Source organism: Trematomus bernacchii, unplaced genomic scaffold, assembly GCF_902827165.1.
Source record: "Trematomus bernacchii unplaced genomic scaffold, fTreBer1.1, whole genome shotgun sequence".
Taxonomy (NCBI): Eukaryota; Metazoa; Chordata; class Actinopteri; order Perciformes; family Nototheniidae; genus Trematomus; species Trematomus bernacchii.
This window is the reverse complement of record NW_022988043.1, coordinates 3,970,580-4,114,758: the sequence shown is the minus strand read 5'-3', so window position 1 is coordinate 4,114,758 and position 144,179 is coordinate 3,970,580. Positions and strand designations below refer to the sequence as shown.

Below are 144,179 nucleotides of genomic sequence, written 5' to 3'. Positions count from 1 at the left end.
CTGAACATATATGAGGAGCTGTGAGCTCTGAGTGCTAACAGCTAACGGCTGTGTTGTTTTTCTGGGGTCCTCTGAAGATCACGTCACGGCTCCGCCTACACTGCGTTACTATAGATACTGCCCCAGTTCCTAAACTGTAATGGAAATGCGCCATAAAGTGAGCCAGTCCTAACGAGGCCCAGCCATACCGAGCGGGGCCGAGCGAGGCCGTGTAGTGGAAACGCGGCATAAGTGCCTACAAAATGGGCAAAACAAGACCAATTATTTAAAACAAAACAATTACAAAGGGATACATTAAGACCACAATGGTCTGTACCCAGAGGCCCATCATAGGCCGCCATGTCTGTGACCTGGGTGTCATGGTGGCCATGATGCCAGCATATGTGTTGTCTGGCTGCACAAAGCCAAATGTTTGCATCCCAACACTCATCCAACTATGATGTAGTTAAAAAACAAACAGCTGCCTCCCGCCCACCCCAACAGCGTCCCTACTTTAATTAACTGCAAACACACTAAACAAAACACACATGGAGTACTAAACCATATACATTATCAACATATTTCAAACCTTTATTTATGCAGGTGAATCCCATTGAGATCATTGATCTCTTTTTCAAGGGTGACATTATGATACTGCATGAGTCAGCGTTTAGTAAAGGTTTTTGTGTTTTAGCTGTGGCTAATGCTCACTTGGATATAAAATATGATTGGATGTCATGCCTCCTCACAAATCTTTGAAGCTTTATTGTTATATGCATGGCTTCCATATGGTGTAATACTCTTCAACAATCTTGAAGAAGCATCTTGAAATATGATCTCTTCTATTCAACTGTGACACAACCATACACACTAATAAAAAGTGGAATGGTTTTATTTATCATGATGTGCAACTGATCACTTATACTTACTTCATGTGGAAACACTTGAAGACTAAGTATCTCCAAAAATGGCAGCAAGTTCACTATCTTAGTTTAGTTTGTTTGCATGTGATATGCTTATTATCATTAAAGACAAAGTACAACTGCAGCTGATGTGATTAGTTTTCAAGCATTATGTCATGAAAGTATTCCAATCAAGGAAAACGTTGATGTGATGGTGGTGCCAGATGAAAAGCCAGGTGACTGCCAGACCCATCCTAATAACTTCTTGCAATAGTTGAGATACCGTTATTAAAAACATAATGTGTCATCCTAATGGTGCGGCGGGATGAAAAGTCCCAGGATCAGCAAAGTCTAGGGTCACCGATTGTCTCTGCAAACCTTAATGAGAATCCATCCAATAGCTGTTGAAGTTTTTTTAGACTGAACCGAAGAGGTGAATAGACTGCAATATTACCATCCATAAAGCTAAGCCGCTAGCTTGGCAAAAATCCAGTCGCTCCCAGCTCCCACCTGTGTTCAACAAATGTCTTCCTCAATGTGCAGGCAAGAAGAACAAATGGCCTCTATCCAATGGGCAGCCTTCCACAACAACGTATTCACACCAATGCATTTCTGATGTCAAAACATCCACATCAGAGCAAAGACTTGAGAGTGTTTACATTGAACTGTCGACCCTAGGTGAGTTTTTGCTCTCAGTGAGAATCTTTTGAGAGGGAAAACTAAAACAGGAAAAACATTCTGCATCAAACTGCACTGACACTATTCATGCGATTGATGCTATGGGTGTAGGGTTCAACAGCTCAGCCCTTCCTGCCTTTGTTGGTCTTTGTTTAGGGTGGTGCGCCTTCATCAACGAGGGGTGCCCTTGTGCGTGACCCTTGCTCTACAGGTTCCTCCTGAAAGATCACACTTTATGTTGCATTTCTGTTCAAGTTTGAGGTATTTCATTTGTAAATGGAGCAAAAGGGAGAACTTTTGTTTTTATAAGTATCATAGAAACTGAGTGTTTTTTAAACAGATGGCTGAGGAGGGTACAACCCTGAGGGCCTTTAGGATTAGGGCTGAGAGGACAAGCCCAAACCTGCTCTCTTACCTTCACTTCATGAGCCTCCGACAGACCCGACTTAACTTCAAAAACACATCCATGCAATGGGAAATAAAGGTGTTAATGAACTGAACAAACCAATAAACACCAAACTCGGTAAGGATGTACACTCCTAATTGCGGAGCTGGAAGTTATACTATTCACAAGTGTAACTGCACGGGTCCATGCAGAGAGCAGGTGTCTGCTTCACAGCAAGATCAAGGTCAGAGAGTTTGAGAAGAGAGAAGAGACAGGAGGACACCCAGGCTCTTTTCAGGGATAATCTCTGCTACCACAAAACGTGACAGGCTTTCACTGGCCCAAAAGGCAAACAGCTCTCAGCATTCCAACAAGGCAGACTGAACGGTCTATTCATACGTAAAGCGAATGGCGATGAGTCGTCTCGCTCATCCTGACATGCAGGGGGGGAATTGTCTCGCAGGAGAGAAGTCTCACCTGTCAGAGGTAGAAAAGCCCTTTGGCCAGGACACAAAGCGCCTAACAAAATCTGACAGGTAAGGTGCTTCCTGAAGAAGCAGAGGAGGGGCTTATTGAGAAAAATACACTTAACCCTTACCTAAAGTAACACTTGTTACATATTAAACTATTGCTCATTTTATAAATTTGTCAGCAAGCAAACATGATATGAACTGAGGCAGAACACATCTAGCTACTGAGAAGCACTGCTGTATTAATATTAGAGAAATCCCAAAACATGCGAAAGCCTCTCACTGATCTTTATCTTGGCTTTAACATCCTGCCTGCATTATGCATTAGGACCTGGTGTGTAAATGTACTTATAAATCAATTATGGACCTTTGTTTGGTCTGATATTTGCATTAACTCTATCAGATAAAAATGTGTTAGATATTTTGGGTGATAGGCTATGCATATTTGCTTTCTTGCAGAAAGTCACAGCCACCCAGTAGTTAGCATAGCATAAATAGTGGAAGCAGGGGATACAGCTAGCTAAGCTCTGTCCAAAGTTAAACCAAATCAGCCTTCACCACCTCTAAAGTTCATTAATTTAAGGGTTATATTTGTTGGCTAGCTGTTTTTCCCTGTTTCCCATCTCTGTGCTAGGCTAAGCTAACTGGCTGCTATCTGTATTGTCATAGTAACCCCACAGACTTGATAGTGGTATTAATCTTCTCATCTAATTCTTTGCAAAAAGTAAAAACAATTTCCCAAAACTTTGCAGAAGAATGCCTTGGGAAATCAACAAGTCACGCATTCCCAAAACAAGTTTTTGGCATTTGTACATATATTTGTACATCCATGCTAATTGGCAGTGAATCATATTATTTTCAGTGAGCAGTCGCCCGTCTGCTGTTTTTCTTTGCAGAAAATGAGGGAGAATCCAATTGTTTTTCGGCTCCCTCCCCCTCTCCCTCTGTGGCTATCAGCAGGTCTCTGGAGAAGTGCTGGTTTCCGTGAACGTGATGGGGAGATGTTTCCTGTGGCAGGTCTGTCTGCTGCTGATTAGAGTCCATCCATCAGCCGGACCTCCTTGGAGCGGAGAGGAGGGCACTGGTCAAATCTGTCTCCCAGTCCAGAGCAGCCACTCATAAACTAGGTACAAGGTTACGACAGGTCCACGCCCTGACTCTACCAAAGACATCACGGCTGCACGGCCAGATAAGTCGCTCAGTAGGCACTCGCTGATTCAAATTTGGAAGTGCAAACAATAAACAATGTGTGAACCTCAGCCAAGAGTTCTCTTTTAAGTGCAATTTGATAGATCTCCAGTTGACTCTTATCAGCTTGGATCAAAGACATTGAAACTCACCTGCAAACTTCAGTCACACGGACAAATGATGTACGTAATTTCTCTACCTCACACTGTTTTTGGAAAGCATGTTTTAAATAATTGTTTTCCAACTCATCCTGGTGTGAGCTAAAGAGCCATCATACACTTGATTATTTCTAAGAATGGATGATTTAAAAACAGGATTAAACAACATTTGACTAATGAATGCACATTACATTACATGTTACTTGTTAGATGCTTTTATCCAAAGCGACTTACATACTCAATACTGTGGACAATCCCCACAGAAGCAATTTGGGGTGAAGTGTCTTCCCCAGGGACACAACGACATGTTGACTGCAGTGGGGTTTGAACCAGTGACCATCTGATCCCCATCCCAAGGCTCTATCCACTGCGCCACACGCCTCACTTATTGAGCACTCCTAACTTTTTTAACGCTTTTGATTTTATGCAAGTTTATGTACAGTATGTGAAATATTTTATGCTTCAGGCTTGGTCAGGACTTCTCGGAAAGAGATTTTCTAAATCTCAATGGGAATGTTCCTGTTAAAATAAAAGTAAAGAAAGTCCTTGCTGGTAATGTTATACAGTTTAGAGCGGCGGCCTCCAGGCTCAAAGAGGTCAGAGTCGCTTTCTTTTTCTTGCAGACGAGATCCTTCATCGGCTCTGGTCTGCAGGCGTTGATTGCTCTGTGCAGCAGTGAGCTTGATTTCTTCCTCTGTGCTCCTCTGTACCACTCTTGGGTAAAGCACCCACAATAGCAGGATGACTCCAGTCTAAAAACAGGTTGCAGTGTGGGGCCCCCTGCTGTGTTAAGGCATTTTTTCTCCCCAGTCCCCATCACTTTCTTTGGCCTCCAGTGAAGAGTGTAAACAGGAGGAAGTGAAGTATTCTTGCCTGCCTGGCAGAGGAAACCACAAAGAGTCTGGAGATTGAACTCTCCAGTGGTCAGCCAGTCAACTGGAAGGCATCTCTGTGACCTCCTGCTGTCTGAGAAACTGTGTTATAACTACGGCCTATTGTGTTGGACATTGTTTGTGGGTGGCTGTGAAAAAAACGCTAGTCTGTTGGCGCTGTTGAAGTGCCATTCATAAAAGAAAGTTCAAGGCATCAAAACACAAACAGGAAAAAATTAAATTAAGAATTTTACACAAGAGCAGTAAACGCCTCAGCTGCTGCTGCTGTCTTACAACTGGAGGAACTTCCCTCCCAAAAAGAAATCCCAGAAGTGATAAATTAGGCTTACATACGTGAGAAAAAACAATGCTTTCCTTTTATGGCTTTTCTTTTAGTACTTTCTAAATCAGCAGATATTACCGTTTAAAAACACAGACATGGAGAGGGTTACTCACGGTAAAGCTGACCGTGTCATCACACTTGTTGTAACACAAATTATTTTGTAGTCCGACATAATTGACCATGTCAGGCAAAGGAATTTGGTCAAATTTATGCCACACTTTGACTTTAGAATCTATAGCTTTTAAGGGCCCCTTCCAGGCATGCGGTTGTGCGGATGTTACATTCCTCAGAGAGCGGTAAGTGACAGAAGACCACTGACCGTACTCACCTCTACCTGTCAGGCTATTGAACCTGAGGCTGACGTAGACAATGCAAAGGGTCAACAGGTCCACATTGCAATCACTACAGGCAATAGATTCTATTACTCAGGTTGACCTCCGACCTTTGGGGGAGTGTCCAAACAAGATCAATTAAAAAAGTGGAAACAGCGTCAAAAACTGAATTCAAAGGACAAATTAAAGAATGGAAGTTGTCAATAAAAACAATGCTAATATATTTAGTTTTGCAGTTGAAAATTGTAAATGTACTGTTGATGACGCTATGAAACAGTCACGAGAATTTATTGTCTGCGAACAATGAAAGTCTGTACAAGATTTAGCGCCAATTCATCAAGTAGATATTGACATATTTTAAAGTGGACCTATCATGCTATATTTGAACAATATATTGTAGGGCCATACCTATATAAAGTATATAAATATAGTTTTTTTTTCAAAATACCAAACAGATCCTGCATTTTAGCCATGCCTCATTTCGCTCCATTTGCTCTTTCCAGCCCTGTTTTTGCAGGGGGCTGATTCTGTGAGCTGCAGCTGACCACGCCCCCCTGCAGGAGAGGGGAGCGTGCTCTGATCAGCTGCTGGGCTGTCAGAAGAGGGGGAGAAAAATAGATCTCCGTCCTCCGTGTTTTATTATATAGAGTCGTTATTCATTTGTTTTAAAGCTCAATAAATAACAAAGAAGACCTTTGACCGGCACTTTTCTCATTTTGTCTGGAACATTTAAACTTTAACGGACATCTTGACCGGCGAAAGAAAACCTAACTGAAACTCTGCCGCACGGTCCCCTCGTTCCTTGGAAGAGGCGGAGAGGTGGGTGTTTGTCATCTGCTGGTGGACTAACCGGAGAGAATTACAGTGCTTGCCTCGACGGGAAGGGATTGCATTGAATTACAGCAGCAGGAGCAAACGCTTGCCTCGGGGAGGGAGAAAAAAAGCCACAGTGGAGAATAAACAGAAGGGCAACCATGGCAACCATGCGCGGGAAGTCTTCTTCGCTGCTTTTGTGGCAGACTACAGCGCCACTTACAGGCCTGGCATATGTACTACAGCGTCTCCAGCGCTTTCGAGCGGCAATGGCCGGCCGTGGCCCAACCCCACATTCCCCTGATAGGTGTAGAGTTGGCCCAATAGCCGTAGCGCCACCATCTTGACGTCAGGACAGTGTTCAAATCTGGATCAGTTTTTATCAAATCCGTTGCAGCCCCATTTTTAGAGAATTGGGTATGGAGGAAAATAGAGAGGGTTCTGTTTTCTGACACTTGGTGAGTTCCCTGGAACACCGGGGACACATATTCACGTATAAAAGATGTACAAAAGTGCATTTTGCATGATAGGTCCCCTTTAAGTAAAAACTTAGAGCTACTGATGCACTACAGGAAAAGTGAAGGGCTAACTTAAGTCATTAGGACTGTGCTCTGGGGGTCATGAATTTTGGTTCAAAATATCATGGCAATCAAACTAATAGTTGTTGATATATTTTAGTCTGGACCAAAGTGGCCGACCAGCCAACTGACATTCCCAGAGCTGTTTTGCTAGCATGACTGAAAAGTTTCTAAAATTACTTTAAGTATCGCAGGATACATTTGATCAGTTTCCAATCTTGGTTTAATTGCTATCTGCATGCACATCAGCGCTAACTAGCCAGACGTCTAACCCCATCAGCCTCTTGATTAAAGTTTACCTTCTGGCTGGAATACAGCAACAATATGGGTCAAAGTGTGACCCAGTACGTTGGCTCCTTTGACTCAGAGTTGATGATCAGCAGAAGAGCGACAAAGGCCACTACAGGCATCCGAAAAAACATATTGCTGGCAGAGGAAAAAGGGAAGGAGGAACTCAGATCTTCCCAGCTGCCCTGCTAAATGGGGAAATGAGAGGCAGGCTTGGAAAGATTTATAGTCTTTATAATACATTACTCAGGAAGGATTACAGCATTACATTGTAAGTGTGGATATAGTGAAGGAGGGGCAGGGAGGACTTGGCTCTGTCCGGGACGGTTATTCTGTTAATAGCTTGGCCACCGCTGCTGTTATTGTTCAAGAGACGCTACGCCAGGCAGACTGCTCTTTAGATCAGATTCAGCAAGTCTCAAAGGCAGACGCTGAGATTTCCTTTCTGCCATCCAGCTGCTGTTTGTCGTGACTGAGAGCCTCTGAAGTTACATCCAGCTGCCCCTGCAGATCAACTCATTCCCACTACAGCCCTCTGTACAGCTGGATATGAAAAAAGACAATATTTGTCAATGAAGTTTTCATGCTTCACATTAGCCTACTGTTTGGAGCGTGTGCATGGTAATAAATTATCATAAAATACGGTGAATGTCCTCATGTTGTACATTGACTCTCCATGCATGATTCCTTCCCATGCATAACTCTAAGTTTCCACATATCTCTCATTCCAGCGTCTATCTGACCTGGATTGTTCACGCACAGACCCACCAAATTCCACAGCTAACAAGCACCATGGGGCAGACAAGGAGGGAGGCCTGTTGACTTTCCACAGGGGAACATCTTATCATGCAAAATACCACCAGCATGCAATTATCTAGCAGGCTAGGTCATTTGAACACAAAATTATGTTGGTACAAAGTACATTTTCTGTGATAACACAACTCATGCACATGGAAATGTTGTGTAACTTTGCAGCAACTCCTTAGTGCTAAACGTAAGTATCACACAAAGACATCTGGTGATAAAAAACTTTCGAGATTCTAATTAAAGGGCCTGACTGATACAGGCTAACAGCACTGTACATGCCAAGAATGCCCTCAGCCTCGGCCTTCCTCTTTTCTTTTGTTGCTCAGGCGTGGGTTGTCAGATCGCATGTATGCTGGCTGTCGTACATGGTGTAAGAGGAGGGCATGCTCAGTGAAAGCTGCAGACGGCAGCAGTGTGACCCGACGCTGGCCCCTGATCTGCACCCAGTGGGAGCAAAGCTCAGCGGCTGGGCGCCACGGCCGACATGACAGCTCCTGCTGGGAGAGGAACGGGCGAGGCTCACCTCTAATCCCTACCAAATCAGGCTTCACCAGACTGAACCCTGCCTGCAGTGCTGCACTCACATTTCTGCACATCCTAACAGTGCACAAGGCCCTGCTACACCACAGGAAAGCACCTGTTGAGCCTCATACAGATAATGAGACTATAGTGAAACATTTCTATGTTAGCAGGAGATATTTGCTCACACTTTGCGTGTGAGTTGGTAATACGGTCATGTGTGTAAGCCCCACATGCTGTGGCATGTTTCAGGTAGCATGTCACATCCACATGCTTGAGATGTTGCCTTTGGGGCACAATGCCCAAAGCAAATACTGCAGATCTCTGAAGAGTTGAAGAAACAAGAGTAAGGCATTCAGGGGCTCCCTGAAAGTAATTATCCTGGCATGCGCACACACACACACACACACACACACACACACACACACACACACACACACACACACACACACACACACACACACACACACACACACACACACACACACACACACACACACACACACACACACACACACACACACACACACACACACACACACACACACACACACACACACACACACACACACACACAAAGACTACGGTCAGTCAGTGGTGAACGGCTTGACTCCTCAGGCTCTGGTTCTCCAAACACACCCTTTTCCTGTTTTCATAAGGAGTAAATGGGAGCAGCAATGGAGAGGAAGAGAGGAGAGACACAGCAGGGTGAAGTGTAGACTGTAGCGTCATTACCATAGACTGTATATATAAAGGTCATTACTCAACAATCACGACAGAAACCTTTGTTATGCATTATATCAGTTTTAATTAGAGCGGACACAATAATTAAATTAAGGAGAAATATCAATAAGATAAATTAAGAAAAATAATCTATAACTATTTTAATAAGCGATTCATTCTTTTAGTTATTTTTCAAACAAAAATGCACCCAAAAGTTCCAGCATTTCTAAATGTTTTTTTTGTATTTGGGCTTCTAGTACAAGCATACATGACATCAACATAACCCTCAATACTTATCACAAAACCATCTTTTGCCAATATAATAATATTAAAAACAATAATAAGGCTTAAACAAATGTAAAATAGTTCTGTGTGGAGATGTTTTTTTTAAATGCACCAAAAATACCTTAAGGATAAGAGGAAGCAGGGGATGGATGTGTAAACCACAATCACGTGTGCGTACATTTATAGGGTGTTATACCATTCACGAGCAAAACACACAACGTAATGCATGAGTAATGGTCCTAATAGACTTAAGCCAGCGGTTAGACGTTCTAAGCATGTGTTTTTCCCACATAAAAGCAGCGAAAGAAGAAGAAACCACTGGCTTTTATCCACAGGCACGAGGCGTGCAGACAGCAACCAAAACATCAAGTATTTTACAAAGCAGGGGAATTACTGGGGGATAATTGTGTCAGCATGGAAGGCCCTGCAAATTGAAGTACATATATGAGAGGGCATACACACAGTATATGTCTTAATGCCACATAGTGTTTGAGTTGAAGGGTTCAAAAGCCTTTTTATGAGAGATGCTGCATATCTGTGTTGCCAGTCTATCAGGAAAAAAAAAAAAACCTTGAGAAAAGTCACTACTGTTTTTACTACTGTACATCATAGCAGTAATAAGTCGAGTACAGTGTGAGCGGTCAGGCTGGAGTGGATTCCCAGTTCCTATGACTTCCTGTGAGGGGCCCCCGGGTCTGAGGAACAGGGCTGCACTGCATACAAGCAGTCATTATTAAACTTTTAGCTGAACGTAAACCCACCAGACACACAGTATAAGCTCCCATATGATGCAATTCATGATGAGACTGAATCTACACACGGCTTTAAAGACATCCTTAGGGAATGTAACAAGATGATACAGGGAAATGAAGAAACAAAAATGGTTATAGTTGTATAACCTGGACCCCTTTTGTCTAATGATTGCTAATAAATGAAAATGGCTAAAAAAAGAAAAGAAAAAATTATTTATTTATTTCTCCCCCACTGAACTATCTGCAACCTGTGACATGTTCATGAGGAGGGCCTCCCGCTCCGACCACCGCGGCCTCTCCCTTGACATCAGAGTGATATCTGAAGCATGCCAGGGGAGGACAGAGGTGAGCCCCAGCTGGACCACATCCACCTCGCCAGGCTGCAGGCTCATTAACACATGACTGCTGCAGCCGTCGCTGGATCCATCCAACCAACACTGGATTATTCATACTTGAATGAGCTACTGTATTTGACACATTCTGGCCCATGTATGTAAGACTGCGGAACAAGCGCTAACTAATGATTGCTAGACAGGTCACAGTTCATGTTGATGTAACTCTAAGTAGGATTTATAATAGTTAAAGGACACTTAACTGTGGTCAATTTCGTTAATCCCTTCAAGTATCAGATAACATACAGCTCAATGTTATTGCTATTTTCTCCCTGCAGTTAATATTATTCAAGAAGGAACTTAATCTATTACTAGTGACTGACAGTTTGCTACACCCCTCGGCAGCACAGAGATTTTCCAATCATAATCATCCATGACAAAGTAAAGCTTTGGATTTCCCAGCAGAATTATACGTCAGAGACTGTAGTGACATAAGAGTTTGGAGGGTGCAGTCTTCTTTTAGCCTTTCCAAAACCCTTACATTAGTGTGACATTTTGGAACACATCAGCTATCGGCTATCATCTAGCAATGATTTAACTTTGAATTAGCTAAATAAATTGTCAACCAGCTGTAAACAATCCGATGATAAAGACATCTCTCACCTCGAACTCCATTCCTTGCTTATGGGTTTTTAGCCTGGTAATTACCATGACTTTAATTACCTATATATGCTAGCAAGATATACAGTAGCTCAATCTGAGGCTTGGGAACTGAAGGGTTGCCGGTTCAAGTCCCGATCGGACTAAATACAAAGTGTGGACTGGTAGCTGGAGAGTTGCCAGTTCAGCTGCTGGGCACTGCCAAGGTTTATGTTGAGCAAGGCACCAAACCTCCAACTCTGACACCAATCCATGAATGCATGTGTAGATCCTGTTTGTTCATGTGTGTATTTCTATAGCTAACTTCATAACTAATGTCATTTAGCCATCTATAAAATAGCCTGCTTTGTATAGCTCTTCCCAAAAGAAGATGCCATATTATTCTTTTTAAATACTAAGAATTTCGAGTGGTAAATCTTCCACTTTTACTGTATAGGCTACTGAATTAGAACAGAGAACTGTCAGGCATAACAACAGTAATAAAGGGTGACGGTTTACAGGTCAATTCAGGCTATGCTATCCAGTATTAACAGCTTACTTTCAGTATTGGCTTTGTACCATCAGTCCCATCAAATCTAATCATCTTATCTTCATCTAATCCGAAAAGGCCTTTGCTATTAGACTCCCTTCTTCCAGCAGCTTTTCCTGTGTGGCCGACTCTCTTTAAGATATAATTATTTACAGCAGGCCAGAGCTATATATGGGTCTGCTAGATGTCACCTGTTGTTCACACAGCCAAACATCTATACCAGGCCTGTTGCTCCCCCTACTCTTCCTGTGCCTATGTCTTTGATCAATAATTCTGTGGTCACCCATCAGCCATCAATATGTGCACCAGAGAGGGGCCCATTGTCAGCTAATTACAGGCCTACTACTCCCTATGACTGAGCCAGTGGTTGGGTGAGTGTGATTAAAAGTCAGCTGGGGCGTGCTTCGGTTCCTAGCGGCTCTTTCAACTGGGACCAACAGCCTGGAAACACGGCACTCCAAACAAGACTTTCTTCTGCACGCTCCGGTCATGGCTGAACTTTTAAAGACTCTTAGTTTTGACATTTCTCTGTGATGGGGGTTCACAAAAGTTGGTGATTGAGCATCAATTTGTGATCAAATTGAGAGCACCTGCGACATCTGGAGAGGCCAAAGCTGAATCACACATGAGTTCATCTTCATAACGGGACATCAGGACAATGGCTAATAGCATCAGGAGAGGGACAGCTACCATCTGAGTCAGTGAGGCCATGTGTTTTTAGCCAAGACCATTGTTTGTCTTGACTCGGGTGAAGGATAGCATACACAATAGGATCTTGAGAGCTTAGATGTGTGTGTGTGTATATGCTTACATGTCCATCTGTATGTACAGTAAGTACTCTAACTGTAACCCCCTCACTTCCTGTGATAGCAAAGAAGTTTCATTTGATTTGCAAGCCTACAGCAAATCAGTTCAAGATGGAGACCAAGGATTTAGCCTCCATCTAGTCCACAATAAACTCTATAAGTAGTGGATGGAGGAGAACTTTTCCTGAGGGGACACTCACAGGAAACACCTTCTGCTTTATTATCTTTCCTGCTGTTATCGCTGGCAGCGCCGGCTTGCTCTCTCCTCTCCTTTTAATCTCCTTGGCCGGTGGGGCCTGCACGCCATCTCGGCATTACTCCTCTTTCTCAGGGCCCCACTCCCTGATGCATCCTCTTTTCAGGGCCAACCTCCTCATATAACCTTCATTCAAAAGCAAAGAGACCAGATAGCAGAAATGAAGGACTCTGTACGGTGAAAAAGTGCAATCACATGTGACCCCGCTCAGCTGCTAGTTAATAAAAGCAAAGCACTGTATCTTCTTGTTAGGCCTCCTAATAATTGCATGTTAAATGCATAGGGCAAACCCAATAAAGCCTCTCCGAATCACTCATCTGTCCATGTGTTTCTCAGTGATTAAGCATCCGTGCTTTCTTCTCATCTGCAGCAATCATGTTCTTACATCTATCATGATCTTAGGCCCAGAGCAGATGTAGGTCTGGGGTTGAGTTTAGGTGACAAGAGCACACACATGCAATCACGGCCGCAACAAGATTTATGATATGGCATAATGAGTTCATATTAATGCACAAAATAAACCAGACTCCAGATGTGCTCTTATGTGGCTTCACTGACTCCAGTTACATCTAAGTTATTTTTCTTGTGAAGGCTGTTCAAAAGTAAAACGTAAGTTTGATGCAGTGCATTAAAATTACATTAAAAAAATGATTGAACTATGACTCCAAATCAGCAAATTACTGTATCAAAGGGGAATCAAATATTAGCTACACAAAGTTTCACTAATTAGATAAACAGTCGACATCAGCTCATTCATATTCATTATTTTCTTTTTTATTCCTTCTGAAATAAAATGTTTATATCAGCAATACTTAATCTTAAGTATTCGTATGTGTAATGGCTGATTTCAGAATGGTTTATTTCTAATTATTGGATTATGATTATTGATTATTGCTAGTGTGTTTGTCACAGCTGGTAACTGTAGAGCTAATTTGAAGTGCATTATATACAGCTGCTGGATAATTTTACCATAAGTATACCAATATACACAACTATATGTCAACGTTTATTTATACATTGATTTCTATTTAGTTTTAGCTAATAATCTAAGTAAGTAACTAAAGCTGTCAATATTGGGAAAAAAAACAATATTGGCTTCCAAAATGGACTGGAAGCATAAAGTAGCATAGCATGACAATACACAAGTAAAGTAAGTAAGTATAGTACTTTGTGACACTCCACCACTGCTTACGAATAAATGTCAACATAAGAGACGATACAACTACTTTTTTTTATTTAAAGGAGAGGTGTCATGCTTTTCCGGTTATTACCCGTCCCCTTGTGTGTTATGAAGGTTTTTATGCATGTAAACGGTGTGCAGAGTCAAAACCCTCAAAGTACACCCTGTAGCGAGTAAAACTCTAACACAGAAAATACCTCCCCAAAACGCCTCGTTGGAGATACGTCATTGTCCATTTGATTCTTCCGAGTACGGCATGATGTCATGCCGTACCCGGAACGAAATGGACCAATCCGTGGAGCCGTTACGCTACGTCCGCGGAGCCGTTACGTTAAGCCCCCGCTGATTGGTCCAAATTGACCAATCCACGGACTTCCTCACACACAGGCAGCTCTGCTGATTTCTCCTCCCTGGCTGCAGGCTGATAACAGACAGTTGGGATCGCGGCAAAATTATCTCTGCAGACCCATTCTCACAGCGTTTATCAACCTTTTTCTTACTCAATATCAAGCCACACTTATTGTTTTTACTTCGACTGTGAGTTTGTGTGTGCTCAGGATGAGTTTGGCTGTGTTTCGCTATGTATGCTAAACAAGGAAACAACACCTCCACGGAGTTCAGCGCGATTCACAACGTCCCTCAGAGCACACTGTGCTCACAGGGAGGGTGGGGGCTGGAGCTTTTGGAGCTACAACGAGCCGTTAAAGGCAGAGAGTGAAATTCAGTGAATACAAGTAGTTTACAGAGATGCTGTATGAGAAACCAATGTGAGTTTGGAAAAATGCACATTATAAATCTATTTTAGTATACCTCAACAATGGAATTATGATCAGTGGAAATGGCCATGACACCTCTCCTTTAAAAGTCAGGGTTAACGAAGAAGCAACCTTACTGTCTGAAAAGCAAAGCTAATGCAGAAGTGGCTAGCTTGTGCTTGATAAGCTGCAATCACAGCGTTATTCAGTGTTTGGTTGAACTAAAAAACGATGGCTGTTCCTAAAAGCATAGTCTACACATAACAAACAAGCCTGCTTGTTGCTAGCCATATTTAACATGTTCGATTAATAACACAGTTAACGTGTATGGATTCACCTTGCTAGCCAAGCTAGCTAGAGCTATGATATCTGCTATGTTACTTAAAAAAAAAAAACAAGATGGCAACGGCCAAATGCTAAACTCAAGGCTTCCAAATGGTTGTCAACAAACAAATGGTTGACGTCACTGTGATTATGTCCACTTTGTTTGAGGCTAGCTGAATGAACTTTTACTCTTGTTAAATCCCTGCAATTATTGTTTTTCTGTACCAGCATCTCAACTGAAACTTTATGTGCTGGATAAAGAAACCTGTGTTGCCTATAGCGTGCACATGCAAGACTTGTGCATACATCTAGGATTAGGAGTATAAAGAGTTGGGAATTGTCCGGCAGCTGAACCCTCTGCTAATGCCTTGTGCATCGAGAAAGAGCTGGCATAGCAGAAGTAATCAACAATCTATCCTTGTGTGTCGAATCCAGTATAAATAAACCAACAATATTTAGCGACTGGATCCAGCCCGCTGGCTAAAACTGAAATCTTAGCCCAGCGGTCCATAACAGCAGTGTTAACAAGTCCCACCACTGTGTCCTGATCCTCCTCAATCATACCCCAGCCTGAAGATGAAGGGGCTTTGTCTACGCAGCTCTGAAGACACAACAGCCTGTGTGCTGATACATGAGCCGCTGTTTCATCCCCACAGCTCATTGTAAATATCAGAAAAGCCAAACTCGAGCTCTTTCCATGGGAAACAAACCTGCTTTGTGTTCCTCAGTGTGTATATGTACCCCGCTTGAGTGCTGTATGCCTGTCTTCCTCACTGCACAGGCCATTTATTTAGAGAGGCCCCCTCTATGGAGCTGATCATCAAAATTATTGGTTAGGTTTATGGTTCCTGCTCGGGTTTCTGCTCATCTGGTGTGTATAACACACGAGCTGTGAGGGTTAATCCTCGGCTCCAACTTGGGAATCTGTACTGTCTGATTTAGGAGAAACTAAAGAGTGGCTCCATAACTATTACAACACATCTCCACATGTAGCAGTCCCTGATGATTACTGATTCTTTCAATCCACCGGGGGCATTTAGAGTCCCATATAGGAATGGTATATGGTGCAATACTTTTCCTACTGAAGTTTTTTGGGGAAATGTTATGGGAAAGAGTCATAAGCGCCATATGGTCATGGGTAAATGCTCCCACAATCCTCTCTTTCCCAGCTACAGTTTTCTGAAGCTTTCTAAATGTCATTTATTTTGCAATGCCTTTATGTATTATGTTGCATTATGCCCCACAACCAGTGGTGGTGAATAATATTACATTTACTCAAGTAGTGTACTTAAGTATGTTTTGACATACAGTATTTGTACTTTACTTTATACTTTGTGCTACACTACGAGGCAAATATCATACACATTTTTTTATTTATTTTTTATTTAACCTTTATTTAAAGGTGGGGTAGGTAAGTTTGAGAAACCGGCTCGAGATGCACTTTTTGTTATATTCCATGGAATGCTTTTAACATCCCGATAGCAATGAATATCTTAAGTGCTTTGACAAAAAATCCATAAAAGAATGTCATCTGTGGAAGCCGTAATACTGTAAAAAGCACAACCAATCATTTTAGCCGGCCCAGCTAAAATAACTGGATGGCCTACCTGCCTGTCAGCCTTCTGTGTGTTGGAGGAGGGGCTCTGTAAGGAAGTGGCATTTTTTTTCCGGCTGTGTATTTTCAAATTCTAGCGCACTCGAGCTGGTTTCTCCAAAATTACCTACCCCACCTTTAACCAGATAAAAAGCATTGAGATAACATCTCATTTACAATGCTGACCTGGCCAAGAAGGCAGCAACGTTGCCTTCACTAATTTTATTTAACACTCAGTTACTGTGGATATAAAAACACATGATATGCTGATAGTATAATGCAGTACTGTAGTATTCATCTGAAGTATTTCTAGTATCTAAATGTGGTCCTCGTCAACAAACCACAATACTTAAAGGCTCTTACATATAACAGCAGGATAATAAAATAACCATAATAAAATAATATTGTGAAAAGATCCATTCTGCAAAATTAGTACTTTTGATACTTCAAGTACTATGGCTAATAATACTTCTGTACTTTATATCATTCTGAAATGGGCCATTGTGCAGAATGATCACCTTTACTTTTGGTACTTTAAGTGTATTTTGTTGCCAATAATCCGGTACTTAACCTTTTGAAATCAGGACTTTTACTTGTAGTTGAGTGTTTTAGGACCATAGTATTTGTACTTCGACTCAAGTAAAGGATCTCAGTATTTCTGCCAACACTTCAAAATGCTAAGTTCAATGTGCAAGCGTTGGTATAGTTTGCAGAGGAAGACAGGTATGTGATGAGATTGTTAATACCTATTTAACCGATGTTTAAACTGGTGGAATAAATGAAGTCAGTTTCTAGGGTCTTTGGTTTGTCTAGATGTTTCGTGGGTTGTAAATGCTACTGTATTACACATGCAGTTTTTCCAAATCTAGAAATGTTTAAATATAATCTGTTCAGTGTCTGAGCTCTTACTCTCAAGTTACAGATAGATAGGGTGTCCCATTTCGTATGATGTCTCAGGATTGAACTTGTTTTGTGAATAAACTGGAACTGACTGAAAGTAAACACATTTAATGTCATAAGGAGGGCACTTGAGTTCATCTGATCTACTCTGTGTGCGTACAGCAGAAGATAAAGGTTGGGGCAGGCAGATGCTTTACCAATGAGTTTAAATGATTCTGCTACTACAGAAGATTACATACACACACACACCCTTCAGCTGTTTCTTTGCGGCAGACTTGTCAGCAGCACTGCTGTCTCCTGGCACAGTGAAATACATCATCTGGCGGACAGCAGCAATTCGGAGATGTTTAACGCATCCAGCCAAGAAAACATTTCTCAGCTGATAAACTTTGTGAATGGCTTGTTGAAATTGTTGCTTTTATTTGGATTTTGATTGGGAGGCAGGGGTGCTAAGCGCTGTTGGTGATTATGCACAAATAAAATGTGTCCATGTTTTGGGTTTGCTTTCCCACTGGGGCTTTCAATCCTAAACTATATGTATGTGGTACAGTTAGATGCTTTGGTTGTGAGCAATTAAACCATCAAACAACGGGGTGTTTGTGTAAAATCCTTAAGTGTTGAAGGAGACCCATCAGTCCCGCCAAGCGATGACAGTTGGAGTCATCAAAGAGACTTTACTACCACTGCATCTCACAAAACCCCCAAACAATGGCAGGAAGGGGCTGCGAGTCTTCAGCAGATGAGCCACACACAAACATCTTCAAGCAGGATTCATTAGACTGGCGCTGAGGGTGGGGAAGGGGTCCATCCACTTCCTGTTTTTACCTCCCAGCGAAGCGATGACGAGGGCATGCGTGTGCCAACACCACAAATGACTCAAACCTTGTGAGTCGCGACTAACTCGATCATTCAATACTCTATTATGCTGTGCAGACCATGCATCCGTAGGGTCCACACGTGTGTATCGGCAACAACATCATCTCATCATTAGTGGTGACCAGAAATGATGCCAATGACTGTGTGTCTCCAACTACAACACAATGGTTTGTTAAGAGCCTCCTCACAGAGAGGACATCCTCCCCATATGGCGGAGGGAGCCTGGCTCCAATACTAATCTGCTCCCACTGTTTATAAAATAAACAGGCCCCCTAACGCTAACCTACAGGCTGCCCAGTTTCCCCCCTCCTGCGCACCCTACATCGCATCTGGATGACCTTTGACCTGGACTGTTTGAACTGTGCTTCCTGTCCAGTGTAACATACATATGGCATCATGGCAACATTTGCACTGTAGGCATTTTTTATGCAGCGGAAGCGGGGATTACCAACGCATCCCCATGGAGGTGGCACATGTGGCAGCCGCCATCCCACACACATGAGCACAAAGAGGGCTACAGCCTTTGATTATGAATCATAAAAAGTCACCATGGCTTACTAGTAACTGAATAAAGAAGGTTTACCACCTACACGCCATGCTATAAAAGTCGAAATGAGTATGCATTTAGATAAGGCCCCATTTAGTGGTTTAAAGTTACTTCTAATTACAAAATCTGTGCCACTTTTAAAGGCAACAGCATTACCTTTTCAAAACAAGGCTGTTTTCATACAGACATCCCCAGCAGACACCCCCGCCCCCTTCTCCCTGGGAGCCCCGAGCCAGCTAGGCCCACTGATGGTGGAATGAGACGAGATAAGCCCGTGGTCGGCCTCCATCAACACATAAGGCTTGCCAAAGCGAGTAGAGTTACAGACAGGCAGTCCTCTGGGGCTCAGTGGGAGCAGGAGCGGGGCTGCTCAGACATGGAGGGCTGCTAATCTGCCCCCAGCCGGCCTGCTGATGCCCACCATCTGTGTCTGTAACTCATCACCCACCAGCCAGGAGCCTCCACAGGCACACACACAAGTAAACAAACACCTAGAGAGAGCCATTTAACAGCCAATGCTCTACCTGGCTCTTAATTACTGATTATCAGTGCCACCCAAAATGCAAAGGACAGGAGCCAGTGGAGGGAGGTAAGATTGGATAATGAGAAGCCAGCTGTGAATGGGGGCCCAGGAACTTCAGGTTGTTTCAATGTCCTCATTATGGAGGGAATTAGGGAAAAATAGCTCATATGATAAAAACGATTGTGACAAGTTTAATTAGCACCAGGAGGGAATGAAGCCTGAGTCAAGTCAAAAGACTTCATGTGTGTCAGTTAAATGTAGCTGCTGCTTATATGCTTCATTTACTTGACGAGACTTCACAGCCGTAATTGTGCATGCCTCTGGCTCTACTGAGCCAGGGGATGTAGAAGGTTAAGAGGTCAGGAGGATGGGTGCAAGGGGGGGGGGGGGGGGGGGGGGGGGGGGACTCCTGGAGATAAATGAAACGCCCTAAAACTCCTCAAGGTGTATGACCGCCATGCAGGTGTGCAGCACTTACCCCCACATAACCCCACACACCCATCGTTTGGAGCTAGAATATCCTGTAGGCGTAAAAGCAGGCAGGTGATTAGCAGACACAATTACTATGCCTCACTTGCATGTTTACCACTCACCCCATGTTTGAATCTCACTTAACAGAGACAGACCTACTTCATTTGACCCCCTAAAACCAGTAAATGGTTAGTTAATTTCTGCTAAGGCACTGTAAGAAAATTCATTAGGAGGGTTTTTGCTGAAGGAAGTATGGCCTAAAATCTTAAGGTATATATGTTTTTTTATTCTCCATCCCCCAGATTTGTATTTTATTTAATAATTGCGGTATGAGCAGTCATGTCTCTGAATTAGGCCTTTAATGTCTAGTTGCTAGTTGGACAAATATATACGTTTCTAAACGGTCAATGTGGATGCTTGTAGTAAACAGTGAATGAACATGATCTCTTTATTATAAAAAAAACTGTTCAAATTAAATATATTGTGTTTCTATACTATAACGCATGTTTACAGTACGCTGCAACAGTACACGTTTTTTAATTGTTTTGCCATCATTAAGATTGCTTTTTGATTTGGGCTCTGTAAAAAGAATTGTTTCATCAACAAGAAAAACTTAAAATCAGGCTTGGGTTGAGTAATAAGAAGGGAGTGGGTTGCAATCATTTACTATTAAGGGGAGGGTCAAAGTCAAAAATAAAGTTGAGCCCTGAATAATTATCGTATGGTCCCTAAAGTGGGACTTGTATCCACTGGGAGTAGCAGGTATGAGACCCGTGATGACATGTGAGTATTTTTCTAAATGCACCCAAGAGCATTTTGAGTTGTTATTCTTTGTTAAATTGAACAGCTAAGTATTAACCATGTATATAAGTGGACCATAAATGGAAGCAGATTATACAGTGGAAACAGCATAGGTGCCAAAACTTCATTTCCAAGGTACACAGAGCCTTGTATATCCCCTGATGGAATATCTGAGCCTGCGGGCACTGCTCCAGACTTCAATAATGTTATAAATGCCTGCTAATGTTTTAACAGTAGTCCTCTTTTAGGGTGGTCAGACATAGCTGAAAGGAGCCAGAGGATGGAGAATATTTACAAAACTATGTCTGGAAAGTCATGTATTCATTTAATAAGAAACCTGCAGGGCATGAGACTGGAGATGCAAAGTATTCATGACACATATTACTACAATGCTGTAGAAAAGGAGGTTATAAATGATTATTTCTTAAGGTGTGATGTGAAAAAACTAATCCGTAATGCTACAAAAGGATGAGGGCTTTTCCCTGGTAGATGAACATAAGAGATCCACACTGACAGAACAAAACAGTCAGTGACGTTTCAATTATCCACCTTGGCTCAGGCACACGGATTCCCCCCTCTGAGTGCTATAAAGACTAATGTTTTTCCTCGCTGCAATAAATAACTTTGTACCCCCACTACCATGGAAAGTTCACCTGCACAGACGATCACAATGTCTGTCCTCATATTTGTTACTTCAGCCTTTTTAATTTGACCTGAGCCAACCTGTCATGCTCCATCAAACGTGGGAATCGGACACCTCAGGAACACAGGCGCCTTTGCTTTGCGTTATGCCATCCACCCCCCCTGTGCCTTAACACATTGAGCCTGGGAGCAGGGAGAAAGTCACCCGCATCACATGAATCAAGCACTGTGACAGGGGTCCGTTAGGTCTGGGATCACACGGAGGATCACAAGTCTCTCTTTTTACTGCTCCCTCTCCTATCTCGGTTAGCTTGGGGATGAGAGAGGCGGGATGGCCCTCTAAAGGCATATATTTCCGTTGATGAAGAGATAAATCAGATCATTTCTGGAGTGAGGAAGGGAGCACAGAGAGAGCCTTCTTGGTCGTCCCCCTTTGAGATGTAAATGGCACGGTGGCACTGAAAGAGGGCCAGGTGTCCGATGCAAAGTGGGAAAGCGTGACGGTGCATGCATTCCTCTGGGACCTAGACCATTAACTGTTGCTGTGCCTCATGTGGGCAAAGATAAACAGATCCCTTAATGGTTCCTAATGGCCTAGGTGGAATGACAAAATGTGTAAGAATGATTAATAGTTATTGACAGGTATTCTCTTTCATTTTATATATCTACACACATCAAACCTAGGCTACCTGTCGTTTCACTGGTTATATATAGAAAATAAGTATTTTTAAGACATTGATTCCTGGATCCCGTTCAATTTGCTGCCTTCTCTTGTAATCACTACTCCGAGCCCCGTCATGACCAGAGGTCGGCAGCTGCAGCTCACGCCTTGCTGGACGATTAGAAACGAGTTAGCGGGCTTACTGAGGTCATCAAGGTAGCAATTTAAAATGAACTCTTTCAAGCCTAAGGCAAAACCTTAAAATATCCCACACCTTAAGGTGGAGAAAAGAGGCATTTGGCAGTTCAAACAGTGAATTAAGAAAAGAATAGCAACCTATTATTAGTCTAAACGAGGAGAGAGACCAGGGATGACCTCTTTAAGGTGGGTGGGGAGTTGTTGAAGCTGCGAGCCTAAGAGGAGAAAGGTCAAATATTTGTGTCATGAATGGATGCACTCCTACAGTGGCGTCACTATCGTTTTTTTCATTTGTAGGATAACAAGACAGCTATGCCCCAGACCATGGACTCCCATTTGATAAGATTTTCTTTAACCCTGGAGACTTTTCACAGTGGAAGATAAGAAAATGCATCACTGCTGACTTGAGTCATAAGTGATAGTGAGATTTATCTACACTTGTCTTTATGAAGCCCTAAAATATCCCACCACACCACAGGGAAAAGTCTTTGTGAAATATTCTGAGTTGTTTATTTAGCTGCGAGTTAGAAGAGATTGATACCACCTTCTCTTCTTTTTAGCCTGTTAGCTATGCTAAACAAAACCACTGGAAACAAGGGAGACAGCTAGCTTGACTTTGTCAAAAGGAAACACAATGCACCTACCAGCACCTCTGAACCTTACCAAGTAAGGCATAGAAATGTTCCAACACATATTGCATATGTATTTAAATGCAAAATACAACCAAGGTGGTTTTAAGTAGACTGGCATTTCCTGACATTATGCTAAGCTAAGCTAACTAGCTGCACCTTCACATCTAACATCCAAAGATAAGTGGTGAAGAGTCGTGCATTTCAGTCATAAACCTAAGCCTTTTAAAGACCATTACTCCCCCTATGCCCACACACGTGCAATACTATCAAAATCACAAATAACATTGGTGTTAAATGTGTCAATATGTGTGTGTTTGTGTGTGTTTATAGGTGATTCATATAATATAATTCATATTTGAATAACAATTTAGTTATTCTTTGTATATCTAAAAATATATTTGTAACCTATGTTGCTGTGCAGTTAGAGATGACAGTTAACATTAACAATGGACACAAGTTAAGTATGATAATTGGTATATATATTTCTAGTATTTTGCTTATTGTCAACAATCTTACCTATAGATATACAGCTTGCATTGCTTTTAAAAGCCATTGCTTATATTTTCTACCTCGGTGTGTTTGTAAAATGTAACTGTTGATAAATGTTTAACTTGGTGAAATATGTTTACCTGCTCTGGCCTTTCGTTAAGATGCCGCGGGATGTCACAGTGCAAAGCAAGAAAACCTCTGCTTCATTTCAAAGTGATGACTCTGGAGCTCCATCTGGTGGTGAAAACAAGACATGTATCCAACTTATAGTTATCAAATAACTGTTCACAAAAAGACTTTACTTTGGCTTTAAACAAACATTTATTTGTAAGATTAAAACTTGTGATGATGCAAACTTTAGGGTTGTCAAATCTCACTTTTATAATCTGAATGTAGCACAATAATTGTAAAACAATACCAATCTTATTTAGAGCAACAAAAACATCTGACATGCTCTAAAAGTTAACTTGAAAGTATTGTTTTTCTTCTACTGTTACAAATGTTTAAAAATATATATATTGTCTTGAACTTCAAATTATTTGATGATGTCTCCTCTGCAGTTTCTGGAACTGCTCAATAAAATATAGCATTACACATTGAAAAATAGATTTCCTTACAAAACAATTGTTATTTTACATGTCTTATCTACACAACAGGATTAAATTAAAAATAAACATCAGCGAAATGTGAGTTGTGTAATATAACTACAAAAAAAACATTGCATACAGAGCGGTTTGAAAAAGTGTTATCAATTAAAACATCATTGCTTTTTAGAACTGACCCAACACATGCTCTTTTTTTAGGCAGACACTTTTTTATATTAATCATAGATGCAAACACATCATACACGTGTGCTCATGCTTGTCAAAACTCCCTTTACCCTTGTGACGAAAGTTAGACCCTCACAAAAAAGATTGTCCAATATGTTTTGAAAAACAACCACTGCATGTAACAATATATTTCCCAAAGAAATAGGCCCAGTTCTCCAAAATGAGATGCTACAAATATCCCAAAGAAATTTAGAAATCACTTATTTTGAATGTAACAGAATATGCCTGGTCACAGGTAGCGGTCGTGAGGCATTTCAAAACAACAGTCTTGATCTGCTTTGGAAATTCTAGCAATAATATTAAAAAAAAGATCAAACACACTACAAGATTAGCTAAATCTGCTCCAATCGGTTTTCTGAGCAGACCAAGAGAAAGGGTCAGCACCATTAGGTGATTTTCACTCACTCACTGTCCCAAGATGTCACAGGAAACACATGCACAAAATCATACATTATGGACATTTGCGTTTGGCAAGAGACAGCTTTCGGACTGATAAGCTTTTAACAAGGCAGAAGGAATGTGTCATACAGCGAGGAATGTCCTGTGATCTCTCTGCTGCCAAAGTAAAGTAATTGCTGCTCCCTTAAAGTGGCTGGAAGTGCCTGGCACAGGGAATATTAGGAGTTAAGCCACATCAATCCAACTAACTCTTAAAAAAGTGACAATAGCAAGGCATGCACAAACAACACACTACACGTTTAGATTGTAAAATAAATAGCGCTTGTAAGAAAATACTTTGCACAGTGTGGTGTGACCCATAGATTCAGGAAGATGAATTTCAATCCAAATTTAGGATTCCAAAAACAGGAAATGCACAAGCACATGCTAAACTGAAAAAGAACAGAATGAAGCTCAATCTTAGAATAATACCTCCCAAAAATAAATCCCATCCTCCTGCTGTGATGTACTTTACTGAGAGGAAATGTAACAGCTGTAACCTCTGCAAGGCTGCCCTCTAGTGGACGAGTATGAGATGAAAAAGCTTAAGAAGATGAAAAGCACGTAGTTCTTACACTCACATGAACTCTAGTGTTGAATTTGAATGGAAATGTACGAAAAACCGTATACGCTGTGGCACATAGTTCTTTAAGTTTCATTTATCTCTGAAGAAATGATTTTGCTCCCAAAAACTGTAACATGTCTCCCTTACAAACAGAAAACTAAGACTTATGTACTGAGTAAGAGCATCATGAATCGGGGAACAGGAAGGGACTAGAGCTGCAACGCTTATTAGACTAGTCGATTAGCTGATCGACAGAAAAATCATTTCCCATTTAATTGCAAATCGATTAATCATCTAGATGTTTTTGATGTAAAAATGTCAGAAAATGTAGTTTTGCAGCCTCTCAAACTTAAACTGGATGTCTTTGGGTTTTGGACCGAAAAAAAAGTAATTTCTTCTGGATTTTGAGAAACTACAACATTTCTGACATTTTTTACTCCAAACGATGAATCCTTTAATCTTGAAATAATCTGCACATTAATTGATTAAAAAAAAAAAAATTGTTAGTTGCAGCCCTACAGGTAACATCAGCTTCATGTGTAGAAACAGCGTAAGCAATAAAGTAGTTTTACACGTAGCAATGCCGCTTTAGTGTATACCAATAATATCATAGGCAAAATGGTGTCTAAAATGAATAAATGATAACTAACAGTCCAACATTAGAATAATAAACCTTGGCAAGGCTGGCTGGTTGTTGGCTGAAGCGTGCTGGTGCTTCCACACACACACACAAACACACACACACTTCTGTGGGTCTACAGGTATGTGTCCTGATCTGTGCTGCTAAGGCTTTGTGTGGATCGCTGAAGTGGAGTTTCCTGATGCTGAAGGGGGTCAGTTTCAGTCTCTGGCACCGTCTCTGGCACAGTTTCTGGCACAGTTTCAGGCACAGTTTCAGGCACAGTTTCAGGCACAGTTTCAGGCACAGTTTCTGACACAGTTTCTGGCACAGTCTCCGGAACGGTCTCCGGAACGGTCTCCGGCACAGTCTCCGGCACAGTCTGTGGCACAGTCTCCGGCACAGCCTCCGGCACAGCCTCTGGCGTCTCGATGATGACTGGAGGTGGAGCGGGTGGATCTGAGGGTGGTGGAGGAGGAGGGTCACTGGGAAGAGAGTAAGGATTCGGGATATTCAGGATGGCCTGGGACTTCTTTATGCTTCTCCTCTTCTTCATGCTTTTCTTTTCCTCCTTTCCCTTCTTCAGCTGCGGGGCGGGCTCAGGCACATCCAGTACGATGGTGGGGTTCTGCTGCAGGTCCTGGCGCCTCGGAGGCTCGGCCAACATGATGATCCGGGCACCGTGCAACCTGGGGGGGGATTTAAAATTCAGCTCTCCGCGGTTCTTCTTCCAGCGCTTCAGCTGGGTGTAATTCTCCCTTTCCACGTCCCGCGCTGTCACTGGCACCTCCAGAATCTGCAACAGGAAGAGACATGGCATTAGGTCACAGCTGGAGTCAACATATAGTTCATTTTCAAAGGAATAGTGTGGGAGACTAGCATTCGCTGGAAAATACAGTGTCTTCCTTCCACATTTGGCCATTGTGTTAAAAATGTGAACTCATCATTAAATGCCAAAGGGCCTCAGGGCTTCATGGGGATACACAGTCAAGACAACCCTTCATATAAGAGGCGGTATTGTTAGCCTGGACAGAGACTCACACAAAGCCAGGCACAGGAAGCAGACACTGACCAGCCAGCGCTCTGGTCAATTTGTCTCTGTATCACTTTAATTCACACTGAGACTCTCTGCCTTTTTCTCAGCTGCATTTCTAAGCACCCACTGTTCATGAGCGACACAACACAACACAACACTACACTACACTACACTACACTACACAACATCTTTAAAGGACTATGCCAGAGGACTTCTGGTCAGAAACAAAGACCTTTTATTTCTGCATTCAGAGCATTAATATAGAAGCAAAGAACCATTTGCTATGCACAGATGAAGTAGAGTAAAGGTGGCCTGAGCGGTTAATTAAGTCAAACTCCTTTTTATTTATTTATTTTTTAAATGCTTTTTTATTTCTATTTCAGAAATATTTTGGACTGTTTATTTCTAGTGTCTTAATTTCTCTTATGTAAATTGCCTTGTTTTTTTTATGCTGCTGCAACGCAAACATTTCCCAAATTGGGATCAATAAAGTACTTCTATCTATCTATCTATCTATCTATCTTCTGTGTCCTAATAACTCTCTACTGGGTTATTTAGGTAGTACCCATACCCAGGCCTACTTGTCACTAATGGCGCATTTCCACTGCAGGGCCTCGCACGGCTTAGTACGGTATAGTTAGGCCTTGGTAGTCCAGGCTCACTTTATGATGCGTTTCCATTACAGTTTAGTAACTGGGGTAGTAACTATAGTAACGCAGTGTAGGCGGAGCCGTGACGTCATCTTCAATGAGAACCACAGAAAAACAACATCAGCCGTTAGCTGTTAGCACTCAGAGCTCACAGCTCCTAATATCTGTTCAGAAACTAGACAAAAGTTAAACAAGTACAAACCACAGACTGCCTGTGTCATGGCGAATACAGTCGCTGCTTTATTTATGTCTGTATAGGCCGTTGTTGTGAGTGTGGACGGTCGGAGCATATACTGCGTTAGCTTAGCCAATCTCCATTTAGAAAACACGCATTTTAAAAGGTTTTTCGCCTGCCGTCTGTCTGCAGACTTGTCAAAGCATTAATTCATGGTTTTTACCAACCGGTATCAGTATGTTGTTACTTCGGCATCATTTTTAAACGTGTATTACAATTAAATCACGGTCAAATATGTTCATTTTGTTGTAGTTGCCAGCAATTCTCTCACTAGTTTAGCATACTCAGCCCGGTTGTTGACCCGGAAAGAATCTCGATTTTGGAGAGCCAGAAAACTGTAACCCGCTAGCCGGAACTACGCCTAGTGGACACGCAACCAAAAACTGTCCGGGCACGGCACGGCACGCTTAAACCGCGCTGTAGTGGAAATGCGCCATAAGATAACATAGTAACCCTTTTTTGATTGCTGTAGGGATTTTCAGGTGTTCACTACACCATGTTGCTGCTCTGCTGCTGTTACCTCTCGGACCAGGAAGCCTTCCTGCATGTATCGAGGCTCTATGGCCCTGAGGAGCTCCATGGTCTCATACTGTCCCTGGTAGGCTTTCAGCTTCTCCCGGGTTCCCAGCATGCACTTCAGCAGCACCAAACCCACACGAAAGATTATCTTCACTCCTGTGAGAGGGAGAAGAGCCAGGTGGTTGAGCAGCAGTGTGAAAAAGTTGTAACAACATCTGGCACCGCAGTGCTATAAGCCAGGGTTACCGTCACAGAGGAACATGTCCCAGACACGCAGCACCGAGGCCCAGGGCAGCGTCCTGGAGAAGGCACACATGAACCACTCAGTCATGTAGAGGATGGGGTCGATCTTGTGTTTCTCCAGATGGCGGTAAGCTAGCGGGGAGACACGTCGCAGCAGAGCGAACAAGATCTCTCCATCCAACTGTATCGCTTCCTGAAAGAGACACAGGTAAGAAGGCATTAGGGGGAAACAAAGGCCATTGTCCTCTGTATTGACATGACTGAAACCTGATATGCATGTTCATCCATTACAAATAAACTAGCCTAAATGCATCATGTTTCCGTTTTTCCAGGGAAACATTTCATTAGTAAGTCATGTTTTCATTAACAATTGATTATCTAATCTGAAAACAATGAACAGTAACCACAAGGCAATATGAATAACTCAAGATTAAACAAGTATGTAATGCAATGATGAATTATGCCCCAACAACGCCCCATTGGTTTCATCAGTGACTTATTACACTCACACTGAGAGCTCCGCAGCAGCAACAACAATGCATTCCAGTTTGACTGTAATTGCAGCCAAAGCCTGGTTAGTTCATATGGATTGTAGCTGTGTGCAGCAAAATCAGATCAAGTAATGTTCTCTCTCTCTCTCTCTCTATACGTTTATTTCCAACGCTTGCTGATGTGATCATGCATGCTTGTATATGTCTCAGTCTCACCAGGCCTGGACTGTAGTAGCCAGGAAGGTACTTCTCACAAATTTGGACCAGTCCCCAGAAGGCATCCTGTGGAAACACAAACACATGATGTCAGAAAAACACTGTGGACCGGATCATTTTACAGGATATTTCCACGTGTTCACAGGAGAGGCAGGTTAATCCTTGAAATTCTGACCTTGATGATAAAAGCTTTCTATGGGTGAGAAAGAGGTGATGTTAACACTTTGAGTTAAGTCACTTTAATTAACTAAATCACCACTACAAACACTTCCACTAAGGTGGGTCATGTTAGGACACAAAGAAACGTAGACACCAGGGTTTCCGTTAGCCGGTAATTACCGTTTTTTAGCTGGTAAAATGTATTAAAAACCGGTAAATTCAAAACCTGCCGGTCAAAATGTCCGGTAATAATTAGGGATGCTCCGATCGATTGGCCTCCGATCATTATCGGCCGATATTCACTCTTAATAGTTTGATCGGTGCTCTCTATAAAGGCCGATCAGGAGAGCTGGATCTGATCGATATGGACATAAACGCGAGTGAAGCATAACCGGACGTGAGAGAGAGATCAGATCAGCTGCTGCATAATCACCTGAAGCCCCGCCCACTGTTTAGCGTGCGGCATGAGAAACTGACGGGCTGTCAGGAGAGAGAGGGAGGGAGAGGGGAAAAGAGAGGATCCGTTTCTCCCGTGTTATTATTCAAAGTTAATGTAAACTTTTGAATAATGTACTTTATCTACTACAAGTAGTTTGTTTGAATGTAATAATGATGTTGTTGGTTGTTTGTGGAAGCGCATCATTTATTGGAAAATGAATCTGAATTTTTCGATCTGTTACGATTATAAACTGAAGCAATATAAAAATGAGGCCCATTAACTGAGTTTTAAACATCAGCATATCCGGTCATAGTCCGGTAATTACCAGCCAACGGAAACTCTGCTGCACAATTCTTATTATTATTATTGAAACATGACCGGTAAGTTTCAAATTTGTCCGGTAAAATAAATTCTGTCCGGACATTTGACTGGCGAGAAAAAAATCCTAGCGGAAACCCTGGTAGACACATCTAAATACTCTTACTGCTGATTGTCTTTAACAATGCCGTTTGTTTGAATAATTAACGGAATGTAAGGGAATATTCCCCTTGATATATTAAATAGTTTTGCATTTTTTTAATTTATTTAATAACTTGCCTCTTTAGAGCTCTGTTGGTTTTCTGTTGTTACTTCAAAAAGTCACATATCCAAGTAATGATTGACACAAATGATAGGACGTTTGCAAACCAAATGAATTTAGCCGGGAATAACTAACGGAATGAGTTTTTATCATTCCGATTGAGTTCAAGTTTTACCGCTGTGAATTTGGAAACAAACATCTACACCCTAAAAGCGTCACCATGGTTGCAGTCTGTAATGCTTCAACTATTATTCAGCCTCTGGAGCCGCTCCAGGATTAATCTCCCGATGACATCATCTGTGGAGTCTGTCTCTAGGCTGTTTGGATTAAAAATACACTTGTCCAACGTCAGGTATTAAAACAGAGCTTTGAAATGTGTGAGAAAGAGCTTGTGTGATTTATATTTTATGAGTGGATCTCACTTTTAAAGAGCCAAAATATTAACAAGCCTTTTAGAACTGGTACAGAAAACAGTTCTACAAAGCCTACCAACATATGGCGTTGTTACACTCACACCGCACACGGCAGTTTATATGGGCTTTGTGGCTGAGGCACGTACCTCGGCAGGCATGTGCATAAGCAGAACAGCAGCGATGGGAGCCTGAGCCTGGCAGTATCCCTCCTCTGGTCGGTACAGAGTGTAGGCCTTAAGAACACGGAACAGGTCCTGCTGCCTGCGGAGCGTCAAAAACATTACACACAACAGTTAAAAAGTCATATTTATTGTCAAAAAAAGAACGTTGTCATGAATCCCAGTGTGTAATGTCTGAGAGCGTACCCGTGTCCTCCCCGAGACACAAACATCTCATGGAAAGGAAACTGTCGATGGAGGTCTTTCTCAATCACATCTACCCATTTAGGGTCTCCAGGCTGGCTATCCAACTCCTGAAAACCAAACACAAGAAGGCGGCTGTGAGATCTCTTAACTAAACACTAACAACATTCAGGGCAGAGTGCGTTTACACATAAACAATCCAGGAAGTGTATACGCTCTACAATTCACTCAACACCTAAACTGATTTCTTTGAATACTTGACAGCTGGAATGAACAACACAAAAGGGGAAGATAAAGCCTGTCTCGGATAATTTATTTCTGTTATTTATGGGCTCACTGAATTAAGAGGCTGTGAGCAAATGAAAGGCTAGGTATGATCGTGGACAGAACTGTATGCTGTCGTTATATGGATGCATTTGTAAAGTGTTTTAAGTGCTGTATTTAAAACTGTATTTTTGTCTCCCTCTTTTTTTGGGTATGCTTGCCTGGAAAAGTTGACTTGTATATTACTGATAATGTAAGATATTTATGAGTCTTATGAATGTAAAAATTATAATATGTAAAGAAAATGATTAAAAACATAAATGGCCATAACATTCCCACAACAAAGACTTTTTGTGTAATTAGCGGTTTAAAATCACTCTATTTTATATTTTGGGTTTATTGAAATAATCTGAAATGGCTCCTGGAAGAGAAGTAACTAGTGGCATTGCCAGTTTCACTAACATTTCTCATGAAATATAAAAACATGAAATGCAAAATACAACATAAAAGAAGCTGCAAGGAGGAAGTGAAAGAGAGATCTCTCTGACCTGAAACTTTCCGTGGTTCTGCTCCTTCTTCACCTTCCCCCCCGACAGGTAGAGCCATGCACGACCTCTGAGGGCAGGAGGAATTCCTTTCTGGCACCGCAGTCTTACCTGAGGAAGAGAGGAAGATCACTAAATTAAGCAGGGCAAAGCTAGTCACACAATGGCTTTCCTCAAGTCAAAACAGGCTGGTACACTAATACCAGTCAGTGGTAACAGCTCAGTAACCCTCACTTGGTATTGGTTCCTTCTCTTGAACACATGTGCAACACAGCTATCTGTTCAAACCTCTGAGTAATAGCTCACTCTCAGCTGTGAAAAACGTCTCTTAAAAATGTTGACCCAGGCTAACTTGAAATGTATGTGACATGTATGTGGCCAGTATTTGATCAAAGACCCGCTACATCTCTCACCAGTTATACAACATACGTTTAAAATGGCAGGGCCTACCGGTAAAAGCAGTGCAAGACTTTATTTTATCTCTATAATAGTTAGGAGTGCAATGCTTCGATGCAGGGGTCATTTTCTAGTGAACATAAAAAACATGGCATGTAGATGTGTGCATGCTATATGCAACCGGAGTTGCTGGAACAAACCTCCTACAGGTTCCAGATCAGCTGCATGAGCAACAAAGAGAGAATTGTATATAATAAGACAAGCAGGGTGTGTCTACGTGACTTCACAGTTGTAACGGAGGAATCTTTGTCTTTGAAACTTTCACTACTGTCAGTTCAAAATACATTACAAGAAACATATCCTTCAGCATCTGACTCCTATCTGGCTTTTGTCTACAGTTTTGGTCAAAGATACCCTGACACTGACTCATTGATTCACATTACTTTGAGTCTACGAAAATACTTCCTCGGTTCTTTGCTTGGCATTGAATCTGAATAGACACTGGCCTAGAGGAGCCAAACTGTGTGTAGTAACTGTGTACACAGTGGTAAACACGTACATATCACCTTGGAATACCTCATGCAATAATCTTGCTTACAGAGTCACAAGCGACTATTAAAACATACTGTACTGATAGTGATATTGGTTTGTTGCATTAGAGTTTCTGGGTTATTTTGAGCGTTTGTTTTTCTGTTCTGAAACTGGCATGCTTCTCCAAGGAGAGTCTGCTGTTATATTATTGTGAACCAAAGGAGCAGAGTAAAGAATCCCAGGTATTTGACAGGGTCTTGCTGCTCCAACAAACTGTTTATTCTTCTCATGGTTGCATTTGATTCTGACAATCTGTCTTGCATTTAAGTACAGCTATACTTTAAATTCACAACACCTTTATTACATGGTTCTGTGCCTCAAGGGAAGTCACAACAGCCCCGCCCTGAGTCTCAGAGTGTCAATTTGTCACATGGTGCACGAGGCAATATAGGGATTGGTTGTGTCCTGCCCTATTGCTGACTCATGGAAAAGAGGTGAAGTTGCAGCTCTGTGCTGAATTGCTGAGAGCGTCGTTACACAGAACTAGCCAGACAAGTGAAGCTGCAAATAATAAAGTCTTGGTGCAATCAAATCCTTGAGCAATGTTGTTTGCCATGTCTGATCATGTATACAAACTACTCAGGACTGAATAAGTGCTGCCTGGAGACCATGGTGGAAAACAAAACATTTAGAAACAAATAACACTTTCAGATCAGGCCAATATACCTGGCTAGCATCGTTCAAAACATACAAACAAGCCACTTTAGTGTTATTGAGTTAGTAATGGCGGCTGACCTTATTGAATCTCTTGATCATCCACTTGTCCCAGTGGCTGAGCATGTCAAGCCACTTCACCTCCCTTTGCCGGAGCACCTGTGGAGGCAAATCCTGCGCTCTGTGGACACAATGGAGAAAGATAAACTTAGTTAAATCAACATTGAAACTAATTTGAATGAACATCTTAAATAGGGTGTATATTTTTAAATAAGTAAGTCTGAAAAAAAGCTATTCATTGGATACCAATATAAAGTATGTTTTTGTGGCAGTATGTTAGGAGGGTGTGACAACAATAAGAAAACATCCTCAGAAGGGCTGCTCATCTTTCTGTGTGTGCCAACAGATCTGCGTGGGTGGCCATTCGCTCCTATGCTGACAGTAAACTGTGCAATGAGACCAAAATAACAACTACCACCAACCTGGTTTTGGGGAGACTATAAAAGACATAAACTCAGATGTAGCAGATTTAATAGCAAAGTCTGTTTAACCCTTTATATATACAGTCTATGGTTTAACCTCAATGAGCTGCAGGGAGGATTTGACTGTATTATGATGTAATTCGACTTCTTTTAAAAGGGAAAGAAAAAATAGGGAGTGGATATCATACTCCCAAGCAGAAAAAGAAATTGTAGTCCAACCTACATTATGAATGAGGTCTGATGCTTGACTAAGGTATGTCATTTTCTCATCAACACAAGCCTGTAATCATAGGGTTCAAACGTCTTCAAAGACCTCTTTTTAAAACTTGGGACAGCCCTCTTTAGTTAAAAAAAAGTGCAGGCTATATGTTGGAAATCATTTAAACAATGTGTTATATTCCAGCTTCAGCTTCTTAAAAGCTTTCAGCACTGATGATATTCTTTCAATCACTGCCAAACAGTGTAAGTAAAACCATTGGTTTGTGACCACCTATAAAGATTTGAGCCAAAAGAGGCCCTCTAGTAACAGGGCACCAGAGCTTTGGCTCCAAGTCTGCCAAAACTCCAGAAACAGGAAGCTCCCAGCCAGCCAGTGCTTGGCACAACTTTCACTCACTCCTTCCACTATTTCAGTGTTATAATGAGGGCTCAAGGCCCCCAGTAAAAAGGGAAGAAAGAAAGGCCTTCTTAGAAAACAACACAAAAGCTATGAGTACATGTATTCAGATGTTAACAACAAACAAGACAGTATGGATTTCCTGTTCCCCCACACACAAAAACCCCAATATACCTATGGGGAAATAGTTTACATGACTTAATGAAGAACAATCATGCTGCATGTTCAGTGTTCAAGTACCATACTTAGGTACAATTTTTAAGGAACTTCCTTTACCAGCTTTGATAACACTTTAATACATCAATAATCATAATGAAAATAAATAATATCTATATTATTCTGAAATGGGCCAGCATAACGAGTACTTTGGTACTACTACTATATTTTGATACCAATACTTGTGTACTTTTACTTGAGTATGAACAATTGATTGCAGGACTTTTACTTGCACCAGAGTATTACAAGATCTGAGTACTTTAGAGCATGTTATCAACCAATATTCTGGCTTTTATATTTGGAATATTGGGTGAGGCAAACCTAACAAACACATTGTGCCACGCATCTGGTGGAGAGCTTTGTAAATAGAGACCAAGACAACAACACAACTTGTGGTATGAAACCATAACTACATTAACTGAAACACGTTATACTACATTTTGGCTCAAAAGGATCAGAAACAACTACTGACCATATTATTTTAGTTAGCTGAATTACACTGTTAAGACAACACAGACAGTCAGTGGCAATGAATCACTGTAGAGACAAACTTACGAGCCGTCCGTCTGCTGTGCCCCACCAATGAATCCATATTTGTCGGTCTGTCTGTCGCTGGTGAATCCATTGATCTCTGAATCCGATCCCAGAGAGCTTTCATCGTCCATACGACTGCTGCTAATAGTCCGGATACTCATTGTGTCGAAGGATTGCCGGCCGTTTTCTATGTGGGCCATGTTAGCAGGACAGCTAGCTGGTTAGCTAGGGTCAGCTCGCTTGTTGACAGCCCAAAGTCAGAACTGCTCCTCTGCATATGAACTGAACCGCAGCGACGCCATGATTATTTTTTTTGAAGGGAGTTAAACTTCCCAACTCTCTGTAAATGTTATCTAACTTTAACTGCCAGGAAACATAACACAGGTAATAGCTAACTATGTAAACGTGAATGCGTATTCAGATTTAAAATAAGCTAGCTGATGTTGCTAACCTAAAGTTAGCCGTAACTGCTAGTGCCAAGTGCCAACCATGGATGTATAAAGAGAACTGGATACAGCGTTGCAGGCGGGACCCGTTCATTCCTATGAGAGTTGATCAGTGGCGCATGAAGCCAAAATGCCCTGCCTCTCAAGAGCACAAGTACCCGTATGTTGGCCCATAGAGCACGCGCACTTGAGTTTCCCTTAAGCCCCGCCTCCGATCTCCCGCTCTCGGTTCAGTCAAATGAATGTCGAGGAAAATAAGCTTTTAGCGCATTTTACAACTTTTATACCCTAATGATTTAAATAAGTTATATGAAAGTGGTCGTGCTAGGTAGACGTCACGTATGGACACGGAAGTTGTAGTACTACCATTTGGACACTAACAAATTGTGCTTCAATGTCCGGCACACTTCCTGGGCTCGGTGCCAACACAATCCAAAACTATTCCTACGCTACCTTAAAACAAACTAACGCTGTGTCGTCAGCTTGTGTTTCATAGTTAGTCATTCGCCAACTTTGTGAGCTGGTAAACAGACGAGTTAATCATGTTTCTGACCCAAAGGTGTATGGTTTAGCTCTCCTGTCCTTCCGAGTGTGTTGGCCAGATTTTTGCCTCAACCTTGTCCTGTCCTGGGTTACTGTTACCTTCTTGATGCCACGGTTACCTCTAGTGGTTGCCTTGGGAAAATCTTATTATTTTTTTTTAAATTGTATTTATTTAAAAAGGGACTGACGATGCACATTAAACATGAGCACTTGGGTCCATTATGTAAATGTACCAGATTTAGAGGCTCCTTTTTATATGCAGTCCTTGGCAGATTGATGGCATTAAAAGCAAACGGCACATATGCAAAAGCACATGAGCATAATTGTAACCTAACACATAAGCACAATTGACTCACGATTGCAGCACATATACCCATTTAAAAGCCCTTATATACAAACCCATTTACACGCCACAGACATTGTCTAGTAACCAATTGTACAGATTGTGTCTAAGATTAAGATGAACCGTTATGGATACCTAAGGCAGGGTTGCCAACTTTGGGTACCTGGCTGGAGTGAGATTTTGATATCATGGGTTTAATTCGGTTTAATTACACATATGCGCACGAAATGACTGCTATCGTGTCAGCAGCGAGACCTTAGCATATATATAGGATATATATACAATATATACAAATACACAATAATGGACACAGACTATAAAGGGCACACAGTTTCATTCACTAATGAAAGTCAAACATGTTTGTTTCCACTATTTTATTGTGTGCCTGTCGCGATAAGCAATTAATTGACTTATCGTACGATAAATAAAAATGAACTCGATAACTTTTCTGACCTCGATAAATTGCCATTTACATGAGGATGTGACTAGCAGTTTGAAAGGATGTACTTGAATTATTATTATATATTATCATTATGTCAGTGGTCTAAAATGGTCATACAACGGTGCCGACAATATTATCGTTTATCGCAATAATTTCCGGGAAAATGTATCCAACAAAATTAATTATCGTGAGAGGCCTATACATGAAACACACACACACAAACAAATCTACAGACTTACTCCAAACTGCCAAATATATTAATTAACACACTCTCACTCTCATATACTCTTTGACTCTATTTTGGCCTAGTAGAACAATAAGCAGCAGACTTTTACTTTTTTATCATTTCTACTGGATCTTAGATCTGCAGTTGCAGTTGCGGCTCCAGAGTATTTTTGTTGGGTAATCTATGGTAGGGCTAACCCATACAGTGGTGGGGCTCAAGTCAGTATTTGCAATGTAATTACATACACGCTCCCCCCGACAGTGAAACGCCACGCGTGAGGTTTAGATTATTTCCCTGTCTCTCTCAATCCAAATTGAACTGTATGAAATAAAAAGGCACATTTGTCTTGTAGTAAATAAAAAGGGCGACCTGGAGCCAATCCTGCAATTTCCCCACAGGTGAAAGAGTAGACATGCTGAAAACCCAACCCCTGCAGGGGGGGTCTGGGGGGATTCTCCCCCAGGAGATTTTTTTAAATACTAACATCAAATACACATTCTGGTACTCTCTTGAGAAGAAAAATAAATAAATCTATTACTACATATTTAAAAAAATGAATGCCATTTTAGTTTTGTGTTACTTTGTTCTGAAAGCTGAACCTGCTGCTCCTCACAGAGAGAAGAGGGAAGAGGCTGTGTGAATTACTTTACATTGTGGATAAGGGTGGATAGCCCCCATTGTTCTGTGTGTCAAAATGAAAGACAGCCCACACACCTATCAATGATCAAACCGTGGGGTCTTATTTCATTACGTGTTGATTTCTATCAACACGTAATGTTGTATCGATGATATGAGATGTACTACCGCAAAAGTATTCTCCGTCGGGACTTCCTGCAACAACACCACGCCGTTATCGTGATTCTGATTGGCCAGAAGACATTATCAAAGATGTTCTAATGAGAAGACGATCACTACGTGACAAAAGTTTTCAAAACCGTTTCTAGTCTTCGTATTCTTGTTTTTGGCGTGAGAATAGTTTGGGCAGCGTGAGAGCGTGAGATTGAGAGTGAAAGCGTGTGTCACACGCCAGATGCGTGAGAGTTGGCAACCCTGACCTAAGGTGAAATTCTGAAATTCCACTGTTTCAATTTTTTTCTTAATAACACACGCATAACAACCTGATTTGCCTTCCTTGCCCCTTTTTTTTTACCATCAACCTTAATTGACAACTGAGGCTTTCTTTAGCTTGAAAAGGGAATAAAATAACAAAGAGTTTGTATCAAAGTATCCTTCTTTGCCCTCCTGCTCTCTCCAGGGATCTGATGAAGAATTAGGAGCAGTGGGCAGCTAATTTCCAATCACCTAAATAAAGACCAACTGATCATTCTTGTACAGAGCATGAGGCCTTGATTAATTCCATATGTGCCAGTTGTTAACATTACACATAATCATGAAGCGATAACACCTTTTGTTTTTTAAATTCATTTATTTTGTATTATGGGGCTCCAACATGTTACAATTTGAAGTTACTAAATAGCATATATCAGGAAAGAAATCAAGAATTGAACCAATAGTATGAAGCAAGGCCTGCCAGCCAGTGTACAGCATAATTCAGTTAGCATTCCAAGATGACATAAAATAACAAAAACATCATACTTTTCACACAAAACTGTAAGAAAAGCACTTTATAATTGTGAACATTTTTAATAAACTAAAATGACATTGCACGATCAAGGGACAAAACATCCAGAAGAAAAATGGTTTCCTTCTTGCAGCATGGCTCACTTCTTTCTTCCACCTCTCTCCTTCAGTGCCAAGTGAATCACTGAACCGTTGTTCATGTTGTAATAAGCCAGGGAATTGGAATCCTTAATGAACATGCCCTGAAAAAGGAACAAAACAATACCAAATATTAGTACAAAGAATATTATCAGCTGGCTAAAAAGGTAAAAATGAAGGTTTACGGTTAAGCTTACCTCATACTGTAACTTCTGTTTCCCTGCTGCCATGCCTGTAGCTTCGTGGATTTTGACTTTAATAACAGACACCTGCGGAGACATTTGAGATGCATAAAAATGCAGTACAGTGCAATGCTTTACACTCAATTAAAAAAAGAGAATAACAATAAGCAGGGATGCAAACTCATCAGGTATGAAAAAGGTGACAAGGATCCGAGCCCCCCGACCCCACGGAATATCGGCTTTAAAATGAGGAATAACAGAGGATTTTAGCAGTCAGAACAACTAAAGCAGTTAATAATAACAGAAACGCCAAAGAGTCACATCTAATAGAAATATATAAAAGCATTTATTTGAATTGTGTAGCAGTCAGTTTATAATTTTGGCAGCACTGTTGAGCATTTTGAAAATGTATTTTCATGCCTCTGTGCAAGGCTTAGTCTTTCTATCTTTATAGCCACTGGTGTAAAGTAACTTCAGTAATTTCATAAACTCAAGTACTATACTTGGGTACAATTTTGAGATACTTGTACTTTATTTAAGTATTTCAATGTTTTGCTACTTTGTTCTTCTTCTCCACTACAGTTCAGAGGTAAATGGTGTACTTTTACTCCACTACATGTATTTAATACCTTTAGTTACTTTACAGATGTGGATGAATGATGTGAAATCTAATCAAGTGTTAAATCAGACTTTAGTTCCACTTGGAGTAAATTCACAAGCTACCCTGCAGTATACAAAGTCATTCAAACTAGCTGCACCTTTATCAGCTTTGAGAACACTTTAATGATCAATCATTATAAAACATATCATATATATTATTCTGAAATGGACCAATCTGCACAATGACTACTTTTACTGTCGCTACTTTAACTATATTTTGATGAGAATACTTTTCTACTTTTACTTGAGGAACATTTTGAATGCAGGACTTTTACTGTAACAGAGTATTCCTATACTCTGGTACTTCTACTTTTACTCAAGTACAAGACCCGAGTACTTCTACTTTTACTTAAGTACAAGATCTGAGTACTTCTACTTTTACTCAAGTACAATATCTGAGTACTTCTACTTTTAATCAAGTACAAGATCTGAGTGCTTCTACTTTTACTCAAGTACAAGATCTGAGTACTTCTACTTTTACTCAAGTACAAGATCTATACTTATACCACCTCCGTTTATAGCCTATGAAAAAAACTATTAGAAAACGAAGGCTAAAGCTAACGTTAGCAGATAGTGACAATGTATGCTAGTTAGCTAGCTCGACAACGATAATATTGCGACAGAAAAACTTTTCAGTGCACATCACGCTCTGCCGCTCCGACAGGGTGCACTGCTCTGAACACCTGAACGGCCCGTTCTAACAGCTGTTCACCAGCGGTCCAGTCTGTGCCACAGTGACTCCGGACCGCACAGTTAATATTAACGAACGCACCCGTAGATAATGTAGCTAATGAAGCTAGACCATCATCGTGGAGCAGCAGAGCCTTATTATACATCCATGAGCAGAGCCGACAGGCAGGAAGACTCGAGCGCACAGCTCGCGCTGCATTATAATATATACACCATGCGTGTCATGATGGCACATAACAGCTCGCGGACGCCGATAACTCCGGGTCCCAGACCCCCCCCATACCCCAAAAATATTTTTATTGCAGATCTACATGAATCACACAAACGACCTATTTTGGATTCAAAACGGCGAATTTCGCCGAAAGGTGACAAGTTTGCATCCCTGAATAAGGCAAGATTTGCATACCTGATCTGTGAGTGGGACAGTGAAATTCAGCACTTGGCCATTTAGCTTCCATTCGGTCTTGTCCTGCATGTTGGGGACCTGTACTTTAACTGCAACAGGACCCTAGAGAGGAATACAAAATAAATCAAGTTATGAAATGAAATACTGTGCCTTTCTCAGTCATCACAATTGAAAATATACATGGGAAAACTAGACTTTGTATTCCCAAACATTACCCAGAAAGAAAACAAAGAACAACTCAGAACTTTGATCGGATTGTTGGCTCGTATATTTGAAGACCTGCCAATACATTTAAATCTAATAACAGTTTGAATCCTGTATTTCAAACTGTGTCTTCCTGCAGATCGATGAATAAAAATAGATCAACAACATTTCAGTGCTCTCACAAACCTTATTTCTACGAAGGAACTCCTCCTCTGGCATAAGGTTGTCCTCTGTCTTCATCTTCTTGTTGGCTGGTTCATCATCATGAGGTGGGAGTGGGTGGGACTGTGCAGGACCAGAGCTCGGGGGTTGTGGTACTGGAGGGGCCGGGACGAATGCTGGAAGAAAAAGTGTATTTGTATTCAATTGATAAAATCCAGTGTCCTATGTGAGAAAGGTTAATCTAATTACCTCAACAAGGTATATTTATTTAGGTTGTTAGTTATTTATTTACGTGTCTTCATCTTACCGGTTGGAACCACCATGTGGGGTGGTCTCGGGACCATCATGTGAGATGGAGGCATTGGGACCACATTGAGGCGGGGAGCAGGAATCATGGGAGGCATTGAGGAGATGACTTGTCCAGATGCAAGGCGGACCACAGGAGCCATAGGTCTCTGCATTACAGGAACAGCAGACAGGAGAGTGGTGCGCACTGGCATCTGTTTGGAAACAACAAATTAGTGGGTTATTTTTAGTTTAATCATTTATTTTCATGAACAATTAACTGTTTTTTTAAGTTACTCACCGAGTGGAGTGGGCGAGCCATTGACATTGGGGGTCTCGGCATATTCATTGGGGGCATTGGAGGCTGATGATGATGATGATGATCACTGGGCTTGCTTGGGCCAATTTTCTCCTTAGAGTCGTCCTCTCCCACCAGCCCTTTGGCCTTGTGAATGGCTTCAATCTGCTCCTGCAGGGTGATGTTGGCCTGAGCTGCCTGCTGGGTACGAGCCATGCTTCCAGAGTGGCCATCCCAAGTAACCTTGTAACATGAAAAGATCAAAAACATTTTGATTCAATTTTATTCAACTCAGGCATTATTTTACCTTACACTGTAGTATAAACCCACAACTTAACTCACCTTCTCTTCGGGCTTCTGGATCTCTTCTTCACCAATCTTCTTACCGATGGCCGTCTCTTCCACACCGAAGATATCTGTACGCCTCTCAGCCAGTTGTTTCAAGCTGCTCTCGATATCCAAACCAGGGGCATAGACTTCGTCTTCAGTCTGCCTTTCTCTGATGCTGCGGTCTCTTTGCTCCAGCCAGCGCGGATCAAGCAGACCAATGCGCATGTGCTCTTGCATTTTACTGGCTTGGATCTTCTCACCAGTAATTGGTGAGATGAGGTACTCATCTGGAGTAACAATGGAGGGCGGAGGCTTGGAAGCTGTAAGGAAAATATAGCATGAGATAAACACACTGCACAGAGAAAATAGCTTGCACTTAGTATTCCCTCATCTAAGGAAGCATCCGTTACCTTTGGGATCGTAGTCTTTCCTGATGATAACCTGGTCTGGAGTTGGGGGCAGAGGAGGTGGCATAGGGTTATCTGGTGGCAGTGGAGCTTTATCATCGTCATCATCAGATCCCTGGAGAGAGCAGGAATGGGAGAATGAAACATTGTTACCAGCACTTATTGTTATTATGTTCTCTTTTCAAGCAGAGGTAAGAAAACATAGGTTGTCAATAAAGGGTGATTGGTAAAACAAAAAGGGGGCAAAGAACCAGCCTTGGCTGCAAGTAACTTTTCCTTTCCTCCAAGATGATGTCTTTAAATATCTTGCTTTGTCAGTCCAAAACCCAAATGTATTCATTTTTCAAGATATTAAAACTGAGAAAAAAAATCAAGAAATGTCTACATTTGAGGGGCTGAAAGGATTTGGATGAAAATCACAAATGTACTTAAATAAGTTGAATGACAAATCCATGAGAGCAGCTGCAATTATAAAAAGATAAATAGTATACAAGGCGCAGTGATAAATAACTTAATCAGTTCTTACCTCATCCATATCCTGCAGCTGTGTGTCTTGATCAGGTTGTGAGGGCTGACCCGGGGCCCGACTCTCCCTTTCATCATCTTCATCCTCACTCTCAACCTCCATCTCCACCTCCTCGCTCTCTCCATACTTCTCGTAGCGCTCTTGGATCAGGATGCGAGCGCCAAGCTCCTCTGGTGTGGTGGGCGGGGGGAAGTGGCCTGAAAAAAAAAAAGATGCCAATTAATGATAAATTATTCTAGCTACATTATGAGGCTCACAGGTTTAAAGATTATAATAATTGTCGTTATATTACCTTGTTCGTTGGGCTGGAAATCCACCGTCTCAACCACTACAAAGTCATGCCAGTCAATTTGGGCATATGACACCCGCTCTTTCTCTCTTTCCTCCTCCTCCTTCTTTCTCTCGCGCTCCTGGAACTTTGCCCATTCAACACGGTACCCTCACCTGATGGTTGTAAAAAAAGACAACGGATTAACATGGGCGAGATTCGATTAAATTCTTCATCTGAAAAACATCCACAGTTTAAGGGCATTACCTGATCCATAACCTCTCTTGGATTCTCAGACTCTCTCTTCAGCTTGGTCAGAAGGCCTTTGGGAGGGATCAGAATCTACACGATGCCGGAAAAGATTGAGATACAGATTAGCATCTCCACCAAAACAAAGATTAAGAACAACTTAGAGGAGAAAGTTGTTGGTTTACCTTAGTGTACTGTTCAACCAGTTTGGTGAAGTAGTTGAAAAGGCTGTGCTGTGGTCGCAGAAAGTCAAACTGGTAGTTCCTCTGTTCTTTCTGCATGAGCTGGGTAAGAAACTGGCGGCCGTTGCGAGCAACAAACTGGGCAGTGAGCTTGACAACATCCAGATCAAACGCTGAGATTGAGGGGGGATCTGCGATGAACTCATACTCAGGGGGTGGTTCTTTGGGGACAACTGTCTCTTGAATCACCGCCTTTTGACAAATGGAAAGTATTAATTGTCAAGATGAAAATACTACCAATCATTAGAAAATAAAAAGAAGAGCAGACTGAAATGTCTTACTTTTTGTGGAAGCTGAGCCTGCAGCATGGCCTGCTGCATAACTTTAGGCACGGCTGCAGACGGTTCCTGCCCTTTACCCTCCTTGAATTCATTGACCTTGTGACGATAGTAGGCATGGTAGGGGTCGTTAGGGTTGAGGAAATTAAACTTTGGATTGTTGATCTCATTCTGACGGATTCTTGCTTCGAACTCTGGTCCATTTCTGTGAAATGACAAAGAATTTGTGAATCATAGGACCTTGTATCCAGGTAAGATTTGCAGCTGTACAAACAATTCCATTATACATGAGTTACCAACCTGGCCACAAAGCTGGCTGTCTTGTCAACTATGTTTCGGACCTCAGGAGGTGGATAAATGATCCCAACAATGGGTTTCGTAGCAGGGGTTTCTTCTACTGGTGCATCATTCTGTTAGCAAAGGGTACATGTTAGACTGAAAAGTGCAACAAATGCAAAACAAATGTAAAAATACAAATCACATCTACATTAATTAAACCTGACTAACTACCAATGGAAATGTCCCCTTTGTGGGACAAATAAAGGAATTCTGACACAAGATTCAACTGATTTTAAATGTGTGTCTGTGTTTTCCAAATAGCAATAATAACCCCCATACAATTTGATAAAACGCCATGCATATGGGTTTAGTTTTATTTAGAGGTGTTTTGAGCTACATGATAATAATGCTACCACTACAAACTCAAAATAGAGATAGGAGAATGGACCTTGTTGTAGCACACAGTCTCTTTCTAAACCTTTCTAGGAAATAATATCTGAGTATGCGATGATAATTCATAGATTTCGCTGTCGACTTATTGTAAAAAGTTATGATAACTGCTTACAGTGAAACCGGTAAATTATCTTAGGTAACGTTAAAACACATCAGTGTTCCTGGAGAGTAAACTAGCAGATTTTTAAACGACAAATATCAATATAATTACTAAACAAACTTAAGTATGCTGCTCCTCCGTTGTATTGAAAGTATAACAAAGTTTTGCAGACATTTCGAAGGATCTTTTTTGTGAATGGAGCCTGGAAGCTAACAACAAGCTAAACCGAGTGAATCCTTGTGGGGATTATCCAAAATAGACTCTACCTGCCCTGAAATTCAAATGTATGATAGTCGTTTGCCAGTGAAGGAAATTGTATTTAGTTTCCCTTACAGAAAAAGTACGTCAGCTAAATGCTAACATTAGCCAACTAGCAGCGGTGTATTCACCTTGTTGTTGGGCTCCGGCTGAACGATCTGTACAGGCCCAGGCGGCATGGCGATGTCCTTTTTGGGAAATTGAAGTAGCCTGCAGAAACCCAACCAACGGAAATAGTTTATTTACTAGGAAATACCTTTATTATACCAGATATTATACTGCAAACACACGCTATAAAAGCTACAGCTCTACATTTGCTATATTTCAGCACTTACCGCGTCGCGCTTTCGTTGACTCAATGGAGACGTATTACTTCCGGACACCGGCCGCAAAGCATTATGGGACTAGTAGTACTTCTTTTGCAGGTTGCTATGGATATGTGATGCCAACAAGCCGCTTTCAGACACAAACACGAAATATAAGCTAGCCTTTTAGACATGAGTCAGTTTCTGGGTCGTCAGGACTCTATTGAAAGCCTGAGGAAAGACGTCGTCGACCTCCAAGGTGCTCTATTGGACGTTTTTTCCAGAACCGGACCGGTTCGCTTCACTTCCTGGAAGTTCCCCGATAAACTCTCATGTAACCTAGACATGGTAGCTCTGCTGGAGAAATACGATTTTGTGGATGGGGAGGATGCGTACAATCAGCACTCTCACATTGTGTTACTGGAACTGTTGGTTGACAGGTAATACCAGTGTTGTGAAGTAACTAAGTACATTTACCCAAGTACCGTACTTAAGTACAATTTTGAAGTACTTTACTAGAGTATTTCAATATTATGCTACTTTTTACTTCTGCCCCACTACAAATCAGAGGTAAATCTTGTACTTTTTTCTTGTACTTTTATCTTGTACTTATTTAATACCTTTCGTTACTTTGCAGATTCGGATTAATAATGTGAAATATACCTAAATTAAAATTCCCAAGCAGCACCTTTGCCAGCTTTGAAAACACTTTAATGCATCATTAATTACAACCAATGGGCAAATCTGCAAAATTAGTACTTCTTCTATCTGTACTTTAAGTACATTTTGATGCTAATACTTTTGTACTTGTACTTGGAGAACATTTTGATTGCAGGACCTTTACTTTTTTACTTTACTCTAGTAGTTATACTTTTACTCAAGTACAAGTTCTAAGTACTTTTTCCACCTCAGGATCATACACACTCAAGTTATTATATCACATTTACAAATATTTCTTAAGGACTAAAAAAGAACGTGTCTTTTTTCTCTCATCTCTCTGCACCAGGCTACTGCTTCTTCTACAAAGCCTTAATGCATATGTTGAGAAAATAAGGTGCAGCCACAGGAGAGACCAAACCCAGCAGAAAGGCTGCCTGTCAGTTGGCCTTGTTGTCAGAAACTATTGGAGTAATTTAGTTCAATTTGCCAATCTTAAGGTATACAAATTGTTTTATTTGTAAAGATACAACAAGAAAAAGTATGGCAAAATATCTACTTAGAAATCTCATTATGTATTGTGTTTTTTCCCTTCTATTAGGAGAGTTACAAAGACACAAAGAAGCAGAGAAAAGTAAAGACACTTGACTGTGATGGGACAGAGACAGTGTCATTGGTCTCCCCCCAAATGAGCCAAAGCAGAGATTACTTATCTCCCTGGTCTTCATCAAGCTCCTTTAAGTTTTTGCCACAGAGTCATGTACCTTCAAGTTCTACCCACAACACCCCATGCTATCATAAGGTTGACAGCCACCATGTGAGCTCCCAGACTGTTGAATCATCCCTTGTTCCCTGCAATGCATGCCACCAAGTGCAATCCACTTTAATACAAACAGGACATGCTTTTGTGGAACTGCTTCAGAGTGAGAGCCTGCCCTCCTCTCTGCAGCCGCTCTTAGTCGCTGTGGAGGACACTCTGGAGCTGGGACATATGACAGCAGGCGATGTTGCCCAGTGGGCCAATGAGCAGCTCAGAGACATGCGTCGGCTGATGAAACATCTTCAAGAAGTGCGGAGTACTGTGCAGCCTCTGAAAGAAAGACTAGTGGCAGCAGAGGCAGAGCGGGATAGATTTAAGTCTCAGCTGGAAAGAAAACAGAAAACGTTCAAGCAAGAGATGGAAAAACACCAAGCCAACATAGTCCAGCTGGAGTTTTCACTGAGTAAAGCACAGAGATGTGTCAAAGAAACAGAGCAAAGGCTACAAGAGGAGCAACGACAACTCAAGAGAGGTGCGGATTATATTATATATATATTATATATTATATTATAATATAATAATAATATCATAAAGGTTTTCTAAATATCACATTTAGGACTTTATGTTTAATATTTTTGTACCAGAAACCTTGAGCATGGAGGAAAGTCATTCCAGACTGAAAGAGAAAGAAGCACTGCGGCAAGATGCATTACAGACACTTGGTAAGGATATAATATTAACATTTTGCATATTGTATCAATTGCACTTGTCTGACACATATTAAATAACCTGAAATGCTGTATGATGGATCGTTTTCTCATGAGGTAGAGTTTGAAAATAATGGCCTGCAGGAGAAAGTGAGGGCTTTGCACACAGAGCAAGAGGCCTGTGGTAAACTCCAGCAAAGGATCCAGGAGTTAGAGAGTCAAATCTGTGAAACTCAACTCCGCCTTGACAAGGAGAACGCCAAGTATCAAAGCGCCTGTCGCCAGCAAGAGGTCAGTGTCATCATCACTAACACAATATTATTTGTTATTTAGGCTGGAGAGCATTACAGGGTTTGTATAGATTTATAAAGGATAGTTTTGTGTTGTTGCGTCTAGTCAATGCAGGCAAAGCAGAAGTCTTTGCTGGAGAGAGTGAACGCTCTCGATGAAGAGTGTGAAGAGCTGCAGGGGCAGGTGGGAGAGAGGGAGGAGAGACAGATCGTCCTTCACAATCAGCTGCTACAGATGTCCGAGGAGAAGGAACAAATGCAGGGTCAGCTCACTCAGCAGCAGGTATTTGATATATATAGTGCAGCATTATCAAACATTACATATCGAAGACTTTATAAAGCTATAGTGCCTCACGCTGGGATGTTCTTTCCAACAGGACCTGTGTTTGGAGCTCAGAAGGGAGAAGCAGACGCAGGAAACACACGCAGGCGAGCTGAAGAACAGTGTGGCTGAGCTGAAGGAATACGTGCAAGCTTTAAGGGAAAGAGAGAGGCTGTTAGTCGCTTTCCCAGAACTCAACCCTACAGCCCAACCACAGAGTAGGCAATCATTTGCATTACTTCTCCATAATTATGAACATCTTGCACGAATCATCCACCTATTGGCCTTACCTTATTGTATGTAGATAAAACGAGCTCAGGGCTATGTACACTCCTGAAGCGCACCTACTAGCTTCTGTTTCGTTAGCATGCACAATATTCTTGTATCCAGTCATTGCTTCCATTTGCTTATTTTTTTGGTGAGTTGATTAATCATGTTGTAAGTATAAACTTGTTCACTTCATATTTTCCAGGTACAGGAAATGTGCTCTTGGATATGGAGCAACAATTGCAGGCAAATAATATTCGTATAAACCTTCTGGAGCAGGAGAACCTGACCCTGTACACCAGCCTGGTGAAACTGAGAGAAAGAGCACAAAATAACGCCACCGGGGTAAGACTGATGAAAACATGTGAATTGATTTGGGTAACACATGAACAAACTTGAATAAAAAAACGAAAATTCAGCTGTTTTTGGGATTTAGAAAATTACATTAAAACTGTGCCTTTTCCTGAACAGGAAGCCTCACCTCAGCAGACACGTATCCTCTCTTCATCAGGCCCATCATTAGAAAAGCAACATCATCCCCTTACACAAATGCAGAAGAGGTCATTGTAAGTTATATTTGTTTAAATGTTTTTCCTTTGAACACAGTGAGCATTATCCCTACATTACTATGAATGATTAATCACCTCGCTGCGTTTGTGGTGTGGCCTTATTTCTCCTTTGTGCCACAGGCAGAGCAGCAGTGCAGCGCGGCTGGGATACGGCAACAGAGGGAAGGAAGCACAGCGAGGGGAAAGTGGTCTGGAGTCAGCCGGGTCAGAGGATCGTGTGTCCCCCGCCTCCCCCTCCCCCCTGCATCTTCACCTTCAAACCCTCCAACTCGACACGGGCTCCACCGCTGCTAAAAGCCAAACAAAGACACCCAGTAATGCTCTCCTCTCTCACTCCAGAGGCTCCAATCAGAGGAAGAAAATGAAACCCTAAAATGTGAAAATGCAGTCAAAAAGACAGAGAAAAGAACACAGCTTTGTATAAGGTGTCATGTATCGTAAGGGCACCTCCCCTACATAAATATTTCAAGATGTCTAAATGAATATCATACCATACTAACACTAATGCTTTTGTAATTTTACATTTTAATTTTGTATAATTATGACAGCGGATTAGCACTGTTACCACTGCTTTTATTATTATGTAAAGATGAATTAAACTTACTGTGGATTCATATGCAAGTATGGAAAAATGAACTCTTTATCAGCAGATTTTTGTATTGCTGCAACTTTAAAAAAAAAAGGTACATTATTAGAATGTTTATTTTTTAGATATTTATTTGAGAAATTGTGTTTTGGCTATTTCAGAGAAAATTACATTCCTGACTAATCAAGGTTCTTTATCACGTTGAAAATCTTGTAATCCAATATTGCCATAAAGCTTTTATAACTCCTAACCTCATTGATTTGTAACATCAACCAATTACCACTTTCACTAAGAGTCAGAGATATTACTGCTACCTTGGTATGAATGATTGAGCATATTTCCTATTATCTGTAACTTAAAAAAGGAAAATATATCCCAGCTCCTCAGATTTCTTAGTCTTATATTTTAAGATATTGAATGCTTCTCAGAAAATAAACAATAATTATAAATATTCCTTGGTTCATATAAAAGAATTGGCATATTATTCTATGATGAGAAAAATCATTGCTTGCAGCCCTACTGTTTATCAGTGGTCATATCATTTTTGTTGTATAACATAACGATAAGATTATTAATGAGCATTATAGGGCCCCTTTAATAGGGTATTGATGTCTTTTGTATATTATGCTTCCTGATATATGATATGCAGGCTGTATCTGAATAGGTAGCCTTCAGCAGATGGCTCACTCTGAGTGAATCACACAAACAAACACCAGAGACAGATGTGTTGATAGCTTCTAAGTGCTTTCTGACAAAGGTCAGATGTGGGTTGTTTCCATGGAAATGCAAGTGTTCTAAAGGATTCAATCTCAGCTGGTTCAATACAGATCTTTTATTTCAGTTCCTCCAAGATAATCTGTGAGTTATTCCTCATTAGTGCTCCGAGATCACGCCACACATACTGTGTAGATCAATATGAGAGGACGCTAACTGCCTGTAATATTATGTTTGCCCCACGCTTCATGAGGCTTGCTTTGCAGCGGTAATTTGAGATGAATTTAGTTGTGTTATCTGAGTCTACAGAGCCACAGACGATTTTGTCAGACCGGCATTATAGTCAAACACACAATGTATCTGTGTTTTTATAAACCTGACAGATAGCGACACAAGTTTTAGTAACTAACCTCAAACACCTGATTAACAATACAAATCCTCTGTAATCTCTCACCAATATTACCTGAACCAGCCCCTGATCTAACTACTAATTCCCTTAAAAGACAGCTCAAGACCTGAGGGTTAATCCTTAAATTGGGTTAACTTTACAGCTGTGTCATCAAGCATCTAATTGAAGTTGACAAAGTGATTAATTTATATGAACTATGGCATTTAGTCAAGTTAACCCTTAAATGGGCATTCACATATACATATTTTGGAAAATGTATTGCTATTTTCTACATTACACCCATATTACACATTAATACACCCCAATTATATCGGTATTACACCCATGTTGCACTATTATTACACTTTAATTATACCCATATGACACTATTATTAGACCCCGAATACACCCATGTAACATCAATATGTCACCTATATTACACCCATACTACATCCTAATTGTTATTGCACCCATTTTACACATGGACACAGTCTGTCAAATGACTGTATCCCCAATGATACAGAAACCACTTAAGGGTCAATCAAGAGCACTAACAACACTTTGATTGACTTTGATAAGAATCATGTCTATTCTAAAATACATTCGACTAAACTTTTAGTTTCATTCTGTCCTTAAAGCTTTTAAGAATGAATTGTCTGTATTCATTTGTATAATGCGATTCCCTGAGGTGATACTGCAGTGAGATTATTCCACAATACTGATTTTTTGTAAATGCTGCTTCAAAACATTTATTTGTTTGCATTTTTATACAGACACAAAAAAGACAGAGAAAAGAGGTGAGGGAACGTTAAGCTCAAAGAAGCACCACAGTATCAATATCTTTCACTGGCCCCGACATTGAAAGCAAATGTAAAACCTAAAATTACTAGACAATAGTTTTCAGTGTGCAAAGTTGTACAAAAGTCTTTGAAATGATGTCAAAATGCCTTCTGCTTTACATTCTCTTCCAAGTTTGTGTTTTGGTTTAATAAAAAGTATGAAGTCATGTTTGAGTTTTTATCCCAAAAAAAGTAATAAATAAATCAGTAAAATGGATTGCTTTAACTTTGGAAATCAGTCTGCATTGGTTACAACACGTTTAAGGCCATTGGTTTCTTATGCAACACATGCAAACACAAACTAGAATGAATAGAAACATAGCATCTCCTCGGGATCTTTTAAGGTACTTTTACCTATGTGATAAAGCAGAGAGCCTCACGTTCACATGTCGACAGTGTACGCTGTGGGAATGTTTTCTGTATATTGTCCTCACATGTGTGCCTTTCTCTAATCTAGGTCAAACTGCAGACTGGCAACAGGGACTAATACAAATCTGCTGGGATTACACAGGCCTCAGAGACAAGAAGCCCATCCCATAACATAACAACCAATATCTGCTTGATCACCAATATTATACCCTGTTTGTGAAGATTCCCTTTCAGTAGGTTTGTGCTTGCCTTATATATCCAATCATCTTATTATCTTTCAGGTTATTTCAGGAAATCGTTATAAAATCTAAAAAGACAAACCTCAATAAATATGTGCTTTGAATTCTAATCTCATACCGACGGGAGAAAGTCAGGAAAAGGTATGCTAACCAAATGTGCGTGAGAAAAGACTGCACAATATCAGTGACACAAGAACGAGCAGGGTCATGGGACGAGATTTAGGAGATTAAGTGAAGCACTGAAGTGTTGTCAGCCACTTAGAGGTGAGCACACATTACTGATGGAAACTAATAGGGGTACATGCAAAACATATAGAACAAACACAGAAAGAGGAAAACTCAGAATAAGATTTGTAAAAAAAAGCAATAATAGAATATAGAAAAATAAATACATATTTGAGGGTATAGGATGAAATGATCTGCAAGAAATCACTATACAAAGGGGAGTTAATGAGTACCAAAAGGAGGAGATGGACAGAGAGGATCCAAAACTCAAGAGCATGTCATTTCTCTGAGGCTTTGGGGATTAGAGTGTGAGTAAAAAGGCAAAAATGTAATGTCACAAGTCTGTGCATTCCTCTGCTTAACTTGCAACACATGAACTCTTAATATGCTTCAAATTATATCTAAATTACAGTTTTGTTGTGTGTTGATTTTCCAGCTTCAGATCCGTGTTAGCATTTGTAAAAATCGTCCACTGAGTATACATAACTAAAAGTTTGTCACAAAGAAAGCACCATATATAACCTATTACTGTGTGGATTCTGGCAAACTGGCATGGTTGCAAGAATACAGCTGATCTTAAAGGATATATGTATACAACACACATTTGATGCTAATAGTTTACAGGAATAATAAAGCTCTCAACTGTACATTCCAGTATTACAAGATATACAAATAGGCTTCACAAAGAGATGGAGAGCGTGCATCCCATCCGGTGGTGTGCTTACATTTGCAAAGCAACGAGTACAGACTGTGGCGGGCCAGTCACACGGGAGTGAGATACAGAGAGGACACGAGTATAGTAAAGCGTATGAGTCGAACGGAAAATACCAGGCAGCAGTAATGACTTTGTTTTGGTCACACATCATCTCTTCCCTGCGTTCTCCTCAGCTGTGGAGGCAGTGTGGCTGCTGAAGTCGTGTGCAGAGGTGTCCATTTGTCCTTCGGGCTGGACAGGCTGCACCGTCTCTACTAGGCTGCCGCTGGGAAGCACCACGTACCGGGCGGCCATGTCTTCGGGCTGCAGCTCCCGCTTGCCCTCCTTACTGTGCCAGATCCCATAGCCAAAATACACAAACAGACCTGTGGAAAGAACAGCAGGAAGCATGAGTAACCAGGGCACACTGTACACAGGTGAGAAGGGAGAAAAAGTGATGCCACTTGAGATACAAGATTTGGTTTATGAAATGTTGATGGCTTTCGTATTTGATTAAATTGTGCAAATATATATATATATATTGGTGTTATAAAAAACTGTTAACAGATTTTAACAGAACTTTAATGTCACAATTAGGGCTGCACAATCTGAGGAAAAATGCAATTCAATAATTATATTACTTGTGATGCATCAGTAGATAGTAAAGTGAACACAAAAGTCTGCTTTACTGCTGCTTCCAGTATACTGCTTAAATACAACACATTGCTTTTCTAATAAAAAAAGTAAAAAAATGCATGAGGCTGAAGGGAATATAACAGTTTTTTTTGTTGTTGTCATAAACAAAGTATTAGACAATGATTCTGAACAGAATAAGTCCCTATGTAAAAAGTCATACCATCACAAATGTTAAAACAGTTCATCCATAACCATCCCACAAAAAAAAACAAGTATTTGGAGCCCTCAATGTTTGTCAAAGGCTTTATGTTTACTTTAGCCAATAAAACCCAGTACATATATCAATTTGTATTTACTCTTTAGTGAAATATTGATGATTTGTTTTTAACCCTACCTAAAGTCAAATTAAGAAATCCCAAGTTTTTTTTTCCTTCAGTGGCCACAACTTTCTTTAGGGAAACGCTGTGAGAGATGGAGCATAGCCTGAGACCCTGTCAAGTGTAATTTTCCATGCGTGTGCATCTCATTAACTTGCTGCGACTTCTGACAATAGTCTTTAAATGGTTTACTGATCCAGAGAAGGCTTAAGCTAATGCAGCTGATCATGTTTCCCCAGTGATCCCCCTTACTGACAGGGCATTAACACTGCCTGACCACCATCTACATCAGAGGATCTTTGACTCCAGAGGGAGTTTCTCCACCACACACTCCCCCCCCTGCCTGTAACGCCATCCATTGGACTCCTTTGTTAACTTCTGTAGTGACATCGCTTCTATTGGCTAGCGATCCAACACATTGTACGCAATAGGCTAAGGCCCCTTAAGTAAGCAAAATGCAAGGCAGTGTTTGTGTAAATAGGATGTTGTTTATAGAGTGTTAAATAAATCCATCATGTTCTCAGTTCAGAAAAAGATATACTTGTTTTGCGGGATGTGTTTGAGAGACAAAGCAATTGAGGTGAGTATGTTTCTCTTCAGCCGCTACGTTCACCGCCTGATTTTTTGTGTTTTCTTACCTACAACGATCCATACTGTGAATCGTATCCAGGTCAGATAGCTGAGCTTCATCATGAGGAACACATTGATGAGGATACTGGCAGCTGGAGTCAATGGAACCAAAGGTACCTGTGCAACAATGAGCACCATTAATAATCCAATTATTTATTATGTAGTTTTCATGACATTTGGCTTTGAATAAAATCTATCTGTGACCAAACAGAGTGTAAGAAAACAGTATTTAATCACAACTTATTTTGAAAAATCCACTAGGAAGCTCACCTGGAATGTTTTGCTCTTGCTTTGTGGCTCGTGAAGCCAGATGAGCGTCAGGCTGAGAACATACGCTAAAATAAAAATCACCAGCAGCATTGAGAAGCTCCAGATTGGCAGCTGCAGCTGATTGGTTCCAAACTCTAACACAATACAGAGGGAGACTGAGCTCACGATCAGTGTGAGGACGCAAAAGGCCACCACCTCTCCCGGCTCACAGTCCCCCAGCAGCTTGCCGAGGTACGGTTCCCAGTAAGCCTTCAGCTGACCCGGTCCACGCTTCTCACTTGACACCTGTCTCTCCACCAGCTGCAGTTTGTCAGAGAAGGACTCGTACTGCTTCAGCTCCCCGCTGTCCTCCCTGATGGTCTGAGACTCTGTGGGGGCAGGGGAGGTCTCAGAATTTGGGTTGGGAGATGTGGAAGCGGTTCCTTTAGAGCTGATTCTGTCAGGCTGGAAGCGCAGCACAATAACACTCGCTGCCACAAAGGTGTATGCTAGGAGGGTGCCGATGGACAGGAACTGAACCAAGGCCTCCAAGTCAAAGATGAGAGCCATGGTGGACATGAGGATCCCGAACACCAGGATAGCATTGACAGGGACTTTGGTGACAGGATTGACCCGTGCGAAGAAGGAGAAGAACAACCCGTCGTCTGCCATGGCGTACACAATCCGAGGGAGGGAGAAGAGATTACAGAGCAGCACAGTGTTCATGGCTAGAAATAGAAAGAGAGAGTCAATATCAGAACTGTAGTCAAAATATAGCACTGTTCAGGCTATACTACTTCCAGAAATGAATCATCATTTGTATCAGGTCTTAATGGTAAGGGTAGAAATAGGGACAGCCAACAGCAAAACATGCAACCCAGTAAGACCTTATACCAGACAATGCTTCATGCGGAATTCACTCGTTTGTGCCCAGGCATTTGTTTGAGCGACAATGGCAAAGAAAATTGTGTCTGTTGTGGGATGAAATGTCTAACTAGTTAATGTGTAAATAAGTTAAACTCAAGAACAACCAGATTCAAGTGAATAAAAAACAAAAAGGAAATATGTGAAGTGTTGGGAAAGAAAGTATCCCGGCATGTTGAAGCTTCACTGAAAATGACACGGCTAAGCTGCTCTACTCTGCTTTTGTATACCAGGAACTGTGACTCAAACTGTAAACTGTTACTCAATATATGAGTTGACTAAAATGGCAACCATTTATTCATTTCCGACCACTAGCTAAGGCCTGGTTGCACTTTTAAAAGTAAGACTTGAGCCCTCTTTGTGTTATTACACCTAATCAAACAGCAATTTACCCTCTCCGTTAAAAGTTGACACTCACCGCAGATGGAACCAATTGCCACGATAATTCCAGCCCAACTGTAACCCCGGCGGAAGAAGGCATCTGCCAGAGCTGAGTTTGGGTCCAGTGAATGCCAGGGTACCATTAGTGTGAGCACGGTGGAGACCAGGATGTAAGCTGCTGCTGCCAGTCCCAGGGAGATGGCAGTGGCAATGGGAACTGCTTTCTGTGGGTTCTTGGCCTCCTCACTTGAAGATGCAATTACATCGAAGCCCACAAATGCGTAGAAGCACGTAGCCGAGCCTGCCAGTATTCCAGATAGCCCGAAAGGTGCAAACCCTCCTTCTTTCGCGCTCCAATTGGCTGGTTCAGCCAGCATAAAGCCAAATACCAGGATGAAAATGATGACAGCCATGCTAATAACGGAAAATATATGGTTTAAGTAAGAGGACACTTTAACTCCAAAGGAAATGAAGAACGAGGCAACTATGAGAATCCCTGCTGCAAGGAGGTCCGGGTAATGGGCCAGGAAGGGCACGTTCCACTGCATGATGTGTGTCTCTGTGAAGTTCTGGATGGAGTGGTTAAAAATGGAGTCCAGATAGCCACTCCAGGCACGTGCCACAGCAGCACCACCAATCATGTTCTCCAAAATCACATTCCAACCAATGAGAAAGGCCCAGATCTCTCCCACGGACACATAGGTAAACATGTAGGCAGATCCTGTTTTGGGAATGCGTGCTCCAAACTCTGCGTAGCAAAATGCGGCCAGTAGTGAAGCAAAACCTGCAAAAATGAAGGATACGATGACAGCGGGCCCAACCATGTCTTTAGCCACAGTTCCTGTCAGGACATACAGCCCAGAGCCCACCATGCCCCCGACTCCCAACAGAGTCAGGTCCAGGGTGGAGAGGCAGCGTTTCAGCGACGTGGCCATCATGTCATCATCCAGTGTCTTGAGTCGGTTCAGTTTCTGACAAAGGCGCACCGCTGGGGAGCAGCCTCTCGGAAAAGTTGCCATGGCTACAGAGTTAGGGAGGCCAGTTGGGCAGGAAGGTGTTGAAACAGTCAGATTAGATCTGGGACCTGTCCATCAAGCGTACCTGCAACACAAAGCACAAATGTTTGTATAAGAACAGGAAAAACATCTGCAGGTGTTTGTGTTAACCTACATACTGTGTATTCTACACATTTGAGATCACTTTAGGAAACACAGAAATATAATCATTCCACTTTAGGTATATTGACCATACTGTTTCATTCACATATGAAGTGTATGGCTTTGCTATGAAATAAAGTAAAAGGAAACTAATCCTACAACTCAATACATAGGCTAGTCTATCAGGCTGTTCACCACACTTTAGATGATCGATCTTAACTAGATGTAGGCACTGTGGCCTGCAGGTGCATGTGTGGCACGGGCCATCACTGAGGCCAGTCCACGTCATCTTCCCGTGAGCTGATGTGTAAAAACACAGCCTAAAATACTGCCAACAATGTCTTTGGGTTGTATTTTTATCAGTGAATCCACACATTCATCCTCTTGTTCTGGGCGGTGCATCATCCGACTCCTGCCCTGGATAGGCATATGGCGACAACAGGACGCCTCCTCTACAATTACGTAACGCTTTATTCCCCACTAGAAATAAATCCCCCCCGTCATAAACAACAATAATCGTCTACACTCTCCAGTATATCCATGACCACATTATGTACTGTGGAGAGAATAGCAGACGAATATAATAGGCGTCGTTATAAGGCCAAATTAATAATTTAAAACAAAATGGAAACGGACGCTAAAGAGGATCGGTAGACTTCCTCTATCCTGGATGCTTTAGATATGGGATATCGCACTCTTAATTCACCCATGAGCAGGTGTCATTATCTTAATTATTTAATTTACATGAAGAAAACAGTCATTAATAACATAGGAAATGCTTTCATCACTTTACCGTTGTTGTTCAGGCTCTGTCATCTGTGCTGCAGGTCCGGAGCTGTGAGAAGTTGCCGGGGTGCATCGCCTGATGATGGAGCAGAAGGTGCGACGAGGAATAAACCCAACATGCACCGCCTGGGCTCTTCTTAAAGGCACAGTCAACTTTATACTCACAGGGCTTCCCCACTGCGCCCCACCCGTGTTACAGCAGCATGGGAGCACATCCGCCCAGAGGGGGTTCCCGGACCCTGACTACTAATGTGCAGTAGATATATTAAACATGTTTATCCTATGCTGTAATTATGTAACGGCCAGGCAGCATAGGTAATAACTGTTAACTGTATTTACCTACTTTAAGTGACCAGGAATCAGGTTTATTACCAAGTAGGTTTTTATGTTCATGATTTTTATTCCATATTTCATTCCATTGCAATGTAAATACTGTTTTATATTTTACTATATTTTTGTACTATTTTAAATATTTTTCTAGTTCTCTACCTGTGCTTTTAATTCTTGTTTTACTTTTATGTATGCACCACAACACTAAGTCAAATTCCTCGTACTTGTAAACCTACCTGGTAATAAACCTGTTTCTGATTCTGATATACAAGCATTAGTGCATAACATAAACATAATAAGAAAGATTATTTACAAATTAAAATCTAGGAGCCCTACAATAAAGACACATTAGTATAGAATAGAAACGTATTTTAACCAAAAAAGGAGCCTGTATATGGGATCATAAGTATCTTCAATTTGGTAGGTACTAAGAAAATGAACATTAGGATATAAATGGAGTCCTGCTGTTGGACCTGGTCACCTTAGCAGCAGCAAGCAGGGCCTCTATGGTTCACATATGATGTTAATGGATATAATGAAGAAATTATAGTCCAGGTGGGATGAAATCAACACATTTGATTGAATCCATCTCAGTTGGACAGACCGGGCCTTGTTTTGTGTCAGTTTTCTTTTCTTTTTTCTGTTTCTCCCTAGGTGAACAGGTGCACGTTTTAATTGGCTCTACATTAATTAGTGAGCAGTGGCAGGGTGCCAGTTAAATAATTTGGAACCCAGTTGTACACAAATTACTGAAAGAGATTGACGATAACAGACTTAGACTCTGTTGAAATGTTTACAGAAGAAGACAAAGACAATTTGAGTGACTTTTAAAATATGTGTTTTATGAAAAAATACTTAAGTAAGGACAAATAAACACTTACATGTGTTTACTGATACCATCCATACTGTTCTTGTTCATAAACACATCATATCATGAATTCAATTGTTCATCGTTGAAAACATTAGCCAACACTGACCTTAAAAAAATCTATATAAATAAGAAGGGGGTTAACTCACCCTAGTAACAACGCAACTTAAAAAAGAGAAACATTAAAACAAATATATTATGTGAAATAAGGTAGCAAAATTGCAAAAATATCAGAAACAAAATGAAGGAACTGTATTACAATACTGTTCAAATAAATAAACAATAAAGTGTTCAAAACACTGTCACTTGATACAAAGGTATCATCCGGCCCTTATGGAGCGTTTCACTGTTGAAAGGTCAAATCAATTATCCCAGGTGCCGCAATTTCTGTGTCCTTAAGTTACACATTGATGCTCAACTATATCATTTCTGGCAATCTGCTTCATCAACATTTGGCTTGAATATGTATACACTAGGTCTGTAAAGGAATTGGAACACATCAACTTCCTAATTTCACGATGTGTGACATGGCAGATAAGTGCTTAACAATTTGATGTTCTTCACCACCTGCTACTGCTCTCTTCCCAGGTCTGCAATCATCTCACCCTCGAGAACCAGTCGTCTTCTACAGGTTCTGATGGTGATTACAACCCTTATAACAACAAGTGATAAACATGTTGTTAAAGAGCACAATGCAATTTGTCGACCATTGTTAAATCTCACTGGACTGTGAGCATATGTAGTCAGTGGCCTTTGCATGAAATTTTCAGCCACCTCTTTTGGCAAAATTAGGCCTCTTTTTCAAGGGATTCAATATTGTGACTCCTTTTGTTGAAGCTTGAGGATCAATTCAAGTAGATTCATCTGCATTGTCAGCTCCTGAAATAACACATAAGAGTTTAAAAGAGTAAATCAGGACATATATCGCCATCTGCTGGACATTTGCTGCATCATAAAGAGCAAGTTTTCAATGCTACACTACCGTAGTATGCTTTTTATCTGCATTGAGTATAGACATTAACCTGAGGATTGGTGGTGATAAAAAATCCAGGGACTCCCGCCTTCTCCAAGGTGTTCTGCTGGTCTATCACTTTCTGATCCATTTCTGCTACAATCTTTTTATCCATCACCCGTTGTTCCTCTCGCACCCGAATTTCCAGAGCCTGATAACAAAACACAAAACTAAGTAAAACAATCATAAAATAGCAAATACCATAGTCCTTTCAGTACTCAGAGGAATCAGGGTAATGCCTTACCTCTAGCTCTGCTTGCTGGTTAGATTTCAGAAGCGTGAGGTTGTGAGACTTGCATGTCTGCAGAGCATCCTTGTGTTTTCGTAGAAGGTCTTGTTTGAATGCTACAAACGAAAAAAACAACAACTAACATTTACTATTAAAATGATACACTTAGGACCAGTTCATTGAAGCATGTTTGTACTTGACATAGTTTTGATTTGAGGGTACACAATTTGACATGCATCTCGTGATTTTCACTAAATTCCAAGCTGGTTTAATCTCGAAATGTATTTATATATCTGTCAAAAAACTAGTCCTTTAGCCAAAACCTGCAAAAGGACCTAAAAAGGCAAAAACTCAAACAAAGATCAGCTGTTAAAAATACCAATGGAGCAAGAACATACTGTTTGTCCTTTAGTTTACCTAGAAAAAATAAGAATCTGTCACTAAATTGAACAACTGCAGAACTCATGAAATGTGTTTATGCAATTGAAAAATATCTTAAAAAGGAGATACAAGCAAGATTTCAATTTCAAAGCTGGCTTATTAAAAAGTGTTTGGCTCAACCTCACCAATCACGCACCAACATTACTCAGCCAATCATGATTACAACTCTTCAGTCATTTCGCCTTTATTTCAAAATAAGAGCACACTTCTCCCCATGATAACTTTATCAAGGATTTACAAATCAATGCTTAAACTGCTTTTAAAGAATCAAATTGCCTGGATGAAAAAAAAATAAGATTATTATTTTAGCCTGAAATATGTTTGTTATTATATAAAGCTACATTTGGAGAACAGGGTTTTGTATATATTTTATTATCCAGGGTACAGGCATAAACTTGCTTCTTGGAGCAGGCCTCATCAGTAACAGCATGTTTTCTTAGAGAGAAAGGTAGAGCACTCACCTTGGCGTTCACTGTGCAGCTTTTGCCTCTGGGTGTACAGATTTTTCTCTGTAAGGTGCTGAATATCCAGCAGCCCCTGAACAATCTCATAGACCGTCCCATCGATGAGAGCCAGAGCCAGGTCACCCAGCGTGCTGTAGGACAGCCGCTGCTGGAAGGAGCTAGCCAAGGAGAAAAACAATTACAAACATCAAGATGTAGTTTTATATCGCCCCTCAGACTGAAAGTGACATCTGAGTTGGTTGAAGGAAATCTCCCTTGAAGGTAAGTTACCTTGGTAAATCTTTAACTAAGGTTTGCAGTTCAGATAACAGGTAGTAATGTCTTTCTTGGTGTTTTGCAGGATCGCCGTCAGTGACTCCGGGATAAACATCCATCTCCTTAACTGCATGAATGAACATATACACACATTCAGCTAATGTAAAAGCTGGCTGAATTTATCCTACCAGTTTTGGTTAATTTAACTATTTTATCACAGAAACCGGTATGTAAGTTGTCTTTAGGAGACTAACGTACATATGACTATGTTCGTACGTTAACAAAAACCGGTTAAAGTTACCCAAAAAATAGGATAAGTGAGTGTTTGTATTAGCATGGATGTAGCTCATGTAGCTTCCTTTCAAATTTAGAAGAGGACCCCAATTGCTGTCTGTCAAGATGCCTGTCTGTAAAGACGTCTGCAGTAGCTCAATGTGTCCACCAGGTGGCTCATTGTATCACAGAAGGGACGCTCATGAGGACAGACACCTCCAAGGTAAAACCATACATATACAGATATTATAAATTAGCACGACAGCGTATCTTTAAATGCAATAACCTCAATTAGAATATGATTGTGAACGAGGTGAGGTATGAAAACGTAATTTCTAGAGCTGCAGTTTATTCGTTCATATTTATTTCAGAATGGACATTTCCGACGATTCAACCATGTGGCTGGTTTGAAAGGCAACCAGTAGGAAAACAGTCCAGCTGCCCACACTGTGGCCACTGTGCTCAACCACAGACTGTAAAGGGTTCAACCACAGACTGTCTAACCTGCTGTGCTCACTGTCACTGACTGACTGACTGGTTGCTGCATGCGCGCCTGGGTCGCGCGCTACTGGTGGGCTGTGCGCTGTCACGCGCCGAAGGTGCCGTGAAATGAAGAAAACTCACTTGCGGAGGGGAAGAGCAGTATTTATAAGAGCTCGTATGGGAACATAGGGGAGATTGGACCATTAGACCACTCGACTGAAAATGGCCAGAAACACATCTCTCTATTTTAGAATTGTCGAGGGCAGGAACCTCCCGGCCAAAGACGTGTAAGTAATTTCTGAATGGCATGTGCTTCTGTGGTCAAGTCTTATCTCTCACAATATACAGCTTTAACATTGTCTAACAGAAGCGTATCATTTTAATTGGACAAGAAAAAAGTTTGTCTGCTGTAAATTAGATACATTGAAGGAAGTAAAGACAACGTAAAAGGAAATTAAGCAAATTATCTCATGTTGTCATAATCTTTTTCTTGTCATTTTAAGCTCCGGAACCAGTGATCCATACTGCATTGTAAAAGTAGATAATGAAGTTGTGGCCAGGTGAGTTCTCTCTGATTATAAATAAAGATGTGCATAAGAAATAAACTTTGATACAGAGTCACAGCTGGAGGAAATATATTACCTACAGTCTATGTGTCCATATTTGAATATCTTTCATCACAGTTGGGATATGTGCAGTTGTTAATTTTTGGCTGGTCTCCTGCTACTCTGCATATGTAAACCCGGGTGCAGTGTGTATGATCAGGGTGGTGGTGCCCACAGCGTGACTCCTCCACCACAGAGAACCTGATACTGGTGTGGCCTTTAAAACACCCGCAGGTAACCATGGAGAGGCTGCATCAATTATTGCAGGGAGCTCCTGTAAGCAAGGAGAATGCTGGGAGCTGGTTCAGAGGTGATCCTCAGTGTGAGCGCAAAAATACAGATGATTTAATCCTCCAAAGTAGAGAAAATGATTATTGCCTGTTTTTTTTTTTTAAATGTTTGCTGTGTGCAAGAACATGGGGTGAATTCATTACATTACATTTCATTTAGCTGACGCTTTTATCCAAAGCGACTTACAATAAGTGCATTCGACCAAGAAGATACAAACTTGAAGAAAACAGAATCATATAAGTACATTAGGTTTCATAGAGCCAAACAATTTCAAGTGCTACTCAACAGGCTTTAGATAAGCCAGTCCTTTGTTAATATATAAGTGCTTTGTTAGTATGTAAGTGCTTAGTTATAAGTACTTAGTTAGTATCTAAGTTAATTATTATTATTATTTTATTTTTCATTTTATTGCTCGAAGTGGAGTCGAAAGAGATGAGTTTTAAGTCTGCACCGGAAGATGTGTAAGCTTTCTGCTGTCCTGATGTCAATGGGGAGCTCATTCCACCATTTTGGAGCCAGGATAGCAAACCGACGTGTTTTTGCTGATGGGAACTTGGGTCCCCCTCGCAGTGAGGGTGCAGCGAGTCGTTTGGCTGATGCAGACCGGAGTGCACGTGCTGGGGTGTATAGTTTAACCATGTCCTGGATGTAGGAAGGGCCCGAACCATTCACAGCATGGCACGCAAGTACCAGTGTCTTGAAGTGGATTATAGCAGTTACTGGAAGCCAGTGAAGGGAGCGGAGGAGCGGTGTGGTGTGGGAGAATTTAGGAAGGTTGAAGACCAGACGAGCTGCTGCATTCTGGATGAGCTGCAGAGGTCGGATGGCACATGCAGGTAGACCAGCCAGGAGGGAGTTGCAGTAGTCTAGGCGTGAGATGACGAGAGCCTGGACCAGAAGCTGCGTCGCTTTCTGGGTCAGGTGGGGACGCGTGTATCTGCAGCAGCGGGTTGTTGCAGCGATGTTTGCAGTGAAGGACAGTTTGTTATCTAGGGTCACACCCAGATTTCTTGCAGTCTGAGTCGGGGAAACAACAGAGGGGCCGATGTTGATTGTTAGGTCAAGAGTGGGACAATCTTTTCCCGGAAGAAAAAGCAGTTCAGTCTTGTCAAGATTGAGCTTGAGACATCCACTGAGAGATGTCTGCTAGACAAGCAGAGATGCGTGCGACGACCTGGGTTTCAGAACGGGGAAAAGACCAAATTAATTGAGTGTCGTCAGCGTAGCAATGGTATGAAAAACCATGCGGGCTAATGACAGTTCAGAGCGAGTTTGTGTACAGAGAGAAGAGGAGGGGACCAAGGACAGAGCCCTGAGGGACCCCTGTAGATAATTGACAAGGGTCGGACTCTGACCCTCTCCAAGTTACCCTGTAGGTACGGTCATTGAGGTATGAGGTGAGGAGGGAAAGTGCAGAGCCTGAAACTCCAAGTTCTTGGAAAGTGCGAAGGAGGATCTGATGGTTCACCGTGTCGAATGCAGCAGACAGGTCCAAAAGGATGATGACAGAGGAGAGGGAGGCTGCTTTAGCAGTGTGCAGTTCCTCAGAGACAGCAAGGAGAGCAGTTTTTGTGGAGTGACCTGCATTGAAACCAGACTGGTGCGGATCAAGAAGGTTGTTCTGATGGAGATAACAGGAGAGTTGTTTAAAGACAGCGCGTTCAAGTGTTTTAGACAGGAACGGGAGGAGAGAGACAGGCCTGTAGTTTATAACATCAGACGGGTTGAGAGTGGGTTTCTTTAGGAGAGGGTTTGCTCTTACCTCCTTGAGACTGTTTGGAAAGTGACCAGAAGTTAGAGAAGTATTGATGAAATGGGTGAGAAACGGTAGAATATCAGGAGCGATAGTCTGAAGGAGGTTTGAGGGGATGGGTCCAGAGGACAGGTGGTAGGACGGGCAGAGGTAATGAGGGTAAGAACCTCACTTGAAGAGAGAGAGGGGAAAAGGAGGTTAGTGTGTGGGTGAACGGTGGGACTGGTGACCCAGTGGTGACTAATGGTGAGTCGGAATTCAGTGGCTATTGTTCCATCTGGTATGTTAGGGAGAACGGCACAATGATTCACTGCAGACACTCTCACTAATTATCTGGTTCTTGTAGTGTTACTGGCCAACTGACTCCTCCAGTGTGATGTCCATGGCTGACGTAGCTGGGAAATTGTGGTGGGAAATAATGGGTTCACTTCACGCTTAGAGACAGAAAGGTTTATTATAAGGAAACTGTTCTTAGGAGTATTCTTTGAAATCTTTCGAAACTATTAACAATAAATGTATGAATGGTACAATACTAAAGCGTTACCTTTTTGATCCCTTTCTTAAGTGTAATGAAACCTGTTTTACCAATTGGAAAAAATAAATAAATAAAATCATAATCTTAAATGGTAACTATTCAAACCTTCAGTAATTAACCTTTTTTGATACTTCGTGTTATGGACACATTTCAATTGAAATCAAACTGTATTAAAGTTTAACAGAGCCCTGCTTTGTCTTCATAGGAGAATTGTTGCTTTAATAGCCCTTGTAAAAAAACATAAAGAGCTACCCAGAACGCTTACTGAAACCTACCTGGAGCCCATCAACAACATATTAAGCTTGATGCAGGGAATCCTAACCTTTTTACTCTAAAATCCCTCAAAGACGAGCAATGCCTGTTTGCACAAAGCATGTGAGCAGATCCAGCAGACTTTTTATTAAGGGGCTTAAACAACTAAAACTACCTAGTATATCATACAAAATGAAAAATGTTGACCGATACATAAAAGGCAGACATGTTATTCATTTTTCTCCTTGCTGTTTTATCATCTTCAAATCCCAGTATTTTCTTTAACATAATTGAAAGCACAACTGTTTGTTCTCAGGTTACTTATGAAGTCATAAACTGGGGCTTATGATGCTGCCACCATTTATTTTCTCCTGTATTTACTGTTTTCTATTTTTGCATACATTCATGTGATATTTTCTGCCTTAGGGTCTGGTTAACAAGCATGTGGAACCTCTCTTTTCAGGACCGCCACAGTGTGGAAGAACCTCAGTCCTTTCTGGGGGGAGGAGTACACGCTGCACCTCCCCATGGGCTTCCACTCGCTCTCCTTTCATGTCATGGACGAGGACACGATTGGGTAACACTGCCATCCAATGCTTTATCAAAATGTTCCCATATTTAACCGTTACTCTTCAGTTTGCGAGGAGATTTATGATCCTCCAAGCCATGTCTGTTTGCTTAACTTGGCATGAATGAGCCAGCATTAACCTCATGTACAGTGTAATGTTTTGGAAAAAAAACTCCTAAGCTTTGCATAAACAAACATCATCAGGCAGATGGCCGTCCAGATTGAGTGATTAAAGGTTGTTTTTTTCTCTTCTCCTCTTATGACTGTCAGTACTCTACAGTCTGTCCTCAAATTCACCTCATACAACTTTGATAGTATTTCCAATATCTTCTATCTGGTAATCTCTTGTTTTCCCTGCAGCCACGATGATGTTATTGGAAAGATAACGTTGAGCAAAGAAGCCATTGGATCTCAAGCTAAAGGTATGACTTAACAGATCTGTATATGGATGGGTGCATGACCCAAGCTCATAGGTTAAACACACACGGCTTCACATGACCTGATCAGAGGTCAGAGTGATTGAGGAGACATTTTAAAACGGAGACTCTGGGAATCGGTGTCTCAGTGCTTTCTCACACATTTCATTTGATTTGCTTACATTTATATGAGAGTGGGGTTGTGTAAACTTGCAGGCAATAAAATCAGCATTCAAATTGATGCATAAAATATTATAATGGCTCTCCAGGTGCTTGTCCACATGAACTCTGTTTTTTTTTTAAATTGTGAATTACAAACCATCCTTTTGTGCAAAAGCCTGCAGCGCTGTGAAATGAGGAAAACAACCAAAGCATTTCAAATGACTTCAAACACTTTAATGTGCTCTCTCACAGAGGCTCTTGCATTCAAGGATTTAGTCACAGTGTTTACCTCAGCATGAACCCTAGCACTTTCTTGAAGACATACGGCATTTAAAATACGGTATGTCGAGATGTTGTTGTTTTTGTATGAAATAGCTCGAAGTGTTTACCATGGTATGTGTGCTGCATACTGATGCGTCCTCCTGAGAGCCACCTGGCGCGGCCATCACTCGTGTGATTCACTGCTACACTGAGTCAGATACTCCCTCACAGCAATGCTCTCACTGTCCGGCCTTGACATTGTTCCATCCCTTATGTGAGATATTTCTGAAATAATCAAAAAGAACATTGAAAGTGACAGGACTGACAAAACAATATCACATAATTTACAGACCATCAAGAACCGCACAATGCTCTTTAAAATGTAAGAATCTATTTTTTTTTATGGTTTCCTTGTGCATTCAGTTCAGTTCAAGTTGTTCCCTCCATCAACACTCTTTAGAATGCTCACTTTAGTATTGAGTAATCAAAAGAAAGATACAAAAATCAGCCACATCAGGGGATTTGAAAGCATAGTAAAATGATGTTATTCACTATTTTTGACTTGGCTCTAAAGCAATGGTTGATCAATACATTTTTCAGAACAGAAAAAAAACTATTATTTGTTAATAAAAATGTGCATTTTACATGTCCTTAAGTCACTTATATCCAAAACGACTTGCATACACTTGCATCGTTAGTTTATGTGTTTATGATGCTCTCTTCATGTTGTGGGAAGTGTTGTATTAATGAAATAATTCTCTTTGCTCAGGACTAGATTGCTGGCTGAACCTGACGAGGGTGGACCCTGATGAAGAAGTCCAGGGAGAGATCCACCTGAGTCTGGAGCTCCTGAAAGATACAGAGAAGATCAGCCTGCGATGTCAAGTCATTGAAGCCCGGTAACTGTAAAATACTGCCACTGCTGTGATGAAAACAAGCGACAGGCTAAACATCAGAGTAGCATGCGTTTGACCAGAAGGAAAGACTCAGAGCAAGAGCTAATGTAGTTTAAAGTTGAATAAACTGGTCATCAATCAGAAGTTACATTACTGGAGCTGAAACCTGTTAGTGTCATCGCTGCTTCTGTGCTGAAATCTTATCACGATCACTCCGCAGGCCTCCACACTCCCCTCCTGAGTCATACTGCCACTATCACACCCCTCACTGCCCCATCTGTGTGTCCCCGGCTACAATCTCCTCCTCTCAGGCCGGGCGCTAATGAACATGTCAATCAGAGCCCGACACTGTGTTATTCAAACATGCTCAGATGAATGTGAATAGTTTGAAGGTATAAGGTCAAGTGGGAAAGCTGTTTCTTTTTCTTTAGTCAGTCATTTATGTGGCAGAACATGTAATCTGAGTGTATTGATCAGCTCTGTTGTTATTGGTCTGGTTTCATCTGCAGAGACTTGGCTCCAAGAGACATTTCTGGAACCTCGGATCCATTTACAAGAGTTATTTTCAACAACCACAGTGCAGAGACCTCTGTGAGTTCTACATGTTTGTGTTTGTGTGTTTATAATGTATTGGTTTTAATGGAGCCACATTATCTGCTATTGTAATTGATGGTTATTTGATTGTCATTGCCATTTGATTTCAAATTGGTATTCACATGTAAGGTTGAAAGGTTCTCTAACACCACAACCTGCTGGGATTTAGATTATCAAGAAGACCCGTTTCCCTCACTGGGGAGAGACCCTGGAGCTGGAGTTGGATCCGGAGGAGCTGAGGGAGGAGGGGACGGTCACTGTGGAGGTCTGGGACTGGGACATGGTGGGCAGGAATGACTTCCTAGGAAAGGTGAGACTGCTGTTATTATCATAGTATTGCATATTCATAGATTTCATATTATGATAACTTCATCGTCTTTCCCATATTATTATTCCGTCTGATATTTTATCCTTCAGGTGGAAATCCCTTTTGCTTGTTTGCACAAAACACCTCCATTAGAGGGCTGGTTTCGATTGCTTCCCTTGGGAAACAATGAGGTTGATGCTGGGTGAGAAGTATGGGTGTGTTTGTTTGTCCAATGTGGTTTACATTGTATGTTTGTATAACTGAGACAAGCTTTTTGCTTTTGGAACTTTTTAACTTTTGGAACTGAGCAACAATACATTTTTTATAATGCACTCAAGGAAAGTGTTGGTTCCCCCTCTGTGCTTTCTTTCATGCATTTTAAAGTGGACCTATCATGCTATATTTAAATGATATATTGTAGGGCCATACCTATATAAGGTATATTTATACGTTTCTGTTTTCAAAATACCAAACAGATCATGCATTTTAGCCATGCCTCATTTCGCTCTATATGCTGTTTGCTGTCTACGGGGCTGATTCTGTGAGCTGCAGCTGACCACGCCCCCCTGCAGGAGAGGGGAGCCGTGCTCTGATCAAGTCAAGAGGGGGAGAAAAAAAGATCTCAGTCCTCCGTGTTTTATTATATTATTATAGGCCTCTTGAGTCGTTATTCATTTGTTTTAAAGCTCAATAAATAACAAAGAAGACCTTTGACCGGCACTTTTCTAATTTTGTCCGGAAGATTTAAACTTTAACGGACATCTTGACCGGCGAAAGAAACTGAAACTGAAACTCTGCCGCACGGTCCCCTCGTTCCTTGGAAGAGGCGGAGAGGTGGGTGTTTGTCATCTGCTGGTGGACTAACCGGAGAGAATTACAGTGCTTGCCTCGACGAGGAGGGATTGCATTGAATTACAGCAGCAGGAGCAAACGCTTGCCTCGGGGAGGGAGAAAAAAAGCCACAGCGGAGAATAAACAGAAGGGTAACCATGGCAACTATGGGCGGGAAGTCTTCTTCGCTGCTTTTGTGGCAGACTACAGCGCCACTTACAGGCCTGGCATATGTACTACAGCGTCTCCAGCGCTTTCGAGCGGCAATGGCCGGCCGTGGCCCAACCCCACATTCCCCTGATAGGTGGAGAGTTGGCCCAATAGCCGTAGCGCCACTTCTGTGACGTCAGTGAAGTGTTCAAATCTGGATCAGTTTTTATCAGATCCGTTAAAGCCCCTTTTTTAGAGATTTGGGTATGGAGGAAAATAGAGAGGGTTGTGTTTTCTGACACTTGGTGAGTTCCCTGGAACACCGGGGACACATATTCATGTATAAAAGACGTACAAAAGTGCATTTTGCATGATAGGTCCCCTTTAAATGAGCTTTCACAGGTGTACAGCCAGGACTCTGACAGCATTTGTTCTTTGAGATAATTTTAGATCAAAGAAAGCTGAGTGATCTGCCAAACTGTCAGAGAGGTTCATTTGAAAATGACTCAGAGTTAGAGGGTTTTTATTGAGTGGAGAACACTGCTGAGTAGAAGATGGATATAGATTTACTTTCTAAAGTAATGTCAATGCAAGAGCTATTCCCTGGCATTATCTGTTAAAGCTATACCTTTTTAAAAGTTTTCTTTAACTCCTTAATATACAATGTCATTCCTCCATCGGTAACACTGTTAAAAGATGTACCAGACATCAGACATTTATCACACCCTCAGTATCACTATTAACTATTTTTTTTTTTATATCAGTGCTTTAACCTACAATAATAACTACAATTACAAAGGAATTATATGAAATTATACTCAAATCTGTGGTTTTCACCCTTCATATGACATAGCACATTCTTTTTGAGAATATATTTAGCTTACTTCATGATAAGATCAGCGCGTGCAGGAAATATCTTTTTTTAATTCTGTGGTATCTATGCTCTGTTGCCAGTGGCAAGCTGGGAGCGCTGCGTCTGAAGGTGCGTCTGGTGGAGGATCGGATCCTGCCGTCTGTGTACTACCAGCCCCTGATTGACCTTCTGGTGGAGTCAGTCATCTCCCCTACAGAGGTCAACGTCGCCATGTTTCTACAAATATCTTTTACCATTTATTATTGTAACTACCCCACTGCTAGTTCACTTACTTGTATAATGCTGCTCCTTAGACTTATTTGGTTTTCTATCGTGTGTGCTTGGCTCTATTATTGAATATGTTAGCATACTTATGTTTGCCTTTTTATCTGCACTGTCCATTTGCTGCTGCTGTAACATTTATTGTGATATGCATTTTACTCCACCTAAATCAGTGTTGGCTTTCAGACTCTTGGTTGATGTCAGTAGTATCGTGACCCGAGTCCTCTCTCTGCAGGTGGAGGACAGCAGCGCTCTGACCATGCTGGAGGAGGTGAACACGGTGGAAAGCCGTCAGGATGTGGCGATGACTCTGGTGAAGATCTACCTGGGCCAGGGCCTGGTGGTGCCATTCCTGGATTACCTCAACACCCGGGAGGTCAACAACACCAGTAAGATTAAAGGCACAACATCAGAACTATTTAAAATGTTAGGTTATTGACGGTCAGAACTAAGGATTTTGCAATATAAACTAATGCTACACATGTGAATATTATGTAAATAATCAACAGGTCTTAAACTAATTCTGGTTCTTTCTGTTCTTGCTTTGTCTCCCTACCCCAACACACCACAAAGAAATGTGTAATTAATTTGCCAAATAAGAGACAAAATGCACACAAATCAAAGTTAAAGATGGATTTAACTACAATACATAATATATATTTTTACTTTTTATAGATATTGCAACACTATGGTTATCTTTTGGCCACGATTGTTGTGTAGTTAAAGTCTGATTGTGACCGCACTTATCAGAGCCGTTAATAGGTATTTAGTAGATTTAATTGACAGATTTGTAAATTGAAATCCTCCCAAAAGAATCATGCAAAAGCTCCACTTCAAATGTTGTGTTTACCAGAGATATGTACTTTTTTAAAATAATTAATTCAGTGTGAAGAAAGCATAAAACATTTCTTAATCTTAGTCGACTAAGACCAAAACGACCAATTAGACGACTATTCAACTGAGAGGTGGCAGCCCTAATGGCTCCAGTGTGTAAACTGTAAAGTACTCTTATCACAAAGATAAAACATTTTGAATGCCTGCAAATATTTGTTCAAATCCTTTCTCATGTCAGAAAATGGATTAGATAATACCCAGTGTGTGTAAGAAGTGTATCTCTATTAGTCAGTATTTGTGTTAGTCAGAGTTATTGCTGCGCTCTCCAGCGACCTTCTGAGGGCTGCTTCTATTTAAACTCTGAATTGACATTAAGGTCTCAGAACATTCATGTTGTGTGTGTGGGCAGGTCATGTCTACCAGCACTGTATTTACTACCCTGAAGCCAATTATTTACCCACCCTACAGTCTTTTCATGGCTTCTCTGTGTGGTATGTATTAGTCATGTTTTTGCCTCCGCAAATCCCTGTCTCTAATTCTCACAGATTTGTTCTCCAGTCTTTGGGGTTCTGCTTAGTTTGTGTAGTTTGAGGTAATAAGCATAGTGCCCACGTTTCCATAGCAACTCCACATGATCCGGTTGGTAACTGCTTGATCAGGAATAGATGGCGCACGCAGCCAGACATTAAAGTTTGGCTCTGGGGTAAAGAAAAAGAATGCTCAAAAAGCTCTTTATTTTTCTCATACTGCCTGTGCTGCAGCCCAGTCTGCTCTGATTGGTTAGATGTCCCGCCCCTTCAACAAAAAACCTATATAACACACTACAGGAAAGGGAAAACCCCCCTAAGCATAATAGGGCCTCTTGAAAAGGATATAAGTGGGCTCTCTGTTTCTAAACTAGATCAATTCCTGGTAACGTACACAAAGAAAAGAAAGCATGAACATGCCTCATTAAAAGCCTGATAGTGAATTGATCCACGCGATGTATTTATAGGTTTTAGTGAATTAAATGAAGCACTACTAGTGATTTCAATCAAGCATGATTATGTCCCTAATGAGTATCTCCGTGAAAGCTTACAAGTTGCTTCATTGCACTCACTAGGAGCTATAAATACAGTGGTGGGATCCTTCTTTCTGTTTCTAAATATACATCAAGCATTAGGCAGCCAACAAAAGAGAGAATTAAGGATCATGTATTGACAGTCTGCAACACAGGCTTACACAAAGCAATGTTGTTGTTGTAATCGAGTCAAGTCATGCTACCCAGAACAAAACAATAGTACTAATGGCAGTGCACTGATTTAATTAGCATAAAAAGGAATGTAGTAGCAGCAACAAAAACAATGGGTAATTGTTTTTTTATTATCTCTTTTTCTGTTTGGTTCTTTTAGGTGATCCAAACACTTTATTTCGCTCCAACTCACTTTCCTCCAAAGCCATGGAACAGTTCATGAAGGTGTGTATCTCTCATCAAATTGTTTTAACATATCACTTTTTTATATTCTATTTCATTCAGGACCTTTACGTGATTGATTTATTCTGTCTCTTATGTGAGTGCAATCATAATCTGGCTGTTAATTATTTCTAACCTTTTAATAAATCTTTGCTATTTCCTTCCTCAACATTCCCTATCCCCTAACATGTACACTGAGTAGATACATCTCTAATGGTCCCCTTGCTGCATCACACTGTACCTTGTTTACTCTTTGTACGATGCACATTTACACATATAGAAGCACAGATGAGATGTTACTCGACATATGGTATGTTTCTGCTGTCAGGCTGTTGGCATGCTGTATCTGCACGAGGTGCTGAAGCCCATCATCAACCGCATCTTTGACGAGAAGAAGTACATTGAGCTGGACCCATGTAAGATCGACCTGAACCGCACGAGGTAAGAAAGACCTAAACATACTCCAGATCTGCTTCACATGGGCTTGTCTTAAGCCACAAATGCCTGTAGTTTACAATCTATGTGTTAAAATGGTCAAATAGAAAAGCTGCCACAGGAGACTGCCCACTACTTTACACTTCTCCCCAGGGAGGAAGACATCAATGTGAGAAATTGGAAAAGAGAGGAATGTAAAAAGGGGGGGAAGGCTGTTGCTTGGCAACTGCTTCGAGCCCCCTGAGATGTCTATCTCCGACATGGAGGGAGATCGAGGATCTAATGTGCTCCTTGTCTGCAGTGGACCTGCCTGCCATCACCTTGTTTTTTCCACTATGTTTATATATCTCCCCGTACATATTCAATTCAGCGCTTAATCTCACAGCAAGCTCTCACTATAATGACATCATCAGGAACAGAGGGGATAACAGTTATAGGCATTGTTATCTAGCCATAGCTATACACAAAACAAGGTGTTTGGATTGATCCTACTCTATCATTTTGTGACACAGGGTTTCAGTCATTTACACCATCTTTCTTTCTCCCTGAAGACGGATCTCATTCAAGGGTGCAGTGTCAGAGGCAGAGGTGCGGGACAGCAGTGTGGAGATGCTTCAGAGCTACTTAACCAGCATCATTGAATCAATCGTGGGCTCAGTCGATCAGTGTCCTCCTGTGATGAGAGTGGCCTTCAAACAGCTACACAAGAGAGTGGAGGAGCAATTTGCTGAACCTGAGAACGAGGTCAGTTTGGAGCAAAACAAAACAAGAATAAATACAGCTGTTGGTATTTTAATGTATCTGCATTGTTTATGTATTTGCCATCTAAACATTTAAAGGGGCCCTATAGAGTGCCACAGTGACGCGTCCTAAAACCCGGAAGTAAGGGTACTTTTATCATTTTTGAATCATAAATCGAATCGATAGATTTATGATTCGAAAGTTATAAAAGTAGGGTAGACATGTGGAGATTATCCGGCTGAACAAAACGTGATCTGTCTCTTCAATGTGTGTCAACCACAGACCTTATTTCGAGCTATTTTCCAAAATCCTATGGAGAAATTGCATTGGCTTTTGTCGAAGGAACCGGAAGGAGTTTACTTCCGGGTTTTAGGACGCGTCACTGTGGCACTCTATTAAGCTCATATTCAGGTTTCGTTATTGTATTTTGTGCCCCTAATGGGACATGTTTACATTTAATGTTTAAAAAGGTCTTTATTTTTCTCATCCTGCCTGTGCTGCAGCACCCCTTCTCACCCTCTGTCTGAAACCAGAGCCCAGTCTGCTCTGATTGGTTAGATCTGTTGTGATTGGTCAATCGCTTAGAGATGTCCCGCCCCTTAGCACGTACAATTTGTTGGAGCGCTACACAATAGAAGCGAGAGTGTTACATAGTGATGTCACTTTATGCACCAATATCTATATAACACAGGGCCGTAACAGGGCCTCTTTAAATGACTATTTCATGTTTTGTTTTCAGACACAGCTGTTAACTTTATTTTCTAACAGGATGTGAAGTATCTGGCCATCAGTGGGTTCTTTTTCCTGCGATTTTTTGCCCCTGCAATCCTCACACCTAAACTGTTCCAGCTGAGGGATCAGCACGCTGATACGCGTACAAGCAGAACGCTGCTACTGCTGGCCAAGGTACGATTCACAACGCAGACATACGCACAGACATGGCTATGAATAATTTATTCCAAACTTCGCACTTAATCACTGAAAAGAACCAAGTCGTAAAGTGGTGGATGCACTGGAAGCGAGGCCACATGCTGTCAGCGAACAGTGAGGGATTTCGATTTGCAAGTGTTCAACAAATAAATATGAAGCAGGAATGCAAAAGATGTTTGTACTGTACGTGCAGTCAGCATGCCAAAAACAGGAAATAAAGCGCTGAACTATTGTTTATCTTGTGAGCTAATTACATCACGCAGTTATTCGTCAGTTACTTTTAATTTAATATAAAAACTGTACTTCCTGGGGATTGAATTGGTGAACTATGAACATATAGAGGCAAGAATGCTCTAAAAATACCCTGTTTTCTATTCCTATAACATTGTTCAAGTATCCCAGAGGATGCAATTGATTTTTATTGTACACAGAATTAGATTTGTGACAACTCAATATAAAACACAGCACATCTTACACATTGCTTCATTACTACACCAAGTGTTTGGCGTGTTTCAGTGCCGTTGAGAAAAAAAAACTTTGAACAATAGCTTCTCACATTATGCCCCGCTCAAAAATCATGGTGAAATAGATCAAATTACAATTTTTTTGTATTTCCTTGTTCCTTTTCCACAATTGTCGCTAACATAAACTCCCTCCATTTGATTGAAAATGACTGTGTCATGGTCACATATTAGAAGGAAAGTGAAACCTTGTTTTTCTCACATGTGTGGGTTCTGTGGTTGCTGTCCATGGTGCTGAAGTGCTGTTGCCATGGGTCCTCTACAGTAAAAAGGGAACAGGCTATTTTTACCTCTGTGTGTGCTACAACCAGTCTGCGGTTCAAAGCCCAGCATCAGAGAGGAACCTCCTCCTCGCCCGGGGCCAGGTGTGGGCCGGACAAAGGGCCTCACAGCATGCTTGGCCCCCAGGCACCCTTTTGATCTCCCACTTTGAGAAATGCAGTCACTCATACTGAGTTCTAACGGTTAGTACGGATTTGATGTGCTGAAGATGCGAGTGTTGACTGTGTCTCTGTGGTCGCCAGGCATTGCAAAGTGTCGGGAACTTGGGCCTTCAGCTGGGTCACGGAAAGGAGCAGTGGATGGCGCCTCTACATCCCATAATCCTCCGCAGTGTGGCCTCCGTCAAAGACTTCCTCGACAAGTTGATCGACATAGATCATGACATCGGTAAGGCTGACGATAGTGAACACACCACTAAACCTAAATGGAAAGCATGTCATGCTGTTGGGCTGATCAGCCGCAGGCCAGCTGCTAGCGTGGCCGCTCACAGCTGATATTAAGATTAAGAAAAACAATACTGTAGTGGTGAAATATTCATAACTAGCTGGAAGACTAGACAAGAGATGACATGGTTAGTGAGCTGGCAGGGAGCTGGAGGGAGACGCCGGCAGGTGTTTGTACACGCCACACTGGTTATCCGACATGTCTGGGCGGCTTTCTTCTGTCAGTCAAGCTGTTGTTGTGAAACTTCTTCCCCCTCTGATGTATCGTGTTTCAGCCGCCTCCGGCACATCACACCCACTCTTTTCTCTTAAAGGCCAGTTTGACATTTAATGCTCTTCAGGTGGATTTGTTGGACAGAAGTGGACGCTTGTCACGCCTCTTTGAAGCCCTCTTTCATGTGGCGATGAAGGAGCAGGAGGCGACTTCAGAACAAAATGAAGTCTTGTACTGTAGTTTAACAATGAAACAGGCTCCGTTTGTTTATTGACGCAGCACCACCTTGTGTGGATCAACATGCCATTACATTGCAAAGTGTCCCTCTGCATTTATAACACTGTTTCCTTGATCTCACAGTGTCTGAGGTGCCACAGAGGGCTGTGTTCATGCCCTCGGTCACAGTTAAAGAGGGGTTCCTCCACAAACACAAGGCAGAGGGACCTCAACTGCTGTCCCGCTTTGCTTATAAGAAACGCTACTTCTGGTTAACCAGTGAGACGCTGTCCTACGCCAAGACGCCTGAGTGGCAGGTAGGTCCTAAGCCAGTATAGCATTATATTGTGTTTCTATATGTTTGTATAAACTTCATTAGATATTTTGACAAAAAGTATTTAAAATCATTTGGCTAAGTAGTGTTCTTAAATGTGTCTACTTCTGTGACACCTGGATCAAAACACAAGTGAAGTCTGCCAAATGACTGCCTATTTATTCTTCTTGTCTGAGACATAAGCTGCAAAAAGATAACGTCAACTTTGAGTTAAAGTCATGTGAAAGCGGCCCATCCATTCTTAGAAACTGATATGCACTCTGATGATGTATCAGTCCCCGTGTCTTCCCTTCTGAAGGATGTTTATCAACAAGGCTCATAGAAAAAGAGGAAACATCCCCGGGTTGCTTTATTGTATTTGTGTTCATCTCCTTGTGAGCACATCATTAGTGTTATTACCATGTGGGGCCTAACCTTGTGATAATGATCTCCTCTTATTCACCAGCCAGAGAGGGAGCAGGCTCTCTCTAAGCCCAGTAAAAAGCTCTCTCTTTGAGCCAGTCTCGGCTTTGTGTGACCAGGATAAAGGCGAGGGGTAATTGAAGGCTGTGGATATTCATGCTAACATTGCAAATCAGATTGAGGACAATGTCCTGGCCCCTTTCCTCAATGTTGGAGCACTCCAGTCTCAGTGAAACAAGCTCCCATTGGAAGTGGCTGATTTACACTTTAAAGTGGCCTTTCCTGCGACGCTCATCTCATCTTCCTCCTCGTATCACTCTGTTTCCCTTAGTGTAATGTGTGCAAAAAAAAAATCCTCTTTATTAGACACTGCCCTTTGATCAAATGTCACTTTTATTTCACGTGTACACCACAAGGCGAAAGCAAGATCCACCCATACCCTGCTGCATACTTACGTTAATTGGTGTGGTGGTTTGTGGCTGAATTGTTGCAGGTGCGCTCTTCAATCCCCATTCAGTGCGTGTGTGCCGTGGAGAGGGTGGATGAAAATGCCTTTCAGCAGCAGAATGTAATGCAGGTCATCACCCAGGACAACGAGGGACAGCTTCACACCATGTACATCCAGAGCAAGGTGTATTGGTACTGACACAAGTCAGACGCCAACAAAGTTCTTGACCGTTCTCAGTTGTTTGTGAAAATGTTTTTGTTTTTGTAAGATTTGGCACAGATTTAAAGGGGCCCTATTATGCTTCATATTTCTATTTTGTGCCTCTTCTGTGACGAAAAGATCTCTCTTTTCACCCTCTGCCTGAAACCAGAGCCCAATCTGCTCTGATTGGTTAAATGGCCGGCCCTGTTGTGATGTGTTGGAGCACTAGCCAATAAAAGCACAAGTGTCATTTGACTCCTTTGATTACTTCTGTAACATAGTGACATCACTATTTCACAGAAGTAATCAAAGGAGTCCAATGGAGGCATTTCAGGCAGGAGTGTGTGGGAGAGAAACTCCCTCTGGTGTGAACTTTGGGATTTTAACCTTTGCAGACCATTTACATGCACACAAACCTAAATAACACACTACAGGAAAGGGGAATCCCTAGAAAGCATAATAGGGCCTTCTGAAATAATTGTGTTTTTACACTACTTTGTTAACATGTGGCTGTGTCACAGTAACCCTTCAGATCAAATACAATGTTGCTAATAATGTATTTGCTGTAAAAAATTGAATAATCTTGCTCTTTAATTGATAGTTTAAGGTATAATCATGAACATTTATTTATTGACAATTTACTGTAATTGTTTAAGGATTATAAATTAATTACTTTTGGATAGTCACCTTTTCCTGCTTTGATTTCAGTATGACTTTAATAGACCACCAAGTTAATGGTGTCTTTGTGTCTGTGTAGAATGTGAATGAGCTGAACCAGTGGCTGTCGGCCATCAGGAAGGTCAGCATCTACAACGAGCGCATGCTGCCCTCCTTCCACCCGGGGGCTCATCGCAGCGGCAAGTGGACCTGCTGCCTGCAGGCGGACCGCGCTGGTAATCCTGCTTTCATGACTTCTTAAAGCCGCACACACTTTTTAATCCTTACTGTAGGATTTAGGATGTAGTGTAACTATCTAACCTATTTATGAATAACACCCAAGATGCCAGGAATTAACATCATCTCAGTGCAGTCCATCAATATGCACTAAGGAGCTTCACGCATGATTCCTGTTGCATCTGGTCTCAGAGTCCAATGAGCTCCTGGTGATCCATTTTTAATGAGTAAACCCTCAATTTGTAGCTGCCATGTTTTTGACAAAGGCTATTAACATAACAAATGTACACACTTGTTGTTCTGTGACACATGGGATGTCAATCTTTTGGTATCTCGATTTTGATTCTTCGGGACATTCGATTCAAATACAATTCTCTATTTATATCTATCTTTATCTAAACTTGCCAATTTCAAAATCAAGGTAAAAAAGAAATGGTGCTTAAAGAAATTATACTTTGACTTGCTTTGTAGGATCAGTGTCCATAGCAAGCAATATGATTATAAATAATAATAATAATAATAATATAAATGATGTACTAAGGGGAGTTCATATGTAGTGCATCACTGTTGAATAAAATGCCGGCTCTCAGTTACAGGCTGCAGTAAAACCCACTCCGCTGTGACTCTGGGGGACTGGAGTGACCCGCTGGATCCAGACGTCGAGACGCAGACCATATACAAGCAGCTGCTGCAGGGCAGAGACAAACTCAGGTCGGTGCAGAACACACTCTGGAAACATCCTTAGCCTGGGTGCAGTTCTCTTACTGTACACTAGAGGTCAATGTTGCACAAGAGTGCCCTGCTGCTGCTTAACAAAACATTCAAATGCATTACTGAAACTCTATGAAAACACTAATCAGCTTCAGCTTATATCATCTTTGGTGAATTCTGCAGGAAAAAATATTTGGAGATGCCAGATTCTCATCAGACGTCCAGCAGTAAAGAAAACATCAGCCCTGACATTCACCCAGGTGAGGCTGCATCAAAACCTTACATTATTCTGCCGTGGTGAAAGGATTTGTATGAATGTCTATGTCCTTGTGTTATCATCATGAGCATCGTACCCTCTCTGCCTCACAGATGGTGCAGAGTGCAACGTGCAGCTGATGAAGCCAGGTCAGAGCGCCGCCGCTCGGCTGTTGGCGGTGATAGACGACCTGGAGCAGGCTCACGCCACCTTCCAGCGCAGAGAGACAGAGGACAGCACCAGTGTCATTCTGAATCCCTAGACTCGACAAACACTGGGATCCACTACTAATCTTTGAAATGGGGGGGGGGGGGCAAGCATCCTGTAAAAATACCTGTGAACATAAAATATTCCCCCTTGTTTGTCAGGGAGTAAAAGTGGCCAGAGGCTGCAACCTCATCCAGATTTGTAGTACTTGCAGGAAAAAGCAGAGGGAATTCAGCCACTTTTAATCTTTTTAGTGCCACCAACTATAACAGTGCCGGAGAGAGATTATGATACTTGACAATAAAGGGGAGGGAGGGGGGATTTTGAGCATGATCTGATTATTTTTCATGTAGATAACAAGCAATCTCTTGCATGGCCTGCCTGCATCCACTTGTTGTGAAATGTGAAAAGAAGCTTTTATATTTTGAGATACTGTACAGGACCTCAGTCAGGGTCGCACATTTTTATGCAAAAAGCTTGTTGTTTTGTTATCTACAGTACCTGAATGTAATGTGTTTTGATATTGCTTTTATCAACGTTTTGTATTATATTGAGGCAATTTCTCACTTCAATAGCAGTGACATTTATCTAATCCCACCTTGAGTATATGAAATCCCGGTGCACATTTCAGAGTACACTGCCTGTACAAAATAATATTATTCCAATCGTTGCCGTGGTCCCTTTACACAAAACAATGTGCTTCTGTTTGGTGCTATGGTCAGACTTACATTGCATATTTAAAATGTCCATACCTTGATGTAGCCATTCCTGATGTCACAGGGGTATTATCTACAATATAATGTCCATACATATGACTGAGACGAAAGAAATAACAATTAAGTAAGATGATACCATTTGATAAGTTTACATTTCTTGAGATGTTGGCGCCACTATAAATGGCTCACATCTGTCAGGATTCGCTGAGATGCCAAATTTGTAAAATAACAATATTTGAACTACTCAAATAACGTAATTGTCTTAGAATATCTGTGAGTTGTAAAGCCATTTCCCGTAGAGGGACAGAGGTCTGTGAGTATAATGAAGATCATATCTGTGATCAACCAGAGAGTCATAAACAGGCCACCCTGCCCCTGGAGCTGTTTACATTATATTCTGGTAGTCCAGCTACTGTAGTGTCTGTCTTTCTTTTATAGGAGGGACAGTGCAATATTTACTTGTGGAGTAAACATTAAATGTGACATTTTAGTACTCATGCCAGACATGACAATCAATATTCTTTATCTAGACTAAACCAGAGGAACATCAGATGTCGCTTGTGAACTTGGTATTCCCTGAATGAGGGCTTTTATTCTGAAAAACATTACTGCTTGTACTTTATTTTTGTAAATGATGGTTTGTTCCAAGTGGATTGTTACTGTGAATTAAACACAACTGTATTATTAAGTAAACTATTATTTCAGCTAATACGTCTAGTGTCAAATTTGTACCCCAGAAAACTAAAAGGTTTACTTGAAGTTGGGTTAAAATTAAGGGCAGAAATAGTTCATTTGAAAAGAAAACATATTATTGTAATTTTCAGGTTCATATTTGTATTATTATGCCTAAACTGACATATTTACATGCTTTAGTGTTCAAAAAAGTATATTTTCTCATACTGCCTGTACCGCAGCACCTCTTTTCACCCTCTCTGAAACCAGAGCCCAGTCTGCTCTGTTTGGTTAGGGAGAGAAACTTTGGGATTGTAGCCTTTGCAGACCATTTACATGCACACAAACTTATATAACACACTACAGGAAAGGCTTAACCCTCAAAAGCATAATGAGGCCTCTTTTATTATCTAATGTTTTATCTTATGTTCATGCCTAACTGCAAGTCTCGACTTTTTTTTTTTTACGAAACTACGGTCCCAGGGCGGCTTCACAGTATCATAGCCACTACACTGCCCCTTTTAAATTAAATATTCAATCAAGCCTTCCCAACCACAGACTCTACAATCCAACAGGACTCAGAATCTAATGTTAAATGATGCCACACAAACAGTGTTTGCAGCCGTTCCTCCTCCTGGCCTTGTTTAAATGCTAATGAGAGCAGACGTATACCTGCAGTGATGCCGCAGAGTCTTCCTCTCATTAGCCATGAGAGGTGAGCGATGGGAGGAGGCGGGGCCGGGGGTTTAGGATCTGTTAGAAGACTGATCCCTGATCTGCAGGGTCATTTTATGGGAGGAAGAGGGTGTGTGAAGGGGAAGCTGATCTCCCACAGGCCTGCTTTAGTATGCATCAACCACAGCTCCTCACCACAGCACCAACATACAGCAGTCAGTGACAGAAAAGGACCATAAAGCTAATTTACTGCCAGTGAAAACCGTTTCCGCTGCACTCCTCAGCTCCAGCAAAGCTCATCTATAACCATATAAAGAGCAGGGAGTAGCCTGAAGAGAAGGAAATGGTGGAGCTAAATGACATGCCACCGAGTGGAGAAAATAACGAGGGGGGAGTCAAGGTGACAAAAGTTCAAACAAACTACCCTTATCCAGGGCACATTTATTTTTCCACAAGAAACACACAAACATGCAACAATGTCATCACAATTCAATAAAGACCGATAGATTAAGAAGCCCTTTATAGTTGAATCAATGTATCTTTATATCTTGCTTTGAATTGGTCTCTTTTCATCTTTGTGAACCATTTTAAATAGCAATATGTAGACACTGCTTCGGAGAAATCAAACCACAAAAACCATGATTTGCAAAATGTCAATTAAAATGGGCACTTCAAATGCAACACATTCGGATGTTTGAGATGTTAAAAGACTGAGGAGAGCAGCCAAACGCTGAGTCGTCCCCGTCTAAATCAAACCCGGTAGAGGAAATCAACTTGTATCTAAATGGAGTAAGATGCAAAACCACAGTGCTAAATCCCCAGAAGACCTGGGTGATATCTCTAAAGAAGCTATGATGTTTTCATACGCAAAAGCTATGCATTGTCAATAAACTTGCTCACAGTTTGGTTAACATGCACCTCTCGGAGAACATTACTGTATCTTTAAAAGGACATGAACCTCATTTCTGTTTACTAGACGCAAACTCGGCATACATTCACACACACACACTCGCACAAACAATCAGATACAAACACACAGTATATCCACTCAAAAATGTTAAGGTATCATTTAGAGAGACAGTTATAAGAGGGTACAACTGCAAATACTTCATATAATAAAAGTGATTACCACCTCTAATCAAAGTGAACATAGCATGGAATGAATCTTAAGAGTAATACAACAATGTTATGTTATAGTTCTTTTAGAGACAATCATAATTCAAAAAAAGACATCAAAAATATATGTTTTCTAGTACATAGCATGTGAACATCTTCGGATCGCAACCCCTTTGTTCCTGGAGGTAGGCACCCCATAAAGAAAACATCCATTGTCATTTAAAACCAAAAAGATCTGCCTTCTTGCTACACATAAATCATGTAATAGATCTTAAAAATAGTAAATTGCATAAACACCATCTCTCTCTTTCTTAATCAGACACATAATATACCAAACCATGTTTTGTTCATCATTGCCATATAAGTCTGTACACACCTGAAAAGTCTAAAGGGCCGTACTACAAGGCCGACACATGGAAAGGAAAAGTCAAAGAAGAAGCAAACATTTGGATTTCTCTGGTTAATGAAACTTCAATCAACATGGAAAACATTCCCTGAAAGGTTGGAAGCATTCTCTTTTGCTGTCCCGTAATATAAAGGGAGTCAAAAAGGTTGTGAAGGAAAAAAAGAGAACAGGCCAAAAGGATATGTTTTCAACACCTGGGTCAAATATCACACTCACAAATAACTTTTACAATTATTTGTAGCTTTTATTTCACCCAGGCGCGCCGTTTTCACCTCCAAACTGAACAGAGATTGCCGACTGCAACCATTCCCATGTCAAAGTAGAAAAAGAGAAATGGCCCATTAAGGGGGAACGGACATCTTCATGCTGCTAAAGCTCCCCCACCAATAATAAAGATACACTTACTGTATTTATTGGAGTCCCACAGGATCGACTACACAGATTCTACATTAAGGTAACGACAGCAGCATACGCTAAGACTACTTGTAATATAAGACGTCCATAACATGTAGTACATTTTCAACAGTCCCTGACATACTGACAAATTCATCTTTGCCAGATTTTCTGTATTCATGTTAACATGTGCCTGTGTATAGATATGTGGGCCAGATGGTCATTTTATATATTCTATATAGAAGAGTATAAAAATAAATTAAACCAACACCAGCGACTCAAATTGAGCTTGAATTTAAAGGTATATCACATCTGCAAATGTATATCGTATATATTTTTCAAAGCATCGCAAGTCGGTTTATAAACATCAATTTAAAAAAAAAAAAATAAATTTAAGACATTTTCCTAAAAACTAAAAGGACTGATCAAACAAAACCGTTGCCTCAAAGTGCTATGGAAGACTATGATTCACTCCAAAATGAAGCTCACAGCTGGGTGCCCACTCGATAAACCATACATCTACACCCCCACTCATTAAAATTGATCAGATATAATTATGGAGAATTATGCAGCACTGGGTTATCTTTCAACTCCGAGTAGAGAAACAGCACAACTCCACCAAGGATCTACAGAAAAGCTCTTTACCTCACGGGCATCAAATCTGAGGGGGAAATGGAGAGTGCAGAACTAAATACTAGACCAACATTTTGCAATGGTTGCAAGTACTCTGCTGCTGCTGAGGAGGAAAGATGGGGGCGAGGCCATACATTAGCATCTTGCCTAACAACTCTGAGTGAGCTCACGCAGGAAATGAGATGTTTCATTGCTCGCTGTACAAGCTAACAAGCTCACGAGAGACTTGTGGATCGCAGGCGAGCAGGAGCCAAAGATGGATCTCCAACAGAGAGAACTGTTGGTGCTGAAAGACGAACGTCCATCTGCCAGGAGTGTGTTCAGCTTTTCTCCTAAAAAGGACCTCAAGCCAGCATATTATTGCCTCAGAGCACGCAACCACACACTCGACCCTCATGTATGGTGAGCATGATGGATGGTGCCGACGCCCCGGTTGCCTCCAACATGGAAAAAAATAACGCAGGCTTTATACAAACAGAGGTCAGCGTCATCAGTGTGTCAACAAAACAAATGAGTTTAACCTTGGAGCGTAGCAAAAACCGCTTCACAACCACAGCCTGTCAATTTACAACATCTCATAACAGGCATCAAACTGGCTGGTAAGATGCTTGTTTTATCTATCTCCGCTCATACAACATAGGTTTAATATCACACATTGATGTTTTATAGCCTCTGGAATTTATTTCATGCACTACAGGACACACTTTCATAGTCGAAAACAATTGACTTAAAGTATCTGAAGTGGAAAATATCCGAAATGCCCATTGCAATTGTACAGTCACCAACAACACGCCACAATCCTCTCTTTCAAATCACGAAACCACCACTTGTTACAGGACAATAATCAAATATATGAAAAAACGGGGGATGCAATTCATTAATTCCTTTGGATTAATTCAATATGCTGAAATTCTCTTAAATATAATCTTCACAAGATCAAGCAACAGCTGATCTATCGACATTTCATCAGATTGCAGGTTATCGCCCAACCTTCATTATGCAGCGTTAGTCTGGGCCATGCATTCTGGAGTTTAGCATTTTAAAATATGCCAGGTTTGTCCCCTCATCACGTGCAGAGGAACAGCTTCAGTTTAATCTAAAGGGGTTAAATACCATTCACCAAGCCACAATCCTCACCTTGTCTTTACGTTTGTTACCCTCTGAGAACTTGGCATGGATCAAGAGACAGCAGGGGGGAAATCTTAGGTTATACAAATCAAGATATCGACCATAACCACGTCATTTATTTTTGCTTGCGTTGCTCTTGTGCCACTGCTTCTGCAGGGTATTTTCGTTTGTGGGGGAGTAAAGAGTTGTCGGCTGCTTTTTGGCGCGTCATGAAGCTTCCTGTTGCCTGGGAGACGGTGGGGCATGGTGTGCGCTGTTCCTGTGTACCATCTCAGGCAACTATCAGTCCTTCAGGTTGCCCTCGCCGACCCCCTGGGCCGACAGCTCTGTCAGGACGTTGTCCAGGTATTTGTGGTCCGGGTAGCCGTGACCAGTCAGGTTGGAGCCAAATTCTGTCTTGTGGTGAATCTCGTTCCACACCACCGTGTCCGACTCTCCCGTGGTGCTGGACGTGCCGATGGTGAAGATGAGGCGTCGGTCCCAGGCCATGATCAGCAGCTTCAGGACCTGGAGAGAAGAAAGAAGGATGTCATTATCCTGCTTTAGCAAGAAGAAAGTAACTATGATGTTATCCCTCTTTCAAAATATTTTTTAGCTTTCATATACTACTCAGATAACCAGGTATACATAAGTGTTAGAAAAAATATCACTCGTCACCGGCTTGAGCTTCAATATCAGGATACATGTATTTATTATCCTTGCAAGAATGGAAGTAGTCATCACATACAGAGCATATGGGACAACTAGTACAAGAGAGGGTGTATCACAGTCACAAGATGCAGAATACCGGTTCAAAGCAGTATACAATGTTTAGTTTTAGATTAGTTAATACCCACGTCAGAAATGATCATGCTTGTCACATGTCTATCTCCATAGAGGCTGAATCATCATGTTAGTCGTTGTCACATAGCTATCATATGCCTAACAGTGTGTCCTGATGCTCTTCCAGGTGATCATACATCCTGTTACGTACACAGCTACAGTTGGGCCTTTGTTATCATCTGCTACTCTGAAAGAGTACATTCAGTATTTTCCAAACAATAAGTAACTTCAAGTTTTAGCGAAGAAAGATCTTGCAATATACAAGCAAGATAAGGAGCAGAGATGCTTTCCCCTTCTTCAGAAAGAAATAATGTGCAGCAAAGCACACTTGCAAGGATGTAATGCTTCTGAGCTGTTGTTGTCTGTATCTGATTGTTTTCATGGACCATCAGTGCTTACCTTCCTGCCTTTGTCATTGTCAGGGAGGTAGCAGTGTCGAGGAAACCCTCTGGCACTGAATTTTTTCCCGGGGCTGGGGTGCTCATTGGTCTGGTGAAAAAAAGTCAAGCAAAAAAACGTTACGACGACTCTCCCAATTACGACTTTATTGTGTAGGAGATGTCAACAGCAATACGTAGATAACAATGTAAAAAAAAGAAAAAAAGAGATATGCTATTGTGAATATCCAATTATTTATTTTATGTATTGTTTATTTTTGCAGGGACAGCACACAATTAAAAGTAATTGCATCAGAGTTAGCTCGGAGATAATTTGCATCTGTTGTGCGTGGTAAGGTGGACAACAACCCCCCGCATAATGACAAAAACACTACATGAAACAGCACAGTACATAGAAGTCCATCGGTGTGAGATAAGTAGATTCAGTACGATTTTAAACACTGCCAAGCTCCCTGAATCTCCATGTTTGCGTGTATGGAAGAAGACAACAAGGCTGTAATTCTGAACTGTGGTACCCAGTCACTCTTAGTAGATGCTACCACCTAGTAAAGAGGAGGGGGGTGCAAGGTTATGAATAATTGTTATATATCAAGCATGCATCAGAGTAAAATAAGAAGTTATAGAATTTGAGGAAATTGTTTTGTTTCACGATATTTAGATAATCCCTTACACCTTATCTAGTAACCTTAGCATTTTGTTTTTGTAGATAGATCATATTTAAAGGGGACCTATCATGCAAAATGCACTTTTGTACGTCTTTTATACATGAATATGTGTCCCCGGTGTTCCAGGGAACTCACCAAGTGTCAGAAAACACAACCCTCTCTCTTTTCCTCCATACCCAAATCTCTAAAAAAGGGGCTGCAACAGATCTGATAAAAACTGATCAAGATTTGAACACTGTCCTGACGTCAGGACAGTGGCGCTACGGCTATTGGGCCAACTCCACCAATCAGGAGGAGACAGCCACGGCCATTGCCGTTCGAAAGCGCTGGAGACGTTGTAGTACATATGCCAGGCCTGTAGGTGGTGCTGTTCTCACAGAATCAGCCCTTGCAAAAACAGAGCTAAAAAAGTGCAAATTGAGCGACATGAGGCATGGCTAAAATGCATGATCTGTTTGGTATTTTGAAAAAAAAAAGTATAAATATGCCTTATATAGGTATGGTCCTACACTATATTATTATAATATAGCATGATAGGTCCACTTTAAGAATTGTGCTCTCATAGCTTCAATGTGAAAAAAACTTGATTAAATCATTTTCCCACCCACACTTATTAATAAAGGAATTTGTAGTTACAGCTGCCTTGTCGTGGTAAATTGGTCACATAATGTTTCCTATTTCCAGAGAGGTTTGAACATTTGGCTGTTATATCGGGCCTTTTTCGTGTGTCGAGAGTCCCTTCACCTCTTTTTGTCTCCTTGTCTCCTCAGTACATGTAGACCAATGAGACAGACCTATCATCACAGACATCAATCTGATTGCAAAGCAGAAGAAATACAGTGTACACCTTATGTACGTTTTATCTTTTGTTTATTCCTGTGATAGTTTTAATTAATTCATTGATTTGAACTGTAATATTATTTTGCTGTTGTTCATTAGCTCCATTACAGAGTTACATAGTGGACCGAGGAGTGAGAGGAGAAAGAAGAGAGGCGGGAGACCTACAGAAATGTTCCCTGAGCGGTGAGGTCACCCCCAGTATTCTCTGTCCCCCGGGACACAAAGCCTGTTCCTCTGGTGGAGAAAGGTCAGTTTATTGACTCTATTAAAGCTCCTATAAGCAGTCAGGATGAAATACGCAACCTTTTCATCTCACCGACACAGAACCAGGCTGCAAAAACATGCTCTCCTCTCCACTGCAAATGCAATGAAAAATCCAAATGACCTTTATTGGATCCGTTTATTCTCATCTCTAAAATATATTTATATTTCATTTTAAATGATAAATTAAATGCTGAAAAACCCTGAAAATCAATGGAAGAAACATCCATCTTCTATGGGGGATCACCATGGGACTTGCATAGCGGCAACACCTCATTTTCCTGCACTTATAACCGTCTGTCAGACTCAAGCAGATCGGTAGCAGTTGTAGAAAAGCACACAGATGTAGAGATATGAAACAAAGGATCAGGGCACAAAAGAGGCATGGTGGATTTAGTGAAGTGGCACGGTTCTGACCTGGATCCCAGCAGGAATGTCGTAGACGATGCGGATGCTCTTGGAGTCTGGGTAGCCGGGCAGGCAGTGGGGGATGACGTGATACTCCATCTTCCCAGGAGGCTGGGTGCCCGTTTTCTCCCCATAGATGGTTTTACATGTTGGGCATTGAAGACTGCCATCCTGTTTGATAACAAAATATAAATATTGGCAGGGTAAATGGTAAATTCACCTAAATAAAAGCATTTTTTACTTCACCTCCTGTGATTGTAGTCATGTAGATATTTTGGATTTTATTTGCGTTTTGAGATATTTGTCTCTGATATTTCAGCTTGGTCTCCCAAACAATTACATGAATGCCATTTAGTTTGTAATGCTGGAAGTAAACTTATATTTAAAGCCTCTCAACATTTCTCTTCCACATGATGAAAGGATAATCTATCATTTGAAAGGGTACCCTTGCGATGAGAAACCCATAGAGAATTAGCAGATCCCCTTAGATCTACGAAGCAATTAGGAAGGAGACTAAACAAGAGCTAAATCAGTTAAAGGTGGGTTAGGTAATTTTGGAGAAACCAGCTCGAGTGTGCTAGAATTTGAAAATACACAACCGGAAAAAATCTGCCACTTCCTTATAGAGCCCCTCCTCCAACACACACGAACGCGCACATGACCAATGAGGGCACGAGATAAGTTTGTGCACAGATGGAAGGCTGACAGGCAGGTAGGCCATCCAGTTATTTTAGCCGGGCCGGCTAAAATGATTGGTCGTGCTTTTTACAGTACTACAGCTTCCACAGATGACATTTTTTTATGGATTTTTTGTCAAAGCACTTAAGATATTCATTGCTATCAGGATGTTAAGAGCATTCCATGGAATATAACAAAAAGTGTATCTCGAGCCGGTTTCTCAAACTTACCTACCCCACCTTTAACTAATGTATTGTATTGGTTCACGAGAAACACAACTCAAAATGAATGCTAAAGGTACTGTAGATCTACATCTGGATTTCTAAATAGTAACTGTTTGCTAATATGTTAATGGTCATTAATGGACATTCTTTATGGTTAATGTCAAGTGGCCAAAAAGTCTTTGAATACAGCTTTGAAAAATATTTAACAGCAACATGTCTCTCTAGTAAAACAACGTGCTGATACATTTCCACACAAACTGTGTTAAAATATTCGATTGTAGTTTGAAATGTTCCGACCATCACAACAGGATGAAAGCAGAAATCTCAAAGAAGGATATGTAAAAAACTCAGAGAAACAAAACCAAAACGTTTTACTCTTTTAGATACCACCAGAGCTAAGTGACAAAATTAATTAAATTAGTCTAATCCGGCCTTTTAATAGTAATTGATACATATATTTCACATGATTATACCAATTATTGGTAATGTAACACTGATGGCTGCTAATTAAATCTGCCAACATTTGCATTAACGAACAGCATATTAATGCAAGTAAACTGAACCGAAGTGAGCCAGTATTTTTCTATTAATACTTGTAATTCCCATCGGTGTGCAATGATATTGAATCCTGATCATCTGCCAGTGCCATACAATCCGTCAGGGCCTCACGAGTTTATAATTCGATCAACTAGAGTGACATCATAACAACGTCTGGCTCCCAAGCTTTTACCCACCTTATTGCCATTGTTGTACATGGCCACCAGGCACAGCAGATGGTACATGTGGCCACACTTGCCAAGTTTGCCCACCAGCTCTGGCTTGATGCCTTTGTGATGCAGGATGCCTTCATAGCCTGACGCCATGACCAGCCTCTCCATGCAGATGGTACAGTCCTGGAATAGACAAGCAAAATACTTCAGCTGTCATTCTAAGTGACCGTGTAATCATGAGACTTTCACACATGGTTAGGACATCTAACGGTCGCAGAGAGCATCTCTTGGTGGTGGGCAATCTTCTGTGCATGCTTGTGTTTTTCTTACCTCATCTGGCACCACTTTAATCTTCTCTGTGTATCTTCGCACCACATCCTCTGGGTTTTTGCCTTGTCATAAAATAAAGCATAAGAGAAATGAGTTGACTGGTGAAGAAAAGCCAATCCAGCCACTTGCTTACACCCACACACCACAAGTAATTATGAAAAAGGGCAAGATAGACCACTGAATGGCATTTGTTTGTCATTTAAACACAAGAGAATAATAACAGTAAGATCTTGACGGATGACACACTTTTATGAGTTTCAGCCGTCACGCTGACAGCTTTTTTTCTGATGAAAGAGTGTTTTCCCATGTGAATGTAGTTCACATGTCTGTGGTGTTAAGGAGGAGGTCACCTTCAAACTCAAACATAACCCAGCCATCCCCACACTCTCATAATCCCTGTGTAGAGCCAGGCTAGCATGGCTGAGAGCACACCCACAGCTTACACCCCTAATACGCTTACAGGCAACCTCTTCTCCCCCGGGAGCCTTTGTTTGTTCATTTGAGGGACAGCCAGCGAAAACAGAGGGAGGGAGAGCAGTGGAGAGAGGAAGACTGAGCAAATAAAAGGTATGAAGGCTAGGAGAGAGGGAAGAGGCAGAGAGCTGTGAAGAGAAGGAGGAGTGGGAACAGGAAAAAGGAGGAGAAAGACAGAATTGTTACGCAATGCCTACTTGATGGCTTCATTAGCCCGGATCAAGAGCTGTCTGACCTTTTTCTGTACAGAAAGCAGAGAAGGATAAGCCCATATCTAAAAAAAAACACTTTTTGATTCCCCTCACAGTTCTCCAGTATCAGAGTTTAAACTCGGCACATACAGGTTGCACATTTGGCAGCTGCCTCATTCCTCCATTTAACACCCCAGAAATGTTTAATCATCATTCATTTAGAATGATAGTCTCCCCTAGCAGGAACCTTCCTATACATTTACAACCACATATCAGGATCCTTCCTAGTAAATTAGATTAAACTATGGGACCCGTTAAATAATGTCCCGCTGCATCATCTGCTCCAAAGGGTTGAAGAGGACGACCACGGTGCAGAAACCGAAGCCCAACAGCCTCACTGATCAATTAGGACAAAGACTCCCGTGGGAGGCAGGCGGTTTCCAAGGCTTCCATCGACCAGCACTTATTCAAGCACAAAGCCGTCCAACTGAACACCAGATCCCCTCTCAAACCAGCTCCGTACAACATTTCCCCTGTTAATTACTTTCCTTACAACTGCCTCTATCAATCTGCATGTAGTGTAACACAAATAAAATGGTTACGGTAACACATTCGCCGCGTTTGCTCATTCATCTGAACAAGCAATCATCATTACATTTTATAGGAGCTTTTGAAAAAAGGTAAAGGCATTCTCGCCTCACTAATCATCAGTGACCACGGTGAGTGTGGATTTATTGTAAACCTTCATGCAGCTGAAATTGGAAGCATTTAAAGGATAATTTTGTAAACAGCTTTGATTTTGTTTGCATGGTAAACAACAGACAAAGGAACAGCTGATGGGGAAACATCCTGCAAAGCTTGGCAGGACAGAGAGAGTCTGCTGACAGTCAGACAGCAGACTCTCGTTGGTCTATTTCTCTTCTCAGTGCATTTCCAATGTTCCAACACCATATAAAAATACCATGGTAGCATTTACACTTTGTTCTCAATTCACTTCCTCCTCTCTTCGCATTGACTTGCTCCATCTTACCTTTCCTCAGGTGCTTTTTCTTGGTTTTGCGGCGCATGCCATTGATCCCTGGAACAGGCTTCATGTCGCTCTTATTGATGGGGGGCGGGTGCAGAATGGGCTTGGGGGCCCGGGTCAGGCAAACCGGCAGACCTGCAGCGCACATCAGGATACCTGTCATACCTGAAGCATAAGGACAGCACACACACATACACACAAAAATACACACAAAGAAGAATGGAAAAAAAACACTAATTGTAAATGTCTTTCAAGATCAATAAGAGTTTCAGCACTCAAATCTAATTTTTAGCAGATGCTATACAATGAATAAGAGCTAGGCGATAAATAAATATGACAATTTTGCGTCTTTTATTGTAAATGTATCCTAATGAAATCCTATATTGACAATGACATATGATGAAATTAATCAATAATAGAAAAACTAACTAACTCAAATTCCTCTGACTATTCTGTATGTGTGTGCATCAATGTAAATGTAGTCAGCGTGTAGCTTGAAACATATATATGTATTTTGTCTTTATAATCTCACCTTATAAGTTCCTTATAAAATGAGGAAATACTACTTCATATATATATATATATATATATTACCTCATTTGTGAAGTAATTAATTAACACAGGTGTATCCAAAATAGATTTCACAACATAATTTTTTCATAAATATATATATTTATTTATTGAATTGACGAATAAAAGTATACTGTAAAGCCATGATATGACATTAAAGGATTAAGGTATTTGGACATATTTCCCAGTAGCCTGAATGTCGACTAACCTGCTAGGGCTGGGTGCACTGGTCCAGTTCCAGTCAGGTTTTTTACTGGGAGAGCAGGAACCCTAAAAAAAGCAAAGAATAAAATGTGTTTAAAGTACATCATGGCCACAGAAAGTGTCTAGCTTGCATCATACATTCATTCAGGGTCATACTACCACCTCTAGTGGCCATTAGGAGACATCAAGATCCACAGTAAACACAAATCATCTTCTCTGTGCGGCAGTCCATTCTTGTTCTTTTCTCAAAACCAAAAACCACATTTAAATGGACTTGCAACCTTTAAAATGGATGGTAAATTGTCCTGATCATGCATCATTGCCTGTAATTGCCACAGTTGAGAAAAGTGAGAACAGCAGCCCGTTCTGCCCCACATGCCACAAAAAACGGTTAAAATGTCACATGTGCTTCACCACAGAGACAGAGACAACTGCAATGGGATGAGACAGCTTGACTCATGTACAACGCACTGCAGCAGAGTCTGATTCAGGATGACATTTGGAGAGGCTGGAGTTCATGGTGAAAACAGACGACAAAGACAGTTGACTTGCGCATTCTCACAGATCTGTGGAGCTAGCCGACAAAAGCACTTATAAAGGCATTATTATGGGCACACAATCAGTGAGTCGCTATAGAGGGCCGTGGTTTACTGAAAAGCATTCGGAGCAGCAGAGTTTGCAGACAATTATTCTTTCCTCAGGTAAAGAGAAAGCCCCAGTGTCATGACAAGCCAACTCAAGTTATGCATTTGCAATCAATATCTTGCTTTAAATCACAGCCAAGAAGCAACACGTAAAGAACAATAATTGAACATGTAATTGCACCAGATGCAAGTTGGTTATAAAAAAAGGCCCACAAAATCAAGTCTCGTAAATACAGTGAAGCATTCAGCTGCTAATCAGAACAATACACTTTATTAGCTGTTGGGTTGGGGTCAATAAAGTAAATATCTAAAAAACATATATAAGAAAACGAAACCACAACTTGCTGGTCTACTACAAGTCAATTAGTTTGTGTTATTGTGTGACTTTGCTGTTTTAGAGTGTTATCTCGACCTCCTCAAAGTCACAGAATATCACAAACTAAGATCTGGCATGCAGACCACCATCTTCTGTAGGGAATACACTGGCTATGGATAAGTACCTCATACAACCACTCTTTAAAACATCCAAACAATTCCTTTACGTAGATGGTCCGAGACATTTTTTAAACATAACTTGAACAAAGTTACATGAAATTATCATGTGTAAATGGGGCACTGTTCACTGAGCAATTTATCTCAGTATATCACACACTCACACACATACATACACACTAACTAATCTCCACATATACATCTCTCTGCTCTCTGACCATGAAGGGACTGAGATCTTTGGCCCTGCAGCGCTCAGGCGTTTCACAGATCCGCATCAAGAGACTGCTTTGATATTAGCGAGAGCCTCGGAGCCTCTGTTCCTGCACCAGGGGAAGCCCTTCAATTAGCTGAGTGTGGAGTGCAAGCAATAAGGGAAAGGGATGCGAGGCCTGGCTGAGGCTGATGTGTCCTGGGTAGGGACTTGCTGCACGTTGTTTCTCACACCAGAGGACCAGGATCAGCTGACTCCTGTCGTGTGTCAGACTGGAAAAAAATGAAAGCACGGTGATGTGTTGTTTCAAACACCTTATGTCAAAATGTTGAATTCAAGATGTGAAACTCAGACAGGTTTGATTTTTAGTGACAAAAGCAAGTGATTTCACACCCTCAACCACAGCAGAGGAATTCACTTGTGAACTCCCCCACTGCAGTCACTGCTTACAGCTCAAACTAACTAGTCGATACATTACTTAAGTTAAAGAAACAGTTTTGCCTTTTTTATTGGTTTTAAAAGTAGAGGAACATTTTTACACTGGACTTGTGCTGTTTGGGGATTTTCCTTTCCTGGTGTGTGCACACAAACCAATATAAGATAGATAAATAAAGCATATAATATATCTATTTACCAATCTCTATCTCTCACACACATTTCCCCTTCCTGCCTGAAACGCCTCCATTGGACTCCTTTGTTTACTTCAGTAACATAGTGACATCACTACGTACACTCTCGCTTCTATTGGCTAGTGCTCAAACACATTGTACGTGATAGGCTAAGGAGCAGGACATCTCTAAGTGGTTGACCAATAACAACACAGACGGCCAGCTAACCAATCAGAGCAGACTGGGCTCTGGTTTCAGACAGAGGGTGAAAATAGGTACTGCAGCACAGGCAGTATGATAAATAAAAACCTATTTTAACATTAAAGCGTGTAAACATGTCACACTGGAGGCACAAAATATGAATATGAACCTGAAAATGAGCGTAATAGGGCTCCTTTAAGGCAGAGCAAGTGCCAAACACCTTTTCAAACCTGAATATCAGAAGTAGAATGGGATTGGCCAAAGCGGCATCTGATACTCATTAAAACCAAATTAGGTGCAGCCCAGTGGGAGAGTCCCTCCTCCATTTAAACATGCACTTAGGCCTAAATCAAATCAAAACACATGACGCCTCCCTCTATGAACGCATGTATAATTAAGCTTGTTCAGTGAGAGCGCTGTGATCAAACAAATAATTTTCATTAGGAGAAGAAATGAGACAGCACACCATGAGAGCCCTTAACACCATCTCATTGTGTGCCGTGTGCACACTGCACAAACTACACACTCCTATAGGCACACAGCACAGAGGATTTGTCAAAGATCCATAACATTACATTAATTAGGAAAATGCTTTTCATCTTTATTGCTTTCAAATTCTGGCAAAGATCTTGGCATGAGCCGGCAAGTGTATCGCATAATAAATATGCAATGTTAATGAAACAGCTACACACCGTTTGATTACACATCCACCATAAAAGCAAAAGCTAACATACTTATCTACTCTGTTTTTATGGTGTATTTTAATACGAAGACAAATACATCCCCATCTTGCAGGCAATTGCTTTTTGGCTGTACTTCATTACTTCTGAGAGCGTGATTACCTATCTTTACAGTGCAGAATTCTTTGTAAACACATGACTGCATCCTTTACCAGCCAGTCGACCTGTAACCTGTAAGCAGCTTCCACTCCATCTAATTCTGCGCACCCTTTTCTCTTAATTTGCTTTTAGAAATGTGCACCTGGAGGTATGACCCTCTCCATCATGGCTGTGCCTGAAGCAGCTTCACACACTCTGACACTGACAATCCTAATGCTGGATTATTTCAACGGTTAAACTCCTCCCCCTTGTTGCTTATTCCGCTCTCTGCCGCACATAATTATTGTCTAAAAATACCGTCATAATTATTGGGAGTGCATCAAAATCCATTGTCATTACTTATCATCTAGTTCCTAAAAGTGTGCTGCCGGAGGTCTCCACTGATCATAAACAACAGGCTGCGTTAGCTCATGAGTAATTATACCAAAACGTCAGTGCAAACAAGAGCAGACCTTTGGCCTTTACACTGCAACCCTTCTTTTCCAGCATCCAAGCTTTGACAAGGCTCCTTTGGAAAACCAGACTAAACATCATCCCCTCTGCATTTATTTTGCTCTGCCAACTCAAATGTCTCTCCTTCTCCGAGCCTGGCCACAATCAAACCTATAAAAGTGGACAGTAGTGTGCTTCTGAGGAATTACCATTTGCTATGGCGCTTTTTTGTAGGTCAAACGCTGCAGTTTCTGACCTAAAACCAATGCAAATTAAGTGTTGAATCCAACCCCTTCACACCTAACTCATTAAAACCAACTTAATTGTGGCCCATGCTAGGTCAGGGCACGAGGGTAGCTGTCCTTTTTCAGTTTTTTCTTCCTTCCTATCCTGGGGGAACCTCCAGCCTGCCTTGAGGAATTAATCAGACCGGGAGGGATGTGATTCCCCAAATAGAGACTACATTAGGCCTAGTTAGGAATGTGCTGACGGGGGTCTTATATCTCCTCATCTGTTTATTATGCACCATAAAGACAGTAAGAGGGGGGATGGAGGAAGAGAACTCCAGGAGGGCTTAATTGCATATTGCTGCGAGTATCAGGAGGCAGAGGAAAGCCCTGTTCGTGCTGCACTGTGGTGGGGGGGGGGGGGGGGGTAATGCACTTTTACCTCCTGAAATGTCCTGAGAATTAAGCAATAATGACACCAATGATTCTAAAGTACATCAGTTTGGTCCTGATGAGCTGACATGATTGATGAATTCATTTTTTATATTAATTTTATCTGGTGGTAAGCCCCAGAGCTGCCCACTGAGGGATAATGAACTTCGCACACAGCCCTTCAGCCAACACTCAGGCGAGCAGAGTGAAGCTCGTAAACACAGCCATTGACAGCGTGCACATTCATACACACACTCGTGCCCTGTTGTCTGAAGACAGCACAGCGCAGCGTCTCAGTTAAATAGCACTACGCATGAAGAACTTGCTCAAGAGGAAGTGGCTTGGCTAATAAACTAAGACATGAGAAAAATCCCCAGAGATCTTGTTACATTATTTCTGTTCAATCCACCCTCATAATATGCTTCTTTATCTTTCAAACAGTCTTATAAATGAATATAATAACTCCTCCTCACTCAATGTTATCATCATCAACTCTTACAGCTTTTAAAAAGTGAGAATCTTCTGCTTTTTGAAAAACATCTGAAGTTGCAGCCCTACTAAACATAGCCTTTGTTTCACACAAGTGTAAACTGAATAATTCAAAAATAATCTATAGCAGCCTGTATCTGTCGTTACTACACATGACCTTGTTTCACAGGTCCTCGGTTTATGGCAGGTATCCTGTAGAAGCAGGTGTTATATAGTGGGCCGTGTCAAACCCATTATTAAGATAAACTGATGTGTTTACACAAACCAGCAGATGGTGCCACTTCTAATATCAGTTCACGCAAGACAGATGCATTAAACAACACCATTAATAGCCCGAAACCCTTTGGTTCCTTCACACAATAAAAACATCAATATTTGAACTGTAGTCTCCAACGATACACAAGTCAAAAAAACATATGGATTGTGCTCATGGGCAGATGAAATCAATCCTATGCAAGAAATGTAAATGGTATGGTGGTTTGTGTATCTAAAGCAGTGACATCAACTCCTGTAAACAAGCCATAGATGCCAAATACCTTTCTCGCACCCAGCACCCGTTTTATTCTGGTGTGTGAAAAACAGATCTGATGTTTTGCATCTTGTGTGGGTTCCTCTGTTATCGGCCCTGAGCACGCTTGTGGGAAGTTTTTGTTCTCATTTCATGTTGTGTGTGTGAGCTCATGTTCTGTTGTGTGTGTGAATGTTAACCACACTCATCCTGTATGTCGAGCCACTCGCCTGGGAACTGACGCACTCCACCTCACCCCCAGTCTATTCCTCTCCCTCGCTTTTTCTGTGTCCGCAAAAAACATTTTGTGTGAAAAAGTGACATTCAAGCTTTCACTGATTTCTTACAATAAAGAAGAACATGTATATACTTCCCATGCTGGTTTTCTTTATGCACAAAGTTGCATCATTTTCCACCTGCTTGCTGTATAAAACAAGGTCATGGCCTACTACGAAGAGCAAAATCTTATACGTTTCCTTTCAGTGTCGCAGAATGAGGCCACAGAAAGTAAAAGGATGTGTGCCTGGGTGAAGGACGGCATTATTCAAACACGCAGTAAGTGTGTCTCTCCCCATGAGCAGTGCGAGCAAAATGGAATCAAATTAGATCAGGAGTGGTTTATTTTAGTAAAAGAAAGCAGGATAAAGGACTGAAGTATCGGTTACAACGCTACACACACTTCTTTTCCTCCTTTCGCTGAATCGCTCTGAGGTCACAGCGCTCAGCTGAAGCTCCCATTTTTCCTTGATCCATTATTCATTCTTCCCCAGTGGAGCTCTGCCTCCATGGCAAATAGCTTTCCACAGCTACACCAGAGCCTGCCCGTGCATGAACACAACCACACCATAAAACAAAAGACGCGGTTACACACACAAAGATCCAGATATTCAACCAACAATGTCATTTTTTTCATGACCACCACAGCATGGTGCCATACTAAGAAATGTGCAAGCAGAGGCCACAGAATTAATATAGAAGAGCTGCAGTATTTCACGCCTATTGGGGCCAACATAAGCTCATTATGGAGCATTGCAGACGAACATGTGAAAAGAAGGGCTCTTCCTCTGTAAAATCAACTGGACCCAAGGCTTTTTCTGCAGCTGTAATGATCCATATGTTAACGAAATGTATCATAAACCAGCAGAGAGAGGTAGAAAACGACAGAGAACAATACTCCTGACTAGGGATGTCCCGATCCGATCACGTGATCGGGGATCGGAGCCGATCACGTGATTTTCACGTGATCGGGGATCGGGAGAAAAAAATCGGGGATTTTTATACATTTTATCTTAAAGTCATCCTGAGGCCTTAGTTTTGGGTTAAAATTACACAACATCATGTATGTGTTGCTTCTTTTGGGCTTGTTTTCATAGACCTGGTTGCTTATTTCTCTCAAATCTGGCAACAGAGTGGGCGCAGTGTCTAATAGTAGCAGTAAGCTAACAAGAGGCTACGTTCAGCTGGTGACTCGGGAGTCGGGACAGAGAAAATGTCAGGAGTTTGGAAGTACTATAAAATTGAAAGCGAAGGCAGTGTAACAGCCAGATGCAATGTTTGCAAGGCGGAGGTTCCGCGTGGTGGAAAGAACAGAGCTACGTTCAACACGACCAATCTAATACAAACACCACCAACAACAACACGACGAGTACACAGCGGCCACTCAGGTAACGGCACTGAAACAACCGACACTTTCAGAGACTTTTAAAAGGAAAGAGAAACTACCCCAGAACAGCCAAGATAGCTGAATTCATCGCGTTGGATGACCAGCCGTTATCTGTTACCTTTTTTTTCCTCTTAATGCATTGCATAAAGATCGGATCGGGAAAAATCGGTATCGGCAGATTGTCAAAATCAAATGATCGGAATCGGATCGGGAGCAAAAAAAGGTGATCGGGACATCCCTACTCCTGACACAAAGAGACTAAAGCTTTGTGAAGCAGAAAAGCAGAAACAGAGATTGTCTTTGCTTTTTATATCCTCCTATTGCCTCAGCTCAACTGGAAATTCAACCAAATCCGAGCATTATGCCTGTGCTATAACAAGTAACAGGCCACTGCATTCTCCATTCAAAGTGGAAGATAAGGGGTATGAATGCTTCTGTTTGTCATTACCCTGGTGGGACGGCTCCTCTGGCAGTGCTGATGGAAATGCGCTGTGTGCCCGGCCGGTTCAGGTTGTTCTGTCCGTTGATGGTGAGAGCGTGGTGGCCATGGGCGGATGAAAGAGTGGGCATCACGGGGGAACAGGGGAAGTTGGCAGAGGACAGTGGCAACAGCACCTGTTCAGCTTTGGCATGCCCACCTCCCATACTTATGTTATTGTTGTTGGGGCCCGAGGAGGCGGATGTCGGGGACCAGAGGGAGGTTCCAGCAAAGGTGTTGCTCTGCCGCACTGCAGTGAGAGTTCCTGTAGCGCCTGTGTTTCCTGTTGTCACGCCGTAGTGCTTACGCCGTTGAGAGGCCAGAATTGCATTGGAGGCGGCTCTCGTGCTGTTGACCAGGATGCACTGCTGGCAGGAGCAGGGCTGGCCGGAGTTTGCTCCCACGGGCCATGACTGGGACTTGGGGATGGAGCCCATGATGAGCGGGTAGGCCAGGTCCATGCGTCTCCGCAGGCGTCTCTTACGCTGACTCTGCCTGTTGGTCTGACACATGCTGTTGAAGTCGATGAGATAGCAGAAGCCCAGAGAGGTGAGGTCAAGCCAGGGGTGCTGCTTCTCGTAGGCATTCTGGATGGTCACACAGATCTCCATGTCATACGGCGTCCACGAGCCGCTGTCGTTCTCCCACTCCCACACCACGCCTTTCCCCGGGGCGGACGACGGCTCATAGAAGTTTCTCTGCACTGGTCTCATCGTGCCTAAAACAAAAGACAGGGGAGAGAGTGAAAAATGAGGACAATCTAAAAAAAAAGCTTTTGTTATGGTCAGCTACTTTGCAAGGACAGAAGATCACAAATGATAAATGTGAGAAGGAATAAACATCATTTTTTTAGACCAGATTTTCTTTATTCTGCATCTTTTGACACCTCTGCTGGCTTTACAGATTCAGGTCAATTAACTAATCCGTCCACAGGAAATGGTTCTCATTTTGAACTCATTATGAGTTTCATTATAAGTTAAATTAAACCATTTAGTTTGCCGTTCATAAAGCCTGAGGACTTTCAAGAGACAGATTAAAAAAGTAAATGAACTTTGAGTCTCTTATGTGGGTCAAGCTACAAAAACTCAAGGTACTGGACAAACCTCCAGTTTGTAAATCTGTTTAAAATGTCAAATTAAAAGTCTCAAGCTCAAGCTGAAATAGTAAGCGTAACTTCATGTGTAAAATAAGTGTAATGCCCATTTAATTTATTGTATTGATTTCTCTATTGGTTGCAAATGAGATGACTCTAATTTGATGAGTCCCAAAGCCCCAAAGAAGAGCGCCAGCCGTTGAAACAAATTGTCGTAGTTGCCAAATGGTGTTTCTACAGTCCCATTCTAGCACATCACGTCATTTTGGCCCAAAAAAACGTTTTCCCATTGACTAACATTGTCAACCACCCAGTATGAACAATTTTAGAGCCGCTTTATCATTAGGTTTTACAAGTTTACCAGAGTTATTTTCACTCTCCATTCATTTGACTTGAGCTGAGAGGCGGGCTTAAGGAAAGCTCAAGTACGCACGCATATGGGCAAAAGTCCCCGGATGATTTGGTTTTGAATTTACAGTCGTTCCATTTTAGGCTTCATGTGCCACAACTTTCATAGGAATGAATAAGTCCCGCCTCCAATGCTGTATCCAGAAACTATGAAAAAACATAAAACTCTAACAAATGTAAACGTGCTTAGAATATTTCATTATACTTGACAAATAATTGTGTAAATTAATAATTGTTAGGAAAAAGATTATTATCATTAGATTAAACTCTGTTGATATTAGCCAGAGGCAAAATGCAGTTTTAATGCTGCTTCGGTTTATTGCTCAATGACTGAGCCAACAAGTGTTGAGACCGCAGATTGACCAACTGATGAAGACGAGGTGTAACACTTCTCTACCTGCCAGAGGGAATGTAGTTGCAAACTGTAGCAGTAAGTCAGTGGCTCAAAAAAAAGAGAAGAGAAATACATAGCAACAAGCTGGTGTGCACACGCTAGGAAAATCGCTCCGAGTGTGTATTAAGCTGCATGCGATGGCCACAGACATCATACCCACAATCCCTTTCTGCCTCAGTCTGCAGTCAACTGTTCTGTATGGCGACAGGAAGGAGTGGGTTGTACCTTTGTCCCTCTGCTGACGGCCACTCAGCTCCCACCTCCATTATAACACAATTACCGTAGTCACATGGGAAATCAGGACACCTTCGCCTATCCATCTCCCCGCAGCAAGTCCGCAAGGGTATCCAGGCACTCCGACCCCCACCTTCCCCCACCTAATTTAACGGGTAAATGCACACTCTCCTGCCAGGGAGGACCAGGGTGATAATGGAGAGATGGGAGTGTGTGAATGGATGTTGGAAAGAGTAGAGGGGTCTGTGGGCAGCGGTAACCCCTCATGCTGCTTGCTCTGGAGAATAAAATGCATCAGTAGAATCAGTAAGTCTGACCTTGAGGCTGTGGTGCAGACTGCTGCTAAAGGACTGGGCTTGACGCACACACACACACACACACACACACACACACACACACACACACACACACACACACACACACACACACACACACACACACACACACACACACACACCACACACACACACACACACACACAACACACACACACACACACACACACACACACACACACACCCACACACACACACACACACACACACACACACCACACACACTACACACACAACACACACACACACACACACACACACACACACACACACACACACACACACACACACACACACACACACACACACACACACACACACACACACACACACACACACACACACACACACAACACACACACACACACACACACACACACACACACACACACACACACACACACACACACACACACACACACACACACACACACACACACACACACACACACACACACACACACACACACACACACACACACACACACACACACACACACACACACACACACACACACACACACACAGCCAGCTGCCTGTGTCTCTCACGTCTTTGCTCACTGAGCCATGCCCAACTTTTTCTGCCAGTTGCATTCGTGCCTGCTCACGGCTTGCTTGCATGATTTCTTGGAGGATGATAATGAAAATTATAATGATTTCCCTAAATGGATTTCAGAATAAAACACTCATTGATTTCCTGATAGTCATGATTTGGTCTGTGCTTTTAGCGTAGCGTTGGAGAGCTAGCCACACGTCTGAACCCTTTATCCCTGCAGCTCCTGAGGGATGCATTAGATGCGACACTTTCCGAGTGGCTGCATGTTTCTGTGACCATGTGGTCAATGGTGGCACAGCCATACAAAGTCTTGCTAATAGGCTACACAACACAAGCTTCATAAATGTTTCAACATGTGAAGATGTGTTTTTCCCAGGCGTCAATTTATACATCTTAACTTCGGTGGTGAGAAATAAACAGTTTCTATCTTTGAAAGCCTATTAGTACTGGTAATTGTTCATGAGAGTGCTGATGGAGCCTGACGCATGAAATGTGCTCAGCTGAAAGATTTTCAGTGGGCTCGGAGGGATGGGTGTTTGGCAGCCAGATTTCTCCGCTGTAGTTAAAGTGAGGCGAGGACAGGGCTTTGCTCAGCATTCACAGAAAAAAACTGGTCTGTGACTCCCCTACATGTATATTACTTATTAAATTAGAGTCACAGAGCTAAGCACCCAATTTTCCTCCAAAAGATAAATACCCGGCAATTTTTGAAAAACCTTGAAGGTCATTTTATAAGACTTACTGCCGTTATAAAAGTATTTCTAGAATCCTCAAACACTCCTCTGACCATCTGGATTAAAAATACATCTGTTGTGCGAGAAACAAACAACGCTTTCTAGGGCTTTTCAAAGGTCGACGAATATCCACAGCTTTCTAGCTCATAATACATGCAGGGCACAAACTGAGGCTTTCAAGGACTAAGCATAAAAGGTAAATGCTCATACAGTATGATATATATAAACAATGAAATGTATTTGTTAACGACAATTTTAGTTTAGTATATTTTTATAAATTCAAACTAACTAAAACAATTGCTGAGATCGGATAACAAGGTGACTTCCTACTATAAAGTAAAACAAATGGACATTGCAGAAGTAGGTTAAAGGAATAGTTTGATTTTGTGTCTTGTTTAATCTGCTAAATGTCTGTTACATGTATGTATTTGTATCAAATAAACAAATGAGATAAACATGTTGATAGGGGCAAGCAAACTAATTCTTAAAAAGGGGCACTATCATGATTTTGGGGTTTTCCTGTAGTGTGTTTTATAGGTTTCTGTTATCCAAAGGGAGTTTCTCCCCCACACACACTCCTTATTCTAAGCTAAGCATCTCCTATCACAATTCCTACAAGTCAAGCTATTCCTTTCAAATGAAACCAAACAAACCCACCTATTCATCCAAATAAGCTGGATGTTAACATTGTACAGTTTTGGTAGTAATGTCACTTTAAGTCTTTGTTTTCATCTTCTAAATATGTTTTGGCTAACTTGGGTGTTGCTGGTTTCCAACATCTCAACACATAAGTACACAACTATTGTTACCAATTGAAAGTATGTCCAAAGTAAAACCCACATTCAAACAAACTACAGTTCTTCTCTAAACACTTGCATTCTTCTGCAGGGAGTGTACAGGTTGCGGATTAGGGTCCTTGAGAGGAAAAGGCAAAGGCTACAACAACACACGTGTCCTGGGGCCTCATGTGGGAATTCAAAACATTCAGCCTGAAACGCTGCACACTGCCTCTCATTCTGCTCTAATTTACTGCCGTATACTGCCACAGCCAAAAAGGCAGGCCTGAGTGGTTCATGTTCCCCCTGTGACCCTTAACGCTCTTCCTAGCAGGAAACTTAGCAAGAGTGGCCACTTCCTGTCAGACCCCGTGTGCCTTCAGCAGCCATCTTTCCTGCCCTCCCCTCATTTCCCTTGCCCTCTCTATCCCACGATGTCCTCCAGCTGTCTTTGCCCAACTCCAGCGTGTTTCCCTCTGCTGAGCTGTGTGCTGCACAGCCCCTCAGGCCTCACAGTGGGACTCTGACCCCGCTGTCGCACAGGGCCAGGTGGGGTCAGGGTGAGCATGGCTGCCCTCTCCCATCTTAGCTGGGGGTAAAACGTCCTGCTGCCGGCTCTCCACATGAGGCCGTGCCAGTCTCCAACCTTGATAGTTTTGTTTTCCTCTGGAAGTGAAGGAAGCCCTGTCTGAATCACTCTGTTAAATGGTTAACTTGTAACATCCTTGGCTGCCCTCAGAGGCCTGCTGCAGGGAAAGATAGCAGATTGACAAATGGATGCTTTGTAGTTCATTCTGGTGAAAGCTTTTCTAAGAACTGTTAACAAGGGGCAATAAAAGAGTATATTGTATTTTTTTCAAAAAGATACAGAGCGTTTCCTGACCTGACCAAGTCATTTAACTTTAAAAAGGAACTCCAGACTCTAGACACATCTTTCTTATACATGATTTATAATATCTTCTCTTCATTTTTATGTTGCATTACAATAATAAAATAACTGATAGGAAAATAGAAATAAAATTGTGCATTAACATTTTTTGTGAATTTCATTTCTATCCTTATATATTCAAATCCACTAAAACACGTGCTTCGATCTGAGAACAAAACAACACTCCCAAAACAAAGTAAGATAAACGGTCGGTTTGTTAAAAGCTTAGCCAGTTTGTCTAAAATAGGATAAAGGAATAGTTTGACATGTTTTAAATGTTTTGTCTTGTTTAATTGGCAACATCTCAAATCAGTAATTTACCTTTAAAAAAAAGAACGCCACTCTTCGTTTTACACGAGTAATATTATCTTCTCTTGTATGCACATTTAAATAATAAAATAACTGATTTGAAAATAGAAATCAAACAGTGGCATTTAGGGAATAAATCCACTTCTCTCTAGCTAAAACTCATCTTTGGAGTGAAGCTGCTTCACACAGTGAGCAGTAAATCATGTCTGAATCTGAGGTTATTGATGTGCGTGTTTCTCTTGCACCAACACCTCTGTGGCCACACAGGAAAATGTGATGGAAACCCCCGTAATGGAAAGTGTTGAATACGGCGTAGTGTGTAGTGTGTACCACAGGTAATACCTGAGCCACTGCTAATGCCTGAGATTCAGCCTTTGTTTGTCACAGAAACGCTGGTGGGAGGTTTTGTTGTCATGGAAGCTGTCCCTGGGGCTGGGAGTAGTGAGAGGAGGATGGTGGGTAGAAGAGAGGGGCGGGGGGGGGGTTGACTGTATGTGAACGTTCCTACTATTCCTTTCCCTGAGCACAGCGCCATCAGAGTCAACTCCTCCTCCGCTCGCTCATCTCATCTGCTGCTGACACCAGCTTTCCCCTCGCTCTCCACAGTCTCCTGGCTCCTCACCAGCACTGTCTGTCTCTCTGAGCTATTCTTCACATGTTCCACTCTGTCCCTCACTGGTCCCCATCCTGCGCTCACAAAACACTCAACACTTGGACAGAGAGCAGAAAACTGCGTCATTGAATAAGAGGTTCACATCACCTTGCACTAAAGGAAGGAGGAGAATGACACATCAAGATCTGTAATATATCCTTATAATTAACAAGCCTTATCAATTTCCCCCTGGGATGCATTCAGGTTATTAAAACTTAGTGTTGCATTTTTCGTTACAGAACAAGAGAGGCCAGTAACAGGTCCAGCATTATACGGCTCAATGCTGTCTGAGCAGTATTTAAAACTAGCTAATCTGTGGTCTCTGATGGAGAAGGGGCAGACGTCTGACATGATGCTGCATATACAGAACAGAAACAAAAAAAAGACTTGCTGTTTGAAGAGTGAAGACTTTAAAGGTCCCCTATTATACTGTCTTTCATTACTTTATTATAGGTCTCAGATATATACAAAACATGTCTCTGAAGTGTTTGGCTTGAAATACCAAACAGATCATTGTAGCATCCCATAATCCCCTCTGTTTCAGCGCTGTTTCAAAAGTACTGATTCTGTCTGTTACTTTAGATGAAAATAAGGAGCCACTCCCCACGCCCCTCTGAGAGATATTTGGTTAAAAAGAACACAATAGCGCTCTAGGAGGAGATTCAGGTGATAAGGTGGGGGGGGGGGGTTACCTTGGTTGGTGATTGGCTAATGGTTACACAAGCCAAAAAAATCGTTATGACATCATAAAGTGGCCAAAATCTGATCAGCTCATTTTCAGACAGGTTTTTATATAAATGGATCAGGACAAAAAGTGAGCAAATCTTTTTTCTTGAAACTTTCAGAATCTATTTACACAGAGGGGACACATGTTAATGTATAAAAGACAGGAAAAAGTGGATGTTGCACAATAGGTGACCTTTAAGTTAAGGCCGCAACAAAACATGACCTACTTTAATTTCAAATCATTTGATCGTTCAACAAATCATATTATTTAAGAAGCTGCTTGAATATGAATACTTAACATTATTGCTTTAAAACGTACTTACATTTTTTGTTCATCAAAAATAAGATTACAGGGGCACCGAGTAGATTTGTCAGCAGAAGTTCAGTTAACTCATCTCAAGGAGTACTTTGGAGTCTATGAACACAGTTGTATAATAATGAACATACCCTGACCAGGGTTAGGAGGATGTAATGCAAGAGTTGCATCATGGGAAATTAAGGATTGCTCCCAAAGTCTGTTGCTTTGAATTTAGGAATTCTTCTATAGAGTGGCGCAGTGACGCGTCCTAAAACCCGGAAGTGAGCTGCGCATGGGTTCCCTCCGGTTCCCTCGACAAAAAAGCAATGCAATTTCTCCATAGGATTTTGGAAAATAGCTCGAAATAAGGTCTATGGTTGACACACATTTAAGAGACTGATCACGTTTTGTTCAGCCGGATAATCTCCACATGTCTACCCTACTTTTATAATTTTCTAATCGTAAATCTAATCGCCAGAAGCAAAATGCTAACGTTATGCTATAAACGAACTACAGCAGGGTCGCTGCTTCAACGTCACGCCAACTTAAGATCCATTATTCAAAACTACAGATTCAAAATTGTACAAGTTGAAGCGTTTGTTTTAACAGTTTGCAGGAGGCAAGTACTTGCTTTCAAGCAGAACACGGGGAAAAACAAACTTAGCGGGAGTGTTTACGTGTTCGGTTTAATGACGTACATTGGCCTCGACAACTTCTGTACTCCTATTCAGCCCACATGTTAACAACCATCGTTTTTCAGACACGTAAACTCTTCAGAAATCACCAGTGGGGTCACTGCTGATGTGACAATGTGGCTATTGAAATCATGAATGGTGCATCACTGTTAGTGGATAGTTTGATTTTGATGAGGGAGGATATGTGGAGACATAGTGGCTAAACATGCAAAGAATGTTACCGGCTGTAATCGGAACTGCAACAGTGCAGTTAAGGGGGATGCAATGTATCTATTTAGCTATCAAACTAACTAAATATATGCATATTACCTATTTTAAACATGTGCAAGTAGCCCTGAGAACCGAGAGGCTAAATACAACTCACCATTTGCGAGAGATTCTGTTTGTTCCATTTGTGCAGTTTTCTCATGGCCTTAAAACCTAAGCAATGCTTTTGAGAATTTGACTCTCAGTATGCGAGAACAGTCATTTTTAGATATGAATGTCTAGTACATTTTGATTGAAGTGAAGGGCTTCTTTCTAGACTCACTAATGATAAATAATTCTTACCCATTCAAACAAAGAGAGATTCATAACAGCAGACACAGGAACATCAATTCCTGCTCGAGTTATAGCCCAGGAGAGTCAGACACAGATTGTCGTTTGTGTGAAACACATTTCCCTTTTTCAGTGGCTCTCTGTTATTTAACGGCACAGTATACCCAAAGCATTGTTCTCACTCTCACTTTCATAACTTTATTATTGTTTATGTTGTCACTGATCTTCCTCAAGTAACATAAGCAGAGAGGTCCTCCTCCTCCCCTGTTAAAGAGGATTATATTCTTTTTTTAAATGAAACGATGACAAAGAAACAATAGTGATTTGAAATTGTGCCAAATATTCAAACTGAGCAGGACATTTTAATATGTCTTGCCTGTAATCTAAAGGAGACACTGTTTCTGAATGACATCAAACCTAGTTTTGCATTTTAGAACTGCAACTTCATTTTTGACAGACCTATACAATTCAATTCAAAACCTTTATTTATCCAGGTGAAATCCCATTGAGATCAATTATCTCTTTTTCAAGGGAGACCTGCAGATTACACAATTGCTAACCATATGCTAACAAGTTAAACTGAGATGGTGAGAGTCGTAAACTTTATAAATGCTTAGCAAAATCATGCAGCTACAGTATGTAATTGTGAGCAGGCTAGCAGACTCGTTAAACACTGCATTCAAACATTGCTGTTCCCAAGGAGCTACGTAGGCCAGTCATAAACAAGCAGGCAAACATTTTTTGAAGGCTTATTCATTTACCTCACAATCATTGCAATGATAACTTTCCAGAGTCGTTATTCAGTATCTGAGTACTACAAACTGTTGTGCTTAAAACATAAATAAAGAAATTAATTAATCCGTCATCAAAACAGGACCTTGTTGTCTCTGTACCTAAAACAAGCTTCTCCTCAAATGCATGTCCTTGATCCGTTTTAATTCAGGGTCCCCTCTAATTCTTGTCAAATAATGTCTTAGTATTATTCATACATCTTGGCTCAACTCCTCCCAAGCTTCATAATTCATAAAAAAACAGGCTTTCCAACAAGCAATTCTGTGACAACATGCCTTTTTTTGACGTTGATCAACTTTTGTTCAAACAAAAGACCTACAAAGCTCCAAGCAGCACAGCATCAGAGAAGGCACAGGCTATAAATGATCATCATACAGCTTTCACAATATGCTACAAATGAATAGTGAACACATGATGAATATGCTAATACATTCTACAGTATGGAGGAAATAAAATAATTGAAGCGCGTTTGATGTTTCACATAAACCCCAGAGCACAGCTTGAAAAAAGGACTTTCATCTCTCAAAAAGGCCTTCACAAACAATACACCCAAGCTGGCTATTAGAGATGATGAAGAGACAGAATACTGCAGAGCTGTTTCAAAATGCATCACAGACTCGGAGAACACATCTGGCTCAAAAAATATCTGATAACAAAGCATACGAATATGATAAGAAGGGAACTTTTCGTTTTAACGCTTGTACCACTGAGGCTTTAGATGTGAAAAACTCTCAAAAAGGCGTTGTCATACCTGAACATCAAAGTCGGAGAGATCTGTAAGAGCATTATCTGCTCATTAACAAATACCCAGAGATCACAGACCCTAATAATGAGGATGACAGGCTGGCATTAAGCTGGTTTAACAGCATTATACGTAACAATATTGCGGCCCCCCTGCTCCACTCCAAAAAATAACACATTAAAGCTCATTTTCTATACCGAGATGAGACTGGTTTTCCCAGAATGCAGTTTTTATAATGAGCTACACAAGTGAATAGCGACTCGGATTCCCTTAAAGGTGGGGTAGGTAAGTTTGAGAAACCGGCTCGAGATACACTTTTTGTTATATTCCATGGAATGCTCTTAACATCCCGATAGCAATGAATATCTTAAGTGCTTTGACAAAAAATCCATAAAGAAATGTCATCTGTGGAAGCCGTAGTACTGTAAAAAGCACGACCAATCATTTTAGCCGGCCCGGCTAAAATAACTGGATGGCCTACCTGCCTGTCAGCCTTCCATCTGTGCACAAACTTATCTCGTGCCCTCATTGGTCATGTGCGCGTTCGTGTGTGTTTGAGGAGGGGCTCTGTAAGGAAGTGGCAGATTTTTTCCGGTTGTGTATTTTCAAATTCTAGCGCACTCGAGCTGGTTTCTCCAAAATTACATACCCCACCTTTAAGTCTTCGATCTCTTTGTCGGCATCTGTGATGGGTGAACAAAAGCGGGGGGGGGGGGGGGGGGGGGGGGGGGGTGTGCTGGTAGGGAGGCAGGGGGACACTGATTGAGGAAAGGAAAGTAGGGAAAGTGCAGTTAAAGGAAGTGAAAAGGGGATTTTCTCCCCGAAGTCCACTGAGACAAATGTAACATTTGTGATATTGGGCTATATAAATAAACATTGATTGATTGAATGGGAGTTAAGAAGGTGGACAGTAATTGACAAAAGTAAGGATGAAAGGATAAAGGGAAGAAGGAAGGGAAAAGAAAGGGACGAGGGATGAGAGAATAAAAGGTGAAGTGGATCAAGGAGAAAGACAGGGAGGTGTACAAGAGTAAGGAGGGAGGGAGTACTGAAGGAGGCATGTGATGAGTGGAGGTTTTCTGCCAAATAACAATAAAAAAAGAGGATGTCTCACTTCTGCCCGAGCTTAAAAGTGAACACTGCAGTAAAACCACGCTAATACAGTTTTGCTGCCAGCAAGACAAAGTGGTAGTGAGGGAAAGTGGCTTAACTCCCACTGCAACCGTCCTGACCCTCAGCCCCTTCAACTCTACACAACTCTCCCACACCCAGGACATAGGAGCTGGCCAGTCACTGTGCACTTATGCAGAGTATGCAGTTACTTGGGTCACAAAGAACAGTCAGAGTGGAAGAAATCTTGAGAAAATGAAGTTTTAGTCCTGTCCACCTGCCAACTCCTGCACTGCAGTGAAGCAACAGACCCTGAAACAACCTTCTGACTCGCTGGGTGTCGTGACCGCACTCAGCTGAGGAGCTGCAGCTCTGCCAAGGGTTGCTTTCTGACTCACTTGGTGTGTGTAATCACTTCATGCACATGGGACTGTGTGTGTGTGTGTGTGTGTGTGTGTGTGTGTGTGTGTGTGTGTGTGTGTGTGTGTGTGTGTGTGTGTACACGAGTATATGTGTGAGAACACCAGAAGTGGCTGAATAGGTGAGTCTGCCTCTGCGTGTTTCACCGCACAATTGCATCCACTTCACACCACTTCAGCTTCATATAGTCCAGCAGGTATGCCTCGTTAGTGTGTCAGCACCATGCAGGGCTGTCATCAGGGCATGGGAGTAGGTGGCACAAACACACACGCAAGCACGCCTTGGCTTCACATGCCACAGGGCAGCTCTGCCAAGGAGAGGTGTCAGGGTTACAAGGAAACAGGTTTCTTGTTAGCAGAGGAGTCACTTTCACACATGGAAAAACTAAACCCTGCAAGGTTAATTTTTGCCTTGAAGACAGCAGATATGGGTTGCTGTCGGATAAAGCTAAAATCACTGACAGCTTATTTGGTTGATGCAGCCTTTGACAACATGTTTAACGTTTCCTTCTGAGGTATAACATTTGCTAATTCCCTGGGATTCTTGCCCGATTTCCCCTGTGCACTACAGAGGCTTTTTATTGTATCACAACATTTCTTCCAATTTCAGACAGCCGCCAAGAGATGACTTCTTATGCCTGGGTGCTACAGAGTTTCTTATCCTGGCAGCAGTCCAGTTTGAACACAGCGCTGCCAATAAATACTGCAGAACATGTACTGCACAACATATAAAAACTAAAAGAAATTATGCCTGGATTTGAAAATGTAAAAATAAGATGTATGTGATGATGAATGATGTATGGATGATGTATGTATCAATAATTTAAAACGCATTTTCACTATAGAGGTAGAGAGGGTAATAAGTACCAACGTTATTAAGGTAAAGAACTGCTATGATCATATTGTGTTATACATTACAGGTAGCAGAATGTGGTTGGTACAAACAATATTGTTTCTTTAGGAAGAAAGCTTTGACTCGTTTTCCTTTTTCATTACTGGATTTTCTTTTAACAATAATTAAACTTGCTACAGTTCGGTGCCTTTCTTCAGACTTTGACCAAATTAAGACTGAAACATGGAAATCTGATATGAAATCATAAAGTGAATAAGAGTTCTGATTTTTTTTAAAATATTTATTCATTTAGTCTTACTCATAACTGAGTATTTTTTAAAAGAAGTGCATTCAAAATTGTACTTAAGTGAAAGAGAAAAAATGATACCATCAAAATATACTTTAAGTACCAAAAGCAAGCAAGCAATTGTAGATGAGTAAAAGTAGCATCATCATCATTTGAAACAGTACAACATCCATTTTTTACAGAGCTCGAGTATGTACTTAGATACATTACATCACCAATACATTATTCTTTCTGAAATTGTTGTGGCAAAATGTTTCCGTTTTTGTTTTACAATTGGCCTTTACTTCTACAAGGAGACAAAGTAATGCTTTTGTATTACTTGATCTTTTCATTAGTCTGTTGCAGATGATGAGTGGATGACATTAATGTAAAATCAATATTGTTATGTTTCCAAATGATTCCCAACACATTACTTGGCACTACAGCTGACCTTGCACCGCAGACTGCATTGCTCCTCCCTCCATTTAATACAAGTGACACACACACAACACACACACACACACAAACACACAACACACACACCCCAGCATGATGCACTATTCATCTGTGACAACACGATACATCTGGTCAGACGTCACATGACAGAAAATCAGTGAAACCATTTTGCCGGCTCAGCGGAAAGCAGATTGATGGCCGTCAGAGGAGAGGAGAGGAATAGCTCACGCGTTCTTCATGAGATGACCTCTGCCACACATACATGCAACGCTAACCGATACATGACTGAATCATGAATCAATCACGGTCAGGTGTGTGTTTAATGCACCATGACTGAACACAAACTACATTTATCAAATGACGACAGACTAAGGTTTAATTATGTGATAACTAGACAGCATGGTATATATATGTATAGTAGTATAATGTAATAGCACTTATGTATGTAATAATCTGCTGCATTTTGTTATACACAGCCTGAACGCAATATTTAATAAATCCAGCCAAAATCGATGTCTTCAATCAGAAAAAATAAGGTAAGATAAGATTTACTTTATTGATCCCAATTTGGGAGTTTTTTTTTGTCACAGCAGCATGTAAACAAGGGCCAATTTACAGCTATACGTTTTTTAAAGTAGGATATTAATTAGGTTAAGTGTGCGAGAAATAGCATATTAAATGAAATATATAGTGTTAAGACAGTAATGGATTCTGGTTGTTGAAGGGAAAAGTGGTGGAGTCCAGTTAAATAAAGTTCTTATCTTATTCTTATCTCATTTAAAAAGGCCAGGGAAAGTGTAACATATAGCATCCATAAGATGTGTTTTCCAAATTCCATTAGATACCTTTATTGCGGTGATATTACATAATGTGTTGTTACGAGGTCAATTCTATAAAGAGGATGGTTTTATGCTTGAACCCCCCCATCCCAAACTCTTACTGTGAGGTTAGACATCATTCATTTCTGACTCACAGCCATACAAGCTGTAGGCCTAGAAGCTATGTATTCTTCTTTCTGTGTCTTTGTATGCACCGCATATAGCAAAGCAAATTCCTCATACTGTATGTGTAAACCTACTTGGTAATAAAACCAATTCTGATTCTGATTAGGTGGATATTATATACTAATCATACACAACGTGGATTAGGTATTAAAGAATATATTATTATAATTATAATTATACTGAAAAATTAGTTAAAATCAATGTTACAAATGTCGACTAATTTACAACACAATGTCAAGGCTGTTTGTGTGTGACACGGAGAAGGAAAAAATAAATCAAAAAATATTACATTTGACAATTAAAAGCAGTCTGACTCATTGAGATGAACAGCATGCAGTACATGAGATTGCTGAGACAGGCTTTCATTACCCAATTCATAGCTGTCAGACGCAGTCAGGTCTTATCAGAGGAAACGTCTGGCTACATTACAGTAAACTGACTCTGGGCCAGACTACACTGGTCTGCTTTGATCAGCAGTAAAGTGGACTGGATGTGAGATAGGTCAGAGGACACCAGACCACCCTTCAGAGTAATGTATTTTATTGTACCAAAAACCTGCTTCTCCTGAAGTGTATTCTACTTTCCTTAGACGTTTTTTTATTATTAGGGCCAGACCTTTTTCCTGCAAGTGTAATCACTCTTCTTCTTTTTGCCCAAACTACAAAATGCATACAGAGACATTCATTTTCTTTTGTGTTAGCCGGGCCTATTATGCTTCGTGGGAGTATTTCATTTCTTGTAGTGTGTGATATAGGTTTGTGTGCATGTAAATGGTCTGCAAAGGCTAAAATCCCTTAGTTCCCGACAAGAGAGTTTCTCTCCCACACACAAAATAGAGACATGACTATGTAACACTCTAGCGCCCCAACACATTGTGCGTGATAGGCTAAGGGGCGGGACATCTCTACACGGATGACCAATCACAACAGAGCCGGCCGGCTAACCAATCAGAGCAGACTGGACTCTGGTTTCAGACAGAGGGTGAAAAGAGCCATTATGAGAAAAATAAAGACCTTTTTTGAACATTAAAGCATGAAAACACGTCACAGTAGAGGCACATAATGCAAATATGAACCTGAGAATGAGAATGAGAATATTAGGACCCCTTTAATAGCTCACTTAACAGCTCAACATTCAATTATTTATGAATGATGTATTTGTTTGATGTACATTTGACTATGGAATCTATTAAGAGGAACAGAGGATATTCATGAAACCGTGCTTGTTGAGGCTAAATGTCAGAGGCTGGAATAAAATCAGGGCCATGTCCTTGTTGGAAAGTTGATGTTGGATCGCTAAAAGCTTTTATTGAGCTTAAAACCTGAACATGAGTCCAATGAGCTTTATCAAAGCCTGCAGAGGTATAGCAGCGGTACATTGACTTTGGGGGTCAAAGCCTGTAGAGAAACTCATTTCACAAATCCTTTTTTCAGACGTCGTCAGTTCTGTGAAAGAGAGCTGCTGAAATATGAATGATATTGTTACGCGAAATCACGCACCTCTACTTTTTGTCACTCTGATAATGAATCATAATTGCGGGTTGTTTATGTCGTAGAATCAGTTCAAGCGGATTACTTCATGCTCTCGAGGCTATTATAGCTGCAAGAAACATACATAATGCATATGCAACTATGGTGAATACATCATTAATGACTTTCAGGGAAGGCTTAATTACTGAAGAACAGATGAGGGTCAACTTTGAAATTCAATTTATGTTGCAGTCATCAGGGGGAGGGGTGGGCTTATTGGTGCTAAAGTGAAACACCACCCAAAAGACTGCCTCGAAGATCTAAAGCTCAGCCCGAGGCAGCGTATCAAACCATATTTTCTAGAAACAATCAGAGTGTGGAACATTTTCTCCATGGAACTGGAATATAGGGAAGTAGATCGTAATGCAGTAGATTAAGGATTTTAAGTAGTCCTGTTATGTGCCGTTAAATCTGTACACACTTGGGAACCATTGTATGCGACTTTAAAAGCAGTGGTGGAATGTTACTAAGTACATTTACCCAAGTACTGTACTTAAGTAGAACATTTAGGTAATTGTACTTTACTTTGTATTTTCACATTATGCTACTCGATACTTATAGTGCCCTACAATTATTTTAGAAATGTTGTTCCAAGTTACTTTGCAGATTTAGATTATTAACTGTAACTGACTATTTGTACACTGTAGTATTGCTTCTTTAAAGTCCTTATGTTCACCTTTCTTGGATGTTTCAGCTTCTCTGGGCTGTTGTTTGTTTTCACATTTATCTGTAGAAGGAGGAAAAGTGTGCTAGCTTTAACACATGGACGTACTGTAGACACTTTCCAGGCAATTGTACCCCAACAAACAACTTGTCTTATCTGGAAACTTTTTAGTTTCTATGCATGTAGGGGATCTTTTGGTTTTCTTTTTCTTTATATTTTGAAACACTAAAGTCTGCATCTGATCTGACAGTTGTATCCAGACTCCTGCACTGTTTCTCACATGACAGCAGCTGAGGTATGAGAACAAGCAAAGACCACAGTCTGTGGTGAGGAGGACACACGCTGTCCTGGTGATGGGAAGGTTACTTTATTCACCTCATATGCGAGTACTTTGCTCAAGTGTGCTTTATTGCTTGATGGAACACATTTTTCTCCTACAATTACTTCTTGTTGAGCGCTTTTCTGGAATAATAACAATGGTATCACGCTCCCTGGTGACATGTCACTGGTAAGTTTAAAGATTTTCTTTATTAATTGATTCATACTTCCAACCTCCGAACAATGTACAGTTTAACCTTAAAGACATTGTTGAGGTGACATTCACTGTATTATATTTCGTATTGATAATGTCTAACTCAATGCAGCCATAGGAAGGACAGAACAGAGTAGAAGTAATTACCATTGAAGTCTGATAAAAATTCACCTTGACACACAAGTGTTTTAAATCCTGGGGGAGTTTGCGAGCACTCATTAATAAAGAAAAATCTGAGAGTGATGGTGTGTGTCAGCAGCTCCTCTGAGAGCAACAGTGGGGCGTCTGCCAGGAGCATCTGTTTAATATTTTTCACCTCACAGGCTACTGCAGGACGTTCCTCACGCTGACCCGTAACAAGACTTGGACTCTCACCAGGAGCTGTGATTTAGAAGCACTTACAGGTTACACAGAGAAAGGAACAAGATGGTGAGAGACTCGCATTGATATTCTGCTGAGCGCTTGGGCAGAAAACAATCAAAATAAGTGATTGTTCTTAAAAAAAAAAAAAAAGAGTGTGTGAGGGAATGTGCACCAGTGTTACATGCATGCGTTGTCCCATTTCTCCTCTTTTCTTTTTACCAAATAGCCTGTAACCGGCACTCAGAACGCAATGAATTCAACACAAGAAGCCAATCTGAAAACTGCAACCAACCATAAACCATGACAATTCAGTTGATGCTAGGGCTGCGACAGATGCTTACTGTAGGTAAGATAAATACAAAATAGAGCTGTCAACGGGAGAACTATTCCAAAAAGAAACCTCAAGAGATTTTGAGAACAAAAATTAGATATGATCAAGTAATCCATATGAACTATTGAACTTGCAAAAAACTCTAAGATTGAGATGACAAATTCATAAATAAAACGTTTTATTAAGTAACGATATCACTTCACTTAGTGAGGAGGTGCATGGCTATATTACTGCCGTCTGTTGCATTGTAGTTCCCCATGCCCATAGGTATCAGATTTTAAGTAGTTGTTGATTTTTTGTTGAGCCGTTACACTAGCATGGCTAAAAACGTTGCATTAGTCAGCAGTAAAGGTATTTCAAGCTGAAACATTTGTTTCCCAAGCTAATTGAGTATTTGTTTTGCATGTAATATAATAAAGTATGTATAAATGGGCCAATAAATAAGGTTGTGTTTTGGTTGTTGGAGTGTTTCAGTAACTGGCTCATAGCAGAGATGTGACTCCTGCCTGTGTCTTCAGACTTTATGAAGATATTTTTTACCACATCGTCTTACACTGGAAAGACAATGAAGACTGTCTTAGCACAAAGACACTTTTGAAAAAGATATCCAAGTTTCGGCTTTAGCGATTTATCATGCTGCTATGGGTCTAAAGTGGGATAAGTGGGTTGATGCAAAATGCTGACACCATAACAGAAAGTCTCGCGCTGTGTTTCTGTGTTTCACTGAGCCTGATCAAGGGAGATGTTGGTTGATGCAACCGCTGGCAGCCGAGTTGCGTCAGTGCAGCTCTGGTCTCTGTCAAACCATGCTTTCTGTAAATGTTAGACCACACACTCCTGCAGATCAAATACACCCCATCTGTTACAGCGGGAACAGTTTGTACCATTTCAAAATGACAGCTACATCTGGTTTGTATACGGAAAAGCCTGTGCACTATAAAGCTTATTTTTTCTAACCCAAGTAAATCACATTAGCAGGAGAGAAGTGCGAGAATACTTTGACAATTTGATCCTAGATAGTGAGATACATTTGAATACAAGTAACCAGGAGGCGAAAGATAGTTTACTCAAACAGTTGAGAGGGATGATGCCTCATTCCTATCCGAGCAGCAGCAGCCGGCTGAGGCAGACGACAGCTTACGATCTCACTGACCTCCCAGACCGGCCTGATAAGGAAGCGGCGCAGAGAGCAGCTTTAAAGCCGCTTTCCTGATAAAAGAGTATGATATCCACTTTAGAAGTTAAAAGTGGTGACTCGCTGGATCAGAAGTTAAAAGGAAATGCTTCTGCTAACAATGCCAGAGGCTGCCAGAAGCCTGCTGATCACTGTAAAGCAATAAGGATGTGCACAGAGCAGATCAAAGCACTACAACCCTATAAGAACAAATGTCGCAGCCAGGATGATCATTAAAAAGGATCAAATTACGTATTTAGTGCTAAAAAGAATTACTTGATTAATGAATGCATAGAAGATACATTTGCAAAACTGAATTATGTTTAAAAATGTTGCCAAATCTGCTCTAACCGGATTCTGAAATGTTACGATTTGCCCCTTTTGACTGTTTGATTAATCAAATAGTGTTTGGTTTTTGTGCTGTTTGTCTCCGAAATAATGTACAGGTTGAACAATGATGAAAATGACCAAAATAGGTAAAAATATACTTTTGAAATGTGTCATTATGCTGCTTTTTCTTTTTCAGACATTTAAGTCATTGTTTGAGTAAAATGTTATTGTCTTGCTAAATTGCATAGAAATGTAGGAATCTGGTATTGCATTGGCTGCTGGTCAGACCATTTAAATTACTTATTATTCTGGTAGCTTGTGAAATACCCTATATGTATATATTTAGTCAGATAATTGACACAAATATGTCCAGATACAATTAAATAAGCACACTTTGAGGCCTTGGATGGGATGCTTCACAGCACAAAGACAAAAGCTGTTGGTGCAGGGGAATGTGCACAGCTGAGGGTCCTTTCAGTGTTATTATCCCTCCCTCCACCCTGACTGTCACTTTCCATCAGGAAAACGCTCCACCTCTCCCTCTGTTCCCCTTCTCTCCTCACCTCTGTCAGCTCCCCCCCTCCTCCCTCTCCACAGCGCCCCTCCAATCCCTTTCCTGCCGACAAGTGGAATCCAGCCAGCTGCTTGTGGCTATAATGGACCCCTGTGAACAGCGACACCTTAGCACCGCCTCGGTTCAGCACCACTGTGATTCTGTTTGTCCTTCACTAACTAATTATGCTAATGACTAAAACCTCTAAGAGAAAAATTACTTGGTCATTATACGTCATGTTTGTTTATCATTGTAACATGTGACTGAGGATAAGGTCCGGAAGTGAACTGCAGAGTAAAATTAGGAAAGACAATACATTTACGATGTAACAAATAGGGGGAAATTCCATGATTCTCAATACTCAATACAAACCATTGTAAAAGACAAAAAACAGCAAATAATATGTACTTCAATTTAAACTGCAATCTGGATTTATGTGAATGTATTATTAACCTCTCATAATCCACCCCAAGAGCTCCAACACATTGTATGTGATAGGCTAAGGGGCGGGATATCAGAGCTGACCAGCTAACCAATTAGAAGAGGCTGGTTTCAGACAGAGGGCGAAAAGAGGTGTAAACATGTCTCAGTAGAGGCACAAAATACAATTATGACAAAAAAATGTGCACCCATTTAAAGTGTTTATGTTTTTCTGTGCTGGCAACTGTTCTTCTTCTTCTTCCTCCTCTGGCCTTTAACAGCAGACTAAAACACTTGTAGGTCCAATACAGTCATATTTTTAGAATTTGCCACTTACTAGGTCCCAAAAAATTGGATCTCTTAACAGAACATAACAAGCACATGTGCTTCACTTGTAGACATATATCAAAGCGGCTGGTTCTGTCTCGTTTGAATACCTTCTCGTTTCTTGACGTTTCTATTCTAAATCTACACTTTAGAGCCTTTGGGCTACACTCTTTGCTCATTCTGCTTTCTTCTGACGCAAGTGGGATTTCACATTGAGGGCTGATGCATACAGCACCTGACCTCTAGCACGTACATAGCGGGAATCCTTTTTACAGCTTCCTCCCACAGACCACCAAAACAGTTCCCACACGCATTACTACATACTCAACTACATTAAACAAGTACACCTAAAGCACCCCCTCTTCAACAATGTGCAGCATTTCAGTCTATATGCTCTGCAAGTTTCCAGGCAGTACGCAAACCACAACCACAACCACAGCGACTGTTGTTTTTCAGCTTAACACAAAACAGACGTGAGAACATGACCATCTCCTCTATGATTTCTGGGGTTTTTCAATGTAATTAGTCAGGGAGGGCTGTTAGTCGAGGGAAATGGGCCAGAGGAGAGGAGGTTCTCACGCCTGTGGAACCAAAACAAACAAAGCCCTGCTCCGGTAACACAGCAGCAAACAGCCGCTGATAGGGGTTATCTGTGCAGTCACTCATGGGCCATTTCACAGCACTGAGCACCGAGCAACTGTAATGGCCCCTGCAACTCAAGGAACACAAACACAAGAAAGTATGAGACACACTACATGCTTTTTCTGTGATTTTAAGTTAAACTGTACCATTGTCTCCTGTAAGAAAATGTAATGAGACTGCTACTATTTCTTTTCCGTTTTTCAAATAAGGATGAAATAGTTTTCTGAAATCAAATCATCCATACACTTCGGGATGTTGTTTCCCTTGGCAGCAGTAAACTGAGATCTACTAACAGACGTTACTCAAAGACATTAAGTAAACCTTCTGTAGTTAACAAACATTGATCAAAGAGGTGTTGTTCTCTGGAAATAAAGCCCACATTGCATTTACTCTTAACCACAAATAATTGAATCCTACAATAACTGATACTTCATGACGCTGTGTCTGCTGTATGGCGCCGAGCATGTAGCGTGCAGTCAGGACTTTTTTAATGAAGTAATCTCACAGTCTGTTTACAACAATAAACATTTAAGAGCACCAATTATCTTGTTAAATTTGTAGTCTATTCCCGATTAGAAGCTTACATGCCTAATGGAAGCCATTTAGCCTAACTTGCAACAACATTACATTTGGTGTAGAAGCTGCTGATGACCTGCTTTCTCTCCATGATGGCTCCAGTTGTGGTAACGGCAAAAACCCGTCTGTCAAAACTGAAACTCCCCCTGAAAAATTGTTTTAAAAAAACTCACATTCATCGCATGTAATTAAAAGCACAACACATTCACAAATATTAGGACTTTGAAAATAGATAATAATGTTGGCGTTTGAAACTTAATTGATGTTGTTAGTACCCACCCACGCAAGTATTGAACCAATCAAATTACAGAACCAATATTGTTAGTTGGTACCAAAAACACTCCTTTTTTGCTATCAAAATTCTTAGCCAAATCCGTTTATGAGTAACAACATACAAGGACTTACCCAGATTTCTTAACAAAAATACATCTTAATTTCAGTCAAACATTAAAGGTTTAAGTTTTAAGTTAATATAACATCAATGCACACATTTGCAACGATTAAAGGGTAAATAAAAAAACTAAATTTGGTCTCTTTCACCTGTCAATCAATTCACTAATTACACATGTATATTCACATTACGCTGTAAGTTAATGTCACTTCTATTCGGTTGTGTCTTTTGACTGTCTTTACTGTGCTTTAATAACAAGCCTGCTATAAAGTATATCCTTCTAGCATTAACATAACTATAGAACTACATCAGTAGCCAACAGAACCTGTCTTCATTTAAGAATAATACTCATGTTTTGAATGATGCAGCTGTTAGGTATCTTTCATGAATGCTTACTTGCTGGTCCCTCTGCTTTGTGCCACCTCTCCATCATGAGAGAAAATACATAAGAGGTAAATGCTTAAAAGCCAAGCAGCAAAAGCAATAGCTGCAGTGTGGAATCCATCAGACAGGCCACAAGTGTTGGTATATGATGGAGATGGCAGATAAGCCCATGTGTTTAGCTATGGGAGTGGGTGTAGTGAAAGCGGATCAGTCCACAGCAGTGTTTAGAGGTTCAAACGCCCCTCTGGGGAGGAGAACGGATCGATCCTGCATGGCTCTGAGCCAATCCTCTCCCTGCCTTCAGCCAGAAATTCATCCACACTATATATAAGCCTCTAAGCCTTCAGTCATACTGTATAATAAAGCACTGGGGTACAGGATTTCGCCATATACTTTTGTGCTTCACCAGTAGCTGTATTATGAAACCCATGCCCTGTGTTTATGAGCCAACTAAATAAAGATTTGTTTAGGTGGCTTTTCACAGAGAACCCTGCCGCATCGCCTTGTGGTGCATGCGTTGTCGTCATGATACTTTGATTAGAGGGAGCCATGGAGATAAACTGTAACTGCTCCGTTCTCATTAGTCGGAGTGAGTCTGCGAGGTTCCCACCCACAGGAGCTCCTCCCAAACCCACACGAGGAACAGGGCACCCCAACACAGCCTGCAGGGACAGGACACAAACACCACAGCTGCCACAGCACCGTCATCAGCACTCACACTCAGGGGACAGCAAGCACACTCAACCCTCTTTCCAGCAATAAACAGCCTCAGAGGACGATATAAGTGGCACAGCAACAAAATGGGGTTTCCCTGCAGGGACACTCCATGGGCCTTCAACAGAGAGTGTGACATGGTGAGCGACAAACATCCAAAGTGAAACAGATGCATCACAATCCATGTTTAAACAAACTCACTGATGCCCTTTGTGTAAACAGGCGGTAAACATCCCTAGAGCCTGAAAGCTAGGCTAGTTAGGATCGATGGCTGCGGCCTGGTAGAGGTCAGCCCCTATTTGGGGGACAGGAAAAAGGAAATTGGATGAAGAGGAGGCAGCAGGTGTCCGGGCTGTTGTCCGTCAGGCAATGCTGTGACAGGTTTATCCCAGCCGAGGGGGAATGTTACACACCGAACGGCACAATGAGGACCGATAAACGTCAGGCCTAGCCTCAGCGCCGTGGTAATGGCTGACAAACGGCTCAGTGGCTCATCTCACAGTCAGTCAAACACAGACATACTGAAGCTTTGTGTTTTGTTCTATCAGACGGGAAAACACCGACGGCTCTCCTGACAGTCATGCAGACATAAAACCGCTCCCATCTACAGCATTTCAAACATTAAAGGAAAAAAACATCTTGAAAACACTAATATATCTATTGCTATACTGTATGCTGTCTATAGCCCATTCATTAAGTGCTCAATCAATTTACTTGACATATGGGTTCAAAGCCTTTCCAAGGCCTTTATTTGCCTTTACACATGTTACGATTTTTTTTATGTAGCACTTCTGTTATATATAAATATTGTAGGCATCGGATAATACAAAATACTTTCTACATGTTGGGATTGTTCTGATCATGTATAATTAAGATGTCCCATTTATTGTGTCTGTTTTCCTCTTTCTACAGCATGAATTCAACAGCAATGCAATCCAACTTACTGAATAATGTCATGGTTTCTTTTTTATAAAACAGTCTGACCATTAATTTTCATTCATATTTATTTTAAAAAGGAGCAAGTACATGGCTTCGCCCAAAGCCACATACCACAGAATGTATAGCGTGAGCTAGTTTGCAACGCCCATCTGTAGCTGGGCTAATATAAACACACTCGCAGTGTAACAACTAGGCAAATAGATGACTACTACTTATTACAATTGTAGGGATTTTTGCTGATTTTAACAATGTATTACATTTTTACTGTTATTTCACAAATCACAAATGCAAATGTAAATGATGCAATGCAAAATAATCAAAGGTGACATAATGCAGATTAATGCATAGTGAGGTCACCTTTTGTATATCCTATGTGTATGACCCTGTGCCTCTGGTAACGCTCTAATGTTACAGAACGCCTTCAAAACCAAAACGTATCTGACTTACAGAGAGAGTTTGACTCAATTATTGTGGATTTAATCAATGGGGTCTTCAATTAAATTGAAGACCCCACCTGTTCATCAAGCCTCTAACAGAAATAACAATCATTAGCTTGATTTATAACTGACTCTTACACAGTGATGTATAGCTGTATCAGACATAGAAGAATAATTCAGGCAGCTGAGATTTGTCCAATGCTGCTTCCTCCAGATGTCTAAACCTCCTCCATACTTCTGCTTCAAACACTGAGACAGCAGGGAGGTTAATACACACACAAAGACGAACAGAGAGTGTGTTTAGCTTCAGTGGAGCACGGCAAAAAAAACATCTGGTCTAGTTTTAAAAAGGTAGCAGTCATCACAGAGAATTATAGTCCACCAAATAAAGGCTGTGCTGGGAGGATTTTACTCTAAAGTGACATGGTATTATAACTTTTATACTACTACCGTTACCAGAAGTAATTGTTCCCTCACTCAAGATAATGTTGGTCCCATGCTCTACTACAGAACCCATATTCGGCATAAAACACTTTTGAATCGCCACTCAGTATAGCGTAGTGGAAGGGGTTCAATATCGAATATATATCTAGATTCTTCCATAAACTGCATATTCTTTCCATTATGTGGAGGGAAATAAATTGAGGTGAATCGATGATTGAAGAACACAGGCCCTTTATCACTAACCACTATTGTGATTGCCACACTTAGATCTGAATGACAACACGTTTGATGAATACAATCAGCAGAAAGAGTGAGGAGTGTCGCACCGAGCAACAGCGCTCATCTGCCTGATGAATGATGCACAGCTCCTTCAACATTGTGACCTTTGGGAAGGTCATTAGAGCAGCCGCATAAAGACACTCCTGGATGAGTAAATCACTGCTACACTTGTCATTTTTGTGTGCAGTTTGTTGAAACGCATCTAAATCACAACCAGTGGCTTATCCACGAGAGCACCAAATCAGACGGGACATTCAGGACTCATTAATTCCCCTGAAAGTTACATAAGATCTGTGTAGCAACCAAAACAAGGGTTGCTCTGTTTCAATCAGTTCCAATGTTAACAGTATATTATATCACTTGTGGTGAGGACACAGAAATAAAAATAAATGTATTTACCTATTTTATATTTGATCTGCTGGGTGAACAGGCCAAAAATGTATTGATGACTATTGTGTTTATTATCTGTACTTTGTTTGAAACCCCTTTTAGCGACATCCATGTACATTGACTTGTAAATGTCACATCTCTTACCCGTGTCTTGTCGAAACTGGTGCATGGACTGCAGGTCGATGATGTAGGCAGTGAGCTGGGCATCCACCTGCCCCAGGACTACAGTTCCCCGAGCATCCCCCTTCAGTACATTCTCAACATGGTGGCAAACCACGGCACTGTAGGGCCTCCAGCGGCCATGTTCGTTCATCCACTCCCAGACCACCACCCTGGCAAGGTTCTGAGGAGGGTATCCCAGACCATTGACAGGTACCAGCAGCCCTGATCCTGGACGAGCCATCTCCTTTGTGGTGTCTGCGCTTCAGCTACTGGCTATGTCCCACGCTAGAACAGCACTGCAACTGTCAGTCAACTGACACACTGGAACATTTTCATCACCGCCAAACAGATAAGGCTTGAATCAGCTATTAGTATAGTACTCCTCGATTATCTCATGCTGCTCTCACGCAGGCAGCTCTGCAGGAGTCATGGTCTACAGGTGCTTTGTGACTGCTGGCTCTTTGATCAGCCAAAAGCAGCCTCTGGCCTCTTGTGTCTTGGTGTTTGAAGTGGCAGACGATGATGATGATGATGGTGATGATGATGGTTATGATTATGAGATTTGCATTGGTGACAGTCTTAGTCCTCCACAGCCGACCACAGCAGATCAGCAGCAGGTAGACAGGAGAAGTTCTCTAAACAAGAGACAAGGAGCAGAAACACACTGGTAAACAAATGCTGTGATCAATCCCATGAGTTATGTCTTAACAGTCAGTCACTGCTTTATAGGAGATAACACAAAACGGAAACAGTTCTGTGCCATAGTCCCATTAGTCGCCTCTAGGCAATACTGTTTACATACAGTGCGGTGACAAAAAAATGTATACGAGCTTTTTCAGCAGCAAAATAATAGTGACTGTCATCAGATTTGTGTAGAGGGGACAAAGCAGTGTGCAAAAATAGCAAGAGGCTGTCATGATCGTAGCAGACAGAATCTCACTGTTTTCAACACAAGCTTTTCAGGTGCAGTAAATGCAAAGACTGGTCTGTTGCTTCTCACTACTATAACTCATCATACTGAATGTTTTCATGGCATGCAAATTGTTTTTTTTATTCTGGCGATACAGACCTGTAGGCTGCAGTTGTGGTGCCACACATCTCTCAGGTAGAGGCTGCATTTCACAGGCTCCGGCCGAAAATCAGATTGCAAAAGAAAAAAAACCGAGGTGCAAAATGTCGAAACGCACCTGCTTTTTCACATCTGTGATTTGTACGTTTCCCCGTATCATTTAAACTGAAATCTTCCTTCACACCCACCTCCTACAGCTCCAGTAATCCACTGTTATTGCAGAAAGCCAAGACGTCGTTTTATTCCCGTGGATCTGCTACAGACTACAGCAGCTTGTTGGTCCGCTCTGTCAAAGTGAATGCATGCCCCAGTTGCACGGTTTTCAGTGTGTGAGATGCAGAGCCATTTCGCCTTGGACGCGCATGACTGCCTGTAACGAGAGACAGCATGCGTGCAAACAGTAAACACGCATTTTATGCCGCCCGCAAATTACGCAAAAAAAATATCCTGGCGCACCTGTATGGATATCCGTTGAAAATCATCCAAAGTGTCAATTACATCAAAACAAAATTATACAACTTCCGGTATCTGGTTTCAAAATAAAACCCCTGTTTACTAGATAATAATTTACTGGTTACGGTACACTGCTAACATAAACAAGAAGAACATAAATAAACATACTGTATATTACCATACCATTTAGTATGCCATACAAACTAACTCCATATGTTGTGTATCCTGCATGCAACAGTGTTTACGTTGCAAGACTAGATGCAGTATATAAAAGTAATAGAACAACTTTGATTTGTAAAACAGCTTGCTTTTCTGGATTTTCTGACCCACAATCCTTTGCACAACAGATAACTGGGCAATAAAGTCAAAGTGTAAAGGGCAATATTAAGAGCAGAAGAAGAAATATACCCCAAATGTATGAATGCTGCATGCAACAGTATACTTAGTAAGTGCAATTACAAAACCTACTCACGTAAAAGGTATTTGCGATTTGAAACGCTTTTATTTATTTATTATTTTTGGAATATGCATCCTATGAAATCAATCAGGTAGACATCTGCTACTCTGCATATACATGTTTGTCTATATATGTTTATAAACTCAAATGTATTGTTGGTTTTTATGTATCTTTCCCAATAGTATAATGTATGAAAACCCAAAGCATTCATTGGTAGTATTGACTAATCTCTGGGCCTTCTGAGGCCTTGTTGTCACTCTACTTCTTGAAATCAGTGCAAATTAACCTGTTGCCAAATAACACTAAAACCTACTGTATGGATGATGGGGATAGCTTAGATGAAATAACTTACTTCAGAAGCATTACTATGATTTGTGAAATTGTGACCATACTACAATAGGGACTTCACTGAAGGCATTGTGATATTGAGATTTGAAAGAAAACTACATCAACAATTTATAACCATGAACCTGAGTATTCTGAGGGTCCTGTGCTGTGGAGGACATCCTGCCTAGTTTCTGTACCTAAAACGCTATGTCCTTGTGGCTACAAGGACTTTTAATGCACACTTTGTATTCATTTTATGTTTATGTAAATATTTATTCAGCCTATTTTAATTATATTACGGTGCAACTGTCATGAAGCCTAATTTCCCCCTGGGATTAATGAGGTATTTTGATTGAGCAATTATCACATCCCTGCAGAACATCTAAAATATGCTTTATGCATTTTGTTTGTTTTGTGTGATTGATTTTTTTTCAAAATAATATCGTTTCTTCAACTATTCACACGACAGAGGCTAAATCTGCCATGGTTGGTCAAAGACATATAGGCCTACTCTTGAAGCTCATCTGAAAGAAAATAGAGGAACAAGACAAATCTTCTTCAAACATTGCAAACATCATTATTTATTTGAAGTAGGGCACCATCGTGTGGCGTTTTGTAATAATTACATCTTCTACAGGAAATCGTTTTCTCTCCACGTTTCAACATTATAATTTATTTACTACAACATTTATTTGACAGCTATAGGTGCTGTTCACTTTTTACAGATTCATATTCTCTCAAAAATATGACTTTATTCAACAACCATCAACTGATGATTTATTATAATAGATTATTAAGCTATCGGCCAGTAAAAAAAAGCCGTTTTACATTACGGGCCTTTATTCTCATTTTTAAATAATGATATTGTAATAATATGGTTATTAACCTGAAATCGTCCATTCTGCATAACAGAGTAGGTTAGGTCGATTATTATGCTAATATGTCTAACTAAGCTACACTTTATCCTACCTCTGTAAACTCCAGAAACTAAAAAAAGCCAAACTGACTCATTTTTTATTTACCTGAGTAAATAACAGAAAGATCTTAAAGAAGCAAACCCACCAAAAAGCATTAGACATTTGATTTTAGAGCGAAACTGCAGCAGATATGAGGGGAATGTTTTGATTTGGTAAGTGCACATTTTGTGACGTTTTTTGTTGTTCTCTACCACTGAATATAAGCTTTATTATCTTATAAACAATGACAGTCTATGTATGGTCAAATGTACATCGAAATATAGATGTATTGCGTAATGCGATGGAACGCAGAGCTCATGGAATTGAGAACATCTTTTTTCTCTGTCTTCAAAATTCCGTCGATCCAGAACAGAACGTCGCGGTATCTATGGTTACTGGCTTTGAAACAGCTATCAGGTCAAAACTTTGCAGCTCTTCAGACGACCACACCTCTGAGACAGAGACCCTCACCCATGCCCTTTTTCATCAAGACATCCACAGACGACCCACTGACAGAGGCCAGGTGCGACCATGAAGGAGGGAGTGAGTATAACTGCTTTTGACATCCATATTGGACTGGTAAGTAGGCCTACCCATGATTTTTCAAAACCTAACTTACTCTCATGAGGGATAGCCCAAAAAGTCAATATTAGGTGAAATTCTCCTTTTAAATTAACCAATTAATGTATGAAGGACTTTCCCCTGCAAGTTTTAAACCAAAACTAAAGTGAACTGGACACTAATTACAAAGATGAACATACAGATAAACAAGCACACGGTGCACTTTTACAGAAATAACTTAAGTAAAATTATGTTTTGTTATAATTGTATCGAATTTAATACGTTTTATTTATATTTTAAGGCTTTGGTATTTGATCATGCTGCTCTTTGCATGCATCTCCTTGATATTACATATAAGAAAGACATCAAGCAGTTAATCAAAGTTAAGTCAAGTAGGTTTTAAAATGTATGACAGATGCTTGCTGTAAAAATAACGGATAATTTACTAAAGCAATCTTAATCTGAATGTTACTAGTATTTGAAGCTCTCAGATAAAGGGAACAAAGTGTAAGACAGTTAAGGTTTCAACTACATATAAAATGTCAATATTGTTTATGCAGAGGGTATACTCTGTAAGTACATTTCCTGCAATCAAATTGTTACTCAAGTAAAAGTACAACAATCAAACTATCAAAATAAACTAAAAGACCAAAAGTAAAACTACTCATGGAGATTGGCACATTTTAGCATGATATAAATGATATGTTTTTCTAACAATTATTGATGCATTAATGTGTTTATCAAAGCTGGTAAAGGTGCAGCTAGTTTTAATTACTTTGTATGCTGCACGGTAGCTTTTGAATTTACTCCAGGTGTAACTATTTAAGTATTGATTATATTTCAACTCATTAATCCAATTCTGCAAAGTAACTAAAGATATGAAATAAATGTAGCTGAGTAAAAGTACACCATTTACCTCTGAATTGTAGTGGAGTAGAAGTACAAAATAGCAAAATATTGAAATGCTCAAGTAAAGTATAAGTATTTCATCATAATTGTACTTGAGTACATTACTTGAGTAAATCTACTTAGTTACTTTACACCACTGCGTATTTCAGATTTGAATTTAAGTACATCATTTGAGTGAAATACTTGTCTGCTTTCATCACAATATTTGATTATCCTTAAATGAACATCTAATTCAGATGTGGAGGTTATTTTCCCATGTTATGTACTTTTTGGATGTATAATCTATGTATATATAAAATGTGTTGTACTGCAGTCAAATATTAATCACCAAAAGCACTTTTAATGGTTTGAAAACATTTAATTGTGATGCTTTACTGCAAACATGTCCATTTGTCTATTTGTTTGTATTTTAATTAAGCGCCACTACATTGTGCTACTGATTTCTGCATTTATAATGTTGTTTGTGAAAACTTTTAATTAACTCATAGTTAGCTTGATTTACAAATAGATAGATGGATAGGTAGATAGATATAGATAGATAGATAGATAGATAGATAGATAGATAGATAGATAGATAGATAGATAGATAGATAGATAGATAGATAGATAGATAGATAGATAGATAGATAGATAGATAGATAGATAGATAGATAGATAGATATATAGATAGATTTGCTTGATAAATAGCTGAAGTTCGCTCTCTAAATAGCGAACGTACGCTATTTAAATAGCACACAGAGAGGTTAATTGAGTTTTAAATTACGAGAGCCTCCAATTTGGCGATAGCTAGCTAGATAGTACGGTGGCCCGGAAGTACAAGACACCACAGCATTTCACAAAACACCACAGCATTTCAGAAAACACAACAGCATTTCAGAAAACGCCGCAGCATTTCAGAAAACGCTACAGCATTTCAGAAAACGCAACAGCATTTCAGAAAACGCTACACCATTTCAGAAAACGCAACAGCATTTCAGAAAACGCAACAGCATTTCAGAAAACGCAACAGCATTTCAGAAAACGCTACACCATTTCAGAAAACACAACAGCATTTCACATTGGACGGAAAGGGTATTCCTTTAGGGAGAACACTTCTTGTTTGTGATTGGACAGAGCCAGCCAGAGAAGCACTGCTGTGATTGGTTGTTTTTGCTGCCAGTCAAGAAATGACGCTTCGTGATTGGTCAGCACCCGACAGCGCAACATGTCCCAACACATCAACCGTTAGCTGTTAGCACACACTCAGAGCTCACAGCTCCTCATATCTGTTCAGAAACTGGACAAAAGTTAAACAAGTACAAACCACAGACTGTCTATGTCATGGCGAATACAGTCGCTGCTTTATTTATGTCTGTATGACGCTGTTGTGAGTGTGGACGGAGCAGCTACAGGTTTAGCCTGATCGATCCGCCCCCTCTCCAGCACGTCTTGTTTGAATGACAGGAGTAAACACTGACAGCTGCGGTGAAACTCGACAACAAAATGAACATATTGACTGTGATTTAATTGTAATACACGTTTCAAAGTGATGCCGAAGTAACTACATACTGATACCGGTTAGTAAAAACCATGAATTAATGCTTTGACAAGTCTGCAGACAAGACGGCAGGCGAAAAGCTTTTAAAATGCGTGTTTTCTGAATGGAATCGGATCCATCAAGCTAAACAAACCTGTCGCTGCTCCGTCCACACTCACAACAACGTCATACAGACATAAATAAAGCAGCGACTGTATTCGCCATGACATATACAGTCTATGGTTTGTACTTGTTTAACTTTTGTCCCGTTTCTGAACAGATATGAGGAGCTGTGAGCTCTGAGTGTGTGCTAACAGATAACGGCTGATGTGTTGGGACATATAGCTGTTAGCACACACTCAGAGCTCACAGCTCCTCATATCTGTTCAGAAACTGGACAAAAGTTAAACATGTACAAACCACAGACTGTCTATGTCATGGCGAATACAGTCGCTGCTTTATTTATGTCTGTATGACGTTGTTGTGAGTGTGGACGGAGCAGCTACAGGTTAGTTTAGCCTGATGGATCCGATTCCATTCAGAAAACACGCATTTTAAAAGCTTTTCGCCTGCCGTCTTGTCTGCAGACTTGTCAAAGCATTAATTCATGGTTTTTACTAACCGGTATCAGTATGTAGTTACTTCGGCATCACTTTGAAACGTGTATTACAATTAAATCACGGTCAATATGTTCATTTTGTTGTAGTTGGTATCTCCCATAGGATTTACATGGAGATACGCCCCGCCCCCTCTCCAGCGCGTCTTGTTTGAATGACAGGAACAAACACAGCTGACAGCCGCGGTGAAACTCGAGCGATTAGAGCGATGCGAATATTGGGTAGTCTACCATAGTATTTACATGGAGATAAGCCCCTTAAAAACCATGAATTAATAAAGCATTAATTCATGTTTTTTTTTCGCATCGCTCTAATCGCTCGAGTTTCACCGCAGCTGTCAGTGTTTACTCCTGTCATTCAAACAAGACGTGCTGGAGAGGGGGCGGATCGATCAGGCTAAACTAACCTGTAGCTTCTCCGTCCACACTCACAACAGCGTCATACAGACATAAATAAAGCAGCGGCTGTATTCCCCATGACATAGACAGTCTGTGGTTTGTACTTGTTTAACTTTTGTCCAGTTTCTGAACAGATATGAGGAGCTGTGAGCTCTGAGTGTGTGCTAACAGCTAACGGTTGATGTGTTGGGACCATACGTTGGGACATGTTGCGCTGTCGGGTGCTGACCAATCACGAAGCGTCATTTCTTGACTGGCAGCAAAAACAACCAATCACAGCAGTGCTTCTCTGGCTGGCTCTGTCCAATCACAAACAAGAAGTGTTCTCCCTAAAGGAATACCCTTTCCGTCCAATGTGAAATGCTGTGGTGTTTTGTGAAATGCTGTTGTGTTTTGTGAAATGCTGTTGTGTTTTGTGAAATGCTGTAGCGTTTTCTGAAATGCTGCAGCGTTTTCTGAAATGCTGTTGTGTTTTCTGAAATGCTGTAGTGTTTTCTGAAATGCTGTGGTGTTTTCTGAAATGCTGTGGTGTTTTCTGAAATGCTGTTGTGTTTTCTGAAATGCTGTGGTGTTTTGTGAAATGCTGTGGTGTCTTGCACTTCCGGGCCACCGTAAGATAGCTATCATTCTAACATAGCTATCATTCGCTTGATGGCTTGGTAGATGTTTAGCTAAGGAAAGCTAGCTAACTAGTTAGATAGATAGGGATAAACATTTAGCTTGATTTACAGATAGATAGATAGATGGATAGATAGATAGATAGATAGATAGATAGATAGATAGATAGGTTTGCTATCTAAATAGCTAACGTACGCTATTTAAATAGCACACAGACAGGTTAATTGAGTTTTAAATTACGAGAGCCTCAAATGTTGCGAAAAGGGGCAGGGCTACATGAGGTGAACATTTAATAGGATTTTTATCTTAAAGTACACTGTTGAATAATTTTGATAAGTTTCCTTTGGATTCATTTTACATTTTTAATTTGTTTTCATTTTAAGTGTTCATTTTTTTTTGTCTTGTACCATATTTTATTTATTGTGAAAACTTTGATTTTAATGTATTGAGCTGTATTTAACGCGTTATCAGAGAAACATGTAAAACGGGAATTTCTTAAATTTTTACAAGCTTCTTCTTGGACTTGAGGACGAACCGACTAAATGCATTTGATTTATTTCCTTGCGTTGCGGGTGTTGTGCACCATTTGATTGAATTTTCCGAGCTGTATATGTCGCATTTTTCCCTGGAACTCGTAGCAGTATTTCTTCAAATTTGGCACAAACTTTTATTTGACTTGTGGATGAACTGACTTCATGCATTTTCTGGTACTGTATTTATAACATTTTGTCACAGGTAGTGTATATTATTTTATCCCATTTTATTGAATCCTTTTCTGAAGCATATTGTTACTTGATAGGTTAATATTTGAATCGTTACTTTGGTTTTTTTCACATCTTTATTGTACTGTAATTTAAAGATCTAATGTTATTGTATTTAATATGTGTGTGTTATGTGTAGCTCTTATTGTACGCTTGATACGATTCAATTTATCTTTTTTTATATAATGCTATTTAATTACTTTCTGTCCAGACTTTTTACATGTATTGTTTAATTTAAATGTATACATATTCTACTCTATATTATATGATGTCATGGTATATGATTGCTAATTTAATTAATTGTGAAAACTGTAAATCGATTTATTTTAACTTGTTTTTTACAAATATATATATATATTTTTATTTTTGTGTTAATTGACTTCCTTGTATCGTTTAATCATTTTTATTTTCTCCCCAATTAATTTTACATTTCTGTTTCTGTTTTCATTTTGTATGTACATTTTCATGGTGTTTATAATTAACTGAATTTTATTTTTTGCACTGCATTTAACGCGGTATCATAGTAACACTTAGAGGACATTTTTCAAATTTGTCACAAACTTCCACCAGGACTCAAGGATGAACTGATTGGATTTTTGGAGGTCAAAGGTCAAGATCACTGTGACCTCACGTCTGTCATTGACTTCATATCTTGGAAAACGCCTGAAAGAAAGATTTCTTCAAATTTGACACAAACTTCCACTTGAATTCGAGGAAGAACTGACTTAATGCATTTTATTTTATTTCATATGAGCAATTGTATCATTGGTAATGTATGCTATTTTATTCTTTACTTAATTTAATTTAATTTTGAGTACACTTGTTAGTTATTTTAATGAGTTTTCTTCCCAATTAATTTCAAATGTTATGTTAATTTTAATTGTTTTTTTTACATTTTTATTTTGACTTTATTGTACAATATTTGATTTATTGTGAAAACTTTTAATTGACTTTATTGCGCTGTATTTAACACAATATCACTGGAACTCGTATAATGGGAATTTCTTCAATTTTCACAATATTCTTCTTGGACTTGAGGACGAACCGCCTAAATGCATCATATTTTAATTTTTTCCTTGCGTTGCGGGTGTTGTGCACCATTTTATTGAATTATCCGAGCTGTATATATCGCATTTTCCAAGGAACACGAAGGGGTATTTCTTAATAGATAGATAGATAGATAGATAGATAGATAGATAGATAGATAGATAGATAGATAGATAGATAGATAGATAGATAGATAGATAGATAGATAGATAGATAGATAGATAGATAGATAGATAGATAGATAGATAGATAGATAGATAGATAGATAGATAGATAGATAGATAGATAGATAGATAGATAGATAGATAGATAGATAGATAGATAGATAGATAGATAGATAGATAGATAGATAGATAGATAGATAGATAGATAGATAGATAGATAGATAGATAGATAGATAGATAGATAGATAGATAGATAGATAGATAGATAGATAGATAGATAGATAGATAGATAGATAGATAGATAGATAGATAGATAGATAGATAGATAGATAGATTTGCTTGATAAATAGCTGAAGTTCGCTCTCTAAATAGCGAACGTACGCTATTTAAATAGCACACAGACAGGTTAATTGAGTTTTAAATTACGAGAGCCTCCAATTTGGCGATAGCTAGCTAGATAGTACGGTGGCCCGGAAGTACAAGACACCACAGCATTTCACAAAACACCACAGCATTTCAGAAAACACAACAGCATTTCAGAAAACGCTACACCATTTCAGAAAACGCAACAGCATTTCAGAAAACGCAACAGCATTTCAGAAAACGCAACAGCATTTCAGAAAACGCTACACCATTTCAGAAAACACAACAGCATTTCACATTGGACGGAAAGGGTATTCCTTTAGGGAGAACACTTCTTGTTTGTGATTGGACAGAGCCAGCCAGAGAAGCACTGCTGTGATTGGTTGTTTTTGCTGCCAGTCAAGAAATGACGCTTCGTGATCGGTCAGCACCCGACAGCGCAACATGTCCCAACACATCAACCGTTAGCTGTTAGCACACACTCAGAGCTTACAGCTCCTCATATCTGTTCAGAAACTGGACAAAAGTTAAACAAGTACAAACCACAGACTGTCTATGTCATGGCGAATACAGTCGCTGCTTTATTTATGTCTGTATGACGCTGTTGTGAGTGTGGACGGAGCAGCTACAGGTTTAGCCTGATCGATCCGCCCCCTCTCCAGCACGTCTTGTTTGAATGACAGGAGTAAACACTGACAGCTGCGGTGAAACTCGACAACAAAATGAACATATTGACTGTGATTTAATTGTAATACACGTTTCAAAGTGATGCCGAAGTAACTACATACTGATACCGGTTAGTAAAAACCATGAATTAATGCTTTGACAAGTCTGCAGACAAGACGGCAGGCGAAAAGCTTTTAAAATGCGTGTTTTCTGAATGGAATCGGATCCATCAAGCTAAACAAACCTGTCGCTGCTCCGTCCACACTCACAACAACGTCATACAGACATAAATAAAGCAGCGACTGTATTCGCCATGACATATACAGTCTATGGTTTGTACTTGTTTAACTTTTGTCCCGTTTCTGAACAGATATGAGGAGCTGTGAGCTCTGAGTGTGTGCTAACAGCTAACGGCTGATGTGTTGGGACATATAGCTGTTAGCACACACTCAGAGCTCACAGCTCCTCATATCTGTTCAGAAACTGGACAAAAGTTAAACATGTACAAACCACAGACTGTCTATGTCATGGCGAATACAGTCGCTGCTTTATTTATGTCTGTATGACGTTGTTGTGAGTGTGGACGGAGCAGCTACAGGTTAGTTTAGCCTGATGGATCCGATTCCATTCAGAAAACACGCATTTTAAAAGCTTTTCGCCTGCCGTCTTGTCTGCAGACTTGTCAAAGCATTAATTCATGGTTTTTACTAACCGGTATCAGTATGTAGTTACTTCGGCATCACTTTGAAACGTGTATTACAATTAAATCACGGTCAATATGTTCATTTTGTTGTAGTTGGTATCTCCCATAGGATTTACATGGAGATACGCCCCGCCCCCTCTCCAGCGCGTCTTGTTTGAATGACAGGAGCAAACACAGCTGACAGCCGCGGTGAAACTCGAGCGATTAGAGCGATGCGAATATTGGGTAGTCTACCATAGTATTTACATGGAGATAAGCCCCTTAAAAACCATGAATTAATAAAGCATTAATTCATGTTTTTTTTTCGCATCGCTCTAATCGCTCGAGTTTCACCGCAGCTGTCAGTGTTTACTCCTGTCATTCAAACAAGACGTGCTGGAGAGGGGGCGGATCGATCAGGCTAAACTAACCTGTAGCTTCTCCGTCCACACTCACAACAGCGTCATACAGACATAAATAAAGCAGCGGCTGTATTCCCCATGACATAGACAGTCTGTGGTTTGTACATGTTTAACTTTTGTCCAGTTTCTGAACAGATATGAGGAGCTGTGAGCTCTGAGTGTGTGCTAACAGCTAACGGTTGATGTGTTGGGACCATACGTTGGGACATGTTGCGCTGTCGGGTGCTGACCAATCACGAAGCGTCATTTCTTGACTGGCAGCAAAAACAACCAATCACAGCAGTGCTTCTCTGGCTGGCTCTGTCCAATCACAAACAAGAAGTGTTCTCCCTAAAGGAATACCCTTTCCGTCCAATGTGAAATGCTGTGGTGTTTTGTGAAATGCTGTTGTGTTTTGTGAAATGCTGTTGTGTTTTGTGAAATGCTGTTGTGTTTTGTGAAATGCTGTTGTGTTTTGTGAAATGCTGTAGCGTTTTCTGAAATGCTGCGGCGTTTTCTGAAATGCTGTTGTGTTTTCTGAAATGCTGTAGTGTTTTCTGAAATGCTGTGGTGTTTTCTGAAATGCTGTTGTGTTTTCTGAAATGCTGTGGTGTTTTGTGAAATGCTGTGGTGTCTTGCACTTCCGGGCCACCGTAAGATAGCTATCATTCTAACATAGCTATCATTCGCTTGATGGCTTGGTAGATGTTTAGCTAAGGAAAGCTAGCTAACTAGTTAGATAGATAGGGATAAACATTTAGCTTGATTTACAGATAGATAGATAGATGGATAGATAGATAGATAGATAGATAGATAGGTTTGCTATCTAAATAGCTAACGTACGCTATTTAAATAGCACACAGACAGGTTAATTGAGTTTTAAATTACGAGAGCCTCAAATGTGGCGAAAAGGGGCAGGGCTACATGAGGTGAACATTTAATAGGATTTTTATCTTAAAGTACACTGTTGAATAATTTTGATAAGTTTCCTTTGGATTCATTTTACATTTTTAATTTGTTTTCATTTTAAGTGTTCATTTTCTTTTGTCTTGTACCATATTTTATTTATTGTGAAAACTTTGATTTTAATGTATTGAGCTGTATTTAACGCGTTATCAGAGAAACATGTAAAACGGGAATTTCTTAAATTTTTACAAGCTTCTTCTTGGACTTGAGGACGAACCGACTAAATGCATTTGATTTATTTCCTTGCGTTGCGGGTGTTGTGCACCATTTGATTGAATTTTCCGAGCTGTATATGTCGCATTTTTCCCTGGAACTCGTAGCAGTATTTCTTCAAATTTGGCACAAACTTTTATTTGACTTGTGGATGAACTGACTTCATGCATTTTCTGGTACTGTATTTATAACATTTTGTCACAGGTAGTGTATATTATTTTATCCCATTTTATTGAATCCTTTTCTGAAGCATATTGTTACTTGATAGGTTAATATTTGAATCGTTACTTTGGTTTTTTTCACATCTTTATTGTACTGTAATTTAAAGATCTAATGTTATTGTATTTAATATGTGTGTGTTATGTGTAGCTCTTATTGTACGCTTGATACGATTCAATTTATCTTTTTTTATATAATGCTATTTAATTACTTTCTGTCCAGACTTTTTACATGTATTGTTTAATTTAAATGTATACATATTCTACTCTATATTATATGATGTCATGGTATATGATTGCTAATTTAATTAATTGTGAAAACTGTAAATCGATTTATTTTAACTTGTTTTTTACAAATATATATATATTTTTTTATTTTGTGTTAATTGACTTCCTTGTATCGTTTAATCATTTTTATTTTCTCCCCAATTAATTTTACATTTCTGTTTCTGTTTTCATTTTGTATGTACATTTTCATGGTGTTTATAATTAACTGAATTTTATTTTTTGCACTGCATTTAACGCGGTATCATAGTAACACTTAGAGGAAATTTTTCAAATTTGTCACAAACTTCCACCAGGACTCAAGGATGAACTGATTGGATTTTTGGAGGTCAAAGGTCAAGATCACTGTGACCTCACGTCTGTCATTGACTTCATATCTTGGAAAACGCCTGAAAGAAAGATTTCTTCAAATTTGACACAAACTTCCACTTGAATTCGAGGAAGAACTGACTTAATGCATTTTATTTTATTTCATATGAGCAATTGTATCATTGGTAATGTATGCTATTTTATTCTTTACTTAATTTAATTTAATTTTGAGTACACTTGTTAGTTATTTTAATGAGTTTTCTTCCCAATTAATTTCAAATGTTATGTTAATTTTAATTGTTTTTTTTACATTTTTATTTTGACTTTATTGTACGATATTTGATTTATTGTGAAAACTTTTAATTGACTTTATTGCGCTGTATTTAACACAATATCACTGGAACTCGTATAATGGGAATTTCTTCAATTTTCACAATATTCTTCTTGGACTTGAGGACGAACCGCCTAAATGCATCATATTTTAATTTTTTCCTTGCGTTGCGGGTGTTGTGCACCATTTTATTGAATTTTCCGAGCTGTATATATCGCATTTTCCAAGGAACACGAAGGGGTATTTCTTAATAGATAGATAGATAGATAGATAGATAGATAGATAGATAGATAGATAGATAGATAGATAGATAGATAGATAGATAGATAGATAGATAGATAGATAGATAGATAGATTTGCTTGATAAATAGCTGAAGTTCGCTCTCTAAATAGCGAACGTACGCTATTTAAATAGCACACAGACAGGTTAATTGAGTTTTAAATTACGAGAGCCTCCAATTTGGCGATAGCTAGCTAGATAGTACGGTGGCCCGGAAATACAAGACACCACAGCATTTCACAAAACACCACAGCATTTCAGAAAACACAACAGCATTTCAGAAAACGCCGCAGCATTTCAGAAAACGCTACAGCATTTCAGAAAACGCAACAGCATTTCAGAAAACGCTACACCATTTCAGAAAACGCAACAGCATTTCAGAAAACGCAACAGCATTTCAGAAAACGCTACACCATTTCAGAAAACACAACAGCATTTCACATTGGACGGAAAGGGTATTCCTTTAGGGAGAACACTTCTTGTTTGTGATTGGACAGAGCCAGCCAGAGAAGCACTGCTGTGATTGGTTGTTTTTGCTGCCAGTCAAGAAATGACGCTTCGTGATTGGTCAGCACCCGACAGCGCAACATGTCCCAACACATCAACCGTTAGCTGTTAGCACACACTCAGAGCTCACAGCTCCTCATATCTGTTCAGAAACTGGACAAAAGTTAAACAAGTACAAACCACAGACTGTCTATGTCATGGCGAATACAGTCGCTGCTTTATTTATGTCTGTATGACGCTGTTGTGAGTGTGGACGGAGCAGCTACAGGTTTAGCCTGATCGATCCGCCCCCTCTCCAGCACGTCTTGTTTGAATGACAGGAGTAAACACTGACAGCTTCGGTGAAACTCGACAACAAAATGAACATATTGACTGTGATTTAATTGTAATACACGTTTCAAAGTGATGCCGAAGTAACTACATACTGATACCGGTTAGTAAAAACCATAAATTAATGCTTTGACAAGTCTGCAGACAAGACGGCAGGCGAAAAGCTTTTAAAATGCGTGTTTTTTGAATGGAATCGGATCCATCAAGCTAAACAAACCTGTCGCTGCTCCGTGCACACTCACAACAACGTCATACAGACATAAATAAAGCAGCGACTGTATTCGCCATGACATATACAGTCTATGGTTTGTACTTGTTTAACTTTTGTCCCGTTTCTGAACAGATATGAGGAGCTGTGAGCTCTGAGTGTGTGCTAACAGCTAACGGCTGATGTGTTGGGACATATAGCTGTTAGCACACACTCAGAGCTCACAGCTCCTCATATCTGTTCAGAAACTGGACAAAAGTTAAACATGTACAAACCACAGACTGTCTATGTCATGGCGAATACAGTCGCTGCTTTATTTATGTCTGTATGACGTTGTTGTGAGTGTGGACGGAGCAGCTACAGGTTAGTTTAGCCTGATGGATCCGATTCCATTCAGAAAACACGCATTTTAAAAGCTTTTCGCCTGCCGTCTTGTCTGCAGACTTGTCAAAGCATTAATTCATGGTTTTTACTAACCGGTATCAGTATGTAGTTACTTCGGCATCACTTTGAAACGTGTATTACAATTAAATCACGGTCAATATGTTCATTTTGTTGTAGTTGGTATCTCCCATAGGATTTACATGGAGATACGCCCCGCCCCCTCTCCAGCGCGTCTTGTTTGAATGACAGGAGCAAACACAGCTGACAGCCGCGGTGAAACTCGAGCGATTAGAGCGATGCGAATATTGGGTAGTCTACCATAGTATTTACATGGAGATAAGCCCCTTAAAAACCATGAATTAATAAAGCATTAATTCATGTTTTTTTTTCGCATCGCTCTAATCGCTCGAGTTTCACCGCAGCTGTCAGTGTTTACTCCTGTCATTCAAACAAGACGTGCTGGAGAGGGGGCGGATCGAT

General features: G+C 40.8%; 7 protein-coding genes across 10 annotated transcripts; 2 read left to right on the top strand and 5 right to left on the bottom strand.

Moving 5' to 3' along the window:
• Positions 1–23,550: 23,550 nt before the first annotated feature.
• LOC117472563 (TBC1 domain family member 10A-like) lies at positions 23,551–35,873 on the bottom strand. The gene is made up of 9 exons (XM_034117826.1): positions 35,363–35,873; positions 33,575–33,674; positions 31,856–31,963; positions 31,047–31,153; positions 30,828–30,942; positions 29,091–29,156; positions 28,387–28,576; positions 28,142–28,296; positions 23,551–26,496 (listed from the first exon to the last, which is right to left on the bottom strand). The coding sequence occupies exons 1-9, from the start codon at positions 35,539–35,541 to the stop codon at positions 25,837–25,839; spliced, it is 1,680 nt and encodes a 559-aa protein (XP_033973717.1). The 5' UTR covers positions 35,542–35,873; the 3' UTR covers positions 23,551–25,836.
• A 2,874-nt stretch (positions 35,874–38,747) lies between these two features.
• On the bottom strand, positions 38,748–45,743 carry sf3a1 (splicing factor 3a, subunit 1). Its single transcript, XM_034117825.1, has 16 exons — positions 45,673–45,743; positions 45,469–45,547; positions 44,548–44,657; positions 44,251–44,452; positions 43,913–44,161; positions 43,742–43,820; positions 43,503–43,649; positions 43,211–43,407; positions 42,688–42,799; positions 42,290–42,597; positions 41,951–42,190; positions 41,672–41,864; positions 41,389–41,540; positions 40,999–41,100; positions 39,258–39,329; positions 38,748–39,164 (listed from the first exon to the last, which is right to left on the bottom strand). Exons 2-16 carry the CDS (start codon positions 45,514–45,516, stop codon positions 39,063–39,065), a joined length of 2,313 nt encoding a protein of 770 aa, XP_033973716.1. The 5' UTR covers positions 45,517–45,547; positions 45,673–45,743; the 3' UTR covers positions 38,748–39,062.
• Positions 45,744–45,834: 91 nt separating this feature from the next.
• On the top strand, positions 45,835–46,086 carry ccdc157 (coiled-coil domain containing 157). Its single transcript, XM_034118572.1, has one exon. The coding sequence runs from the start codon at positions 45,835–45,837 to the stop codon at positions 46,084–46,086; it is 252 nt and encodes an 83-aa protein (XP_033974463.1).
• A 5,544-nt stretch (positions 46,087–51,630) lies between these two features.
• On the bottom strand, positions 51,631–58,489 carry slc7a4 (solute carrier family 7 member 4). Its single transcript, XM_034118331.1, has 5 exons — positions 58,416–58,489; positions 56,503–57,566; positions 55,182–55,888; positions 54,920–55,028; positions 51,631–53,654 (listed from the first exon to the last, which is right to left on the bottom strand). The coding sequence occupies exons 2-5, from the start codon at positions 57,482–57,484 to the stop codon at positions 53,437–53,439; spliced, it is 2,016 nt and encodes a 671-aa protein (XP_033974222.1). The 5' UTR covers positions 57,485–57,566; positions 58,416–58,489; the 3' UTR covers positions 51,631–53,436.
• Positions 58,490–59,559: 1,070 nt separating this feature from the next.
• On the bottom strand, positions 59,560–62,476 carry dgcr6 (DiGeorge syndrome critical region gene 6). Its single transcript, XM_034118332.1, has 6 exons — positions 62,309–62,476; positions 62,023–62,134; positions 61,750–61,910; positions 60,863–60,963; positions 60,629–60,769; positions 59,560–60,485 (listed from the first exon to the last, which is right to left on the bottom strand). Exons 1-6 carry the CDS (start codon positions 62,355–62,357, stop codon positions 60,417–60,419), a joined length of 633 nt encoding a protein of 210 aa, XP_033974223.1. The 5' UTR covers positions 62,358–62,476; the 3' UTR covers positions 59,560–60,416.
• On the top strand, positions 62,430–82,438 carry LOC117472891 (rasGAP-activating-like protein 1). 2 transcript variants are annotated; one of them, XM_034118329.1, is made up of 22 exons: positions 62,430–62,503; positions 62,652–63,050; positions 63,267–63,323; positions 66,663–66,776; positions 67,128–67,189; positions 68,376–68,505; positions 69,012–69,093; positions 69,266–69,406; positions 69,514–69,605; positions 71,339–71,456; positions 71,755–71,908; positions 73,745–73,809; positions 74,135–74,247; positions 74,793–74,985; positions 75,751–75,888; positions 76,958–77,102; positions 77,733–77,905; positions 78,818–78,955; positions 79,731–79,866; positions 80,458–80,578; positions 80,762–80,838; positions 80,948–82,438. In XM_034118329.1, the coding sequence occupies exons 2-22, from the start codon at positions 62,986–62,988 to the stop codon at positions 81,094–81,096; spliced, it is 2,463 nt and encodes an 820-aa protein (XP_033974220.1). In that variant the 5' UTR covers positions 62,430–62,503; positions 62,652–62,985; the 3' UTR covers positions 81,097–82,438. The 2 variants fall into 2 exon arrangements, with proteins under 2 accessions (XP_033974220.1, XP_033974221.1); XM_034118330.1 differs by lacking the exons at positions 80,458–80,578; positions 80,762–80,838; positions 80,948–82,438 and having other exon boundaries at positions 78,818–78,939; positions 79,731–79,818.
• A 1,069-nt stretch (positions 82,439–83,507) lies between these two features.
• Positions 83,508–129,251, bottom strand: dtx1 (deltex 1, E3 ubiquitin ligase). 3 transcript variants are annotated; one of them, XM_034117735.1, is made up of 10 exons: positions 128,773–129,251; positions 127,686–128,338; positions 101,777–102,524; positions 94,587–94,648; positions 93,812–93,943; positions 92,117–92,178; positions 91,811–91,969; positions 90,184–90,345; positions 88,002–88,091; positions 83,508–87,287 (listed from the first exon to the last, which is right to left on the bottom strand). In XM_034117735.1, the coding sequence occupies exons 2-10, from the start codon at positions 127,942–127,944 to the stop codon at positions 87,063–87,065; spliced, it is 1,899 nt and encodes a 632-aa protein (XP_033973626.1). In that variant the 5' UTR covers positions 127,945–128,338; positions 128,773–129,251; the 3' UTR covers positions 83,508–87,062. The 3 variants fall into 3 exon arrangements, with proteins under 3 accessions (XP_033973626.1, XP_033973624.1, XP_033973625.1); XM_034117733.1 differs by having other exon boundaries at positions 93,812–93,973; positions 128,773–129,250; XM_034117734.1 differs by having other exon boundaries at positions 93,812–93,973; positions 128,961–129,250.
• Between the last annotated feature and the right edge of the window lie 14,928 nt (positions 129,252–144,179).

Bases quoted from the DNA above. Each gene is read 5' to 3' on its own strand.
- LOC117472563 (XM_034117826.1), bottom strand. From the start codon at position 35,541: ATGGCCCACATAGAAAACGGCCGGCAATCCTTCGACACAATGAGTATC. The intron at 28,297-28,386 runs GTAACCCTGGCT...TCCCTCTCACAG, and splicing joins GGACATGTTCCTCTGTGACG to GAGTGAAGATAATCTTTCGT. The intron at 26,497-28,141 runs GTAACAGCAGCA...TTCCTGTTGCAG, and splicing joins AAGGCTTCCTGGTCCGAGAG to ATTCTGGAGGTGCCAGTGAC.
- sf3a1 (XM_034117825.1), bottom strand. From the start codon at position 45,516: ATGCCGCCTGGGCCTGTACAGATCGTTCAGCCGGAGCCCAACAACAAG. The intron at 43,650-43,741 runs TGCCCTTAAACT...CCATCAGGTGAG, and splicing joins AGAGGTTATGGATCAGGTAA to GGTACCGTGTTGAATGGGCA. The intron at 39,330-40,998 runs GTATGCAAATCT...ATGTCTCCGCAG, and splicing joins CTGTCCCACTCACAGATCAG to GTGTCTGTTATTAAAGTCAA.
- ccdc157 (XM_034118572.1), top strand. From the start codon at position 45,835: ATGAGTCAGTTTCTGGGTCGTCAGGACTCTATTGAAAGCCTGAGGAAA.
- slc7a4 (XM_034118331.1), bottom strand. From the start codon at position 57,484: ATGGCAACTTTTCCGAGAGGCTGCTCCCCAGCGGTGCGCCTTTGTCAG. The intron at 55,029-55,181 runs GTGAGCTTCCTA...ATTGTTGCACAG, and splicing joins GCAAGAGCAAAACATTCCAG to GTACCTTTGGTTCCATTGAC. The intron at 53,655-54,919 runs GTAAGAAAACAC...TTCTTTCCACAG, and splicing joins CACAGTATGGATCGTTGTAG to GTCTGTTTGTGTATTTTGGC.
- dgcr6 (XM_034118332.1), bottom strand. From the start codon at position 62,357: ATGAGCTACATCCATGCTAATACAAACACTCACTTATCCTATTTTTTG. The intron at 62,135-62,308 runs GTAACTTTAACC...TCATTCATGCAG, and splicing joins TCACTTATCCTATTTTTTGG to TTAAGGAGATGGATGTTTAT. The intron at 60,486-60,628 runs GTTAATGTCTAT...GTGTTATTTCAG, and splicing joins TTATCACCACCAATCCTCAG to GAGCTGACAATGCAGATGAA.
- LOC117472891 (XM_034118329.1), top strand. From the start codon at position 62,986: ATGGCCAGAAACACATCTCTCTATTTTAGAATTGTCGAGGGCAGGAAC. The intron at 75,889-76,957 runs GTACGATTCACA...TGTGGTCGCCAG, and splicing joins CGCTGCTACTGCTGGCCAAG to GCATTGCAAAGTGTCGGGAA. The intron at 80,579-80,761 runs GTCGGTGCAGAA...TGAATTCTGCAG, and splicing joins CAGGGCAGAGACAAACTCAG to GAAAAAATATTTGGAGATGC.
- dtx1 (XM_034117733.1), bottom strand. From the start codon at position 127,944: ATGGCTCGTCCAGGATCAGGGCTGCTGGTACCTGTCAATGGTCTGGGA. The intron at 102,525-127,685 runs GTAAGAGATGTG...CTTTTGTTTTAG, and splicing joins CCAGTTTCGACAAGACACGG to GCACGATGAGACCAGTGCAG. The intron at 92,179-93,811 runs GTAAGATGGAGC...TTTTATGACAAG, and splicing joins GAAAAAGCACCTGAGGAAAG to GCAAAAACCCAGAGGATGTG.